At 41.5% G+C, this 144,179-nt stretch overlaps 1 long non-coding RNA gene across 5 annotated transcripts; it reads right to left on the bottom strand.

Moving 5' to 3' along the window:
• Window positions 1-83,436: 83,436 nt before the first annotated feature.
• On the bottom strand, window positions 83,437-128,895 carry LOC142851995 (uncharacterized). Of its 5 annotated transcripts, XR_012910897.1 has the most exons (6): window positions 128,787-128,895; window positions 115,414-115,557; window positions 109,881-109,939; window positions 107,429-107,887; window positions 102,198-102,407; window positions 87,778-89,183 (listed from the first exon to the last, which is right to left on the bottom strand). It is a non-coding gene; the product is annotated as an uncharacterized LOC142851995 (long non-coding RNA). The 5 variants fall into 5 exon arrangements; XR_012910896.1 differs by lacking the exons at window positions 87,778-89,183; window positions 109,881-109,939 and adding an exon at window positions 83,437-83,655 and having other exon boundaries at window positions 107,429-107,792; XR_012910895.1 differs by lacking the exon at window positions 109,881-109,939 and having other exon boundaries at window positions 107,429-107,792.
• Between the last annotated feature and the right edge of the window lie 15,284 nt (window positions 128,896-144,179).

Genomic DNA, 144,179 nt, shown 5'->3' with positions numbered 1-144,179 from the left:
GGACACTGTGAGGGGTTATTTAGATTAGGTTATCCTCTGGGCACACTTGAAGGGATTATCTTGGATTAAATGAAAAGGAAAGATAATATAAAGCAATATGGAAGCACAAGAAAATAAACCACTTTCTCCCAAACTTATCTTTGGCCATGGTGCTTCATTGCAGCAATAGAAACCTTAGCTAAGACACCATCAACTGCTGTTAAATTCATGGTTTTCTCTCTAATAAGATTGGGGTGAGCTATGCAGTGGAGAAGCAGCAAATATAACAGTCACAGATTTTCAAACTGGCCCACTCTCAGGGCCTGCATTCCTTCCTTACGATGTTTCCAGAGAGTTCATATGGCAAACAGCCTGAGTGACTGGAGAGTCTCATGTGTGTTTGTTTGGTTTGTTTTGTTTTGAACTGCTCATTGTACTCTGAGGTCCCATTTATGAAGCAGTAACTCAATAGGCTTTTCTTAGTATTTGAGGGAAGTTTAAAAAGTTCTTTACAGAATTAAAAGGCTACTATTAGAATGGAAACAAACATAAGGGGACTGGGGCTGGTTATAACTCTGTCATAGGGACTTCGCCTAGCATGCACGAGGAGGTCCTGGGTTCAGTTCCTGGTACCCAAAGGGAAGTCATGTGATTGACTGATACCCAGAAAATATTGCCTAGAGATCTCATATTTAAACATTGAACTACTTCATTCCAATTCAATCTTGTGCCCTGAATGCAGTAGGTCCATTTGGTTATGGAAAATCAAAATTGAAAAAAATGTAAAAAATAATCCATTATTATGAACTTATCCATCTCCCCATTTAGGGAGATGCATAGTTCTTGTAGGAGATGTGAGATCATCTCACCACCCCAATATGCACCACTGTTCCTATTCCTACAAACAAGATTGAAGGCCCCAAGAATGGAGAACTGCCTATGGACATGGTAGCCACTGCCCTTCATGGCCAATTGAGGGAGAAATGGAGAGTCTACTTACTAGCAACCCCAGCCGGCAGCTTTGAAGAAAAACAGCAGGTTGCTTGAGAGAATTCCACTCACTTCACTACTATTTCACTTAACTTTGGGAAAGTGTGTTCCTGCCTTCTGGAAGATTAACATTGTCATAATACTACTATTAAGCTCTTCATCTGTATCTTGGTTATGATTTCTAGTGCTATGATAAAACTTAGTGACCAGAAGCTTAGGGAGGAAAGGGCTTATTCATCGTACAGCTTGTGGTCCATCATCCAGGGAAGTCAGAACAGGATCCTGGGGGTAGGAGAAGGTCATGAGGCCATGGGGAAGTGCTGTTTACTGCCTTGTTCGTCATGGCTCACTCAGCTGCTTTCTTAAAGCACCCTGGACCACCAGCCCTGGAGTGGCACTGCCTACCGCGAGCTAAGCCTTCCCACATCTACCATCAATCAAGAAAATGCTGCACAGACTTGCCCACAGGTTCATCTGGTGAGGGCCTTTTCTCACTTGAGATTTCCTCTTCTAAAAGGATTCTAGTATACAGAAAACTAACTCGCACACTCTGAAAGCAAGTCATTTTGTTAAGTCAAATGCAAGAGTTCTGTTCCAAATTGAATAAATTAAATTGTTACCTGAACCTGGTGTTCTGCCAGGGGATTCAAGGGCATGAAAAATTTGAAGCTACATGAAGAAGTTGGAGACCCTCACATTAAATTATGGTTACTATTGTTTCAATGAAGGCAGAACTTCTTACTCTACTGGCTTTTGTCCATGATTTTCAGTCTTTTTAATAATAATACATTCTTTTTTCATAAAAAACTTTCTCTAAGAAAAACTAACACAAATGAAAAACAATAAATATGTCTAGAGATTAGGTTTATGAATGCTCGTTATTCCAGCTGATACCGTGTTGACTCACTCAAATGACTTAGTCTCTCCAGAAACACTTAATGAACACGGATGCAGAGCCTCCCCTCACAAATAGAGTGTGGGAATCTTCCTGCTTTGTGGTTCTCTTCCATACATGATCCTGACCTATAGATAAATGTCAGCCAAACCGAGAAAACAGCGTATCTATCATGGCCCTCAGCCAAAAATATCAGGCACACCCCAAATCCTCCTTTCCCCTTTTCCTCACTTTCTAGTGTGCCCCTTCTGGGAAAGATCGCTATTCTCCTCTTCAAAAGCCTCTCCAGGTAGCATGCATACACCATCCACACATGCCTCTAACCTATGTCTGTCTCTCTTGCTATCCTTATGGACTGTCTTAACTCAAGTAATTAGTGCTCTGTGGTGCAAAAGAACAGAAACAAAAGACAAGCAAACTACAATCTCAGTGACCAAACGCAGTTAACACCTTTTTCTGTCAGTGGTGAATTCTAGAATTGGTTCTTCTGCATCCTCTGGCTGTGACATCATCTAGGACATGTGGCCATCATTGGTGTCCTAGCAAGAGATGACACGGTACCAAGAAGACCTCCCACTCTTGCCTACTTAAGACTGGAAAGCATAGATCCTATAGTTTGCATTTCTTTGCAAAAATTCATGTCTCAATTTAATTACATGAAATCTTCCTATCTGTGGAGGAAAGGGAAAAGTGGGTAAGCATTGTCTCTTCCACAGATTCATTTACTCAAATGTGTGTTTCTGCTTAGAATACAGATTATTTTAGGATTGACACACCATCTTCTCGAACTTAGTAGTGGAATCCTCATTCATTCATACTATTGCCTTCTGACTGCTGCAAACCCTTCTAAGATGGAAATCAAAGGACCAGAGAGAGTGGGAAGGCAAATATGGACAAAGCACAATGACATACATACATGAAATGCCATGATAAAACCCATGATTGTGTACGCCAGTTAAATAAATCAAATCTGGAAAGACAGAGGCCACTGATGATTTTAGTGTGTGTCTCATTGGCTTCTCCCTGCTTCCAAATGGCATGTTCCCTATTCAAGCTCATGTTTGTCATAATTCAGTATGATTTCATACACAGGGGAGTTGTCTTTCACCACTTCTAAACAGTTCCTTAAACTTATTTCTTAACGTGTTAACTCATTATTTCAACTAATGCATACCAAGTCACCAAAAAAGAATGTTAGCACTCAAACCTGGTGATTTTCTAGGCAATAATAAAAACAGCATACTATATATAACATATACCATTGACTACAGTCTGATCAATCATATAAAAGAAGGTTTCAAAATTGCAAAATGTACTTAATGTCAATATTCTCATTATAAATGTTTTCTACACTAAAGTTTTTAAAATACATACATATGTGTATATAAAGTATGAGACATTGCTTGTTTGATTGTTTTGGTTGTTTGACTATTTGAGGCAATATCTTGCTATGTAGCTCAGGCTGACCTCAAACTCGTGTTATTCCTGCCGCTGCTTCTGCAGCGCTGAAACTACGGCCTGGCTTCCCTGTTTGCAGGTTCATCTTCACTGGCCATGCATGAACATCTCAGCTACACCCTCGGGGAGTGGGGAGGTGAAGGGCGCCAGGATGAGGCATGAGGGAACATCTCAGGAAACATTAATGGTGTTCACCCATTACTTCTCTTTCTCTTTGGGTCCTCACTGATGCCAAGGGCAGATGAAGCACTTTCCTTGCGGTGTGTGCTGGGGCAAGAAATCCAGCTCCTCTGGGGCTGTGCTACTCTGATGTACATGCTCCGCTAGCTGCTTCCAAGTGAATATATGCGAAGAGACAGCTTTCTTAGGACCTGTTCCATTGTAGGAAGCTTAGAAGACTTAAAACCAAAAAATTATTGCACCCTATGATTCGCTCATCCTGTATTCCCTATTGATCTCTACCCACCTATAATCCTTAACTGTGCCACTGGTAGGGTCATTTGTAACTTGTATATTAATTCATTTCAATATGGTTTTTATCAGTTTGTGAGGGGGCGTGATTAGAAGACCAGATCTGAAAACAGACAGACAGTCCATTGATTGTCTTTGTATTCCAATTCTGATCCTGATTAGCTGTGTGACCTATGGCAAGTTGCCTAACCACTCTGGGTCTCAGTATCTTCATCTTTAAAATCTTTGAAGTGGCAGGAGAGCACCACAGTTAACTTCCTTAGCTCTTTAATCAGCTTTCATCTCCATGGCTACCCAGCCCCCTGATTTATCCCTGTCTCCATAGACTTGGTTCTTGTCCCATTTCCTTTGGACATTGGAACATGTTGAGTGTTTTGCTAACTTTTGCTTATCTACTGTTGATCTCCCTCAATAGACTCCAGTCACAGGGCCATGGGTGGGGTTGTTATTGTGTATCTAGAACACCTAGAACAGATCCCAACCCACAGTCGATATTCTATCCATAATTGAGCCCAGAGACTTCTTATTAGTTATGAATTATTGGCCTTATGCTTATTTCTTGCTAGCTCTTATAACTCAACCTGTTTCTCTTCATCTATGTTTTGCCTCGGTGCTTTTTACCTTCCTTCCTTCCTTCCTTCTTTCTTCTTTCTTTCTTTCCTTCTCTTTCTTTCTTTCTTTCTTTCTTTCTTTCTTTCTTTCTTTCTTTCTTTCTTTCTTTCTTTCTTTCTTTCTTTCTGTCAGTTCTGCTCCATCTAGCTGGTAGGCAGCTGCCTGATTGGCTGGCCCTGGGGGACTCCCTTTCTTTCTCCCTCATGAGTTCTCTCTCCTACTATTTTTTTTCTCATTCCAACAGTCTCATCTACTTTTTTTCTGACTAGCTATTGGCTGGTTGGCTTTTTATTAGACCAATCAGGTACCATAGGCAGACAATATGAAACAAATGCAACACTTTTTTACATAATTAAACAAATACAGCGCAAACAAATGCAACACGTCTTTCCATTGTTAACAAAGATAGCATAAGCAAATGTAACACATCTTTGTCTAGTTAAAATAATATTCCACAACAATATATCAATATAACAATAAAGGGGAACTACAGCAGTTAGTCCAAACTGTAACAAGAGAGTCAAAGTCTTAAGAATAGTTACAGACACCAGCAACCAGAACTTCAGGTGAATCACCCACCCTTTGATCTCCCCAACTTTTCTTTATGTCCCCCCTCTATCCTCAACCCCTCCCCTCCTTATTGCTCTGTCCCAGCCCCCTACTCAAGTGGAGAACCTCTACTCAACCAGAGGCCACACCAGCAACCAGAACTTCAGGCAGGTCACTTGTCCAAAGACCTCCCCCACTCTCTTGGTGCCCCCCAAACTATCCTACATTCTCCCTCCCCTTCTCATCCCTGTGTTCCAGCCCCCTTATGGACAGAGACCCCTACTCAAGTCATAGGCCACAAAGACCAGAACACCAGAGAGGAAATAGAAACCAAGGACCAAAACACCTATCCAACAAAAACAAACTCAGAAATCAACACCGAGAGCTGTAATCACTCCAAACCCAAATGCCTAGATGTCAGCATTAAGACCATAATTGACAACAGACAAGGTAATATGTCACCACCAGAACTCAAATTTCCTACTCCAGCAAGCCCTGAATATTCCAACACAGCTGAAGCAAAGGAAAAAGACCTAAAAATGTCCTTAAAGAGGAAATTAATAAATCCCTTAAAGAAATCAGGGAAAAGACAAACAAAAATATTGGAGGAAATGAATAAATCCCTTAAAGAAAGACAAGAAAACACAAACAGTTGAACAAAACAAGTAAAACTGTTCAAGACCTAAAAATGGAAATAGAATCAATAAAGAAAATACAAATTGAGGGAATTCTGGAAATGAAAAATCTAGGTACTCAAACAGAAACTACAGAGGCAAGCTTCACCAACAGAATACAAGGGATGGAAGAGAGAATCTCAGTTGTTGAAGATACAATAAAAGAAATAGAAATGTCAATCAAAGAAAATGTTAAGTCTAAAAGAAGGCCTGACACAAAACCTCCAGGAAATCTGGAACAGTAGAATGAAAAGATCAAACTAGGGCTGGAGAAATAGCTCAACAATTAAGAGCACTGGCTACTCTTCCAGAGGTCCTGAGTTCAATTCCCAGCAACCACATGGCAGCTCACAGCTATCTCTAGTGAGATCTGATGCCTCTTCTGATATAAAGGCATATACACAGATAGAGCACTTGTATACATAAAATAAATCTTAAATTTTTCCCTTACATAGAGAAGGAGGTGCCTATCAAGGTACAAGAAGCATACAGAACACCAAACAGATTGGACCAGAAAAGAAAGTCACCTTCTCAAAACATTAAACATATGAGCACGGTGTGATTACTTCTTTTTGTTTTAGCACTTTCAGGTGTGCTATTGAGTTGCTAGTATGAGAGCTCCCCATTTTAAAATGCTCATTTAGTGCTATGAACTTGCCTTTCAGAATCACCTTCATTGTGTCTCATAAGTTTGGGTATGTTGTGTATTCATTTCCATAGAATTCTAGAAATTTGATTTTTCTTATTTTTATTTTTGCCCCAGTTTTGATTCAGTATAGAGTTATTTAGTTTCTTTGAGTAAGATTTCTGTTGTTGTTGCTATCTAGATTTAATCTGAAGTGGTCTGGTAAGATTCAGGAGTTATTTCAATTTTCTTGTATCTGTTAAGACTTGCTTTGTGAATTTATCATGGAATATCTTATTTTCTCCAACTACGATGATTGGAAGTTTTGCAGGATATACTAGTTTGGGCTGTGGTCTCTTATAATCTACAAGACATCTGTCCACGGATCTCCAGCTTTTAGAGTCTCTACCAAGAAGTCGGGTGTAATTCTAATAAATTTGTATTTGTATGTTACTTGGTATTTTTTCCTTGAAGCTTTTAATATTCTTTCTTTGTTCTGTATGTTTAGTGTTTTAATTATTATGTGGTGAGGAGATTTTATTTTCTGATATAATCTATTTGGTGTTCTATAAGCTTCTTGTACCTTTATAGGTATGTTATTCATTAGATTGGGAATTTCTTCTATGTTTTTTTTTAAATATATTCTTTGGAATTTTGAGTTGGGTTTCTTCTCCTTCTATTCTTATTACTCTTATGTTTGATCTTTTCATAGTGTCCCAGATTTCCTGGGTGTTTTATGGTAGGAATTGTTTTAGATTTAACATTTTCTTTGATTGATAAATCTATTTCCTCCATCATGTCTTCAATACCTGAGATCCTTTCTTCCATCTCTTGTATTGTTGGCGATGCTTGCATCTGTAGTTCCTGTTCACTGACCCATACCCAGATTTTCCATTTCCAGGATTCCTTCAGTTTGTATTTTCTTTATTACTTCTATTTCCATATTCAGGTGCTGAACATTTTCTTTCATCTGTTTGTTTTTTCTTGGCTTTCTTGGCATTCTTTTAGGAATTTATTAATTTCTTCCATTTTTTGTCTGTCTTTTCCTCAATTTTTAAGGCTTCTTAAATATCTTCTTAAGGACCAATATCATCTTCATAAAGTCACAGTAATGTCATTTTCTTGTGCTTCAGCTGGTTAGACTGTTCAGGTTTTGCTGTTGTAGGATAGTTAGGCTCTGGTGTTACAATGTTGTCCTTTCTGTTATTGATTGTGTTCTTACACTGGCATGAAACTCTGGATTTGGGATGGTTTAAGGTCTAGGTGATGATTCTGCATTTGTCTTTGTTAAATGGATGTTTTTTCCCTTAGTTTCTCTTTCCTCTCTACTCTTCTGGCCTAAATGGCAAGGGTTCTGGTGACTAGCATGTCTTCAGGTTCAGTACAGTGTTCCCTCTAGGGACTTTGGGGTCAGGGGTCCCTAGATCCAGCCTGACCTCTGGTAAAGGCAAAGTCTTCTTCTGAAGCTGTCGACCTGGGGTCCCTAGATCTGGCCTGGTCTCTGGTGAAGTGGAAGTCTTCTTCTAAAGTTGTAGACCAGGATATGGTGCAGGGTGTGTGTGGTGGGGGAGGTACAGTCAGGGGTTGTTGGGCAGGCTTAAAGGGGTTTTTGTGGGCAGTGGGTGGTATCTTACCTGAGGTTCTAGGACCAGCCTGCCCTCCTGTAAGGCTGCCAGGGTTATAGGTCCTCATATAGAACCCAGGGGAGAGAGTGCAGTCAGGGGTATGAGGTTGGCCACCTGCCCCCAACAAAATAATGTCTCCCCCCATTCCCTAGAGTCTTCAGCTGCCAAGAGCACTTCAGCTGGGGTGGGGCCTTGGGAATCCCTCCCCACTTCAAGTTGGAATATTTTTTTAACTGGCCTAATTTTGTACAGGTAACCACAATTGTTGTGAGATCATGTGTATGGTAGTCACGGCATGCTCAGAAGTCAGCATTTCACAGCACTCTTTTCCACCCTCTCGCACTTGTCTTCCACACGGCCCCTGCACTGTGGGGTGAGTGTTCCATGGATGATTGTCCTTAACAGTCCTTTATTGTCAACCTTCACCACTACCCACTACAATAAGAAGTGTTACTCACCAAGACTGAAGACATAATCTATGGACCAAAATCTACAGCCATAAACATAATTATTTAGAAGACAGTTTGATGACATGACCATTTAGCAAAGCAACATCAGTATCATAAAAGTTCTTTCTGTGTGTGCTCACTCCCAGCCCTCACATGCAGAGCGTGTTTCAATAGCCCATCTGTGTCCCTTGCCTTATTAATCTATATTGTGATTGCATTCCTCACACTTCTGATGTCTCTACCGTACTTGGGTTCTTTGTCCTGAAACTCAGGAACTTTTTCTTTCTTATGCTACCAAAGTGCCAGACAAGATGTCTACAACCAGTGATCACTGATAGTTTGAATACAGATGCCTTATCTTAAAAAAAAAATCCAGGGTAAATCTGAGGTCTAGATTTCTCAGATTCATTGTGCATATATATATATGAATTTTTCAAAGAATAACTTATTTAGTGATAATAAAAAGCAAGTTGTGATGCTAATATCTCTATTTTCACTGGGTGCTCTTAATGAACACTTTAAGTTACAATAAAAACTTCAAGTCCTTTGAGCTATGTAAGTATCATTCTTTATTACTTTTACTACAACTCATGATCACTTGAAAAGATTTGTTTGCTTAAGAAGGGAATAGGAAAAATGATAATTAGCCCTGTTATAGCTCCTTATTCACCTTGCTATTAAAATCAGTTCCTTCAAGGCTGGAGAGTGTAGTAAAGGGGGCGGCGGCAGGGTTGCGTCCCCAAACACCCCAGCCGCCTGCCCGGCTCGGCTAGCTTATGCCCCGAAATAATTACACAGACACTATATTCATTTAAACACTGCTTTGGCCCATTTCTATCTAGCCTCTTCTAGGCTAATTCTCACATATTAATTTAGCCCATTTCTAATCATCTGTGTAGCGCCCCTAGGTGCGCTTACCGGGAAGATTCTAGCCTAAGTCCATCCTGGGTAGGAGCTTCATAGTGTGCGTCTTCCCTGGAGCAGGTAGCATGGCGTCTCTCTTGCGTCTGCTCCGGAGAGGAGAGCTGTCGGGTCTGACCTCACTTCCTCTTCCTCCCGGCATTCTGTTCTGTTTACTCCACCCACAGGGCCAAACAGTTTCTTTATTGCTTAACCAATGAAATCAACAGATTGATATATGACACTCCCACATCAGGAGAGATGTCTCAGCAGTTAAGAGGGCATGTGACTCTCAGAGAGGACCTGGGTTCAATTCCCAACACCCACAAGTGATGGCTCACAACTACCTGTGTTATGGTTAGTTTTAATCAAGATCCAAGATAGAGTCATTTGAGAAGAGGGACTCTTCAGTTCATAAAGTGCCTCCAGAAGGTTGACCTATAAGCAAATTTGTGGGAGCATTTCCTTGATTAATGCCACACCCAGGAAGGTAGTCCTGGGTTGTAAAAAAATGTGATCCGAGCAAGCAATGAGGAACTGGCCAGTAAGCAGCACTCTTCCATGGCTTCTGCTTCAGTTCCTTCCTCCAGGTTCCTCCCTTGAGTTCCTGCCCCAATTTCCTTCAGGGAGGGAGTATAACCTGAGTGTCATGAGCTGAAATAAACTCTTCCCTCCCCAAGATGCATTTGGTGACGGTCTTTACCATAGCAATAGAAACCCTAATCCTGTAACTCTAGTTCCAAGGTATAGATGCCATCTTCTGGACTTGGGCACCCAGGCACAAACACATGAAATACAGTCTTTTTACATTTTTATTTTCTTGATGAGAAAACTATGGTTTCTCTGAGTCCTGAATAAAACACTGTTGGAATAAGCGTAGTGAGCAGACCAAGCAAATCCTTTCACTGAGACCGTCATGCTGCGTGGGAATCCTGTTTGTTTGTTACCTTCTCAGCTTGGCCACAGCAGTGCCACGAAGTGTGGGACAACTCAGAAACACTTTACCTCCTTGAAAACTTTGGAGACCTTCGAACTGAAAGAGCTTTTCCAAGCTGAGGAGGACACCCAGCTTGAGATGCCCTTCAAGTCCCCATCTCCCAGAAGGCGGCAACAGAGTGATCAGTTCTAATTAGACTCTCCACTGAGAGTATTTTAATCAACCATTGTGACTCAGAGCCCCTGGCTCCCCACCAAAAACTTACAGGAATGTTTGCATCCAATTAGAAAATAGTAAACAGCAGGCTTCAGGCCAGGCCCCTTTGCTACATCACCTCCTTGGTCTAAATAGAACTTAGATGCAAACTCATTGTTCTTACCCTTATGTTACCCAGGTATAATAAAGAGTATTTTAGCATTCTGGCATTTTGTTTCTTAACTTATAATATAGAGACCATGGTGGTGAAAGTGAGCACAAAGGAATCTAATTTCTCTTTCTTACCGTATTCTGGCATTTTAAAGATTGTCAGAGCCACTCACTTGACCTAAAGCATGCGACTACAACTTAAGAAATTTTCAACAGCAAAGCTTGAGTAATCGAATGAAGGGGGGCCCTGTGGGAGGAGCCACAGTCTACAGGTCTATTAGAGTACCATGTAAACATTTATTCTAAGCCTCTGAGTCATTAGGAAATTCAATCTTCTTGGACCTGGTTCACATTTAACAAAAGTATCTCACAGTTTATTCATCTACTTATGTCTAGATTGATCCCGAGTGTTTCATGGTAATTTTAGATATTGAAATACTCATCAGATTTTTTCCATGTGTAAGGCTACTCAAAGCAATATTGCCATAAAAGTTTATCCAAATGATGTCCATATATATTTATCAATTAATTATTATCTGAACAGATGTTTAACTCTCTAAAGAAACCAATTTCAAAGGACACACTATTATTTTGATATAGAAGGCTTTATGTTTGATAAATTAGTTATGCTCCTTTCTGATATTCACTATCTTCATCTTATAGTTCACCAAAATAAAACATAATTTTGTACCCTAGTAGCACAGACAATGAGAGAAACAAATAATAAATGGGACCTCCTAAAACTGAAAAGTTTCTGTAAAACAAAGGACATGGTAAACAAGACAAAACCTCATCCTATAGAATGTGAAAAGATCTTCACCAACCCCACATCCGACAGAGAACTGGTCTCCAAAATACACAAAGAACTCAAGAAGCTGGTCATCAAAAGAACAAATAATGCAATTTTAAAAAATGGAGTACAGACCTAAACAGAAAATTCTCTGTAGAGGAATCTAAAATGGTTGAAAGACACTTACAGAAATTCTCAACACCCTTATCCATCAAAGAAAAGGAAATCAAAACAATTCTGAGATTCCATCTTACACCTGTAAGAAGAGTCAAGATGACAACTTATGCTGGAGAGGATGTGGGGTAAAGGGAACACTCCTACAATGCTGGTGGGAGTGCAAATTGGTGCAACTGCTTTGGATTTCAGTATGGTGATTTCTCAGAAAATTAAAAAACCTACCTCAAGACCCATCAATACCACTTTTGGATACATACCCAAATGATGCTCAATCGTACAACAAGGACATGTGCTCAACTATGTTCATAGCAACATTGTTTGTCATAGCCAGAACTTAGAAACAACCTAAATGCCCCTCAACTGAAGAATGAATAAGAAAAATGTGGTACATCTACACAATGGAATACTACATAGCAGAAAAATAATGATATCTTGAAATTTGCAGGCAAATGTATGGATCTAGAAAACATCATATTGAGTGAGATAACTCAGATTGAGAAAGACTAATACCATATGTACTCACTCATAAATGGCTTTTAGACATAAAGAAAAGAAAAATCAGCCTACAATTCACAATTCAAGAGAACCTAGACAACAATGAGAACCCTAAGAGAGACATACATGGATCTAATCTACATGGGAAGTAGAAAAAGACAAGATCTCCTGAGTAAATTGGGAGTCTGGAGATCATGGAAGAGGGGAGAAGGGGAGGGGAGAGAAAGGGAGGGGAAGAGAGAAAAATGTATAGCTCAATAAAATCAATCAATACATTTTTAAAAAATGAAACATAATTTTGTAATTCATTCTTCCCATGTCACTTTGGAATAATGGGTTATAATGGAATATTTGGGTTTAGTAATTATTAAACTTCAGGGTACTATCCTATTTCTCAAATGTAATAAAAGATCGAGAAGAAATCAGTGTTTCTTAGCTCAGGTTTTCCTGGGATGATTTTTCTGTAAGGAGAAGTTGCAAGGAAATAAAGACAAATATCTTCTCATTTGACCTGTGATGTTTTCTCACTAGACCAAGATTACATTTGCTGTGGTGAGGACACGTTCCCCTCCAGTAACTGCGGAGCAAATGGACCGTGGCTGCCTCGGGTGAAACAAGGACATCTAGAACATTCAAGACCCAAAACAACCTTTTGGACTAAGACATCTCCTTACTGCTGAGGAAAAGAGATGGGGAAATATATAATGGAGGTAGGGCTCCTGAATGGATGCTACAGGGAAAGGGAGAAAAAATAAGATAAGGAGATTATTAATTATTTTTCTCATCACTGTGATCAATGCCAAAAGCGACTTAAGGAAGGAAAAGTTTGCTTGGACTCACTGTTAAGGAAGGGATGAAATTATGATGCTGACAAGGTGCGAGGCAGTTGATCACATTGTCCCTGTGGTCAGGAAGCAGAGATGATTTAACACAAGTGCTTGGCTGACTCCCATCCTCCCCACACAGGATGGTACTATTCACATGCAGTTAAACTTCCCTGGAAACATCCTCACCAACACACCCAGAGATGTTTATCCTAGGTAATTCCAAATCCAGTTGATAGTGAATATTAGCCATCTTGAGGGATGCAGAGGAAACAACTTCCAACTTCCAAGGATTCCAACCAGCTCTTGCAACTGTTAGATGAGAGCAAGAAATACAGAGAAAAGAACAGTAGGAAATGCTAATTTTTTTTACTGCACCTACAGAAAAAAACACATATTTTATCATGCATTTCCTTCAGGTCTTATAGATGAGTCATGTAACTGTGATAAGACAGATAAGACAGGACATTTCATCCAATTCCCAAACGCCTTCTGCTGGCCATGTGTAGTGAGACTCCTTCTCGGAAAACCACTGAGATGTCCTTTGTTCTTAGAGTCTTGCCTTTCCAAAATGTTACATAAATGGGGATGGATAATGAGTCTGTGCTTTTTGTCCTAGGATAATTCATTTCAGGATTTATCTATTTTGTTCAATATAACAGTAAGTTTCTTTTTATCATTTTGTGGTATTTTGTTATTATTCATGTGGCAATTTAAAGAACCCGTAAAATGTAAAACACCTGATTTTTTTTAAATAAGGAAGCCAGAAGTATAGACTGGCAAAAGATATAGCATCTTCAGAAGATGGTTGTAGTGATATGGAGCGGCGGCGGGGCTACGTCCCCAAACCCCCAGCCGCCTGCCCTGCCCGGCTAGCTTATGCCCCAAATAATTACACGGACACTATATTCTTTTAAACACTGCTCTGGCCCATTTCTAATCATCTGTGTAGCGCCCCTAGGTGCGCTTACCGGGAAGATTCTAGCCTAAGTCCATCCTGGGTTGGAGCTTCATAGCGTGCGTCTTCCCTGGAGCAGGTAGCATGGCATCTCTCTGAAGGCGTCTGCTCCGGAGAGGAGAGCTGTGGAGTCTGACCTCACTTCCTCTTCCTCCCAGTGTTCTGTTCTGTTTACTCCACCCACCTAAGGGTGGGCCTATCCAATGGGCCTAGCAGTTTCTTTATTGCTTAGCCAATGAAATCAACAGATTGATATATGACACTCCCACATCACTTCCCCTTTTTCTGTTTAAACAAAAAAAGGCTTTAACTTTAACATAGCAAAATTACATATAACAAAAGTTATCAAGTAAAAGTTACATCAGAAACATTTATACATATAACAAAATTGACCGTAAATCTCTATCAATAAAGCAAAATCTATACTAATGCAAATTATTCATATCTATATCATATACCCCTTTAAATGTAAAAGAACATTTATAAACCATATTTGGGAACATGGGCGCAGTTTTTTCTCTCCAAACTGCTTCCTGCTGAATGGGGGCGTCGTTAATCAGATTATTTAGGGTGTAACCTGTGTGCCAGGTTTATCTCAGTTGGCAGTTGAGCAGAGCAATTTTCTGAAGATATTCACAGCAACCCTTCAGGAGGACGTGGTCCATCATACCAAATCGGAATAGATGCAATCCACAGGGTCTGGTCCTCTGTGAAAACAAAAGAAGACTCTCTCCAAAGCATCATATCCTTAGACCCAAATTCTGAAATCGTAATACCCTTATATCCATTCTGGTTTAGCTTGGCAGCCCAGGTAATGAAATGTCTCTCTGTACTTAGCTCCTTCACAGTCAAAAATTTTAAAGAAAACACAATAATACAAAGAATCCAGACTCTCTGTGAATTTTTCATCTTTACGCGGCTTATTTTTACTCTATCACTTTACTTTATTCTGTCTCTTTAAAGAATTTACCTTTTTTTTTTTTTAACCATTAACTTTATTCTCTATATTCCTTTTCTTCTCTCTCTCAAGCCTACGTACATTCATCCAACAGTGTGACTCGTTTAGTGGTCTGAATCTGTCCTATTGTGAATCTGCAATTTTTTACTATCCAGCACTTTTGATTTACACCTTTAAATCACTAGGCGCTAAGCTGCGACATTTCTAGGTTAACTTTTTGCTTTTTGAGCGCATATCTTTGACCTGGAATAACCCTGTAGACCAGGCTGTCTTTGAACTCTCAGAGATTTGCCTGTCTCTGCCTTCCAGGCATTGGGATTAAAGGCGTACACTACTACACCTTGAACTCACAGAGATCTGTTTGTCTCTGCCTTCTAGGCACTGGGATTAAAGGCGTGTGCTACCACACCTTGAAGTCACAGAGGTTTACTTTAAGAATTTTAACTTTTAGTCTGCATATATTTTTAACACACAGTAAACCATTCAGAAATTTTCTCTGTCTTTGAATCTCTCTTTACTGTATATCTCTCTTTTTCTGACCACATGAGCCTTTAAATTACTGAGCAATATCAGTAGGACTAAAGGCGTGGCTTTGACGGCTGGATCCAGCCCATTCCTTAGCTTTTCAGCCTCATGGCTGAGGTACTGGCTGCAAGGTCCCTGCCAGCCAGCAAGCTACAACAGACAACACTCAAGTCCTCTCTCAGTAGCCGGCCCTCCTGCCTCAAACAGTCAGAGTTTGCCCTGGCAGGATGGCCCAGAAAGCTGGCATTTTTAAACGGCGCAGCTTTTTTCCTGCTACGGCTGAAAACTGAAAAGCATGCGTTCAGCTTTTCGTCAACACCGTTTAAGTGTTTGGTGGCAGGACCTCTTAATGAGCAGTAGGCTTTTGCAGCTAAAGCTGAGTCAGGAAGCCTCTCTTAGATGAGGCGCTTGCTTGCCTCTAGCAAGCAGAGTAGACCCGAGAAATTGCCACAAGAAACACGCTTTACTCTATTCTTTTCCAAGTTTTCTCAGGCTTTCTGTGGACTCAGTTAGCCACACGTCTGGGCGTCATTTGTAGTGATATGGAGCGGCGGCGGGGCTACGTCCCCAAACCCCCAGCCGCCTGCCCTGCCCGGCTAGCTTATGCCCCAAATAATTACACGGACACTATATTCTTTTAAACACTGCTCTGGCCCATTTCTAATCATCTGTGTAGCGCCCCTAGGTGCGCTTACCGGGAAGATTCTAGCCTAAGTCCATCCTGGGTTGGAGCTTCATAGCGTGCGTCTTCCCTGGAGCAGGTAGCATGGCATCTCTCTGAAGGCATCTGCTCCGGAGAGGAGAGCTGTGGAGTCTGACCTCACTTCCTCTTCCTCCCAGTGTTCTGTTCTGTTTACTCCACCCACCTAAGGGTGGGCCTATCCAATGGGCCTAGCAGTTTCTTTATTGCTTAGCCAATGAAATCAACAGATTGATATATGACACTCCCACATCAGATGGTGCTGGTCAAATTGAATGACTATGAATCCAAATAGATCCATACTTATCACCTTGCACAGAATTTAGTTACACTAAATTGAAAAAAACAAAAAATGGGAATAGACTTGAACTCATTGACCAAAAAAAAAAAAAGTTTCTGAACAGAACCCATTAACACAGACATTAAGATCAACAGTTAATAAATAAGACCTTATGAAACTGAAAAGCTTCTGCATGGCAAACAACACTGTAGTGGTTTGAAGGAAAATGGTCCTGAAAAGGAATGGCACTTTTAGGAGGTGTGGCCTTGTTAAAGGAAGTGTGTCACTGTGGGAGTGGGCTTTGAGGACTCTTTTGCTCAGACAGACATTTCATGACAGACAGTTCATTTGCCTTCTGATAAAAATGTAGTCAGTGCCATCTGTGCCTGCACACTGACATGCTCCCCCACCATGATAATAATGGACTGAACCTCTGAACTGTAAGTGAGCCACCCCAATAAATATTTCTTTTATAAGAGTTTCTGTGGTCATGGTGTCTCTTCACAGCAATAGAAACCTGAACTAAACAGACACCATCATTCAGACAAAGCAGCAGGCTACAGAATGGGAAAAGATTTCTACCAACTACATACCTTCAATAGAGGGCTAATATCCAAAATATATAAAGAAGTAAAAAACCAAAAAAGCCAGTAGAAACAACAACAACAAAACTAGATATTAAGAAACCAAATAAACCAATTAAGAAATGGGCTACAGAGCTAAAATGAGAATTCTCAAAAGAAGAAACTCAAATGGCTGAGAAACACTTAAAGAAATGGTCAATATTCTTAGTCACCAGGGAAAAGCAAATAAAAAACACTTTAAGATTTCATTTTACATCAGATAGAATGATGAAGATTAATAAAACAAATGACATCTAAGGCTGGCAAGAACATGGAGTAAGTGGGACTGTCATCCACTGCTGGTGGGACTGTGTCTTAGCGTCACTGTTGTTGCAATGGAACATGTTGATCAAAAGCTACTTAGGCGGGAAAGGGTTTATTTTACTCACAGTTTCATATAACTAACAGTTCATTATCAAAAGCAGTAAGGGCAGGAACTCAAGCAGGGATGAAACATGGAGGCAGGAGCTGATGGAGAAGTCTTGGAGGAGTGCCGCTTACTGGCTTGCTCCTCATGTTTTCTTCAGCCTGTTCTCTTGGAGAATCCAGGACCACACACCCAGGAGTGGCACCCCTCACTGTGGGCAGAGCCCTATCCCTTGAATCACTAATGAAGAAAATGCCTTAAAGACTTGCCTACAGTCTGATCTTAAAGAGACATTTTCTCAATTGAGTCTCCTACCTCTCTAATGAATCTAGCTTAACACAAAACCAGCCAGTCCAGACTGCAAACTTGTACAGCCTTTATGGAAATCAGTATGGCAGTTCCTTAGGAAGGTGTGGATTGCTCTACCTCAAGATCTGGTTATATCACTCTTGGGTATATACTAAAGGATGCTTTATCCTAACACAGAGAGGCTTGGCCCAACCATGTTCATTGCTGCTCTCTTCATAATAACCAGAAATTGGAAACAACCTGCTACAGATGAGTGGATAAAGAAAATGCGGCACATTTGCACAATGGAAGACTACTCAGCCTTTTAAAAATGAAATCATGAAATTCACAGGTAAGTGGATAGAATCATCCCGGTGAAGCACCTCAGATCCAGAAAGATAAACAATTATACATATTCACTTATACGTGGATGTTAGTTCTTAAATCAACAGTAAATTACAATACAAAGAACTACAGAGATTAGATATAGAGTGAAGGACTAGGGGGTGGGGGCAGACAGCTCTCCCTAGGAAAGTGAAATAGAATAGATAATTATGGATGGTTGTGGGAGTGGCTGGAACAGGAGGATGGAATATGGGGGAAGAGTTCAAATTAAGGGCCATTTGAGAGGTAGTATGAAAAACTTATATAGTCAAGGCCTCATATGTGTGTGTGTGCGTGCGCATTTGTGTGTGCATACACACACGTACATATATATGGGATGTGTGTATACATACATACATATATATGGGAAATATGAAATGAACTTTCCAAATAATGAAGAAAACAGAGTCACCTCTTATCACCAAATGAGGCTTCCAGTATTGGAATTGGGTTACATCTAATTGAGTTTTTGGTCAAAGGAGTCCCAATTCAATTCCCAAACAATTCAGGCTGTTGCCAAGACTATAGGTTGCTCTCCACATACTAACAACAAGACCTCATTGCCAAAGGCATTAGCTACACAACTCTTTAAATATGGAGAAGTTGATTTAGGGCCTAGGCCTATACACAGCCTTCACAGCTACATTCTAGTTTCTTTGCTACAGGAATGTAGGTTGAGTTTTCCTGTCACAGCTGCCACTTCCAAACAAACACACTGAGGCTTATAGTAATTCCCAATGGTCAGCCAATAGCTCAGGCTTATTACTAGATAGCCCTTACATTTTATTAAGTCAGCCCATATTCCTTATCTATGCTCTGCCATGTGGTAGTACCTTTACTAGCATGACATGTTCATCTTCTGCTCTCTCTGCATCTGGCTGGCAACTCCCAAGACTCTGCCCTTCTGCCTCCCAGAATTCTCCTGACCTGACTCTTCCACCTAATCTTATTCTGGTCAGCTATTGACCTGTCAGCTTGTTTATTAAATCAATCACAGTGACAAATCTTCACAGTGTGCAAAGTGATTATTCCTCAGGACAGGAAGGTATCTGTACACTGCCAGAAGAGAAAATGTAAACACCAACCTAGCCACAATCCCTTTGCTCTACAATGGTGTCCTGCCTACAAAATAAACTAGGGCAATAGTGGCACAAAGCTTATGGGAGTAACCAACCAATATCTTTTTTGACTTAAGGCCCATTCCACAAGATGGAACCCATCCCTGACACTGCTTGGGTGACCGAGAACCTGAGACTAGTTAGCCTAGGGTAAAACCTAGAGTAAAACTAAATACTACTGTTCTGAAAACAAAACTAAACGAAAAACAAAAATTTAGCAATAGAATGACTTCTAATGACATTCTGCTGTTTTTGTAGCTCAAAACTTGCTCAGCCATCACTAGAGAAACTTCCGCTTGCAGAAGATGGGAAACAATACAGCGACCCACGGCCAGACATTATGTACAAATGAGAGACTTTGGATCACTCAGCTCTAAATCTGATGTCTCCTTCAAATCTCTCCACTCTCAGAGCTCGGGGGCCCTGTGGAAGAGAAGATGGAAAGGGTGTAAGAGCCAGGGGGGATGGAGGACACCAAGAAAGCAAGGCCCTCTGAGCAACTCACATCTGAACTCGCAGAGGTCCAGGCAGCTTGCTCAGGGCCTGCCCAGATCTGCACCAGATGGGGTCCTAGAGTTGAAAGAAGTGTACATATGCCGCATCCCTAACCCAGAAGCTATCTTCAATTGATAACCAATCACTTGCAAATTAAAAGTTAGTTTCCTACAAGAGAGTCTCACTGGGAAAGCAAATTACTCTTAAGGGTAGGCTATAGGCCCAGCAGTAGAAAAGATCAACAGGAAAGTAACTCAGTGGCATACTGGAGGCTCTTTGTCTCAAAATGTCATGTCAGGGCTTTTGCTTTGTTTTGTTTTTAATTTTGTCTTACTTTGTGTTTTATTTCATTTACACATATTGTTTTTCTCCCCTTTTACCCTACAGGTCCTATCTGTATGTATCATGGCTTACAGTGTCAAACTTTTGTGGGATTCCTGAGTGTGAAAATGAATGATTCTCTGTGTCTTTATCTGTTTCTTGTGCCTTTTCTTTCTTTCTTCCTTTCTTTTTTCTTTTGTTTGTTCTAGTCCAATGTATTAGTTCTGTTTTGTTTTATTTTATTATTATCCCTTAGAAACCTGTTTGTTTTTTTGATGAGACACAGAGATGGGGTAGATCCAGGGGTGGGGGAGTGAGAAGGAACTGGGAGGTTTAGAGGAAGGGAACTGCAATCGGGATAAATTATGTGGGGGAATAGCTATTTTCATAAAATGTTGAAAGGCCTCAGGGAAATGAAAAGGTAGCAATGAAATTACATTTTCAGAAGGGTGTTCGTATGACCTCGGGGTTATCCAGTCACACATAAAGGGACCGAAGATTAAGACCCTCTTACACTTTAAATCCATTTAGCCGTGAACATTGCAGTCTCGTGTCCTCATCATGAAATAGCACTGTAACTATTATTGGAATCATTTGCCCTTTCCACTAATTCTCTCTCATTGATTTGGCATAAGGCAGCTCTAATGGTCAGAAAGGTGGTCAAACTTGAGAACAGAAACGTGTCTATTAATAAGTAAATCAAGTGTGGCGGAGATGCCTGTCTATAGGATATTGGAACCTGGGAACTGTGTGTGGTCAGCAAGTTTTATTATCGACCATAAATGCCATTTACCAGTAGGGAACAATTTTGGTCTCGCTGAAGCAAAGGTATCAGATATTAAGAAAGACAAACATTAATGCACTGGTGAGTGAGGTGGCAATTATCAATTCAATTTTTTAAAAATAAACGTTCATATATGTAGACAGAGAGGTGGGGGAGCAGAAGTGTGCCTAGATAGGAGGTGAAAGGGGACAAAATGGGGTAGCAGGAATAAATGTGATCAAAATAAATTACATACATGTATGAAAATGCTTTAATGAGATCCATTACCCTGTGTAATCAACATATGCTCACAAAAACATTAAAAATAAAATGTAAACATTTGTAGAGCACCCACTCACTGTAAGCTAAGCACGCTGCTGATGCTCAATTCCACACGGGTGGGGTGGGGAGGAGAGCAAGCTTGCTTTCTTCAAGGAATCAATCCATGGTCTCAACCTGGAGATGCTCCGGCACAAGTAACTTTCACATTTCCTGCTATTCCCCCTTCTCCCTCAACCTTTTACTGAAGCAGGGGCGTAGGGCAGAGGGAGAGGTCTAAAAGGTTTTATACAAAAAGCTACAAGAGAAATCTGCTGGAAGGAGGAGAACTGGCTCCCCAGCTTCCCCCTCCCTCCAGGACTGACAAGTAACAGCCTGTGAGAAAGCCCTCACTATGCAAATAACCTGTAAGAGCCCCAGTCCTTTATGGACCACCACTGAACTCCTAAGGCATCTCTGCTATAGCTCATTTCTCTGTCCTTACAAGCATACTGTTCCTTAAGGAAAATGTCTGGTTCTGCAGTATGTGTGCCTTCCTGCTCAATTCTTTGTTTCAAGACAAATGAACCTGAAAATCCTGGCAGTTGCCTCCGAACCCTGATGCCCACAGATAACATTGCCAGTGATCAATCTGGCTGGCACCTTGATCTAGACCTTCAAGTTCCCAGATTTGTGAGAAATAAAAACTGTCCCTAGAAGCATCCAATTTTCTGATGTTTCCTTACAGTAGTGACTGTGTTGCTATAGTACTTAAACTTCATTGTCGGCATGGCTAGATTTAGAATCAACTCTGTGTCTGTAGGGGTGTCTCCAGAAAGATGTAACTGAAGAGGAAGGACCCACCCCAAATGTGGGCAGTGCCATTGATTAGGTCTAGGGCTGGATTAAAAGACAAAGACAAGCAGAATTCATCTCTGTCTGCTGCTGTGGTACGTGTGTGACCTGCTGCCTCACGCTGCTGTCGTCATGCCTTCCCTCATGATAAGCTGTATCCACTCAGACTCTAAGCCAGAATAAACTATTCTTCTTTTAAATTGTTTTTGGGATAGCCAGCTGTTTTCTGCTTTGATTAAAGGCCAACTCCACAGGAGGAAGCACTTGTCTGGTGCTCTGAAGGCCCCAGGGAAACCTACTGCTATCATTCCGCTAAGCGGACACGCTGTCAAACTGTCTTCTATGTGTATCTTTATATCCATAGATTAATGCAGCTCTCGTGTCCTCATCAAGATGGTTTTCATTATTTCACCTGAATAGTCAGTTTTATATTCCACAAAGCAAGGACTGTGTAGATTAAGGAGTGTAGCTGTTAGGTTAGGTCAATAAACATTTGACACATCGCTCAGCCATCAATCAGTCATATGGGAAAGGCTCAAAGACTGTGCTCTAATGAGGATTCAGAGACCTGCCAGTCAGCTTTAGCTCTCACAAACCAGGAAAGGTCACACAACATGAAGAGGGAAGGAGCATTAGAGCCTGGCTGCGCCATATCTCAGTATCAGGAAAGCACTCTGAGTAAAGACTCTTTTCAGCCCCACCTTATGTATCACAGAGGATATACTACAGCCAAAAGAGGCCTTTCTGTATAAAACCTGGCTGTCCTCCAGACGTTGGGCCTGTACCCCAGACAGTGAATACTGGATGAACTTTTAAGTATCAAAGCCATAGGTTAACCCCAACCGAAAAATATCAGATGGTGTAAATTGATACAGTCAAAGTCTTCCTTAAAATCATTTCCAGAATTCCCTTGGCCTAAATGTTGGTGGGCCAGTAAGTCACAAAACAGAGACAACGAAAAGCATTCATAAAATACAGGAGGCCAGTCATGGAGCAGAACTGAGCAATTGGACAAAGACACACAACAGCAAAAGACCCTGGGCCCAGGAGACATGGAGACAGGACCCTCTGAGCTTCGCCATCTCAGGAGGCCAGAGTGCCTGAAATGCCTCTGTGACATTTCAATAAACTCTTTAATCTTATACATGTGTTTTTAGTGGATTTATGTTACTTGCATCAAAACATATGTTACGGATACATCCCAGCAATGTCTCCATATTGTAGAATAATGTTATGCACTATACACATTAAACTCCAAATCTAGCACTTCTGTCTAACTGAATATACAGAGGGGGAGAAAAAGAGAGCAATATGTAGTAACAATTTTTTATTTAAATTGACAAAGGTACTTAATGTATGGATTATCAGCATACAAAATCTGAATGATACAGAAATGTATTGATTTTGTTGTTATGACAAGAGAAAATCAAAGAAAACACTCTGGTTCCCAGTTTGGAGAACTATAGTCCATTATTGTGGGAGGTGCTGCCATAGGGGCCTGAGGGAGCCAGGTACATAGATTCCTCAGTCAAGAAGAGAGAGATGAAAGATGGTTGTTGACTCACTCTCTACTGTCTCTTTCTTAAAATCCAGCCTAGAACATCATCCTACAGGATGAATGTGCCAATCACATTCAAGGAGGGTCTTGCCTTCTCCTTCAAACCTCTCTGAAAACATGGTCAAAGACACACTCAGATATGTGTGTCCTGGAAACTCAAAAGCCAGTCGAGTTAACAGTGAAGGTGCACCAACACAATCAATGTAGAGAAAACTATGAATATGAGCATTTTTTTCATGTCCTCACTCAATGTGGCTTTTAGGCACAAACTGAAATGGAATGGATCATCATGAAAGCAAAGAGGTAAGTCAAGAGATATATGTCTGGAAGTGAAAAAATGAGGGGAAGAGAGAAGTGGAGATAGATGAGAGATCTGTGCCAAAGGAAAAGTAGGGAATCGACGATAAGTGAAGAACATGCAGTACCAAAGGCTACACAAAGGAATCCAACCAAGCTCTGGATTTCAGTTCCTCCCTTGATTCCATAGGGCACTGCAGGGAGGCTATCCATAGGATCTGTCTTTGACTGACGTTCATCCAGCAATCTAGGTTTAATATGGCCTCAGATTTCCATTTGACATTAACATTGCAGGTGGCCAGAGATTGGTCCTCAAACAAGTAATCAAATCAGTGTCTCCTATGGAATAAAACCGACAAAAAGTGCTCTGGATGTTACAGGTCACGAATGTGAGGGCAGTCACCTGCAGTTATGAAAGTGGTTTCCAGCAGTGTCCTACCAAAACACAGCATCATAGAGTAGGGAGGGGCCTTGGAGGACATACACCCCAACCAGCCCTTTGTTTAGATGGGAATACTGAGAGCAGTTGATTAGCTGCTGACCACATATGGCATCTGTAATACAGCATGAACTAGATAGCCCAGCTTTGTTACCTTTGCATCTGTTCTATGGCTTGCTGCCCTTCAAATGCTTAGAAATGGGGCAAAATGCTATTTAAGAATTGGGGCTTTATAGTCAGTTAGTCCTAAAAAAATATTTTCTCTTTTAGGATGTTGTAGTGAGAGAATAAACTGATTCTCAAAGATTTTCAATGTAAAACAAACATTTCACAGATTACGAATGTTATTCTCAGATGTATCTTATTATTTTCTACATGTAGACTCTATTCATGCTTCGAATCTTCTTGAATGCCCCCACAAGCTTTAAATATGCCGTTAGAGAAGCTCACCCATTCCTGTTTCCAGCTTTCATATCATCAAATTTCAGTGTTTTCTATAAAGGTCAGTGAACAAAATTTTCATTTTGAAATGCAATCCCCAGGGGTACAGACCTTCTAGCGAATTCTACCTAATGTTACGGTTGGTACACACACCACGGAAACAATTCCTGACCCATGAAGGGAACACTATGTCACGGAGACCTTTTGTACAATTCTTTAATTCTTTTTGTTAATGGAACCAGTGATCTTCAGCTGAATTCTATCTTCACTTTCCAGGGCACTGCTGCTGGATTGGTAGCTTTTAGCTTTTCCCAGAATAATATCAAGAATCACGAACCTCTCTGTTTACATTTAGAGTTGGCCCCCTTCCCACCAGGAACCTTAGACGGCGGGGCTGAAGTGTTTGGGAGAGAGAGCAGAGGGAAGGTCATCCATTGACACGTAAACTTTAGACGAGAGCTGAGCGGCACGGCGGATGGTTGGGACTCAGCTGGGCTAGGTCTGGACTGAAGCAGGCACCATCATGCACCTTTCCGGAGCATTGCCACTCTGGACCCAAGAACAGAATATTATCGGGCAACTGTGGACCTAGGGGACAGAGACACAGGGGAGCAGCAGGAAAATGGAAAAAAAGTAGGAAAGGGATCGGAAAGAGAGACTGGAACGGGAATGAAGGAGGGTCAAGGAGGGGTAAGAGTGAAGGGAAGGGAGAGGAGGGCACTCTAGTGCAGAAAGGAGGGGAGAAAGAGTTTCACGGAACACTCCCTCCTTGTTCTGCTCCTAAGTTAAGAATAATTTAAGGATAGTTTCATAAAATTCTGTTCCTGTCATCACCACGGATATAGTTCTGACAGCAAATATTCTAATAAATATCTAAACACACAACCTGTTTCTCTGTCGACAAGACTTTCCAAGCATTGAGATTCAGCTAACGTTTTATAGAAATTGTCTTCAAAATGAGATCATGCCCGTATTTCACTGGGAACAGACTTTGAGACTAAATTTTAAAATTTATAGAAAGTATTTAACATGGTCTCTGGCACTTAGCAGAAGTCCAGTAAATAATAATGTCTTATTGATTATATATTAGCACAATCCATTAATATAGCAAAACTGGTCAGGCATCAATTGCACACAAACGAAGCTGTTAGCACACCTCTGGTAGCTGTCTTAGTTAGGGTCACTGTTGCCATGATGAACACCGTGACCAAAGCAGCTTGGGGAGGAAAGATTCAATGGCTAATGCTTCTTCACCACTGGTCATCATCTCAGGGAGTCAGGATGAAAACCCAAACAGCGCAGGAACCTGGAGTCAGGAGCTGATGCAGAGGTCACGGAGGGGTGCTGCTTTTTGATATGCTCTCCATGGCTAGCTCAGCCTGCTTTCTTAAAAAACTCAGGACTATGAGCCCAGGAATGGTACCACTAATATTAGGCTGGGCCTTCCCTCCCCAGTCACTGATTAAGAAAATGCTCTACACAGTGGAGCTGATCTACTGGGAGCTCACCAAGGCCAGCTGGACTGTGACTGAAAAAGCATGGGTTAAAACTGGACTCTCTGAACATGGCGAACAATGAGGGCTGATGAGAAGCCAAGGACAATGGCACGGGGTTTTGATCCTACACAATGTGCTGGCTTTGTGGGAGCCTAGCCAGTTTGGATGTTCACCTTCCTAGATATGGACAGAGGGGGGAGGACCTAGGACTTACCACAGGGCAGGGAACCCTGACTGCTCTTTGGACTGGAGAGGGAGGGGGAGAGGAGTGGGAGGAGGGGGAGAAGGGTGGGAGGAGGGGGAGGGAAATGGGAGGCTGGGAGGAGGTGGAAACTTGTTTTTTTTTCTTCCTTTTCTCAATAAAAAAAAAGAAAAAAAGAAAATGCTCTACAGCTGAATCTTATAAAGGCATTTTTTTTCATCTGAGGTTTCCTCCTTTCAAGTCGACATAAAACCAAACAGCAGTCTAATGACATATCGTAATTTCTCAAGAAAACGTATGACCACGATTAGCTTTAGAACCTAAGAACTAGTTTCTCTGACTAGAGCTCTGCGGCTTCAGGCCATTGTTCTGATTTCCCTGGGTGTTATTTAATCCTCTTTCTGAATTGCTCAAAAATCACCTCCCTGGGAAGCAGAGAAACCAGCTAAGACTTCTCCAAACAAGTTCCTGACTACAGGCTTGCCTTGCCTGGGCGAACACACCTGGGAGTCTCCTGAGGATGGGCTGGCCTCGTCCCTGGGGTACACAAAGGATTGTGGCCAATGACTAGTATGGGCAGAGTAAGATGGGCAGCCTGCCCTGGAGGAAGGACAGGGAAGAGAGGACAGAATGCAGGCCAGGAATCTTAGAGGGGGCATTTGGAGTGTTTAGGAGCATGGGAAGAGTGCCATCCCCAGACTCTAACGATTTAGACAGGAGCTGAGAGGAACCGTGGGTAGGTGAGATCCAGTTGGCCAGATCCAGACTGGACTCAAGCAGGGCAGGAGACTACTGTGAACCTTTTAAAACACTGGAGAAAGTCCTTAATGAATGTATTTTGAAACCTGGCCCAAATGAAATAGAATTGGCAGAGGTTAGATCCAGAAAACAAAGAGATACCCCCCTTCTCCTTAAAGTGGAGAAAGGATGCAAATTGCGTTTTCTGCCCTTTTGGCCTGCTGCATCTGTTCTCTTATAAATATTCAGTACTGCTGCCCAAGCATCTCCCCGGTGCTCCCATTTATCTAAGGTTTGGGGTATGGGTATGTACAGGAACTGGAAATTTACCATAGGGGCCTGGGAGTGAGAAGGAGAAAAATAATATTAGTGACACATTTTCTATAAACTCAATAAGCAGAGATGGACCAAATAGAGAGAGGTGGGGAATAACTGAACTCTGGGGCTCCATCACCAATTTTGAGGAGTTCGTATCCTTTCCCCAGTTTTTGTCTTAAAATGGATGATTTAACCAATTAGGATTTTGTATTCCCCACTCGTCCTGTTGCAAAGAAGAGCATCTATATTCAAATTCTGAATGTAATTTGTAAGCATTATGTTTTCTATGGTGGCTTCCCCAGTCCCTTTAATGGTGTGTGAGGGCCCAACTTCTCCAAATCCTTGCTCGTGCCTGTCTTTTGTTTCACTTGAGGTGGTACCTTTTGTAGTTTTGAGCTGCACTTCCCTGGTGGTTACTGGTAAGGACCTTTTCACATATATGAATGCGTTGGTCATTTGAACGTCTCTTTTAGGTCGTATTTAATGGTTTGTTGTTGTTTTGGGCCCCCATCCTATTGTACTGTAACAGCTCTCATCCAGCATAATTGAGACTTTCAGCTTTGTGCTCAAGTAACCACAATATACTTCTTAACCAGCACTTGGCCTGTCCCTACCAATGGGGAGAAGGCCTGTACAGGACCCTAGAGAAGTTTGACAGTCTTCTCAAAAATGGAATGCTAATTTCTAATGCAAATTTGCCTGAATTATCCTAGACCTCCATGCTGGCCATCTGAGTGAACACAAAATCTCAGAACAAAAGTGAGATGTGTAGAAATTACAATTTGCTTCATTTATTTTGATAACCAGATCTGATTTTTAAATTAAAGCCTTCTATTTTATAAATAGAAAAATATTTCCTCAGTAAATTGGATGGGTAAAGAATTTTCTTATATAGTCTACATTTCTCTCTTTTCCATAAAGTTGTGTGTGAATTCTGCAGGAGAGCTGTACAAGAGGGAGACACTAAGGTGGGGATTGGGGCGAGATGGTGCAGAGATGGAGCCCACTATCAGGTCCGTGGTCATCATTCGCCATACTAGCCTCCTCTCACTTAACTTTTCTGTTTGGATCTAGTATTCTGGCTGGAATCTGGCCTACTTTGTCATTGCTGAACATCAAGCCTCTCTCCAGGTCCTCTGACTTTTGATGTCATGTCCACAGTAGAAACAATGTGCTGATACTCCACGAGTATTGCTGACAGTCTCAGAGGCTCTATGGGCACTCAGATCATCTGCCCCCAATACTTCACATATATTATTTATTCTATCACTTCCTGGACAAGTTGAGTGTCACTGTGTTTCCAGGTGTTTGACACCAGATCTGACTTCAGTCAGAAAGCAAAGAGCAGATCTTAGCTACTGTCCAAAACTTGAAAATACATACGGTATGAGGCGTGCACACATCTGATCTCTCATGTTGAACTTAGCTTCTCTAAGAGATGATTCACTAGTGCCTTTATTGCTTTCTTAATCTGCTTTGTGCCGCTATAGCAGGGGGACAGTTGGGCAATTGATAAAGAACAGAGATGAATTGGCTTACAGATTTGAAGGCTTAGAATCCAACACAAATGTGATGTGCCCAACACATTGCATTTGGGATTACACTCCCAACACATGGCCTTTGACAGAGACAGCAAAGCAAAGCATGGTGCCTTACAGCTCCTTGTGTTACCAAACCTCAGGACCCAGAGCTCTTCTCCAATAGGAAAGCATGTTCTCCTGATAACATGTGTTCTTCTACTCTACTGCGTTTTAATGTGAATGATTTCATGCACTCAGTCCTTAAAATATTTTAGTTTTTGAAACCCTAACTTTCTTTCAAACTATTTCTTTCCCACGAGACCATTTGAATTTCAACTTAGAATTGTTTCTTGTCCCACCCTCTCCCTCCTATCATACTCCTTCCTAGACAAAACTGGTACCTTTGGTCTAGTTAAAATTAGAAGGGAGTGCCTCATTCAATAATAGAGTATTTTTAAATAGTTAATGTATTATAACATTATAATTACTCAACTATGAGGTTAGTTTGCCCAAGGATCTTGACCTTGTTGCCTAAGCATCCCTTAGGTTTTGTGGCCATGGACGATTGTATGCACCACTCTGGTTCACATAAGTTCTCTTTCTTTTGAAAGTTCTATTATATCAGTGTGTATTCATCAGGAGCATAATGGCGCCATCATTACTCAAGTGACTTGGATTCAGAATCACTAGAACCATAGAATATGCGAATGGAAAGAAAAGTTAGGCTATTCAGCCTATTCCTCTACAAGCCAAGAAAACTCTGGCACCAACCAAGAAAAACAAAAATGGAAAAGAATATGTGCTTAATAATTGGGTATCATTCTTTGAAGTAAATAAAAGTGGTGAGATTAATGGCAAAGCTCATTGGCTCTTTTAATATAGACTGTAATGCCATGAATCCCTCCTGATTTCCAACAATGTTTTTCTTAACAATTGTTTCTTATTGAAATGAACTGAAATAACTTTGAATAGATGTTTTACAGCTGCAAGAATTGGAGCAGATATGTTTGAGCAAGCCTATGAGAGTAGCAGCCTCTGACTGGCCTGTTATTCTTTTCCTAAATTACACATAACATTGACAAAGTTAATATTTCTATATTCTACCAGCCCGCAGTTGAATGAGATCAACACAGGGGCCATTTCAACTTGAAATTCAAAGCAAACCAGAAGTTAGTTAGTTTCAGTGTTTGATGAGTATTCAGAACTCTTATTATCTACGACTTAGATGCATGTCAAGAAAGAAAAGAATAAAAACATATGCAATAATTCATAGAAACTAACAGTTCATCTGGTTCACTGACAAGGCCATGTCATGGGGAATGATAGATGCTGATAACCCAAAAATAGGTGGATTCAATTACTTTCTCACATAATCCATTCTGGTAGCCTATGTTCTCTTGAGCTTTGCTGTTTGAAAGGTTTGCTATTTATAAAACAAGTGAATGTTTGTTTCTAAATGAGCACAACACAAAAAATATTATTAAGAGCGAACTGCCCTAGCCCATCCCCACAAAATTATGATTAGCCTAGTATTCGTCCTTGAAATTCAAGCAGAGTTGAGCTCTTGGAGTCCCTGGATGACCAAGATGGATCTGAGCTGTGTCTGTTCAGTTTCAGAACTGCCCTTTCCACCTTACACTCATCTTACTCCATCGCAGCCACCCCAAATTACATTGCTTGTGAGTTCTGGAATGGGCAGAATGGGTAACACTAATCATCTTAGCATTTGGGAGGTGGAGGAAGGAGGGCAGTAAGTTCAAGGTTGTCCTTGAGAGTTCCAGACTAGAATAGACAAGGATCCTGATCCTACAGTGCTTTGGGCGATGAGTGATGCCACATGATAGGCAGATAGAAGCTTCTGACATACCCAAATGCAGAAGCCCTCTGGGTAGCAAGGCCACAAGGGTTGCCATGTGCTGAAATGTTTAGTGCTGAGCAAGTACTTCCTCTTACCCCTCACCTCTCCCCACCTCCCAGGGTCTACATTTTTCAGCAGGATGTAATATCTGCTTAGATTAAAAAGTCAAAGCAAAGTGTTAGACATTGAAACGACAATGTGTACGCCACTATTTTCTCTTCAGTTGCCTGCAAATTACATAATGTTTTGCAGGAAAAAACCAAAAAGCCTCAGCTTATATTTCTCCTAGGGATTTTAAGAAGAAATCTGTTGGGACTTGGTGTGTTTATCACAGTGTTGCTTTTGGGGGGAAATCAATAGAAAGAGGCTTTTCCTTGAGTAGCCAAGCCCAGCTATAAATGATTGACTCTATGACCTTGAACTAGCTATCTTAGGATGCCATTTGCTCCTTCATTATATATATATATATATATATATATATATATATATATATATATATATATATATATATATATATATATATTATATAAAGGTTTAACTATGCGACAAGATCTGCGCTAAAGTTGGTTATAATGGTAAATAAATAAAATCTCAACTATCTAGGGCTTAACGGTGAACTAATGGCATCCAATTGAAAAGATAAGGCAGTCACCCCAACTTCCTAAGGCTGAGATGATTATATGTGGAGCTTAAAAACTCAACATAATGGAACAAACTTGTAAGCTAAACACTGGGAGGTTAGAGACAGGCAGCTTGTTGGGGCTCACTGACCAGCTTGCCTAGAATAGTGCGCATACTCCAGCCCTATGAAAGACCCTGTCTTAAAACATCAGGGATGGTATTCTCTTGGAATGACACCTGAGGTGGTTGTCTGGCATCCACACACACACACATACACAAATGCATGCAATGTGCATGTGCACAAGCAAAAATTAGACAGACAGAACTACACACACACACACACACCAATCAACTATGGTTAATTTCTAGAGACTCTTTATTTATATTCTACTCCCTGTATGAAATCTTGGATATCTCAGCACTGGCCAAAATCACTGTCCCTTATGGGTCAGGACACTGTCATTTGGGTCACCCTACCAGACTACATCCCTAAGCTGCTCCAAGCCTCTTACTCCCTGTGTTCCAGGGAAAAACTCAAGGAAAACCTCAAGGAAAAACTAAGGTGACTGACCGTACTATAGACTGGGGCTACTTTGGGATTCTTGCTTTCATTAATTCCACGGAATCTGAATCCAATGTATTTTCCTACCATAAGGAAAAAAGAATTTGACTAATTTGGAGTGTTTTCCAACCAAACTGGCTTGATCTTTCTCTGGAGCAATGTAATCTTAGAATATAGAGAAAAATCTATGAGGCTAAAATATATTACTTTGCCCTTTGTTTTGAACTAATTATATAGAAATTCCCTGTGGAAAATCTTAATTGCCCATTTTTGTTTGTTTCCTTGCTTTTCCTTCATTGACTATTACCAAAGCTGCAATAATAACAATAATAATTATGATGATGATGACTTTTGAAAACCTTCTATGCTCTCCATCCCAATGAATAATATTTTTAAAAACTGTATCAAATGCCAGGCGGTGGTGGCACACATCTTTAATCCCAGCACTTGTGAGACAGAGGCAGGTGGATCTCTGTGAATTTGAGGCCAGCCTGGTCTACAGAATGAGTTTCAGGAAATCCAGGACTGTTTCACAGAGAAACTCTGTTTCAGCAATAAAAAGAAAAACACTGTGTCAAGGGGGTTTACTCTTTAGACACAATAGTGTAGAAAAGACCCATGAAGCAATTGGTCACCTGGGCTTTAAAACTAAAAACTTTCATCCACAATCATATTGTCAAGAGAATGAGAAAACAGGTCATGGACTTGGAATAACTATTTTCAAAAGACACAGCTAAAATGCTCTCTGGGGTCTCTTATAAAAGCGGTAGTGTCACTCACAAGGGTTTGCCCTCATGGCCCAACCATCTTCCAAAGGAGCCATCACCAAACACCATCACTTCAGGGACTGGACTTCAACAAAAACCTTTAAAGAATACAAACATTTAATCTATAATGGTAAGATATAATAATATGAAATTTAACCATCCGATTAAAAATTCACACCAGAACTAAAAAGATACCTCAGCAAGGAAGACACAGCAAGTATGTAAGCAATCAACATTATTTATCATTAGGGAAATGCAAATTAATACCATGAGATACCACCATGTATCTATGAACTATACTGAGGCAAATGCAGGAGAGGGTGTAGAGTAATAGAATCACATTGCTGTGGGAATTCAGGCTGAAAGGCAGTTTGGTAGCTTCTCACAAAACTTACCGTATCTTTACTATATAACCCAGCAACCATGCTTCTTGACTAAAGGGCCGCTGGGGGCCTCATCCCAAATAAACTGAAAATCTCCGTCTGTATGAAAGTGGTATATTGATGTAAGTTATACTTACTGTCACCAAAACTTGGAACAACCAGGATACCCTGTAGTGGGTCAATGGACAAATAAACTGAGGAATGTTCAAACAACAGATTGTTACTCAGCGACAAAAGAACCGAGACATCAAGTCATGACACAACACAGAGAAGACATAAATGCTTATTACTAAAGGAGCAAAACATGTCTGAATAGGATTCTAACTATATGACATTCTGATGAAGGAAAATTGGAGTCAGTCAAAAGTAACTCTGAGCCGGGCGATGGTGGCGCACGCCCTTAATCCCAGCACTCGGGAGGCAGAGGCAGGCGGATCTCTGTGAGTACGAGGCCAGCCTGGTCTACAAGAGCTAGTTCCAGGACAGGAACCAAAAGCTACAGAGAAACTCTGTCTCAAAAAATCCAAAAAAAAAAAAAAAAAGTAACTCTGATATCTCGATAGAAGGAGCCATTATGGGGCTAGGGCGAAACCTGGTGCTAGGGAAATTTCCAGGATTCCACAAGGATGACCTCAGCTAAGACCCCTAGTAATAGTGGAGAGGTACCTGAACTGGCCTTCCCCTGTGATCAAATTGGTGACTACCCTGTCATCATAGAACCTTCACCCAGTAACTGATGGGAGCCGATTCAGAGATCCACAGCCAAGCACCAGATGGAGCTACAGGAGTCCTGTCGACGAGAGGGAGGAGGAATTATATGAGGTGGAACGAGGGGGGAATAAGGTGGAAAGGGATGTCAGGATCATGATGGGGAAACCCACAGAGACAGTTGGCCCGAACTTGTGGGAGCTCATGGACACTGGACTGACAAATGGGGCGCCTGCATGAGCCAAACCAGGCCCTCTGCATGTGGGTGACAGTTTTGTAGCCTGGTCTGTTTGTGGGAGCCCTGGCAGTAGGAACAGGAGCTATAGTTCCGGGTTGTAGAAAAGAGTAAACTGAGCGCGTCATAGGAAGCAGCACTCCATGGCCTCTGCTTCAGCTTCTGCCTCTAGGTTTCTGGCCTGTTTGGGTTCCTGCCTTGGGCTTCTCTTAGTGATAGATTGTGATCAGAACATATAAGCCAAGTAAAACCCTTTCTTCCTTCTTGCCCAAGCTGCTTTTATTTGTAGTGTTTACCACAGCAATAGGAAGCAAACTAGGACTGTGTGTCTGTGTTGTGTGTGTGTGTTTGTGTGTTTTGTGTGTGTGTGTATGTGTGTGTGTGTGTTGGATGGAGAAAATAAATATAACGATCCTCTGTGGGTTGGTTTGAATGGCATGCTCCCATAGTCTCCATTATTTTAATATTTTGACCCCATTTTGGAGCCCTGTTTAGTGAAGGCTAAGCAGTATGGCCTTCCTGGAGGAAGTACATCACTGGGAGAGGCCTCGGAGGTTTCAAAAGACTTGCACCATTCCCCATGTGTTGTCTCTGCCTCCTGTTTGCAGTTCGAGACGTGAGTGCTCAGCTGCCGCTCCAGCCACCTGCTGCCCACTACCTCCTCTAGGCCACCATGGGCTATTATCCCTCTGGATTCATGAGCCAAATGCTTTCTTCTATAAGTTGCCTTCATCATCATGTTCTACCACAGCACTAAAAAAGCAACTAAAAAAATCTATTTTGGTAAGCTAAGAAAGATATAAAAATAGATTAATTACTTTGCGTATTTAATTGTAGCTCAGGATTGGAAGAAAATCAAGGTCAAAACCACAGGTCTGAAGTCAGGTTCTTCAGGGAAGGGAGGGAGGTAAATATAGAAGAAGGAGGGAAGTGGATAAAATAACAGTAAGGATTCTGAAAAGGTCATAAGAAATCATGCTATTAATGTTTTACCTTAAATATATAATATTCATAAATCATAAATATACATATGAAGTTTTCTCATCTGAGTTATCAGTGCTTCCTCTAAGAGGCAAAGATCCCAACAAAAACCCAAGTGTAGGCATGAGAAACAACTCTTCTCCGTTGTTGGTCAGTGTTGTCCAAGAGACCCCTAAAACATATAGCCTATTTCTATTGCCCTTGGTTGCCCCCAGAGGAGGAGGGGAGTTCCTATTGCTGAAGACACCATGTTTTTCAGACATGGGACCAGACACTGAGCAGGAACTGACCAGAAAGTATTCTCCCTGAGGGCAAGGTTTCGTGTACTAGAAGGCATCGCGCAAGCTTCCAAAGGAGGGAAGCCGCCAACAATCCCTCCCGGATGTGATGCATGTTAACCACAAGCACGACCAGTACTCTAGAGTGACATTAAGACAGTAAAACCACCACCAAGAACACGCCCTTTCCCTGGAACCAACCGGTTCTCTTGCTCTTACTGGTCTCTTTCTCCACTCGCACACATGCCATTTTCCAGGCCTCACGTTCCCACACAGCAGCAGTGGGCGCTTGTAGTCAGCGACTATGATTTGTCAAGTAACAATATCACTCTACTCATGGCACCAGAGGAAGAGAAAGCTGGCACAAAGATGCCACTCTGAAAGAGAAGGGCAATCCCTGGTGCCCTACCACGGTGGTAGGGGCTCTGAGGGATGCCAATCAAGCCCTAGTTCATTCTGCCCTAGATCAGTGGAACCTTAGATGGGAGAATGCTCCTCTAGGTTGCAAAGTGAAAGGCACAGCACAATGTGTTTCCAGAGTTTCCTTTTGTTACAATTTAATAAAAATGGATCATTCAGTCCATGAAGACGCTAGGGCACCTGAGCGTCTGCCTCTTCCTTTACTCCAGTCTGGAGCCTGCTGCTTCTATGAAAAATTTAAAGGTTAATATTTTATTTTAAAAGATTTTTGCTATTTGTAAAAGTTTTACACACATACACACACAGAGGGTGTAGTTTTTTTTAGGTGACAGAGATGTTTTGTGATGCATACGTGACAGGGGAGCCATGGTGCTCCATAGGATACTAGAGAATGCTAAAACCAACAAGGATAGGTACTGAATAGGCTTCTAGTATTTTTCTACCATACTTCTTTCTTCTTCTCAAAATTCTAAGGATGACGTGCCAGAAATGAGGGTATGGTGCTGGAGAACTGGCTCAGTCACTATGGACACCGACTGATCTTCCAGAGGACCTGGGTTTAAGTCTCAGAACCCACCTGGTGACTCTCAACCATGGATAACTCCAACCCCAGGGAATCTGAAGCCCTGTTCCGTCCTTTGTAGGCACCAAGCACGCATGCGCTGCACATTTACACATGCAGGCAAAAGATTCATACAATAAAATAATAAAACAAACAAACCTAAAATATTTTAAAACAAATGTACATTCTCGTTACTAAAAACCTCTGACTGAAGTTGGAGGAACATAAAGGACAGTGAGTGACAGGACCAACTCGTACTTCTAAGCCGGCAGTCATTCAGCTATGTCTTTCTTTGTTCTCAGTCTAAATGTCCAGGTAGAGGTAGGAACCTCTTATTTTGGTTTTATGCACATGGCACTCATAGGTATATTAGGTTTCTTATGCATATAAGCCATTGTTATCCTGAAGTCACAACAACTTGTGACTTGGCAAAGATGACTATCTGGATGTCAACAAGGACGCCACACCGGGTGGCTCATGTGGCGCCTATAACAAAAGCAATGGCTAGGCTCTAGCTGCTGCTGGATTGGTACTGATATCACCATTCTTCCATGCAATAAATCTTCCTGTTTTGTCACTATAAAAAGAGATATTTAAAAGAAAATGACCTTCCTTCCCAGTAACTAATACCACATGCAGATCTTGACAGAGAGGCAGAGCCTGACTCCAGTGTAATGCCTCCTGACCCCCCATCTTCTCCACAAGAGAATGCAGTGGGCCCAATTTTGTGACAATCTCAAGTTGTTGTGACTTCAGGATAACAATGGCTATGTTGTGACTGGAGGACAGCATTCAACAACCCTGAAAAGCCCCACCCCAACTTCCTGCTTCAGCTCACCTCAAATTATAATATTGCATGACCTTGCCTGGCATGTGTCCCTGTTTAGAAGTCTCACCTCCTAGGAATGATAGTCAGTGTGTAAGACTCACCTAACCCCAGTGTGAATTCTTTGTAACTCTATAGATAGTTAGATCTGCAGATGCTCTATTTACAAATAACGTGAAGTTCTAGATCCAGGTAAAATTTAAATGGGGGTGATGGCTAACTTAACTCCCTCAGAAGGTAAACAATACTCTATAGAAACCTTTACAATTTTTTTTATTTTCAAAAAAAACAAACAGACAACCACACTGCCTCCTTTTTCCAATGACAGCTTTGGAAAAAGGGGACACTAGATGCCATGGAGCGAGTTAGAAAACCACTTGACATGTCCAGATAGGAGACTAGAAGGAAGCAGGAATGCCTGGCTGTTCCCACCATCCTCCCTGTGGTGCTGTGCTCAGATTTTACCTGCAGTTGCAGCTCAAAGATCCAAATGTTTCTGTTGTGCCAAGACCCATTAGAATCTTCACTTGGAATTCTATCTGAAGCAACATGACACCAGACCAAGCAAAGGAGTTGCTATCTATTTCCCATTTTGCTTTGCATTGTGGGTATGTATTATTGATGCACATATGAGTCAAACTGCTGACTAATCAGGCTGCTTTCCCTCCAAGGATGAGAACAAGGACTCTAGCAGAGTACTGGCAGCCAAGAATTTGACATCAGAGAGCCATTATAGACCAAGAGAATTTGCTCTCATGTGATCGCTGATGACTCCCCCTGGATGGAAGCAAAGGAGAAAATAGAAAGAACCTTTGCTTTGTCTCATGGCCAAATCTCGAGACTGTCATTAAAGAACTCCAGAATATTCAGGAACCCTTTGAAATAAAGTAATATCTTCGGTCCTGGTTACACTCTCAGGGGAGAACCAACGGTTGCTTGGAGACACAAGCAGCATAGCCGTGACACACTTGGAGGCATGGTTGCTCTTGCATTCAGTTGTCAGTCAGAAATAGGGCTTGAGCTTCATTGGTAAAAGGCAGTTTTACACACTCTGTATTTCTTAGCAGGATCTGGCCACCTCAAGAATCTAACAGATTGGTAATTCTTGCCAAGACCTGCTGTCCCTGGGCAACAGCCATCTTCATAGAAAGACTCTAAATGACACTTCAAGTAAAGATTTATTAAAATGGCTCTTACATCTCAATGATTAGTTCTGTGCCTGTGTCTTATGCCTAAGGCTGGGTTAGTAGACATGAACCATGGCTTCCCAGGGACCTGTCCCTCAACCAATGGCTTAAACTTAGGAGAGTGACATGTAGTGATGCCATTAAGTTTTGCAGAGAGATGTGTCACATAGTGGGATCTAGAGCTCCCCTTACCACTCTCTCTGTAGACATCAACTCTGTCTTTGGCAGTCTGGGCAGATGGCCCATTCTCTTAGTTGTGACACATATGCACCAGTCTGAGAACTCATGGGATGCTTGCGTTGCTGGGCTGTGCCACCAGATCAGCCACCTTTGACCTTTCTTCTTCAACACCGTAGCCTTTTCAACCGTTATTCCTGGGGATTCAGATCATAAGTACATCAAAGTTCCCAGTCAGTGAACTGGGGATCCTCCTGGATTGCCAAAGACCTATTACTGGACAGCAAAATTCTCTAGCCAACAGAAATGATATTTTAATATGCAGAAAGTCAGTCCCCTGAAGGCTTGGGTGGGGACTTTATGAAATCATATCAATTACATCGGAACTATCACAAACCCACCCCTACGATATGAGTTGCTTGAGTTCTACTGTCAAACTCACAGTTTAAACATACGCATGTTTGAGCAAAGCTCTTTAATTCCTCCCCCCACGGTTTTGTGCAAAAACTATTCATAACACTGTACCAAGTCAGGACCAGGACCTTTAATACTTTTCATTTAAATGAAAGATAGATTTAAATAGCAAGTTGAATTGTAAGCAAAAACACATTTCAAAACATAATAACATAAAGCTAATGATTGCACCATTAGACTAATGCTTAATATTTGTGTGTGTATATGTAATATATATATATATATATATATATATATATATAATTTGAATGATGAGATATGTATACAATTACATGGAAGAGCTGATGTCAGTAATTTATGTGGAGTTCTGATGGAAAGGTAAAGTTGGTATTTTCAAATGATAAAAAACATGGAGGGTCACAGGAGCTCACTAACCATGTGCCACAAGAACGAGGGCCTCGAGCTCTGCATTATTGGTGGTTCCCAAATCCTTAGAGGCCATTTACTAAAATATACAAGCTGAAATGTTCAACTGAATTAATTAAGTTAAGGAGCAGATAAATACTCGGGTATTGAGGGGCTGCAGTGGAGTTAAAAGGGGGGTGCCTAGGAAGGAGTGTGTCTCTGCCTTGTTTTGAAGTTGACTGAAAAATGACCTTGCTACAAATAAACAAAACTTATGAGGAATAAATGTTAGGATCAATAAAATAGATATAGTTTCTCCTAAAACTAGTTTTTATGATGCTTTAGACTTCTACATATAACACTCAGGATCCTATTGCCAATATTTTGTGTAATTATTAATATTTGATCTAGGTAAATCTGCATGAATTGGATACATGTAAATGAAAGCTTAGATGGTGATCAAGTGCCTTTGAAATCCAGTATTCCATGTATTTAATCGTTTTTATTTAAAAATGTTTGAGAATTTTTACATTTACATCATTTCCACTTTCTCCATCTCCACCCTAAAATTTTCTCATGCCCCCTCATTTCCTCTGAAAGCCATAGCCCTATCTCCTTTTTTGTTCACACACACACACACACACACACACACACACACACACAATTGACTAGATTTAATGTTGCTTGTATGTACACATATATAGGGCTGACTACTTGAGACTGGATAATTTATCAGGGGACTCATCCCTGGAGAAAACTGATTTTCCTTCTCTCAGAATCCATTAATTTCCTTTAGTTCATCATATATGGTTGGCGCTTTGTGAAATTTCCCCATCTACTTTGGCCTGTTGACTTGTGTTTTCATTATTTTGGTCTTGTTTAGGTAGCTGTATTATTGAGATTTCATGGATGAGATTCCCAACCCCCACTGTCACTTCTAGAAGACAGGAGTCTCATCAGGAGTCGCAGCCCTTTGGCTCCTATAACGTTTCTACTCCATTGTCCACGGTATTTATTCTGTGAGTCTTAGGTGCAGGGTTGCATTGTAGATGTGCCAATTGCTGTTTGGCACCCCACTTCCAGTTGTTCTCTGCTTTATGACTGGGTGGAGATCTTAGTAATAGTTTCCTGTTCTCAACCTCCAGAGGCTTTCTCTCCACTCTGCCTTTCATGTACAGGTGTGAAGTAAGTTTGTTGTGTCAAACCTCAGATTTAGGTGTGAGTCGGATCCACAGAGGCAGAAAATGTTAGACCTTGTGGTAGCATGTTTGAATCTTAGCAGCAGATCACAGAATGTGTAGACCCCCAAACCTACAGCTTGAGAAACAAACTTAGACTTTTAAGCCCTGTTGTTTTTCCCGGCACTCTCCAAGATCCATCCTCACTGTGCCCGTCTACAGCAACAGCACATGCTCTGTAATGGCCAGGAAACACACCACCAGGAAAAATGAGAGCAGTAAACTCTGCTTTCCCCCTGTACAAAGAAGTGAGTCCACAGGGGCTTACCCAGAGGAAGTTGTGGGTGCCGAGTAACGAATATACCAAGCAGTGTGAGTAGAAAGTCTGTATAGATAACTGGTCCTGAGTTCCCAGTCAAACGATTCTCAAACTCGGGTCCTTTTGCCTGTTATTTGGGTTACAGGGAAATACAATCCAGACAGACCTCATTCTAGTCGTCCTGCCTGTGAATGCAGATATAAGCACCTCTTTGGCCTTTGAGATTTTTACTTATCAGAAGCATTGGGATCTGAGAATCCTTGGACTCATTTCTTTCCTCCCTCACCCGCCACCTGCCATCTCACCATTTTGAATCAATGTGGACACAAATGTTAGTGATTTCTCCTGTTTGCACACTCAGATTCTCACTCGAAAGATACCACACAAGGAGCACATAAGCTGTTTCAAGGGAAACACAGGTGTGAATCATCGACTAGAAATTGGCATTTTGAAGAGTAAGCAAACCATTTGGCAGTTACAAAGCAAGATGCAGCATGTCACATTTAAGATTTAAGATACCTACCCTCTGTAGAACTCCCCACTTGAAGATGCCAGCTCCCCACGGTAATTCAACCACAAGTCCCCTCTCTATCCTGTTTCCTAATTCTTTCCCCAAAGTGTGCCAATAGATAGAGTTGGGAAAAAACATAGCAAGACTCAAACAAGGACACATGAAAATATACACCAAAGAAGAAATTTGCTCCTTTAGCCCAGAAGCATAAGAGTTTTAGTATGATGCCAAAATCAAGTCCAAAGCTTGAGAATAGGAGAGGTTAAATGCCATGAAAAAAACAAGTGAGCAATTCTAACTCAGGGGGAAAGGTCAAAGCCTAAGAACCTGGGAAGCAGATGAAAAGCAATAGGAAGCAGGAGACCAGATTTTGTTATAAGGCTTTGGGTTATCCGGCCATTGGCTGGTTTTTAATGGACTAGATTTCTCAAGCTGGTTCAGTCTCATGGCTTACTGAAGGACCCTCCTGACATGAGACAGATGTATGCAGTACAAATTGGTAGTGCCTGCTCAGACGTACTCAGCCAAGATGAAATGGAAGAATGGAATTCTTCCTCACCACTCAATTAGATTAGAGTGGCCCACTTCTTTCCCAAGGCACAACCACATTTTTGATAGGCCGAGATTGCAAGATAGATATTTCAAAAATAAACTTTTGGAATGAAAGGAAGTGGGATTTAAATTGCAGAGGCAACATTTCCAGCTCATGCCATCTGCTACAACCCAAGTTTCTAGCAAATAGATTATTCACCGGAAATCATGCAAAACAAATGAGATCAAAAGTACGTTATAGGACACAAAAAAAAATCCTCAAAAACATTAAGACAGCTTAAAAATATTCACCGATTTTCTTTAGCAAAAAGAGAATTTGGCATCTGGGAACTTCCTTAGACAAATTACAGGGATGCAATCAAAACAAGCTCCATGCTGCCTAACTTGTATCCATTACTGCATCTCCTGAAGAGAAAGCGGCATCCCTTGCAATTGCCCTAGCCAAAAAAGGTCAGTTCAGTAAGGGTAACCCTTCCAAGGTCCAGTGTGGGTCTTGGAATTTGTCCATTTATCTCTAGGGATGATTCTGAAAAGCTATCATGGCTTCAAAGCTCCCTGTAACAGCGCTGAATAGAATATTAGACTATAGTCCCATCCCTCTTATTCCTGACTTCCTTCTTTTCTTCATCCTCACAGAAGTGTTGGTTCAAGAACAACTCCCATTGATGCTGGGCATGCTAATCTCAATCTGTTTATCTTGACTCTGGGAAGCTAGCAATTGTGTGTGTGTGTTTGTGTGTGTGTGTGCGCGAGTGCGCTCGTGCGTGCATGCGTGCATCCGTGTGTGTTTGCAAGCATGCAAATAGATCTATGCAGGTATACGTGTTCGTGAGTGTGCATATGCACATCGAGGCTAGTGATCAAAGTTGAATTTGTTCCTTATTCACTCTCCAACTTATTTTGGAGACAAGATCTCTTCAAGATCCCCGATCTCACTGTTTCAAATAGACTTACTGGCAGGGCAAGCGCTGGGATCCATCTGCTTCCTCCCCACGAACTCTGGGGTTGTCACACACGGTCATGCCTGGCTTTTTCTCTAGTGCTGGGGATCTGAACTTTAATGTTCACACTTGCTTAGCAAACATTTTCTCTACTGAGTTCTCTTCCCAGCCCCCTCCGTCCTTTCTGTTTGTCTCTCTTTGATAGGATCTATTGGGTTCCATTGAATTCAAAGATTTCACTCTTAGTAGCTGCCCCATATTTTCCCTACTCTATCTTTTCAGTTTGAATACATTAAGTCTCGTTGCTAGTTAAACTGATAGTCGGTTCTTCCACTTTATGATTAAGTGAATAAAGTTTACCAAAGAGTCAAGGAAAATAGTACTATCGTATTTCCTCTTTCTTCTCTGTTTTCTTGGAATTAATTACCTTTTATTTTTCCATTTGGTTTGGGTGTTTATGTTTCCATTACCTGTGAACAGCTTTGGAAAGTACTTTTCACTTCAATTTTCCACATGGTCAAAGCTATTGGATAACCTATCAGTCTAATTTCTCACAGGAGTCTTTCTGTAAAATCCTTCACCAGGTGAGCAGGAGGCTCAGCAAGCTGCCTATGTGGCTGGTATCCAGGGAACACCTCACTATGTTATCTAAGGGAATTTCCTCCAATTCTTATCTTCATCGGTGAGTAAAACAACCAGCGCCAATGTCATCTTTAGAAGGATGCTCAGACCAGAAGATCAATCCCTCCTCACACGTGGATGGAAAATTTTAAAGAATTTAGAACATCAATTTGTAACCTACAGAGTCTTTCAAGATATTGGAGTACTATATCACGGGGAAAAAAATGACATCTTGAAATTTGTCAAATTTCAAATGGATGGATATAGAAAACATCATATCGAGTGAGGTAACCCAGATCAAGAAAAACAAATATCATATGTACTCACTCATAAGTGGCTTTTAGACATAAAGAAAAGAAAACCAGCCTACATTTCACAATTCCAGAGAATCTAGACAACATAGAGGACCCTAAAAGAGACATACATGGATTTAATCTATATGAGAAGTAGAAAAAGACAAAATCTCCTGAATAAACTGGGATCATGAGGTCCATGGGAGAGGGTAGAAGAGAAGGGATGAGGAAGGGAGGGGAGGGGTAAATATATATATAGCTCAATTAAAAACAATTTAAAAAATAAATTTAAAAAAAATACAAATTATGGTACATTTTACCATAGTTGGTGTTGAAATTTCACACACACACACACACACACACACACACACACACACACAGACACACACACACTAAAATAAATGCCTTCCTTGATCTCCTGTGTTGGCTTCTCTTGATGATGGACTTTATCCTGCAATAAGAAACACACTCTTCCCTTCCTAGGTTGCAAAGTAGGTCAAAGAATCCTCACTGTGCGCAGAGGAAGTCAAAGGATGCTTACTACATGTTGGTACCCACATGGCACTGTGCTGAGGCATGTCCTGTGGCTGCAGGGTGAACAAAATCTGAAAGTCAGTCCTGCATGGTGTCTGGTAGACCCTTGCCTAAACTCTGATTTTACAATTTAGGCTCCTTCAGCGGAATTGAAAAGAAGATAAGCATTGAAGGTAGGAAGTGTAGTACCTGTCTCCTGGGACTGTTGTAAGGGTGAAGTGAAGTCCTATAATGAAAATACTTCACAGAAAGCTGGTAACTCTATCAGCAAAACCAAATACGGTCATCTCTAACAGAAGGAGCAATACTAACATTAGTAACAATAGCGTGTGTGTGAGTGTGTGTGTGTGTGAGTGAGTGGGGGGGGCATGGAGTGATGTAGCTGGAAAGGAAGGGATACTAATTCTGTAGTTCTTGAAGCTGCACAGGTGCCATAAGGGTCATGTGTGATTACACAGTAATTTGAAATGGTTTAGCAGGGAGAAAAAGGCTCTCTTAGCACTGCCACTTCCCATTGTTATTATGACTTTGTCCTTGTCATTGCTGTAAGAACACTTTTGAGGTAGCAGAATATGATATGGATATGATTGATTGCATTCAGCATGTATTTACTAAGTTTTCCTGAGATGACAGAAGGAAATGGCTGTTTACCCCAGATGGGATACCCAATCAAACTTGGTGAACCAAAATGGGTTTATTGGGCTTACTTCCAGGGGGCACAGGGAATGGATTACAGGACCTGGATGATTCCAAAAAAAGACCAGGCATGGGTGCTGACCTCTTGAAGACTGCATGCAAAGAGACCCCCTTCCTGTTAGCCTTCCGTCTCCTGTGTACTCTCACCTAGAACCTCCCGAAACAATGTGCAGGCATGTTACAGCTAGCTCAGGGGTGGAGCTCAGGAGAGAGGAACAGCGACAACATCAGGTAAGAGGCTAATGAGCCTCCCACATCTCTTTATTCCTTCTATGAGGGAATGCTAATGTACCAGACCGGAAAATGTGGGGAGATTCTCATGGGTGAAAATAGCTTCTCTAATAAAGATGGAAATGACTATGTTGTGCCCAGAGAAGAGCGTTCCACAACAGTGCATTTAGATGTGGGGTGTGTGTGTGTGTGTGTGTGTGTGTATATACATGTTTGTTTTCCCAAAAGAACCTCCCAGTTATCATAAATTCAAATATTGGATAAAGACTTTAAAATCGGTGGCTGGTTTCTTATGATATACTCCTTGACACAGTAGGGGAATGAGTCTGCCGATTGCAACTTCTCAAATGACTGTGATTCTTCCAAGCTGTTCTTTAAGCTTAAAGTCTCAAAAAAAGAATATGACAATACATTCCCCTCTCTGCTTACAGAATAAGGATATCTCATCTACAGTTCTTTCCTTAATATTTGTAATCAAGTAAAATAAAACATACTCCAATGATGAACTATGACGTGGATGTGTAAGCCAAATAAGCCTTCTCCTCACCAAGCAGCTGCTGGCCATGGTGTTTCCACAGCAACAGTAAACCTAACTAACACAGTCCATGAGGATGCTCTGAGAGACAGATTTCTTTTCAAAGGGAAACAGGGGAACGGTCAGTGAGGACCTCTCAGATTCACTGGATTATTCTATGCAGTGGACAAGCAGCTGTAGGCATTTAAGCACAGCATGCGTGGTGTGCATTTGGCCCACCTCACCCAGCTTGTATAGTTTTATTTTGTAAAAAGAGAGATAGCTAAACAAAGCATGGAAAATGTTAAAAAAAAATAAGTCAAATCTGGCTGATGATACCAAGGTATGTATTATTCTACACTTCTTATTTACATTTAAAGAGCTTTATTATGGAAAACATTTTAATTTAAACTCTAAAGTCTGACTCATGCACAGCATCTGGTACAAAAAAAAAGACTTCATGCTGCTATGTATAAAGAAATTCAATTTCAGGTTCAGATCATTATGAACAGATTGCTTTGTTTTCAAATAGCATATTTATTTTTAAGCAATACAAGTAAACATAAAAATTTTACATATTAATAGGATCCTGTTTGATATTTTGATGCAAGTGCATATTGCAAAATGATTAAATCAAATTAAACATATTTATCCCCTTAAATATTTATCATTTATCTGTGGTAAGATTTTCCAGCATCATTTCTCCTAGCTTCTTGAAATTTACAGCACATCATTGCTCCCCCCAGTCACCCTATTGAACAATAGCACCCCAGAATTTCTTGATTCTATCTGTGTATAAATAAGTTTATCACCTACATGAAAATCCAGCAAAATATTAAAGACATTTATATGTCACAAGATACAGATCAGTTTTGACCGTATGAGTTCCCTTCGTGTGTTAAGCATCTGCCATCTCTGACTTCTGCCTATTAAATTCAGTGGAGTGTCACGCAATCATTCTGCAACTCTTCTCCCAAGTGCCCTCAGATAGGGGAAGTTCTACTTCTATTGAGGATCACACCCTAAATATCCTCCCAACCTTGTCCAATGTATTCTTTGGAAAACCTTTACTACAGATAGATGGTTGGTGGGGACCTTTCTATTTGATGCCCAAGTCCCAGAGCTTTTGACCAAGTCTGCTCCTGCTCCTGTGCCCTGTGGCCTGAGGTATCTGCCCACCCTCTATGACTACACACCCCATCACTCAGTGCCCTTTTCCTCCTCAGCTGGTTAGAGACCACAGGAGAGCCTTGCCAGCTCCCCCTCCTCTTTCCTAAGACCTTGTACCCAAGCAATGTCATTTAGAGACAACTGATACAAACCTTGTAGTCTTCAGTCTCAAATCCCTACCAAAAAAGTGTTTGACACAGCAACATATGAAATAAAGAGAGATTTGATTCAGGGGTCTAGAGGTCTAAGCTGAGGAACTGGGAGCCCCACTGGTTTGGGCTTCTGGAAAGCTTGACAACAAGTAGAAATGATCCTGACAGCCACCTAATTAATTGATGGAGCATCAGAGCAAGTGCTGATGTCACGAGTCAGGAAGCAAAGGCAGAGGGGCGGGGTTAAGTTCCACAATGCCTTTGGAGGGCATATACCTATGATTTGGGAACTCATAAAGCTTCACCTGCAGACCTGCCAAAGGCTGAATCCTTGTCCTGATGTGGACAACCTCCCTCCCTAAATGGTGCTTCCTCACCCCACCAAGGTTCCTTTCCAGGAACTAAACAATGAGAGCCATAGCAGCTGATACAAATTCACTCTGGAAAGGGTACCAACAGTGTATGTTTATTTTCACTCGTCTTATTTCTGGAAGGATTTTTGAACTGACTTAAAAAGGGCAGTTGGAAAGCAGGACATTTATTGACAATCTAACAGGATGGGTGATGTTTGCTATCCAAAGAGACACCCAGGAGCGATGTGTGTAAAAGATGCCTCCTGGGTGTCTCTGCTTTATGTCAAAGGACCACAGCCAGAGATGTGAAACAGGCAAGGGAATAAACCGTGCCAGGGATCAGAAGGTGCTGTGTACACAGAGCAAAGAAAACTCACCAAGCAGAAATCTAGGCAGGATGTTTCTGTTAAGCCCAGTTGATAGGACTCCCTCTTGAGTCTAAGACCTTCTCACTGGGATCCTGTTTAACTCTCTCAACACCTCTTTGATAAACGCCCTCTTAATACCATTTTAGAAACCTAGATTTTGTGAGTCCACCCTGCTCTGTTACACATTACAGGTATGTGTATGTATGTGTGTGCACACATACACAAGTATGCACATGCGTGGAGACCAGTGGTTGACAGAAGATATCTTTCTCAAATACTGTTCTCCACCTTGTTTTTGTATATAGTCTCTCACTGAAATTAGAGCTCATCAATTTGGGTAGGTTGATTGGCCAAGAAGCTCTAGGATCCACCTTCTCCTCCCCAGCAGAAGGGTTACAACTGCATATCACCATGTCCTGCTTTGCACGGGTGTTAGGACCTCAAACTCAGATCTTAATGTTTGCACAAACACTTGACCAGCACACTCATTACAGATCGGATCTCAGCAAGTTATATACCCACTTTCAGACTCCAATTCTCATCTTCAATGAGAGCAATTTCCTGCCTGTTTATAGGGATTCACTAAGTGAATCAACAAACCTATAGTATGCAATTAGTGTCTGTCACATAGTGAACCCTATACACGCCAGAGTGACTGTCATTCTGTAGATGTGTAAGTTGTCACAGGGAGATTGAGAAAAATCTTAGCAGTGCAGAATCTTAGGCATGCCTGAGTTTTAATCGGGATTTAGGTGAAGACTGTGGAGGAAGTGTGTATTTGGGAAGCACTGGAATTCATTCTGTCATAGCCACACTTTGGAGCAATAAGTTCTTAATTCCCTATATCACCAATCTAGGGAGAACAGATATAAAATACCTCACATGTCCAATCATAAACACATTAAAGACACTTAAAATGTCCTTTATCCTATTGTAAACTTGATTTTGATGCCTTGTATTTCATGCATTATTTGGTCTTTTCTGGTTACAATGGTTTCTTTTAAAAAATTAGTTACACTGGGAATATTCCATATTGTCTGTGCCATAGGATAGAATAGACTTCACTGATATTTAGTTCTATACAATGTATTTTTAGCATTTTCATAGATATTTTATTTAATCCTACAACAATCATGTAGATTTAGCAGAAATATGTTATTTTTTCTATCAATAGTAATGCTTTTAAGTATTCTCACCACAAATAAATAAGGCATGAAGCAATGCAAATGTTAATTAGCTTGATTTTGCCATTCCATAAATATTCATATTTTAAAATATCATGATCTACACCATAATATATATGATGCTTTTCAGTATAAAAACAAATATCAATTTAATATAAAGAACATGAAAAAATGCCCTTAAATTCTATTTTTCTACTTCAAAAATAATAACTTCTAAATAAGTTTACCATCCTTATTTTCTCAAACATTTTACAAACAAAAAGTTTAAGTATTTGAGCACAGCTTTTATTTTTTTTAATTTATTTATTTATTAAAGATTTCTGTCTCTTCCCCACCACCGCCTCCCATATCCCTCCCCCTCCCCCAATCAACTCCCCCTCTCTCATCAGCCGAAGAGCAGACCGGGTTCCCTGCCCTGTCCCAAGGACCACCCACCTCCATCCAGGTCTAGTAAGGTGAGCATCCAAACAGCCTAGGCTCCCACAAAGCCAGTACGTGCAGTAGGATCAAAACGCAGTGCCAAGCTTCTTGACTTCTCAGCAGTTCTTATTGTCTGCTATGTTCAGTGAGTCCAGTTTTATCCCAGGCTTTTTCAGACCCAGGCCAGCTGGCCTTGGTGAGTTCCCGATAGAACATCCCCATTGTCTCAGTGTGTGGGTGCACCCCTCATGGCCCTGAGTTCCTTGCTCGTGCTCTCCTTCTGCTCCTGATTTGGACCTTGGGGTTGTAGTCTGGTGCTCCAATGTGGGACTCTGTCTCTGTCTCCTTTCATCGCCTGCTGGAGGTTAATATCCAGGAGGATGTCTATATGTTTTTCTTTGGGTTCACCTTCTTATTTAACTTCTCTAGGATCACGAATTATAGGCTCAGTGTCCTATATTTATGGCAAGAAACCAAATATGAGTGAGTACATCCCATGTTCCTCTTTTTGGGTCTGGCTTACCTCACTCAGGATAGTGTTTTCTATTTCCGTCCATTTGCATGCAAAATTCAAGAAGTCATTGTGAAAGTGGGAAGTACTCTACAACACATGGGCACAGGAGACCACTTCCTACATATAACCCCAGCAGCACAGACATTAAGGGCATCATTGAATAAATGGGACCTCCTGAGACTAAGAAGCTTCTGTAAAGCAAAGGACACTGTCACTAAGACAAAAAGGCAACCCACTGACTGGGAGAAGATCTTCACCAACCCCACAACTGACAAAGGTCTGATCTCCAAAATATATAAAGAACTCAAGAAACTAGACTGTAAAAGGCTAATCAACCCAATTATAAAATGGGGCACTGAGCTGAACAGAGAATTCTCAACAGAAGAAGTTCAAATGGCCAAAAGACACTTAAGGTCATACTCAACTTCCTTAGCCATCAGGGAAATGCAAATCAAGACAACTTTAAGATACCATCTTACACCTGTCAGAATAACTAAAAAAACACCAATGATAGCCTTTGCTGGAGAAGTTGTGGAGAAAGGGGTACACTCATCCATTGCTGGTGGGAATGCAAACTTGTGCAATCACTCTGGAAAGCAGTGTGGCGGTTTCTCAGGAAATTCGGGATCAACCTACCCCTGGACCCAGCAATACCACTCTTGGGAATATACCCAAGAGATGCCCTATCATACAACAAAAGTATATGCTCAACTATGTTCATAGCAGCATTCTTTGTAATAGCCAGAACCTGGAAACAACCTAGATGCCCCTCAATGGAAGAATGGATGAAGAAAGTATGGGATATATACATATTAGAGTACTACTCAGCAGTAAAAAACAATGACTTCTTGAATTGAGCACAGTTTTTAAAGGGCTTTTTAATTTGAAAAATATGTGCTTAGATTCCATGTGGTTTTCCTAAATCCTAGACACAACTTTGCAAATGATTCCTTTATTAAACTTTTTAAAGCTATCCTAATTTGACCAACTGCTGGAAGTTGACTGACGGATTTCCCCAGTTTATCCACCATAAGTTAGAACATTTCAAAACAGAGAGTATTAATTACCTAAGGAAGGTATGATGTTAATATGCTATGCACATTTGCTAATCTTTAATCTTCTGAATGATGTTGGCTTTGAGTAGTCACTGAATAGTTATATGAAATAAATTCACATGATTAATCAACTGCTTTGACAAAAACACACCTACAATGGATATATATATATATATATATATATATATATATATATATATATATATATATATATTCTCTCTTTCCCTTCCTTTTTTTTTTTGGTTTTTGGAGACATGGTTTCTCTGTGAAGCCCTGGCTTCCAGGAACTCACTCTGTAGACCAGGCTGGCCTCAAATTCAAGAGATCTGCCTGCCTCTGCCTCCTGAGTGCTGGGATTTGGGATTAAAGGCATGCACCACCACCACCCAGCTTCTGCAATATATTTCAAGTCTATCCTTTATGTCAGTTTGCAGTGCAGTCAACATGCATACGTCAAGCCAGTTTTGCATTGTGGAATAAACAAGCTCATCAACACTATCTACAGATCAGATGAGAAAGAACTGACATTCTTTTGATGGACAGGAGGAGCCCCTAGTCTTTGACACAAGGATGTTGCTTCTGTAGGATGTTATTCAACCATGTAAAAACAAAGCATGTTATTTGTTATGAGTTAGAATAGTCTCTAATTATGCTCAGTTTGATATCAATGGCATAAAAGCAATCATAGTGCAATCAAGCAAAACAACATTGCTTGCAGTTTCCACTTTTTCTTCCTAAATTACCACACTGGCAAAGGCTGAGAATTTCCTGGTACTACCAGAAGGCCGGTCAACACTCCATTTCTACGGTCCCCTTCTGCGTGTCTGAGAAGTTGCTGTTTGTTCCTGGGGAGCATGGCTAACTCAGAGTTGCTCTCAGTATCTCCTCTCCCAGACATCTTCCAAGGATTGACTTTTATCTTCCTCGCGAGAAATCTAGAGCCAATTCTGCACTGGGGAAGCCTGGCTCTTTAGAGATGTGTTTTCGGCACAGGACTGCCCACATGGAAAGTCCCTAGACTCCATTCAGGTTTTGCCATTTCTTTCATATCTCCATGTCCAGGCTGAATAGTAAATGATACCATTGTGAAAACTCATTTGAATAGAGGGCTCATTTTCTTGCTCTAGTCAAGTCTATGCAGTATAAATCTGCATGCACCTGGAAGAAATCAGTTCTCTGAAAAATCTTTCTAAAACAGATAAGGTCCTTTAAGGGTTTAACAAATATGCTAATAAAAATAATAGTTCAACCCTATACAAAGAACTGTAAGCCACTGAGGAAGACTAGGAGCAGGGGAGGTGGTCTTCTCTGGGGAAGAACATACCAACAGTTGGTTGACCGGTGCCAAATAATTAGCCCTGAAAAACATACATACAAATAACATTGCATAGACTGAACAGGTTGTATTTAGGAGAGAGAGTCAGCAATGCTGTTCAGCAAAAATGCAGCCACCACACACAGTTTATAAAGTCAAGCTGAAAGGAAATGTGAGGCAGATGTGGGCACTGGATTGTGGGAAAGGCACCCCTCCCTCTTTCTTGGATCAATGAGGATGATGCTCTATCATTTGTTCCTAGCACACTATTCCGACATTTTGCTTCTGAGTCCATTTATTTACCATTTCACTTGGATTTTTCAATCTCCATTTCTTTGAAGGTGCTCTATTATTTGTTTCATTGTTTCCACCAGATTTTAACGTTAGCTTTGTGCTAACCTTATTTGAATAAGGTTATTCAAATAGATTTCCATCTTTTCTTTCCTCAGTTCCAGGATAAATATCAAAACATTGCCTGTTCTCTAGATGTTTACAGAAGCAGCCAGCAACACATATGAACATTGCTCAATGTGTCTCAATCCACCCTCCTCAGATTAATGCTTACCCCTTTTTCCTGAGGAGTTTGGTGTTAGAGAAGACCTGCTGCTTTTCTTCACTTATCAGATATATGTTTTCTTTTAAAATAACTGAGTATAAAATAAATTAAAATTAAAATAAAAAACTGAATATATATGTGTCTAAACTGTTTGAAAATTGAAATATTTTCTAGTATACATAATTTCTGGTCTTGTTTACTTGATTTTGCCAGAACTTGTTGATCCATTTTAACATATTTTAATTCACATTTTTAAATTTTTTGAGGATTTCATATATGCACAGTATATTTTCATTGTTTACACCCCTTTAAACATGGATGAGCAGGTGTCTCTCTAGGACAATACGGAGCTTTTGGGGATATGCTCAAGAGTGGTATAGCAGGATCACGTTAGTAGGATATATGCCAGAGTGCTATAACTGGGTCATGGCAGAAAAGAGTGGATCTAGGAAGAATTGAAGGAGTGAACACGATTAAAACATATACTAAACTCTTAGAGAACTAATTATAATAGTTTTTAAAACCCATTATATGTATACATAAATATATACAACTATCTAAATATATAAATCTACATCAGATAAAGAAGAAAAATGCTTTATTATGAGCTGAGTCTCTCATGCCAGGAGACTGCTGGACAGAGGATGGGGTACTGAGGCTTGCTGAGAAGGAAGTGGTGGGCTGGGATCTGGAGCAGGCCAGTGACACCCAGGTAACTTCCCTCTGATCTGCCAGCACCGTTCCCAATGACTGTGCATTCTCACTTCAGGTCCCTTTTCTTGTGGCATCATCGTGGTCCTCAACCATCACATTATGACTTTCCAGCTTTGGATCAGTGGATGCAGTAAAGGAAAGCTGTTCATATGAATCCTAATAGAAAGCTCTTTAGTTATTTCAGTGTCTTCTCTTTCTGTACTTGCTACAGGAGCTTTTAGTCTGGTTCATTATTGTGACACAGAGGTCATGTACCTTCAATCCTATTTCCCTCTAACCTGTCTTCCACACAGCAGCTCAAGGCCTCATTTTAGATAATTAATCTGTTCTTGTTATTCTCTCTTGTGTTGTTGTTAAATGCCCTCCAAAGGGGGTGTAGGAATGCAGTCTCTTAGAGTCTTGTAGATAAATCTTCATGACTGCCTTAACCTTTTTCTCCTTCCTTGAGACTCTCCTGAGTCTTTTAGTCATTTTAAGGATTTCCAGGTACCCGTTTTTAGTAGAAGTAAGTGTTAGCTCTTTAGAGCCCTCCTTGCTGCCTGGCCCTTTGTGGATATCGCTCATGGCATTTTATCTTTGTACCCTCACTCTTATCCCTCTGCATTGCAATGATGTCTCCTTACATCCTCACTGTCTACCCCTTGAGAGCAGGGACTGTGGCGTTTCTTGCCATTGTCATCCCTTAGCGTAGTGCCCAGTGCATAGTGTACACTCCCCTAGAGTATTCAGAATAAACGAGTTTCTGTCCCCACTCTGAACATACAGCTGTTCCTAGGAGAGGAAATATGGGAGCTGGAGAGAGGGAATATTTCTCAAGATTAAATTTTTTTTGCAAGGGAGAAAACCAAGAAAGAACAAGATACCTTTGTCACAAACAGGAAGAGACTTTCCAAATATGTATGCTTCTCATATTTAAGAAACATGCAGAAGACAAGGAAATGGAGTAGATAGATAGATGATACATAGATAGATAGATAGATAGATAGATAGATAGATAGATAGATAGATAGATTTCATGATCCCAAAACTCAGAAACATGATTTTAACCATCCATTTTTCTAACGGCGTAAACGAATGCAGACAGATTGTAAAAATATATATACAGCTTTAATGGCGAAATAGACTTACAGAACTACCGTTCCAGCGGAGACCAGGAAAGCAGAAGGAACGGCTTGGGAGCATGCTCGCCAAATTTATAGGCAAACATTAGCCCGAGGCGAACACGCCCCCCAAGGGGCGGGACTTATCCCTACACATTTTTATTGCTAAACTAAGGTCAAATGATTGATTAGCAATTCTGTAGAATTTGTCTACCCAGACCAAGAATTTAAGATGTTTGTATGTTTATCCACCTTTTAGGTTCTCTCTCTCTCTCTCTCTCTCTCTCTCTCTCTCTCTCTCTCTCTCTCTCTCCTTCTGCCTAGAAACATTAGACTTAGCTCAAGAAAAGGATCTGTGGTCTCATGCCACGTGCCATCTCCAGCCTAGTGGCCTCTCCAGGGAGACTCAGCCCCCCTACACTATGTCAAATCTGTAGAAACTGTATCTCATTGCTTCTCTTCCTTCTGGATCTAGGTGCCTATACTTTCCATAAAATTATCAGTCTTTTGCCAACAGAAAGTAGCTCTGTATTCCAGTCAAGCATTAGCCTCCTCACATAGAAAGCATGGAAACAGGAGCCTTTCTCAATGCAGTCGTGAGTCCTCAGGAACCTTGGAGTGTGGAGGCCTTGACAGCTATTGCTATTGTATCCCCTTAGGTAGCTGCCTGGCATTGGCACAGAGCAGTCTACAAAACTTTCACCTTCTAGAATTCTATCCAGTAAGGAAGAAGGACATGCATCTGCTCAACTCAGGGGTCCTCAAATCTACCAGAGTCCCTGTTATTCCTTCTACTCCAATCTAAAATGCAATGTCTGGGAGGCCCCTTCTCAGCAAGCTTCCCTAATGGTCCTGTGTCTTAATTATCTGTCCAACCTTTCTGTAACTCTTCCCTCAATTCAAAAACTGTCTTAACTTTTCTCTCTCTCTTGGGAAGTCAAGAACTCTTCCCCTCTCCACTGTTCATATTAAAAATTCTTGGTGCTGAGTTTATTTCACATCGAATACCAGAAACCCTGTTCCCTCTCACAATCGCTTGCCTCCCATCAGGTTTTCTACATAAGCTGCTGCTTCCCGCTGGTTCTTTTATGTTTTCTCTTCCTTAGGCAAAAAACTTTAGCCTTGGCCATTAGTGACGCTGGGCAGTTGTCAGAGTAAGCATGAAATTCCATTTCTCTCACTTTCTAACCCCAAATTTGAAAATTCTTATAATTTCTTTTAAGCATCAATTTCCTCAGTAACAAAATAAAGGAATTTCACCTTGTTCATAGGTTTATTGTCAACATTTATGTAATTAATATATTGAAATCCCTTAAAGCTAATGCCCATATCAAGTTGTCCATTTGTTTACCCTTTTCTAAAACACTCCTCATGCCCTTTGTGAACGGTTTAGAAAAGCATAAACACTGCTAGAAACCCAAATTTTTGCATTATTTATAAATATGGTATAGAATGAAGATGGGAAGGTTTGAAAAAAATCACATGTCGTATAATAAATTCAACCAAACATTTCTTTATGTTGTTGTTTATGACTTTCATAAAACAAGGCATTGTAGGGGTTGAAAAGATGGCACCGCAGTTAAGAGCCCTGGCTGCTCTTGCCAAGTACCCCAGTTCCATCTCCTGTATTCATATGGTGGCTTACAACCAGCTCCAACTCCAGCTCCGGAGACTCCTATGCCCTCTTCTGGCCTCCTCGGGAACTGTGTGCACTTGATGCACAGATAGGGATGCAGGCAAAACATGCATACGCAGAAAATAAAATAAAATATTTTAAAAAACATTTTAAATGTGATATATAGAATATTGTACCAAAGTTCTTTTGCATAAAATGAGGAAATTTGAAGCTACATTGGTTAGGGCTAGTAATAAGCTGTTTCTTTATATAATGAGTAAAAAGACAGATATAGCTTAAATTTTTTATCATGTATTAGAAAATAAAACTTGGTGTATTTTAATGTTATCTTAGTAGAAAAACTGATTCAAAAAAATCAGTCCACAGAAAAATGTAGTTTAAGATTATGAAAAGAAATGGGACAGAGTGGCATTTAATCTGCTCAGAATGATGTTTGGAAACAAAAATCTTGTTTTGCAAATATTTCACTGTAAGAATAGGAGCCTTTAAAAATTACTCAGGCATTAATGTCAGAAATAAATATGTGTGAAAGCATAAAATTTGATGCCAAAGCTATTGCATAAAACCCTGCTGAACCAGACCAGCAGGCATGTAAAAATGAGAAGCAGACGAATCGATGCAAAACCAATTAAATATTCTACATGAATAATCAGTCTTTGCAAACAATAAGATCATTACCACTATATTTCCAATTTCTAAGAAGGTAATAAAGATGCAAAAACATCATTTTCTAATTTTATCTCAATTTGTTATTATCTCCATGCAGTGTTAGTTCTTTATGGTAAAAATGCTAGTTGATGCTAGTTACCCTGTGTGTCTTTCTAACCTTTCAGTGACCTCACATTAGTAGCTTAACATCATCTTTAATAAAAGTACCCTCACCACAGAAATTGCCAGCATTGTATATTCATCGGGGCTTTCTCTTTGTTTCGGGATCTGTGGTTAAACATTTACCAGCATAACTTGTCAAAACTCTTCCTGAAGTTAAAAATGTGAGAAGGGTCTCCATTCTCTCTGATAAAGAGCCAACACACTAATCTTTAGGAAGTCACTGACTGTGGCAGGTGAGGAGTGTGGTGGTTGGCTTTAATGATCAACTTCATACAACCTAGAATCACCTGGGGAAAGAATCTCAGTGAGGAACTGTCAGCATTCTGTTGACCTATGGGGGTGTTGTGATAATTGATGTCGGAAGACCAAGCCCTCTGTGGTGGCACTATTCCTCAGGTAGGATGCCCTGACCTGTGTAAGAGTGGAGAAACCAGCATAAACAAGCAAGTAAATGAGTAGCCACATGCATTGATTTCTTTCTGCTCTTGACTATGAGTGAGAGGCAACTAACTGAAATTCTGTTTGGCTTCTGCATAATGATGAGATGAACTGAAGTCTGGAACTGTGAGCTGAAATAAGCTCATTCTCCCCTATTTCATGATAGCCACAGGAATAAAGTTAGAACAATGGTCAAATCCACGGCAACAGTTTTTGTCTGTTTTTCCATGACTTCCTGAGGCAAACATTGTATTCTTACCTTTATGAAAAGTTTGTTCTGATTGACAAGAACCAGTTTGTTTTATATGCTTCCTGTGCTATTGTTTTCTCTTTGTATGGTTTTGCTCAGACACTGTGATATCATCACAACACAAGAATCACAGGGATATATAAAAATGCCTTTCATCTTAGGGCATCTCATCTTTTAAGAGAGGTCAGAGAGAGGATGGGCACTGGGTGCTTCTTCAGAAATTGTTGAGGAAAGAGTCTTCAATTAAGCTGGGCGGTGGTGGGGCATGCCTTTAATCCCAGCACTTGGGAGGCAGAGGCAGGCGGATCTCTGTGAGTTCGAGGCCAGCCTGGTCTACAAGAGCTAGTTCCAGGACAGGAACCAAAAAAAGCTACAGAGAAACCCTGTCTCGAAAATAAAAAAAAAAAGAGTCTTCAATTACTAATTTCTGAAGATGGATGCAAAAAAGAAATCTCACACTAGCTCAGAATTGAGAATAATAGATAGTTATTTATTAGATTAGGGGTAGATCCACAAACCAATATCCTCTGCTGGAACAAAAAAACAGCAAGCAAATCTTGCAGCCGGAAAAGAAGCCAGACACATGCTTTTCATTGGCATAAATAGTATAAAAGGCCACACTCCAGTGGACAATTAACTTAAAAGCTATTGGCTGTAGGATTTCTTACAGCAAATTTCTTGTTTATTCTAATTTTATATTTATTAATTAGGCTCTTCCAGGTAGCATAAACAGAGGAGTGATTGTATTGCTCCAATAGAAATTTGCTTATAATGAAATATGGACACAGTACACACGTGTTTTATTAGACACTCAGATGTATATAGTTGTTTCTGGAGAGTTGAGCTTCCTCCTGCAGACCTTAGACAAACTCCTTGAGTGTGAAGAGATAAGAAACACAGGGTGATAGATCGGGGTTCTAATTCTTTACTCTGGGTGTCACTCAAATGTTAAACAATTTTAGTGATGTATCAAAGGTGGATTTTATATCTTTAGTCATATGTATTTAACTGAGAAATCAGAATTTATTCTTTAATAAACATGTACAATTTCATACTAATGAAAATTCATCAGATATTAAACTTTTTTAAAGGTGAAAAGGCAGCACTATGCTCGATGTTTGAGCAAATAGTACAGATTACAGAGTGGAACCCAAGTGGATCTTGGAACTTACACAATTTGCTATTTTATGCTCATAAGTATCAAGATGTCTTTATTAGTAAAAACAAGCCTGTTATGTTAAGTATATGGATCCACTCACAGTAGTGATAAACAGTAAAAATGTTCATTTTAAAATTAAAAAGAAAAAAAGGGGCACCCTCCTTTAACTGCTCTGAGTCAGTACTGTACTAAATGTCTCAACCTGTATAAAAATTTCTCTAAATGGGGCTGGAGAGATGGCTCAGCGGTTAAGAGCATTGCCTGCTCTTCCAAAGGTCATGAGTTCAATTCCCGGCAACCACATGGTGGCTCACAACCATCTGTAATGAGGTCTGCTGCCCTCTTCTGGTCTGCAGACATACGTACAGACAGAATATTGTATACCGTATACATAATAAATAAATAAATAAATAAATAAGTATTTAAAAAAAATTTTCTCTAAATAGTTAAGTCATCAGTCAATCACTGTTTACATATTAGAACAGCAAGAACCAAACCACCTTTACTTACAGATGACTTGACCCCTGGGCATCTGCAAGAGTTAGTGGAACTGACTTCACAGGATCACTACCAATCAGTATCTATAAACAATTGTATTTCTGTCTCCCAGTAAATAAAACTTGGAAATTAAAAGTTTAAATCTTATGTCTCTTAAAACAGAAAACATCATTGGATATTTAGAACAGATACGATGAAATTTTACCTGTAGATGCAATATAAATTAAATTCAAAATTCAAAGAGGATTTCTTACACAGATTAACAGACTGACTCTATAATTATTTTAAAATGTAAAAATGTAAAAGTCATTGGGGGCTGGAGAAATGGCTCAGCAGTTAAGAGCATTGCCTGCTCTTCCAAAGGTCCTGAGTTCAATTCCCAGCAACCACATGGTGGCTCACAACCATCTGTAATGAGGTCTGGTGCCCTCTTCTGGCCTTCAGGCTTACACATAGAAAGAATATTGTATACATAATAAATAAATAAATAAATAAATAAATAAATAAACAAATAAATATTTAAAAAATAAAATGTGAAAGTCAGAAAATAGACAAAATAATTTTGAAAATTTAAGTTAGAGACTGAAGAGTACCTAACTTCAAACTTAATATAAATTTGTAGTAATAAAGACAGAGTAAAATTATTATAAGTACAAACATTTAGACCAGCACAACAACCTAGAGAACTCACAAAAAGACTCATGCATACACAGTCAACTGACTATTAAATGGAGGGAAGGATGGTCTTCTAATGCGTGGTGCAGGAACAGCAGGCTAGAGCATGGTGTAAGAACAGCTGGCTAGTGCATGATGCAGTAACAGCTGGCTAGTGCATGATGCAGGAACAGCTGGCTAGTGCATGATGCAGGAACAGCTGGCTAGTGCACGGTGCAGTAACAGCTGACTAGTGTATGGTGCAGGAACAGCTGGCTAGAGCATGGTGTAAGAACAGCTGCCTAATGTACGGTGCAGGAACAGCTGGCTAGTGCATGGTGCAGGAACAGCTGGCTATTGAATGGTGCAGGAACAGCTGACCAGTGCACGGTGCAGGAACCGCTGACTAGTGTGTGGTGCAGAAACAGCTGGCTAGTGCACGGTGCAGGAACAGCTGGCTAGTACACGGTGCAGGAACAGCTGACTAGTGTATGGTGCAGGAACAGCTGGCTAGAACATGGTGTAAGAACAGCTGCCTAGTGCACGGTGCAGGAACGGCTGACCAGTGCACGGTGCAGGAACAGCTGACTTGTGTGTGGTGCAGAAACAGCTGGCTAGTGCACGGTGAAGGAACAGCTCGCTAGTGCACGGTGCAGGAACAGCTGGCTAGTACACGGTGCAGGAACAGCTGACCAGTGCATGGTGCAGGAACAGCTGACTAGTGTGATTCAGAAACAGCTGGCTATTGAATGGTGCAGGAACGGCTAACTAGTGCTCAGTGTAGGAACATCTGGCTAGTGCAGGAACAGCTGACTAAAGCATGGTGCAGGACTAGTTGGATATCAGAAGGACTAGAATCTCAATCTTTACCTTACATCTTATTCAAAAATACCTGTCAAAGAAATACGGAAAATTTTGATTTGTGTTTATTTATCACCCAATGACTGTCCGTGCCCCTGTGTCCAGTCTGAGGCCCAGGTTCCCACTGGACCATCCCTTAGCCCCATGTGCATTTCTCTTTCTTTATTTCTTTTTGGTTTTGGTTTTGTTTGGTTTGGTTTTTTTGAGACAGAGTTTCTCTTTATAGCCTTGACTGTTCTGGAACTCACTCAGTGGACCAGGCTGAACTCAAACTCAGAGATCCACCTGCCTCTGCCTTCCAAGTGCTGGGACTAAAGGCGTGCGCCACCACCTGGCCACATGCATTTTTTCAACTAAACAGCCTCCATGTGCTGCATGTCTTAACTAAATAGCCTGTGTGTGTATGTATTGTAGCACAGCTCTATAAGTGACAAATCTGTTCACATTTAATATATCTGAAAATCTCTTTATTATCTGAAGGGATCTTTTAGCCCTTTGTATGTGTTGGTCTCTTATCTTTTATCTTACATAGTTCCTATAAGATAAATCATAATCTTGTAAGTGTATCTTTCTTCCCCCTCCTCGTTGCCTCCATCTTATTGCGGCTTTTTTCCGTTTTCAATCTGATATTCTGAGGCTGTGTTTTCCACTCAGGGTTAGCATGGCCTTCCCTTTCTGACCTCCTCACCAATGCTTCTCCGAGAATGAGTCAAAGCCTTTCACTTATCTTTCTCTTCCTACTACCTATATCCAACAATTAAATTCTGACCAGTGTTAGGTCGTCATAGCAACAAATTGGTCATGTTGTTCTCAGAAATGAATAGTGATAGCCCACTCAAAGAGCTAATTTCATATTCCTGCTTAGAAGAAAAAATATAAAGAAGAAACTGCAGTTTCTTAGCTTATCTTTAAAACCTAATTAAAATATAAGTATTTCATGATTATTGAAATGAGAGCTCTTTAGTGTCAGAATTTTTTTTTCAATTTTACAACATGAGAAAGGCAACTTGCCCCAGCAGTGAGAAGCTCAGCCCCCAGTCATCGGATTGACGTCTGAGGGTGTATGTGTCAGATGTATATTTTAAGTCAGAAACGATGCTGCACAGAAACAAGTATTGATAATCATCTGTGGTTTGCATTCTAACATCCAATTTTATCGCCTAAATCTGCTTCATAAAATCTACAGTAAGGAAACACTAAACATTAGACTGAGAAGAATAATCTCTGGGCCTCTAATTCCACCTTATTTAGGGTGGGATTGACGTCCCATTAAGTTATGTTTATTGAGTACCTACTGCGTGTCAGGCTCCACTAGGAACTGGGGATGTACTGGTTAAGACTTTTATAGCTTCTGTCTTAAATAATCTGCAATGTCTCAAGGCAGACACTGAAACAAATCTTTACGGAAGAAATGAACACTGCAAAGAAGTGACAGGAGGCAGTACGGTGTGTTGGCTGCCCTAATCTAGAGGATCCTCTCCAGGAAAGGGAATTTAATCTGAGGCTGGAGGATAACTGGAAGTCAACAAACAGGGCTACCCTCTTGCCACAGAAAACATAAGAAGGATAGAGCTGACCTCTTGGTTCTTGTCATGGTCACTGTTGTGACCAAGGCAACTTATTGGAGAAGCATTTAATTGGGAGTTTGTCTACAGACTTAGAGGGTTAGCCTGTGAACATCATAACAGAAAGCAGACAGGCATGGCATACAATAGTAGCTGAGAGTTCTACAACCTGATCCACAGGCAGTAGGCAGAGGGAGAGACTCAGACTGGAGTGGGCTTTTGAAAGCTCAAAGTCCACTCCCCATGACGCATCTCCTCCAGCAAAGCCACACCTATTCCTTCCTAAACACGTCCCAGTGCTCAATAACTCCCTGGTGAGTCAGTATCCAAACATGAGTCTATGGAAGCCATTCTTATTCAAACTATCACAATTCTATCCTTTCTTATCTTCAGAAATTAAAGAATTCTTTGGTTTATTCTTCTCACATATATGACATTCTGACCACAGTTTCCCCTCCCTCCCCTCCCCTTGCCTCTTCCCACTACCTCTTCTTTCTCCTAAATATTCACCCTCCCTCAGTCTCCCCGCAGAAAAGAGCAGGCTTCCCAGGGACATTAATTAAACATGGCATAATATGCTACAATAATACCAGGCATATGCCATCATATCAAGACTGGGAAAGGCAACCCAGCAGGAGAGAAAGAGTTCCATAAGTGGACAAGAGAGTCAGAGATAGCCCCCACCCCCACTGTTAGGAGTCCAAAAGAAAACCAAGATACTCAGTCATATGTGTAGAGGTTCTAGGTTAGACTCCTACAAGTTCCCTGATCTCTGTAAGCCCCCAGGACTCCTGGTAAGTTGATCCTGCAGATCATGTTCTTGTGATGTCCCTGTCCCCCTGCCCCTTCCTCTTCAGGGCCTTTTGAGCTTCACCTAATGTTTGCTGTGGAACTTTGCATCAGCTCCTGTGCGATGCTGGATGAAGTCTCTCTGATGTCTTTGATGATGATTCTGCTAGGCTCTGGTCCCAGAACACTCTGCAGGCAGGACACTGTAGGTCAAAGGTTGTTGTGGCTCAGCTGGTGTCCCAGTCCCTCCACTTGAAGCCTTGCCTGGTTACAGAAAATGGCCAGTTCATGCTCCGTGTTCCCCATTACTAGGAGTCTCTCTAGGGTTACTCTTGTAGATTCCATGAAGTTCCCATTGCACTAGGTTTCTGCATCACCCCAAATGCACCCCAGTTCCAGTTGTATCTCCAAGTATTTCCCACCTCCATGTGATCTCACCTGTTCCCAACCTCACTGCCCCCAGATCACCCTCAAAATCTATTTTATTAGCCTGGCGGTGGTGATGCATGCCTTTAATCCCAGCACTCGGGAGGCAGAGGCAGGTGGATCTCTGTGAGTTTGAGGCCTGTCTGGTCTACAAGAGCTACTTCTAGGACAGGCCCCAAAGCTACAGAGAAAGTCTCTCTCAAAAAACCAAAAAAAAAATCTATTTTATTACCCCTTCCCAGAGAGATCTTTGCATCCCCCTCAAAATCTCTCCTTGTTACTTAGCCCCTCTGGGTCTAGGTATGGTAGTATTATTATCCTTTACTTTTTAGCTAATATTCACTTATAAGTGAATACATGGCATGTTTGTCTTTCTGGGTCTGGGTTACCTCACTCAGGGTGATTTTTTTTTTAAGTTCCATCCATTTGCCTGCAAATTTCATGGTGTCATTGTTTTCAACAGCTGACTAATACTCCATTGGGTAAATGTAGCACATATTTTTTTTTTAATCCATTCTTTGGTTGAGGAACATCTGGCTTGTTTTCAGTTTCTGATCATTATGAGTAAAGCTGCTATGAACATAGTTGAGGAAGTGTTCATGTAGCGTGGTGGAACATCCTTTGGGTATATGCCCAGAAGTGAGATTGCTGGGTCTTGAGGTAGATCTATTCCCAATTTTCTGAGAAACCACCATATTGATATTCATAGTGGTTGTACAAGTTTTCACTCCCACCAGCAAGGGAGGAGTGTTCCCCTTACTCCACATTCTCTCCAACATAAAATGTCATCAGTGTTCTTGATCTCAGCCATTCTGACAGATGTAAGATGGAATCTCAGAGCTATTTTGATTTGCAATTCCCTGATGACTAAGGATATTGAACATTTCTGTAAGTATATATCAGCCATTTAAGATTCCTCTGTTGAGAGGTCTCTGTTTAGATCTGTTCCCACTTTTAAATAGGATTATTTGATATTTTAATGTCTAGTTTCTTGAGTTCTTTATATATTTTGGACATAAGCCCTCTGTCAGCTGTGGGGTTGATGAAGATCTTTTCTCATTCCATAGGCTGCCATTTTGTCCTATTGGCAGTGTCCTATGTCTTACAGAAGCTTTTCAGTTTCATAAGGTCCCATTTATTAAGTGTTGATCTTAGTGCCTGAGCTATTAATGTTCCATTCAGAAAGTTGTCTCCTGTGCCAGTGTATTCAAGGCTATTCCCCACTTTCTCTTCTATCAGGTTCAATGCATCTGGATTTATGTTGGGCTATTTGTTCCACTTGAACTTGAGTTTTATGAAAGATATGGACTTATTTGCATTCTTCTACATGCCAACATCCAGTTATTCCAGCACCATTTGTAGAAAATACTTTCTTTTATCTATTGTTTAATTTTTGGCTTCTTTATCAAAGAACAGGTGTCCATATGTGTGTTAATTTAAGTCTTGCTCTTTAGTTCAATTCCATTGATCCACCTGTCTATTTTTATAACAATACCATACGATTTTTATTACTATACCTCTGTAATACAGCTTGAAATCAGAGACGGTGATACTTCTAGACGTTCTTTTGCTATACAGGATTGTTTTAGCTATCCTGGGTGTTTTGTTTTTCCACATGAAGTTGAATATTGTTCTTTCAAGGTCTGTGAAGGATTGTGTTGGTTTTTGATGGGGACAGTGTTGACTTCACAGATTGGTTTTGGCAGGATAGCCATGTTTACTCTTACTCCTACCTATCCACAAGGGTGGGGGATCTTTCTATCTTCTGACATCTTCTTCAATTTCCTTTCCACAGACTTGAAGTTTTTATCATAAAGGTCTTTCACTCGCTTGGCTAGAGTTACCCCAGGATATTTTATATTATTTGTGACTATTATGAAGGGTGTCATTTCCCTGATTTCTTTCTCAATCCATTTTTCATTTGTATATAGGAGGGCTACTGATATTTTAGTTAATCTTGTATCCAGCCACTTAAATTTTTAATAATCTAAAATTATTGAACTCAACATCTCATTACCCACCCCGTGTCTCATTTCTTTCCCATCTAAACCTATAGCACCTGAACGACAAGTGCCACTCAAAGCACCATCCACATACCAAAGCACTGTTCAGAGAAATGCAAAACATTCCGTCCCAATCTGTATTGGTTTTCTGGAGCTAAACTGAGTAGTTTATAGCAAAATAAATTCATTCTCTTACAATTCTGGAGGCCTGAAGTCCTAAACTAGAGTGTTGAATGCTGTGGGTAGACTCTTTCATTGTTTCTTTCAGCTATCATGACTCCAACCATTTCTGCGCTTGTGGCTGTGAAACAGTTTCCATGCACAGAAGTTCTTCCTGTGTGTCTGTATCTTCGGAGTCCTATGTAATTCACAATTGTTTGATCTTGACATCCCTCAATTTTATCTGCAAAGACTCAATTTTTCCAAATAAGGTCACATCCATAGGTTCCATGGATATGTGAACACATCTTTTTGGGACTCACCATTTGAGACACCATACTGTGTCTACTAAATCAAAATCTTTGAGTCTAGGACCCAGAGATCTGTGACTGATCGAATCATCTGATGATTTCTATGGTTTTAGAGTTTAAAGCTATCTAGCCTAACCCTTTGCTGTTCAGTTGATTTTTCTGTTGGCCTTCCTGCTCAACCCTTTCATGCTGCCTGTCTTAGGGAGAGATCTTCACAGGAAGCATGAAACACTTCGTTTTTCCAGAAATAACTAATGATAGCATTTATATGGTCTTGAAATGAGCATAATATTTATTTTTATAATTATCTATATACTATTTAATTCATCGTTTTGGATTTTGTACAAATGCATTGTGTGTGTGTGTGTGCATGTGTGTTCACAGAGGCCAGAGAAAGACATCAGATCCCATGCTGCCAGAGTTATACACAGCTGTGAGGTGTCCTAAATGTGTGCTGGGAGTCAGATTTGGATCCTCTGAAAGTAGTATGTGCTCTTAGCTGCTGAGCCAACTTCTTAGCTCCCTATTATTAGGGTTTTGAGGCATCTCTCACTATATAGTCTGGCACACCCCTCTCCTGTCTCTTCCTTCCCTTACAAACTTGTGCTACCATGCCTGACTATGTAACAGTTATTTTCAGAAGAACTTAAGAACTAACCTTTTCCTTGTATTATTAATACACACATATTTTTATACTTTATGAATAATGTCAAAGTATTAGAGTACATAGAACATTTTTTGATATGCCAAAAACTGTGAAGATTGAAAATGAGAGTTTTAAAGAAAACCAGAACTGAACAGCGCCATTAACCATGTCAAGGGTGCTGAATCTTATAAAAACTTAGGGTTAGCTTTCTTTTCAAAGAACAATTAGCCATCACTCCCAGCATTTGTGATTTAAAACAATGAAAACTTAAACATTCAAGGTTGGTGTTTCGGGGTCTTTTTGATTTTTTGTTTGTTTGCTTGTTTTTGTTTTTTGTTTGTTTTTGCTTTGAAAATACAGGAGAAAAGAAAAAGCGTAGGCTGGTTATGTTTCCTCTTCCTGTGACCTGATAAGAAGTGACCTGGAGGAGACAGGTTTTGATTTCCATAAGGAGGATGCAGTCTATCACGGTAGACACAGCCTGACAGTGGGGGAGCTTAGGGAACCCAGTCACATTGTGTCTACAGTCAGGAGGTAGAGCTATTAGGAATGGGGCCCATCTCTAGAACTTCAAGCCCACTCCAAGTTGTCTACTTTCTCTAGTGAAGCTTCACCTGCCCAAGGTTTCACTTTGAAAATAAGTTCATTAGATGATGACCAAGTGTCCAAACAGACGAGACCAGGGGAAACATTTTACACTCAAACCATGACAGCAAGTGATATCCTAGTCACATTAGCCTTTAAGGATTCTTATTCCAAAATCAAGCCTTTCATCCATCTTATATATGAGCCAATCAATGGTGGATTGTGTTTCTAATTGATCTTATTAATAAAATCTTGGAGTTATCTATTGAGGTGAAAGCTGAAGACTCAGAGAAGCAGAGCGGCCAGCCACAAGAGTTCTTACCTCTACCAATGCTTGGTCCAAAGGGGCGATCCTGTCCCTAAGAATGGATTGCATCCTAAAGACCAACCAACTGTGGTCTTGAAATGTCAAATGGGAATCTTTTTAACTTTTATTCATTCTGATAAGCTCTTAAAGCTTAATTCATCGCCAATACTAACCTTGCTATGTAGTTAAGTACTATTTACATTTTTCATAGAGAAAGTCAGTTTGCACACGGTGAGTGAGTGACACATGGCGGCAAAGAAAGAGAAGGGGAATCTGCTCACGTTTTACAATGCAAACCAAGCACATGATACATGTCCAGAACTGCACACTAGAAGTGCACATTATCTGTGTGATTGTGTTGTTTCCTTCACTCAGACCAAAACTGCCCACTGACACCTTTGTCCACAGATGCCTTCCCATTTCCCCCCAAGAAGGCCTCATCTTCACCTTCTGTTTGAGATTTACTCTGAGTGGAAACTGTGCTAATGGCCTCAAGTGGTCAGCTACCCATAGCAAACTTGAAAATGTGAAGCAATTAATAATGTGTGATATACATTAAGTTCTGGTGTTTAACAGTTTCCTTTTTCAAGCGAATGCCTAAACAGATAGCAACCAAAAGCCGTGATGTATTTGCTGTATGTCAGCATAGATTCCATGTTTTCTTAAATAGCAATAGAGGTAGAATCAGGAACAGTAACCGTGAGTAACATTTGTGTGGTGCTGATGTTGACACATCAGCTTCCTTATGTCTGTACTGGTGGTACGGAAAGCATTTAGAACCATGTGAACCTGAGAGCTTTTGTGACCCTTCACAAGTTTCTAGCCTCAACTTCAAATGGGTATGAGGACAGCATAAATAGAGACAGAGAAAGACAGTAAAGAATGGAAAAGTGTAGGTAGTCATTTGGAAGTCCCACTGTGTTCAAAGACAACAACCATGGCCTTGATAGTTCACCTCAACAGAATTTAAAAGGCAAATAATTTTGAATAAAAAGCACAGAGAGATTTGCTGGGCTGCTTAGTGATCAGTCCAATGCAAATTTGTGGGATCAATGTTTCCCTGGCAGAGAAGCAATTACATTTAAGAAACTTTTAAAAGGTGGTTGCCAAGCAACCGCTCCCGGCCTACGCACATTGTTCGTACTCTCTGGTAAATTATAGAAAATGACAGCCTGTCATTAGGGAACAGAAATGTACAAAATTAGGGCATTGTTATTCTACGTTCCTCCCACAGGAGAAAGATCAATTATATCTATGGTACAGTGATTAGGTTAAATAACTGCAATAGGTACTAAATGTGACCATGTCATGGTATCAATGAGTAAAGAGCGCAGGAGTTCTCAAAGAATGACCTTTGTAAGCAGGTACAGCCCTCCCCTGGCTTGACTTCACAGCAAGAGCAAATCAAAACACCCTACTGGAAACACTTTATCTGAGTGTTTGGTAGAAATCCCCTATAAGAAAAACACACATAAAAGTATATTTCACAACCTATAATTCTTTATTCTCTCTAATAAAATTATGATATTCTTGGAATCAACCTGTGGTTGATAGTGGTGTTTTAATGTCTGCTTACTACTCCTTTGAGTGAGATTAGCATGTAGCAGTAGATAGGATCAAAATGCCTTTAAAAATGTTCAGAAATCACCTAGTTTACAGGGCAACGAGAGACTTCTTTGAAAGAGGTAAGAGTTAATGTTTCTAAGTTTCAGGGGAAACATTCTGACCAAATGTTGTTGGCACTTCATTCCCCCGTTTATGAAGATAATTCCTAGATCTTTATGAATCTGTTTCCATTACTTTGCACAATATAAAACAAGCGTATTATTAGAAATAATGGGGTTGTTTTTTTCATTTTCATTTTTGTGCTTGTCTTCCCACCCCACACATTTTCCCAGCCTAGAATGACCAAGCTCAGGAACTCAGACAGAAGGCATGAACACTGATGACTGTTTCTCCATACACAGCCATAGCCGCTTCACAGTTCTCTCTCTCAATACAGCTTTCACCACAATTCAAAGTTGTCAGGAAAGCCCTGGGGACATAGATCAGTTGTTAAAGTACCAATCAAGCCAGATCAAGGACTGGAGTTCAGCCCTCCCCACCCATGTAAAAGCCAGTTGCGATGGCATGTCTTTGGTCCTACCAATGAGGGAGATATATATCTCTAGAGCTCACTAGCCAGCTAATGTAGTCCAATTGATGAGCTCTGAGTTCACTGAGAGACCCTCTCCCAAAAGATAGGATAGAGGGGCTAGAGCGATGGCTCAACAGTTAAGAGCACTTAACTGCTCTTGTAGAGGATCCCAGGTCAGTTCCTAGAAGCCACAAAGAGACTCACAAACATCTACAACGCCAGTTCCAGGGGATCCAATGCTTCTCCTGACCCCTAAGAGCTTCTACATGCACACAAGTGTGCACATACAAAACAACCCAATGGAAGAAGAAGTCTGTTGACTGGTTCTATTTTATTTTGGCTGTTGTTAGCAGGTTAGCATTGTTGTTGATCAGGACCTAGGAGACTGGGAACCAGTGATGAAACTAACGCTACAGCAGCAATCTGAAGTGAACAGGAGCTGGAAGAAGGGAGGGGCATGCGAGAGACCTTCTGCCTTTGAGCCCCTTTCCCGGGCTGTATGAACTTTCTTTGATCACCTTCTCTTTTCCTTTACTAAATCTCGACTCAAGAGACATGCTGTTTTCCCACGGCTTCTGACTCTTCATAGCTTTGGCTTACCTTGGCCCTGCATATAATTCCTAGGTTGTTTTTTTTTCACTTCTATCTCCCACTTCTAACTAAGCCATGCCTTCATATTCCTCAGTTCAAAATTCTTAGAAAAAGGAAAAACAACCTAGTTTGTCTTTTTGAGTTACACCCAGCATTACCTGAGTGGTTAGGGTCAGGGCCAGAGTCGAGGCAGCCCTGACAAGCAAGGTTCAGTCACCCATCCTCAAGAGATCAGTTAAATAAGTAATAGTGAAAAGCAGAAAAAGGAGACTAAGTCATTGTGGTTATGCTGGAAGCAGAACAAAGAGATCCAGTGACACCCCCAGGTCCATCTTTGTGGTCCTAACCTGCTGTTTAGTTTTAAATAGAAGGCAAGAAATGTTCAAAGCAAAACAGTCCATGTCGGAATGGGGAAACTGCATAGGACTGAACTAGGACCCCTGAACTCAGGCGACAATGGTGTGGCTTGGGCCGTATTTGGAGCCACTGGCAGTGGAACCAGAATCTAACTCTGATGCATGAACTAACTTTGTGGAGCCCATTCTCTATGGAGAGATCCTTGCTCAGCCTAGGTACCTGGTGGGGGGAGGGTCTTGGTTCTGCCTCAAGGAGGTGGTGGGACAGACTTAGTTGACTTCCCAAGGGAGGCCTTAGCCTCTCTGAGGAGTGGATGGGGGTGGGGTGGAGTAGAATGGGGGGAGGGTAGAGGGAGGAGAGGGAAGATATCATGAAGTGGAAACTGAGGTTGGTATGTAAAATTAATTAATTTTTAAAACCCAGTCCATGTCAGAGTGTGATCCTTCTACAGACGGACTCATCATTCTTTTAGCTCTGGTCCCTTCTACAAGGTGGTCTGTAGATGGAAGTTTCTGTCCCGCCTGGTCCTGTGGTCATTTGGTCCCAAATAAGCAGACAAAGACCTATATTAATTATAAACTGTTTGGCCTATTGCTCAGGCTTATTATTAACTAGCTCTTACAACTTAAATTAACTTATAATTCTTATCTACGTTTAGCCATGTCATTTGGTACCTTTTCTCAGTAAGGTATTCTCATCTTGCTTCCTCTGCACTGGGCTTATGACTGCATCTCTGCCTTTCTTCCCTGAATTCTCCTAATCTGGTCACCCCACCTATACTCTTGCCTGGCTACTAGCCTATCAGCATTTTATTGAATTAGTATGGGTGACAAATCTTTACAGTGCATTAACCCACAGCAGTGGTCTGAAAATTTGTCAAACCTGTAAAATCTCTTTCCAGGAGACAAATCCCTCCTCTGTCTGGAACCATGCTTTTGCTTCTTTCAGCATGAGAGTCCTGTGGGAAATCCAACTTATTGCGGATAAGACTATTTCACCAATATAATAGCCAAAAGCATGGGCACAAGTATCTCTCTTAGAATAGCTTCCCTTTCAGCAGACTAGTCACACTGTCACAAATGCAGTGCCTGGCCTCTGAATTATGCGGCAGCCTTCTAAGTGATTTGAAATTTTTTGAATCAGATTTATATTTCCTCCTCTCGAATCTAGACTTCAGGAACACAGTAGAAATGACTCTACAGGATTCTGAGATCAGATTTGAAGACACTGGTGTTAATCCACCAACACTGGTATGAGAACCACACAGAGAAGCAAGGTAGACATGACAAAAGTTCCAAATGATCACCAGCATCAATTTCCTGAGCTGTGTGAGGAAAAACTACCTCCAAATGACACCAGTCCCTTGCCAGTTAACCATTTCCAACCTTTAGGTGTTTGTAGCTCACATATTAGCTGTTATGAAACAGAATCAAGCCATCACTGTGCTCTTTGAATTCTTGACACACAGCATCTATGAGCATTCAAATGTGCACTTGATACCATGAGTTCTGGAACCATTTGGCATCTTATCTTATTACATTATTATTCTTTAAATACCTGTTTATTTTCTAACAAGAGAAAGGGTCGGGATTTATATAGGAAGTCAGATGGAGAGGATATCAGAGATGTTGGGAGAAGGCAAACCATATTTGGAATATATTTTATTTTAAAAAAGTCTATTTTCAAAAAAAAATAAAATAGTGTATATATTTTTACTCTAACAATTTTAAACCATAAAAGTTGCATTGAAAGCAGAAACACTGTGTCATGTGCAACACATGTATATATGTCATGCTGTTTAAATAAGGCTAAGCACCTTTATCTCCTCAAACATTCATAATTTCTCTATGGTAAAGACCTTCTAACCTTTTCTCCTAGTTTTTTTGAGATGTGCACCAATTGCTGTTATCTATAGTTACCCTACTGTATAATATTTTGAACATCTTATTCCTACAATTTAGCATCCACTGATCAACATCTTCCCATCACCCCTCCCCCACTCTCCCTACTTCTGGTCACCAGCATTCTACTCTTGACCATGTTCCATTTCCACGTGGATGACGTGACACGGTCTTTGTCCCTCCGTACCTGACCCATTTCACTTTACAAAATCATCTCCACTTTCACCCAAATCATTTTATCTTTTACAGCTGAAGTAAGCAACAAGTAAATATGCTTAATGTTACTGTGCTTTTCATGAAACAACAAGTAAATTTGCTTAATGTAACTGCACTTCTCATGTCCTTGCATTTCAAGGGATATTTTGTTTTTGAAATGAAGTGTCACTGTGTCGCCGAGGCTAGCCTCAAAATACCAGGTTTGAGCAATCCTTTCGCCTCAGCCTCTCGGGCAGCTAAAATTTGTACACATGAACTATTACCCTCTGAATGGTTTTTTTTCCCTTAATTTAAAATGGAGAGTGTAAATCTGTGGGTAAAATCAGTGGGTTGAACATAATTGTTTCTCCTTGACCTCCTGAAATCCCACTAAAATAAGAGGAAAGAATTTAAAACTATAAATCTACAAAAGTAGAGAAATGATTACAGCATATGGGAGATATCAACAAAATCTAGAAGCTGACAAGCAATAAATGAGGAATCGCATAATAAAGCAGAGAAAAAATGAGGCTTGAATCCTTAATGGGAAATCCAATAAGAAGTAAGCTAATTATATGTCAAAAATTTGATAAGTTACAGAACCTTGGAAATTCTTAAGAGTTGAATAAACCAGACATCACTGAATCCATTTGACTTGAGCTGAAAGCAAGAACCTTGGGTCAAAGTCCTTATAACCCTGATGAATTTCACCCATCTATTCAGACAGAACATGAAGCACGGAAGACCAAAGTCAGCACAATAAACACAGAGCTAAGCTGGTGTCAAAAGGTCAGTATACAACTAGAAAATTAGGCCCAGCTAGGCTTCCTGGACAGTGATCTCAGTCCCATCATCCCGGCAAGAGAGTCAAGAATTACCCTTTGAAGAATGAGCCTGACAGGAAAGGCTAAAAATATTGACATTTAAAGATTCCCTTAGAGGAAGACACAGACTATTTATCAAAGCACACAACTTGGGCATTCAATACAATAAGCACTTAGAATTTCCACTCACAGGGTTCTATTCAATATTTGAAGACCTTATTCATAAAACTGAACAGTGCCACTGATTCGAACTCATGTGGGAAGCCACCCCCCAACACACAAACACACCACAAACAACAAGACCCGGGAAAAAACTCACGAAGAAAAAGAACTTGGAGGAAAGAAATGAAGTGAAAAGGAAAAATAAAGAAGGCCTCCATGTTTGCTGTGGCCCTGTTCACAACAGCCCAACCCTGGAGTCAGTCTCAGCATCTGCCAGTGTGGGAAACTGAAACCAAGGCAGGAACACACATTGAGGAATTATTAAACCACTAGGGACAAATCACAACATTTGTAGGAAATGGATGAAAAGAGAGATGAAGCTGTTCTGTGAACTAAACCAGAGCCAGAGAGATGGATATGGCGTTTTCTGTAGGTGCCAACAGAGAGCTGGGGAGAAAGAGTATCATTCACGCACTCAGAGAGAAAATCCTGGGATTTGCAAAAACAGAGATAAACTTAACGTGATATTATTCTAAGTGAAATAACCAAGACACAGGACAAAAGCCATAGTATGTCTTGCATATTTATATTAAATTAAGGAACAAATATATGGAAATTATTAAATATGTCAAAATTAAGCAGACATGGTTCTCTTTAAACTGTTAGTATACACAATAATTGGTTTTATTATAACATTTTCATTCATGGTTATCATTGTATTTCACTTATATCCACATTTCCATTAAGTTCTTGTTCTCGTTCTGATCCACTTCCTTTCCTTGGGTAGTCCACTTCTGCTTTCATTTTATCTGTCTGTCTGTCTGTCTGTCTGTCCACCCTCCCAACTACCATCTACCTATAAATCTAGATTCTGCAACAAGAAGAAATATGGTATTTTTCTTTCTAACTCCCCCATTGTTTTCTCTTGATCCTTTGCCCCTCTACCCCACTGAACTCATTTTCTCCTCATAGACCTCCTGTTTTGGGGGCATTTATACATATTCTAGTTTCTGCATATGAGTGAAAACATACAAAATTTGTATTTCAGAATCTGGTTCATTTTGTTTAACATGATGCTCTCCTATTCTATCCCTTTTACTGCAAATCACAGTTTCATTTTTCTTTATGGAAGAATAAATTTCCTCTGGGTACATATACCACATCTTCTTTGTCTAGTCACCTGCAGGTGGACATGTAGGTCAGTTACCTTTCCTTGCTATTGATATGCTTGCTTGGAATATTTCAGGAATCTACCCAAGAGTAAAGTAGCTGGGTAAAGTTGTAGGCTTATTTTTATTTGTTTTTAAGTTACTGCCATACTAAATTTTATACTGGCCTCATCAGCTTACATCCCCACTAGCAGAGTATAAGGGTTCATTTTCTCTCCTTCCTTCCCCACATGATGGAGGAAGGTCATTGGCTAATAAAGAAACTGTCTTAGCTTATTTTATAGGCCAGCCTTTAGGTGGATGGAGTAAACAGAAAAGAATGCTGGGAGGAAGAGGAAGTGAGCTCAGATGCCATGCTCCCCTCTCCCGAGCAGACATGATGAAGCTTCCACCCAGGATGGACATAGGCTAGAATCTTCCCGGTAAGCGCACCTTGGGGTGCTACACACATTAATAGAAATGGGCCAGGCAGTGTTTAAATGAATACAGTTTGTGTGTTGTTATTTTGGGGTATAAGCTAGCCAGGCAGCCAGGAGCCGGGCTCTGGGAAGAGGCCCGTAGCTCCCTACTATACCCACATTTCCTGTCATCACTTTCTTGAGGGTAGCCAGTCTGGCTGGAGTAGGATAGAATCTCAATGTAGTTTTGATTTGTATTTTCATAGTGCCAGGCATGTTGGACTTGTCTTCATATATTTACTAGGCACTTGTGTTTGTCCTTTTGAGAACAGTCTTTGCTTTTTTACGGATAGGATGTGTGGCCTTGTAGATTCTATTTATTAATCCCCTGTCAGATACACAATAGGCTGTCTCTCACTCTACTAGACATTGCCTTTGCTGGGAAGAAATTTTTTAATTGCATGCAATCCATTTTTGTCAATTCTTAGGGCTATTTCCAAAGCTACTGCAGTACAATCCAGAAAGTCTCTGCCTGTGTTTTCCAGATTTTTTAAAGTAAAACAATTTAATATAAAATACACTATTTTCTTTTTTGTTTTTATTATTTATATATTTTTCTATTTTGAGAGCAATAAGAATTTTTATATCTTTTTTTATTAATTTTTGTTGAGCTCTATATTTCTCTCTGTTTCCCTCCTTGCCTCTCTCCTGCCCTTCAACCCTCTCCCAAGTTCCCCACGCTCCCAATTTACTCAGAAGATCTTGTCTTTTTCTACTTCCCTACAATACACTATTTTCTAATGTATTACAGAAAAAAACAATGATTAATTGATTTTGTAGGATCTATGAAAGAAACATGGTTAAGAACTACAACTGTTGAGGTTTTTTGTTTTGTTTTTTGCTTTTTGCTCTTTTTTATAGTTAGAATCATTATAAAAAAAACTTTTCCTATACAATATATTTTTATCAAGCTTTCCTCTCATTCAACTCCACCCCCATCCTCCTCACCTCCCCACCCACCCAAATGCATACCTTTTCTCTCCTCTCTTTCATTACAAAACAAAGAATAAAATAAGATAAAAAAAATAAAAACAATGTCATCATAGAACCTTCATCCAGCAACAGATGGAATTAGATGCAGAGACCCACAACAGACACCAGGCTGAGCTCCCACAGTCCAGTTGAAGAGAAGGAGGAGCGATAATGTGAGTAAAGGGGTCAAGACCATGATGGGGACACCCACTGAAACAGCTTACCTGAGTTAATGGGAGCTCACCAACTCCAGCCTGACATCAGAGAAACCAGCATAGGACCAAATGAAGCCCTCTAAATGTGGGTGACAGTTGTATGGCTGGGGCAGACTGTGGGGCAGTGAAACCAGGATTTATCCTTATTGCTTGTATTGGCTTTTTGGAATCCATTCTCTTTGGAGGGATACCTTGCTCAGCCTAGATATAGTGGATAGCCTTGGTCCTGCTTCAAAGCAAGGTGCTAGACTTTGTTGACTCCCCATGGGAAGTCTTACCCTCTCTGAGGAGTAGAAAAGGGGTGGGGTGGGAGAAGGTAGAGGGAGCAGAAGGAGGGAATGGAGTGGGAACTGGGATTGGCATATAAAGTGATAAAAGATGGGTTTTTAAGAAAAATTTAAAAAGTTAATTAAAATTGAAAACAAATAAACCAGAATAGGACAAGGCAAACACACAAATGGAAAAAGGGGGCAAAGAAAAAGCAGAAGAAACACATATAGTCACAGAGACATACAGTCACATACAGAGGAATCCCATAAAAAATAAAAGTCAGAAGCCATAATAGTTAAGCAAAAGACCTGAAAGGTAAGTGTTATGAGATAAAAGACCTCCTAAAATACCATGCATTTGTCTTGTGTTGGTCATCTACTGCCGGGCATGGGCGCACCCTCCTAAGTGTAACTTGCATACTCAGTGAGACTCCGTTGAACTAATTTTTCCTTAGCAAGCATTTGTTAGATACAAAATAGGATAGATTCTGGGTTACAAATGGGGACTTGTGTTCATGTCCCCTCTTAGGGCTGGGAAACCATTTGGCTTGGATCTGTGCAGGCCCTGTGAGTTAATGTGTGTATAAGTCATAATGTATAGAAGGCCTTGTTTCTGTAGTCTTACCCCCTGTGACTCTTATAGTACCCACACCACCTCTTCTCTGAGTCCCGGGGGAAAGGATTTGACAGAGACATCCCATTTAGGACTGAGTGTTCTAAGGTCTCTTATTCTCTGCGCATTTTCCAGTTGTGGGTCTCTGTATTTGTTCCCATCTACTGAAGGAGGAAGTTTCTGATGATGGCTAAGCAAGATACTGATCTATGAGTATAGCAGAATGCTGTTAGGAGTCATTTTATTGCTATGATTTAGTTTTCACCTAGGTCCCTATTATAACTAGGAATAAGATTCCTTGGGAGCTGGGTGGAGGGTCCCCCAAAAGAGTCCAAAGAGCTCAACATTGTACTACTACTACAAGGGTGAGCAAGTGTCTCTGTGGTAGGATGTAGAGTCCTTTGGGGATATACCCAAAAGCAGTACAGCTAGATCTTGAGGTAGATGCATTCCCATCCTCCTGAGGAACTGCCACACTGATTTCCATAGTAGATGTACAAATTTGCACTCCCACCAGCGATGGATGAGTGTTCCCCTTACTCCACATCCTTGCCAGCATGAGCTGTCATTTGTTTTATTGATTTTGGCTGTCCTGGCTGGTGTAAGATAAAATCTCGAAGTAGGTTTGATTTGCATTTCCCTGATGACTAAGGATATTGAGCATTTCTTTAAGTGCATCTCAGCCATTTGTAGTTTCTCGTTTGAGAAGTCTTTGCTTAGATCTGTAGCCTATTTATAAATTGAATTATTTGTTTTCTTGATGTCCAGTTTTTAGAGATCATTGTATATTTTTAGCCCTCTATCAGATATGTAATTAGTTTTTTTTTTTAAAAAAAAAGTCTTTTCTTATTCTGTAAGCTACTGCTTTGCCTGAATGATGGTGTTCTTTGCTGTGCAAAAGCTTTTCCATTTCATGAGGCCGCATGCTTTTAATTGTTGATATCAGTGCCTATGCCATTGGTATTCTATTCAAAAGTTTTTTCCCGTGTCAGTGAGTTCAAGACTATTCCCCAGTTTCTCCTCTATTAGTGTATCTGGCCTTATTTTAAAGTCTTTGATCCAGTCTGAGTAGAGGTTTGTGCAGAGTGGTTAGTATGGGTCTATTTGGAGGTAGAGGGTGTCTCCAGGTATTGGCAGGGGACACAACGGGACAGGTTGGAGAAGAAGGCTGGGTCTTTGTGAGGATCTGCAGTCCCCAGGGAAGTTGTTTTATTTTCCTCCAGCAGTTTCAGAATTTCAGGCCTTACACTAAGGTCTTTCATATATTTTATATTGAATTCTGTGCAGGTTAAGTGATAGGAATATAGTTCATTCATCTATGTCTTCTCCAGTATATGTTTTTGGCATCCTTGTCAGAAATTAAGTGACTATAATTTCTTAAGTTTCTTTCTGGGTGCTTTATGCAACGCCATTGGTCAATGTGTTTGTTTTTGTGCCAGTATTATGCTGATTTTGTTCCTGTGGCTCTACAGTATAATTTGAAATAAAGTACTGTGATACCTCCAGCATTGCCTCATGATCATAATTACTTTGGTTGTTCAGGGGCACTCCTGTTCCCATATAAATTTTAAGATAATTTCTCCTAATTATGTAAAAAAAAGTCCATGGAATTTTTATGGGGATTGCATTGATTGCTCTTTTCATACCATACTCATTTCCACAATATTGATTCTTTACTATGTGAACATGAGAGGTCTATCCATCTTCCAGCGTCCAATTCGATTTTACTCCTAACTATTTAAAAGTTCTCTTTGTCAAATTCTTTCACTGCTTTAGGTAGGTCTGTTTTTAGGAATTTTTAAGTTATCATGAGTGAGATCATTTCCCTGCTTCCTTTCTCAGCAAGTTATTGGTGTATAGAAAAGCTGGTGGCTTTTTTTTTTGCTTTAGTTATTTTTTTCTTTTTCCATAATATTTTATTGTTTGGGAATTTCACATCATCGCCCCCAGCACTCTCACGTGCCAGTCCTTCCATACCCAACCCAACCCTTGGGACCCCCCTGTCCCCCCTCCAAAAAAGAAGAAAAAGAAAAAAAAACAAAAAAATAATTTGTGTTGCCCATATACTCACTGAAGTATGGTCAAACTCCCTGTGGCCAGCCGCTTAAAGAAAAGTGAGTCCTTCCCCATTCCCACCCCCATCTCCCCACTCCCCTTCCCATCCCACCCCAACCAGAAGCTATCAGTTGTGGAGAGCTACACTTCAGTATTCTTACCACAATTTTAAGAGTTCTCTCTAGGTTGTTACTTTTGGGGGGTGGGATTGTCACAGAAGCCTTGTATGTCCATCTTTCTCAACTGTGAGTCTACAGTCATCAGTAACATGGCAAAGGTAGCTTTCTTGCCCTTTACAACCAGTGGGGATCTTGTTCTTTTTCATAGTTTCTTGCAACAACACAGACCACGGACATCCACATGGTCTTGGGAGTCAGAACGTGCTGAGGACCTCATCATGGTCTCCAGGCCACAGACATCATCACAGCCCTAAGCAGCAGCACAGGCCCCAGACATCACCATGGCCTAAAGTGGTCACTCAGATGTTATGGCTCCCAGAGGTAGCATGGCCCACAGTCATCAATATGGCTTTAGGAGGCATCCCAGACTTTGGGCATCCACACGGTCTTCAGGTGGTAACACGGGCCAGAGACATCAACACAGTCCCTGGCTGCAGTAGGACCACCATGGACCTAGACATCACTCTCAGTGGGAGTGGTCCTGACATGCTGGGATTTGGAGTCCAGACCAGTACTACTCTCAGGCCTGGGGACTGGGGGCTACGCTCCCAACTTAACAACAAGAACTGGTAGTATTTAAAAATATTGAATATACCAAATATTGGAGATAAAGTGGATCAAATAAAATTATACTCACTGTTGGTGCAAATTTCCCTGTAGTTGCTTTAACAAACACTGAGAGTTCACGTACCTAGTTCCAGTTGCTCTTACTGTCAGACTCGGCAAAAATCCCATTCCCAGGTATTTGCTCTGTTCTGTCCACAGAAAGAATTGTATAATAATGATCATATGGCAGGAATGATGGCTCACGTCTGAAATCCCAACATTCAGGAAGCTGTGGCAGAAGGATTACGTATGAAGCCAGGCTGGACTATATAGTGAGGTCTAGTCCATGTCGGGACATAAAGACTTTCTCTTGAAAAAATGTTTAAGTATTCATAGAATCCCCATTCATAATAGATCCAACCTGGAAACAATTCAGTGTCCGCCAGTGTGCAACGGATCCTCAAGTGTTTCTGCTCTTCCTCTAGTGCTGCCAGGATTGAAAAACTAAACTATACGTGTTCTAATGTCGTGTCTGACATGTTTGCATGACTTATAACTTTTTCAAAAGTATTCTGGTAAATCCAGGCATAATTTTATTCAAAATAAACTTGGGGACTTTCTTTCAAGCCCTTCCACCCTCTATAAACTCTTATGCAATTTTTGAAAAGTAAATTTCGTACAAAATCGAACCGTTCTCTCCAAAGATCATGTCCTTTCCCCGGGTGTGTTCCAGGACATGGAGCTGCCTCCATTGGTGATCTGTTTTTACCCTAACCTCACTCTCCACATCCCACCTCAGAAACTTAAATTTTCTGCTTGAAGAATTGAAGGTTAAGGGGTTTTCTGTAAGCATGCAGGCATCCTGTGCCGTCAGAAGCCAACCTTCCTGCGGTCACTTCTGCCACAATCCAAGCCGCGGCAGGTTCACAGGTGCCAGGAAAGGGGCATGAGGCTTAGAAATGTGAAATGGGAGGAACAGAGGTGAGAAAGAATCACAGAGACACAGGACAGCATTGGGAGGGCAACTCAGCAGATCCTGAATTCTTCTTCTGAGTTCTGAGCTCATCCATGTTTAATTTTCCATATACTTTTATACCCCAATACAAGGGGGGAAGAAGGCAAAAGACCATTTTAACATGACCCAAAGGACAACCAGAACAATTACTTGTCCCAATACTTGAGACATCAAGTCATTATTTCTTGAGAAAAGTATTCTGTTTTTTAGGCAGTGAACCCACCCTAGACCAAGTATCCTGAAGGCAGCCACTCCCTAGGTGAAACCTCCTATTTCAAAAGAAGGAGCAGAAGTATGCTTGAATTCTCTGACCTTTGGTCAGGAAGGAGTGGATTTACCTGTACGAACCATCTTAATGTCCAAAACACCAAATAACCACACCCTAGGTCAGGGTGCACAGACACAGTTGTTCTCAACAACTCTGGATAAGCTCAAGCTCTCTGACCTTCAGACAAGGTGGAATAGGCTCACATTTTTGGGCCTCCACAGTGTGCACAGTAGTAGCTCCAGGGCACCGTTACGATTAGAAGGTGGGATGTTTGCTGTCCTAATGAATTCTATTTGACTCAATTCTACAGTCACAAGTTGTACATCTACAGTGTACCACCCAAGACAAACTCTCTGTGATGCATCAAAGGTGGAGTCAGATGCCTCAGTGCCAAGGATATCTTGATTTACGGTGGTGAAGACAACATAAACCCAATGCTAATGGAGATCAAAAAGTCCTAGGGACATCAAGAGGCTGCCTATCTTCTAGGTCACTTCTTGTCTTCTACCTAACAAACCCCTAGTGTCTGAGGATTTGCAAAGCTTCGTGGTGAGTGACTAGGTCTCCATAACCCCAGTACTGTCCTTCCACTGTAAGCTCCATGTGGAGCAATCCCAAGCTTGTGGTTTGTTTTCCAAACATGTTTCTCAAGTTATCTGTTTAGGTGGTAATTCTCTTTTAGGTATGAATAAAACTTGTCAGAAAAATTGAATGAAAAATTCATGCAGGAATGAGTGAAGCAATTCTCAACTCAACATTTTATTGTTAATTATAAATTTGCTGCATAATTTCAGTTCCCAAGAAAGCTTAAATTTTATTCTAATTAAAAGAGACAAGTGGTGTGTATCAGAAGCAGCTGCTCTGGAGAGAATTTTTGCTCACAGTCATTTCCAAGCTACCTAGTAATTTCATCTTCTTAATCCATGCAGGGCGACTGAGCTAGAAATCATTTACTTAAAAATATATAAAGATGGAAGGTATATACTATATATGGATGGAAGAAAGGAAAGAGAGAAGACAGAAAAACAGAAAGGGGAAACAGAAAATAAAAAAAGATGAATAGAATGTTTAGATGGTACTTACAGAGGGAAGATTTCTGGAATACAGAGTGAGAGGGAAAGTCAGCTCCCTGCTTGCTTCTGCATCTTAATAAAACATCTGGACTCTCAGTGAAGCCTAAGTTAGCATGTTGGAGTAAGATAATAAATGGCCTGTGCTCTTATTCTAGTTTGCCAGTCTGTTACAAACTATAAAGCCTTGAACATCTCATCTCCTAAGCTGCAGATTCCCCATCTCTAAAACTGGGTTAATAATGATACTGCCACACAATTTTCACATATGAGCTATAATGTGGCACCATACACCCATTAGATAAGCATAAATATTAGAACTTAATAGTAAAGTATTCCTGAGAAAAATCAAATTTTTCTCAAACTGAATTCTCAAACTCAGTTAATGGAACTAGAAGGTCATAAAGAATACAACAATAGAGAAAATTAGACATGTTCACACCTCACTCACCTATACTTCTACTAGTGATAGGCCCAAGCAAACTTAGCCTGTGTAGGGGCTAGGGAAATGGTTCTGCTGGGAGGATCTTCTACAGCAACATGAGGACCTGAGTTCAGATCTTCAACACCCATAAAAAAAGACTGAATGCAACAATGATCCTCTGGAAGCCCAATGCTGGGGTCAGGGAGAGACAGATGGATCCCCAGAGCTCACTAGCCAGATAAACCAGCCAATCAGTAAGCTCCAAGTTCAGTGGTAGACGTTGTTTCTAAAGATAAAGTGGGGACCACTGAAAAAGATACTCAACATTGACATCTGACCTCCACACACACATACATATATGCAGATCCACACACATGTGCATTACACATACAAACATATACACATTTAAAAGTAAAAAAGTCTCACACGTGTGAATAGAAACACACATAAATGTCTTTATTACTGGGTTCTTTAGTAGCCGCAGATCAAAAAAATAAAATGTGGATGTCAAAAAATGGAAGGACAAATAATATTCATCAAAGCATATTTATATCACAGTGAAAATGATTGATTTGAGTGATGTGTATTAATAGCAATGACTCTCCTACACATAGGAGAATTTTGAATTTTGAAAAGAAGATCAAGTTTCAGGCGTCAAGGTTAATAGGGCAGAAACACAGTAAAACTGGATGAAGACTTCGCCCAGAGAAAGTGAAACCTGAAGCTGGAAAGGAACACAAAAAGTCAGCAGGTGATGCTCGTGTCTCCCAAGAGCCCACAGGGAGAAGTCAGCAGGTGATGCCCGTGTCTCCAAAGAGCCTGCAGGGAGAAGGCTCTTACAGACGGGTCTGTGATGGCGGACTGATCACATTGGGTCTCCTTCCTGAGAGAGGCAGACATTTAAAATCGCTGCCATCCCTAGCTGCTCTGGTGTCACCCAACAAAGCCACTGTGGGCCCAGGGAACATCTTTCCCACCACAGTGCTCCACAGCATATGGCTTCTGGGAAATAAGACCCACATACGAGGAGGAGAAAACAGACCTCAGTCCTTTTATATAGCATCATTTGTGTAACATGTATGGTGTAGGTAACGTCATACCCCGGAGAGTGAATTGCAGAGCACTGGTGTGAATTGTACCACCTGGCTGGAGGCGGATTTGGAAATGAAAATGAACGTGCTGGGACCTAACCCATCTACAACTGGGAAAGGACAAGAAACAGATTTGTCTTTTCTCTCTTTATTCAGAAGTCAGTGAGGTAAGGTGAGCTTTGTAGTTGGGCAGCCAGTGGACTAGAGTGTGATGTGTCAGTATTTTGGTGCCCTACTGTTCCATGTCCCCTTTCCTAATGTGTGGGTGCTACATCCCCTAGACCAGTGGTTCTCAATAGTGTTGTGACCCTTTAATACAACTCTTTATGTTGTAGTGACTCCCCCATAACCAAAAATTATGTTCATTGTTACTTTATAACTCTAATTTTGCTACTGTTGCAAGTTGTAAGGGAAATATCTGTGTTTTCTGATGGCCTTAGGCAACCCTGGTGAAAGGTTCATTCAACCTACAAAGGGACCAATCCACAGATTGAGAACTGACGAACGGACGCTTAAAAGAAATCCCACACTAGCTCAGAACTGAGAAATAGATAGTTATTTAGGGGTAAACTCACAAACTCACAAATTAGAATTCTCTGCTTGAATTGTGGACAGAGATAGAATCCAGCAATCCAACAATCCAAAGCAGCCGGGGCAGAGGAAGAAGGGGCGGATGCAGGCTCTGCATCCGTGCATAGATAGTAGAAGAGGCCCAGTATATAGTATAAGGTTACCCAGTAGATAGTATAAGAGGTTACCCATAGATAGTATGAGAGGCCCAGTATATAGTATAAGGTTACCCAGTAGGCAGGTAACCACAAGCTGCAAGCCTTCCTACAACAGAGAACCAATGTCCCTGAACATTTAACACACGGGAGAGTGATCAGATATAGAAAGTGAACTCTTAGCTGTGTGGCTCGGGTGGGAAGAAATGGAGCAGTGGAAATGCTTTTCTAGGGTCACACAATACATGTTCTGCCCTCCAGGACCAGGGAAAGTTGGAAACTCCACTTATCCTTACTTTGATGTGAAAGATCGCCAGCTGAGTTCTATCTACAAATGATACAGCCCCAAACCAGCCAGTACTGCATGTCGAAGAGATGGCTCAGTGGTCAAGTGCCTGGGGCCCAAGCACAGGCCTGGGTTGGACTCCCAACACCCACGTAAACACTAGTGTGGCAGCTCCCTCCTGTAAGCCCAGCACTGAGAGGCTGAAGGGAGAGTGAATTCTGAAGTTCGCTGACAGCCAGCCTCATGGAAGTGATGAGCTCAGAGTCAATGACTCTATCTCAAAAGAAGAGGTGTGGCCAGTGACAGAGGAAAACACCCACTGTGTACTTCTGGCTTCCACACAGGAACACATAGGGGACCACGCCCACACATATGCATAAATTAATAAGTAAATAAATAAAGCATGAAACAGCAATAAAGCTTAGTTAAAGAATAAAAGTTAAGCAACTTAAGACTGTTCTCCACTTAGGTCAAATTCCGTGCTGACTACACATTCAGATGCTGGGCCCAGGATTTAAGCCTCAGAAGCCTGGGCAGTCTTCCAGTCATGAGTGCTGCCTGCAGCTCAGCGCCTGTGAAGCCCACTCCCTCAGTGCTTCACTCACACAGAAAGTTCTCAAGCCTTCATTAGCTCAGTGTTAATGGACAGTCTGATCCTTGGAACAACATATAGAAGCTGTTCAGAGACAGGCTCTGTGGCTTCCTTAGCCCGTGGTTCTCTGGAGGAGTCGGTGAAGAAACTGTAATAGCACTGGGATGGGACCAAAGGCTCATTATGTCGTAGGAAAAGCAGAGGTTTCTCCCCCCCCCAAGTCAATCCCATGTTAGATCGGCTGTGCCACGGGCAAGGGGTGAGACATCCACTGTGCATGCTATTGCATAATGGAGGGCTTTAGTGTTTCACTCAGCCATTCGGATTCTGTGTTTCTAAGCAATGATATCATAAGAGCTTCATCAAATACCCTCTCTCCCAAAGGACAGAAGTGGGCATAGCTGCTTCTCTTCCATGTTTTTAATGTGACAACAGTTGCAGGAACCTGTGGGTAACTTCTCAGAGAGAGGCGCTCCCTACTAAGGCGGGTCCCTCATTAGGAATTCCCCAAAACGTCCTTCAGGGACAACAGCATCAGAAGAATGGCCCTCTTTTCCCTCCTGGGTTGTTACCTGCAGTTTTCTGGTGGCCCTTGCTGTCCAGTGCCCCATGGCAGGCATGTGACTGCAGACACTTGCTGACCAGTCGGATAAGTGCCTAATCTCTGCTAGCTCCCTTAGGGAGAAGGCCCTTGCAGATAGGTCTGAAGACGAGGCGGGGTGGAGGTACTAGGAAAATGTTGCCCCCATCCCGCTTCCTTCCACAGGCTTTTCTTTTAGCCTAGTCCTCTCCTGAGATCCTAGCATACACAGTTCAGTTGCCGTCTTAGTTGGCTGTATACCACAGCTTCCCAGAGAAAGAGACAGGTCTCAACAACCACCATTTCCCTCTTAGAGTCACAGACTCCACCAGCCCAGGAGTCTCACACCAGAAGGTTCCTAGTGCTTTTGTTTATTTCCTTTTGCTTGGGCCTAGGATGGGTCTGTCGATTCTCTCCTGGGTGGGGTACGCTGAGAAACAGAAAGTAGCTCCAATGCTGGGCTCTAGCTTACTCTATGAAAATAACTAAATTATCAAACATATTCTGTAACTATAAGTATTAATCCTCAGCTTTGTACCGTGTGGTAATTCACAGGATCCAGGGCTCTGGCTTTATTTTACACAAATGAACACTGTGGCCTTATTAAGCTGAGATCACTAGATCTGTCCTGTCATAAGTTTCAAGGGCAAAACCATCATACATGAAGGGACCATAAAATTTGCAATACCCAAATTCCCTCCGCTGAATGTTTTCAGCCTTAACTATGGTGGGTGAGTTGAATTTGCTCCACTGCCCCTGTCAGAGCAGTCTGACTGAGCCCAGCTCTGTTTGTTTTGAGCCATTATAAATATCAATTTCGTAAAATAACAAAATATGCTAGTTAAAACATCCAAGTGACTCGAAGATCCACAGTTATCATTTAAGAAGTAGTCTGAATGGCTTGCTAGCTCTTCTCTAGTATTTTCACATTTTCTGGTAGAAATTTGGTGTTCTTTGCCATTTAAAATGACATCCTGAGAGTCCTATTTTCTTCAATCCCAAAGAAGTCCATGTATGTTGGATCTGACAATTTGGGCATTATAATCTTTTTCTTCACCAAATGATAGTCAGGTCCGAATGAAGAGTAAGCTATGGCTGGCTCTGCTGACGATGCCATCATCACGCTGTTCACAAAGAACCATTGCGAACAATAGCACAATCTCACTTGAGAGATGCTGAAGCCAAGGCATGGAGAAGAATGGACAGGCTGGCGTGTTCGGGATCGATTCAGTGTGTCACCTTGGTGACAGTGACTGCAAATGTTCTGCCCGGTATTTACAAAGTTTCCCTGTGCACTGGCTATATTGTGTGTTTTGTCTGTAAGAAATACCAGTCTGTATTCTTTCAGCACAAAATAAAGACCCCGTTCTTTCAACACAAAATAAAGACCCTATAACGGAACTTTTTTGTCAGTTACTAAGTCCTTGCCACTTTTGATTCTAGCTGTGAAACGGAAATGGGATAAAGTGAAGTCGCACTGCAAAGAAAACCACCTTCCTAAGGTCTATGCTTTGATTTCACAGAATAGCAGGAGCAGGCATCTTCCTAAGGTCTACACTTTGATTTCACAAAATAGCAGGAGCAGGCATCTGTTGTGATTGCTTCAAAACAAACTAACCGTATAAACCTTACAGAAAGGCAGGCGCCAGCCACTTTAACTTGCTGCCTAGAATACCATCTGACGTCAAGCGGTATTATTTGCAGGCAGGGTGCTATTCAGTTACTTATTGAGATGGTTAATCCTCATTGTCACCTGGATAGAGTCACCTAGGAGACAGGTTCTGTCTATTCAGGCAGGGATGGAGTGATGGGGGAATCGCACTCTGAACGCAAGCAACGCTGTCTCCTTGGCTAGGGCTCCAGATAGAACAAAAGAAGGAAATGGAAAAAGCCACTTGGTTCTGCTCTCCTGCTTTCTCTGTTTCTTGGCCCTCAGTAACGTGAACTCAGCCACGTTATTACGCCCTCCCACCAAGACAGACAGAATCCTCTGAGAGTGAGAGACAACATAAACCTTTGGTCCTTCAGCTGTTCTGTACTTTGCACAGTGGCAATAGCAGTGACTAAAATACCCACTGTGCTTGGCCACACAGCACACGCCTATATTCTCTGCATTCAGGAGGCCGAAGCAGGGGACCATGAGTTCAAGCCCAGCTTTGACTTCCTAATGAGTGCTTGTCTCAAAATACAAAAAACCTAAATTATTAATATTCACAAGAATAGATTAGCCCTGCTGGTTCTTTCTAAATGCTCCAAATTTAATTAAACTAAACATATATTTTGTTGGTTAACAAATATTTTTTTTTCAAAAAGCAAACCACCGCTTAGAACTGTTTTAAATTCCCAGGAAAATTGAGAAGGCAGTGTCCCCATACACTTGGCCTTGTTTCTCTATTATTAACATTATTAGTGCATGCTTATCAAGATTATGGAACAAATACTGATACATTGTTTTTTTTATTTTTAGAACAATCTTACTTTACATACCAATCCCAGTTTCCTCTCACTCCCTTCACCTTATCCCTACCCCACCCTGCATCCACTCCTCAGAGAGGGTGGGGCCTCCCATAGGGAATCAACAAAGTCTGCCACATCACTTGAATCAGGACCAAGGCTCTCCCCACTGTATCTATGCTGAGCTATATCCCTCCATAGGGAATGGGCTTCAAAGAGCCAGTTCACGCACTAGGGATAAATACTTGTTCCACTGATAGTGGCCCCACGATCTTCCCAAGCCACACACTGTCACCCTCATTCAGAGGACCTAGTTCTGCCTTGTGCTGGTTCCCCAGCTGTCAGTCTGGAGTCAGTAAGATCCTCCTAGCTTGAGTCAGCTGTTTCTGTGGTCACCACCATGGTCTTGGCTGCTTTGTTCATATCGCTCCTCCCTCTCTATGACTGAACTCCAGGAGTTTGACCCAGTGCTTAGCTGTGGATCTCTGCATCTGCTTCCATCCATCCATGACTGAATGAAGGTTCTAGAATGACAATTCAGGTAGTTATCAATCTGATTACAGGGAAAGGACAGTTCAGATGCCCGCTCCACTATTGCTTAGATTCTTAGCTGGGGTCATCCTGTGGTTTCCTGGGAATTTCCTTAGTGCCTGGTTTCTAGCTGACCCCACAATCTTTCTTTTTTATTGATTTTTATTGAGCTCTACATTTCTCTCTGCTCCCCTCCATGCCTCTCCCCTCCCCCTTCAGCCCTCCCCCAACATCCCCATGCTCCCAATTTACTCAGGAGAGCTTGTCTTTTTCTACTTCCCATGTACATTAGATCCATGTATGTCCCTCTTAGGGTCCTCCTTGCTTTCTACTTTCTCCGCGATTGTGATTTGTGGGCTGGTTTTCTTTGATTTATGTTTTAAAGCCACTTATGAGTGAGAACATGTGATAATTGTCTTTCTGGGTCTGGGATACCTTACTCAAAATAATGTTTTCTAGCTCCATTCATTTGCCTACAAAATTCAAGATGTTGTTTTTCTTCTGCTGTGTAGTACTCCATTGTGTAAATGTACCACATTTTTCTTATCCATTCTTCAGTCGAGGGGCATTTAGGTTGTTTCAAGGTTCTGGTTATGACAAACAATGCTGCTATGAACATAGGTGAGCACACGTCCTTGTGGCACAATTGAGCATCCTGTGGATATATACCCAAAAGTGGTATTACTGGGTCTTGAAGAAGGTTGTTTCCTAATTTTCTGAGAAATCACCACACTGACATCCAAAGGGGCTGTACCAGCTTGCATTCCCACCAGCAATGTAGAAGTGTTCCCTTTTACCCACAACCAACATAAGTTGTTATTAGTGTTTTTGATCTTGGTCATTCTTATAGGTGTAAGATGGAATCTCAAAGTTGTTTTGATCTGCATTTCTCTGATGACTAAGGATGTTGAGCATTTCCTTAAGTGTCTTTCAGCCATTTTAGATTCCTCTGTTGAGAGTTCTCTGTTTAAGTCTTAACTCCATTTTTTTTATTGGATTGTGTGTTCTTTTGATGACCAATTTCTTGAGTTCTTTGTATATTTTGGAGATCAGACCTCTGTCTGATGTGGGGTTAGTGAAGATCTTTTCCCATTCTGTAGGCTGTCGTTTTGTCTTGTTGCCCATATCCTTTGCTTTACAGAAGCTTTTCAGTTTCAAGAGGTCCCATTTATTAATTGTTTCTCTCAGTGTCTGTGCTGCTTGGGTTTTATTTAGGAAGTGTTCTCCTGTGCCAATGCATTCAAGTGTACTTCCCACTTTCTTTTCTATAAGGTTCGGTGTAGCTGGCTTTATGTTGAGGTCTTTGATTCATTTGGACTTGAGTTTTGTGCATGGTGATAGATATGGGTCTATTTTCATTCATCTGCATGGTGATATCCAGTTATGCCAGCACCATTTGTTAAATATGCTTTCTTTTTTCATTTAATATTTTTTGCTTCTTTGTCAAAAATTGGGTGTTCAAAGGTGTGTAGATTATATCTGGGTCTTCTATTTGGTTCCATTGGTCCTCCTGTCTGTTCTTATGCCAATACCAGGCTGTTTTCAGTACTGTAGCTCTGTAGTAGAGTTTGAAGTCAGGGATTGTGATGCCTTTAGAACTTCTTTTATTGTACAGGATTGTTTTGGCTATCCTGGGTTTTTTGCTTTTCCATATGAAGTTGAGTACCATTCTTTCGAGGTCTGTGAAGAATTTTGCTGGGATTTTGATGGGCATTGCATTGGATCTGTATATTGCTCAAGTAATCTCTTTCCTTACTCTCCCTCTCTGTCCTTTACCCAACATGATCTTCCCAACCCCTCATGTTCTCCTCTGTTGGGTACTGCAGACCCGCAGACCCTGAATTTTCTGTGACTCCTTGCCTGCTGGAGTAAACAACTTGTTTTCCTATGCTTGCAGTTGCTCTGAGCATGAGACTCTCATAAGTTCCTGAAAGCAGAGGAGTGGTTTCTGGTGAGCTTGCAGCTGAAAAGTCCCAAGAACTAGGGCATGGCCATTAGTCAAATAAGCTGCCCTGGGATACAATAAAGGGGCCATTCATTCTTGTTTCAAGGATGATTCGTGTCTGAGTGTGTGTGTGCGTGCGTGTGTGTGCGTGTGCGTGTGTGTGTGTGTGTGTGTGTGTGTGAGAGAGAGAGAGAGAGAGAGAGAGAGAGAGAGAGAGAGAGAGAGAGAGAGAGAGTGTTTCAATCTCCAACCCCTTGCCCTACTTGCAAACCATGGCGTGGTAGACAGGTGGGATAGGTGGGATGGCACACTCCTCCTTTCCCCCCTTCCTCCCTCCCCACTCTCTTCTCACCTTCCCACCTTTCTTCCCCTCATGCTGCCAATTCCCTAAAGATATCTTATCTACTTCCCAGTCCCAGGGAGGGGGGATCCACGAATATTCCTCTTAGTTCTCCTTGTTTCCAGGTGAAAGAAATGGTTCAAAACTTGAAAACTGAAATAAAGACAATAAAACACAAAGGGAATTCTGTTACACTGTTTTTAACTGAAGTCCACCATTCATTCAGTCTGTTTCCTTGAATTTTTCTCTCGGTGTCCTTTCTCTGTCCTTGGATCCCATTCAGGGATTCTAGCATTGACCAGACATATCACAGGCTTCTGTCTTATTTATCTGATGTTTTCCTCACGGCTATGCTCTGGGGGAGAAATATTGCAGAGGTGAGGTCTGCATCTTCTCACATCCCATCAAGGATGCTTGCCACCAACATGATTTATAACTATCGATGCTGGCCTTAATCCCTAGACAAAGCAGCATTTATCTGGGATCTCACCTCAGCTGCTCCTTCTCCCACCCCTCCTTCTCCTGCCCCTTTCTATACTGTACACTTTGGAAGGGCACTACCAGACACAGACAACACTGAGTTGTGTGTTGGAGGGCTCCCTCTTTTAGGGCATAGTAGCTACATAAAACAGTATTTTGAATTACTTTTTGCAGGATACTCTTAATAGTTAAAATCCAAAGTAAGTGTGCAACAACCTCTGGATAGCTAATCTCCACACCAATGAAACAGCTGTTCCCTAACTGCAGTGTCTACAGCTTCTCGTGCTTTTAATCTTACAGGAGCCTCTCATTACAAAGAGAGCTGGTCTGCACTCTCTCCTGTCCCCAGAGTAAACTCATCTCCAATGTTTGCATCCATTTAGGCTCTCTTGTCACATCTCTTGCTCCCATTCTATACTGGTCCTCTGACGTCTGAGCCTCTGTGAAATCCTATACTGGTCCTCTGACGTCTGAGCCTTTGTGAAGTTCTGTGGTTTCAATAAATGCATGAGAGCCACTATTAGAGTATTGTATAGATACATTATCACATCCTGAAATCCCTTCCCCTGCCCTCTCCAATCCCTGGAAAGCACTGATATTTTACTATTTGTATAATTTTGACTTTCCAGATTGTCAAAGAGTTGGAATCATGAAGAATGCATCCTTTGAAGTTGACTTCTTCCATTTGAATATGCTTTAAGCTTCTTTCATGTCTTTTTATGGCTTGAAAGATCATTTCATAACAGAACAATATTCCACTGTATAAATATGCTATTTTATTTGTCTATACTGTTGAAATGTCTCTTAGTTGCACCCAGTTCTTTGGATAGTAGAAACCTATCATGAATAGTCAGGTAGGTTCTAGTGTTTTCATTTTATTTAATAAGTACCTATGAATCTTATTGCTGAATTTCCTGGTAAAACTATGGTCAGCTTTGCAAAAACTGCCTGAACACCTTCCAAAGTGGCCATTTTGTCCCCCCCACAAGCAATGATTAGGAGGCCCAGTAACATTTTCTTAAACTAGAGCAGCAAGCCTTCAGGCACATAGAATCTCATTGCCACACAGCAGCTCTGCTGTGGGGATTAGGGCAACATTCAGTTTCCATGAGTTATGTCTCCTTGAGAAGCAACAATGAACTTCTGTCCCTCTCTGGAAATGGCATTTATGTTTAAAAGATCATAACAGTGTCACCCTTGTCTTGTTCTTGCTGCAGTCACACTATGGCCATGTAGCATGTCCGCCAGCTCCTATCTATAAAAGGCTACTGGTGACATTAGGCAAATAAATCTATAAGTAATCTCAGACATACCCAAAAAGAGAGAAAATTACCTAGTGGTACCAGGCTTGAGCAGACAATACAGAAAGGAACCTGTACTTTTAAGTTTGTGTTGTTGAGTTCACTGACCTCCTTTGTGGTGTGTGGGGGGAGGGGACTGGATGCTTCCATCCAGTTATTTACAAAATAAATAGAAATTCTATGTGTACAATATAGATAATTGCCCATGTTTCCTTTAAAAAAACACTGATGGGCTGGAGAGATAGCTCAGTGGTTAAGAGCACTGACTCTTCTTCCAGAGGTCCTGAGTTCAATTCCAGCAACCACATGGTGGCTCACAACCATCTATAATGAGTTCGGGTGCTCTCTTCTGGGGTACACATGCAGGCAGAATACTGTATACATAATAAATAAATAAATAAATCTTTAAAAAAAACACTCATGGTTAATGTTATTGTCTAAATCTAGAACCACCTGGGAAATGGTCCCCTGGGTAGGCCTCTGAAGAGTTAGAGGCCTCAACACTGACAGTCAACCGGTCAAGAATGCCTTTGTTTTAAACAGTGAATGCCATCGTCTCTTTTCTCCAGACAGCAGCTACAACAATCTACCTCTATCCTAAGACTGCAGTTTCCGTGATTGCTCCATTTTTCTGCAAAGGTGGCTTCGAGAGTACAAATAGCAAGGACTAAGAAAACTGAACTGACAGGGGAAAATTTTCCCAACTTGCAGAACATCCTCTCATTGAAAACTTCCATCTCACAGCTCATAATATAACACACTTAAGCCTCTTCCAAACAAAATTCATGTGTGGAAGTACAAAGCAGATGAAAGGTTCATGCGAGCCAGCTCTGCTACCCTCGAATGCTCAGAGTCAGAAAAATATCCCCTCTCAGCTAACCCACACACTAAAACCCTAGCTCCTAAAGTGTGCTTTCCCTTCAAATGATCCCAACCTATTTCTGCCAAGTTCAAGTTTTCTCTGTAAAGACAAAGAGAGAGCAGAGCCAAAGAGAATCCAGAGTTCATTTGCTGAGCTTCTAGGCATCAAAAATATGCATTGATATCCTGCTACCTTGAATGTCATTTGGGCGGATGGATGAGGAGATAACAGCTTTGAGATTGAGACGACGCAGGGCACAAGAAGGACCGTGGGTACTTTAAGTGGAAACCAACTCTGATTTGACTTGATGTTAACCAAATTCAGAGGGAAGATGATAAAGACAGATTGACAACTTTATATTTTATCCTGAACATATAAAAGCCAACCAACAGAGATAATAAATATTAAAGTACTTGTTTTCAGCTTTAAAAGAAAAACAGCTTAAAGCCTTTATTTCTATAACACCTCTTTCTCTGATGAGTTCAGAACAATTAACGCCCACACCTAATTAGTCTTCACAGTTTGAAGTTTCTTATAATGGAGAAGACTTTCCAGGGATGCTACTCGTGATTCATTCTAGAGACTCTAGGGGATAATATTAAAGGACAGAAAACTTTCTGAATCTATTCAGGTCACTTCAGTCCATAATTTAGAGTGGAAATATTGTCCACCTGGAGCTTTCAGGAGTGCCCTAAGAACCAGAAAATTTTTCAGACTGGGAAAGAAAAAATCATGAGCCAAATCCCTCACTTGGTAATAGCCTTTGGAGTTCTGAATTAGCGGCATTCAGGGACTGAGTTCCACCTTATCGGGGAAGAATACTGATGACTAGAGTATCACCAGCCTTACTCATCCATGACCTCTGAGAGCTGCAGTGACAACCAATATGGCGAGGTGTGCCCATCTGTGCAGTAAGACATGGATGGCATGTAATCAAATGCTTTCTGATTGGATTTAAGGTCTACTGCACAAGATGAAACCCATCCATGGCACCATGACTGGGATGAGAACCTGCAGCTACACAGGTGATAAGCCCTGCTGCTGTTTTTCTTCCAAATGACCGCAGAGTTACACTGATCGCTAATGACTCATCATTATGCTCATACACTAATGCATCTCTCCCTCATCCCGCATCAGAGATGCTTCTATTTGCAGCAGACGGCAATGATATAAGGACCCACAGCTGATCAAGACGTAGAGAAGAAAAGACTGTGGAATGTTCGGCTCTATCACTGTTTAGAGACGACTGCAGAAGAAGGAGTAGAAAGATTTTAGAGCCAAGATGATAGACAACTACAAGGAAACTGTTTTTCAGACACAGAAAGGCGGTTGCACAAATAAACTCACAGCAGCTGTGAAAGCATCACAAGACCTGTGCAAGCTCAATCCAGAAAACAACATGGAGAGAGAGAAGGCACTAGGTCATAGCCTAACTGAGGGGCTATTGGCAATTGATAGCGGATGGGAAGGAGAGAGTCGGGTTTCTTTAGTGGTATAGCCCTGGTGAGTTGCCCATGCTCCTGCGAAGGCCATTATTTCCAAGTTGGACTCAATGGTAAGTCCTAGGGGAGCTTGGGGGTGTGCTGAATATGATCAATAGGTTCTCAAAAATCAAATTTTAAAGTTTCAAAATAATAATTAATTAATTAATAATTTTCTCAAATATAGACTCTGAGAGTACAAATAGCAGGTCCTGGGGAAAGCAGTCTTCAAATTTACATCTCACATAGAGAAGTAAACAAGTTTGAGGAGTTCTAGAGAAGGTTGCCCGGGAGCCACTCTATGATGCAAACAGCCTTCTTAACAGAGTGGGCTGTCACATAGTCCCTAAACCTTGCAGGAAAACACTTCAGCAAGACGACATCAACACACAGAGAAGAGGCATGAGATGCTAGGGACCCAGCCTAGGGGCAAGGTGAAGTTCTCAGTGTCTTCCAGATCTCGTATTCCTTCCCAAGCAGTTAGAAGTGTTAATGGTTATATGAAATTTGATCCTTGCTGGCAAAGGAATGCCTTGCTTGTGTTACAGCTGCTCCTACTGCTCTGGAGAGGAGGTTGGCTCCAGGAGCCTGCCACTGGGCTGGGCATGGAACTCAGTGGCACAGCACTTGCCTGGAATTTGTAAAGCCCAGGATGCTATCACCTGCATTACAACAGAAAAAATAATTCCCAGTGATGTGTATTCAAGATATGACCAGTGTAGAGTTGTCTCTTGGTATCCTTGGAGTATTGATTCCAGCTCCTCTTCCAGACACCAAAACTCATAAGTGTTCTTATCTAAAATGGTTTGGCACTTATGTCTGACCTACACATGTTCTCCTGTATATTTCAAGAAGCTCTAGATTGTTGGTAGCACATAATGTAGTGTAAAAGTTGTTAAAACACTGCTTATAGGACAGTGACAAGAAAAACGTCTGGACACACCCTACACAGTTTTCCTTAACGACTATTAGCAGGGATGTGGGACTGTGGGACTTATGGGTTGACAGCACTAGTTCTGAACATCTGCTGTGGCACTTCATGCCTTAAAGCAACATGCATTTATTTTCCTATAGTTTACAGTACTGTTGGTGAGAAAATCAAAACCAATTCCAATGAACAGAGATCAGGACATTGGGAGAGCTGTCATCCCTTCAGAGGCTCTAGAATAAATGGATTTCCTTGCCTTTTCCAGTCTCTGGAGCTGTGGTTCCTTGGTGTGTGGCTTCTTGGGTCTATCAAGCATGGTATTCTGTCTTCATGATGTGTTCTTCCATGGTTAAATCTCTCTCTCTCTCTCTCTCTCTCTCTCTCTCTCTCTCTCTCTCTCTCATTCCCTTTCATTCATTCGTTTTGTGGCAATGGGGACGAAAATTAAGCATCTATGCCTGTTAACTGGGTGCTCTACCACAAGCGCTACCCTCACCATCTGCCATCTTCTCAGGATAGTGCTTGGGACTATGTTTAGGCCTGACCATGAAAATCAAAGATTATCATCCCCATTTCAGGATCTTAACCACACGTGCCTGTATAGTCCCATATACAGGCTTCAGGAGTTGGGACTGGGACATCTTTAGAGGTTATTACTCAACCTACCTCAGTCATAAGCCATGTATTCCCATACCAGCAAAGCACTGGGCATGTGGGAAAGAGGAGACTATGGGGAGAAAATAGGGAAGGGCATCAAGCCAGTGTAAAACTGAGCCTGTAGAGCTAGGAAAGCAAATACTTGTGGACTCTGTGCTTCTGATTATCCCCTGAAGTGCAGAGCGCACCCATGTTCAGTGTTCACTGATAAGGCTTGGATCCATTTTCCTTCCTAAATGACATTTATTATATTCACTAATTATAATATCAAACCTACTCACAGAAGAAATTTTGGAAACTTTAGAAAATAAGAATTTTTTATGTTATTTGATGAATAATAATTTGATGCATACTCAACCTTTCTGAGCCTGAATTTCTTTATTTCCATATGGGTTCTTGCTGTGTCTAGGCTGGCCTTGAATATGCAGTCCTCCTGCATCAGTCTCTGAATCCTGAAACTGAAGACCTATATCCTTACTTTAGGTCATTTTTCTTTAACTACATCCTTGAAACATTTCAAGTCTGCTCTGCCATGAAATACCTGCTCAGAGTGTCAGCTTCTGCAATTCTATTGTCTTGACTAAAAGATGTTGTATCCATTAGAGTCAAGAGTAAACTGAGGCACCAGCCTCCTCCCTCTTTTGTTGTCTATTAGTTACCATTAATTTCTAGATAGCCAGCATCTAATTAAACACATTTGAATTCCTGGTCCAGCTCACAATGATTCATTTGCTATAACTGTTGATGGCATATCAAAGTTTTGACCATTTTTATTCAGGTCATAAATCAGTATCTGCCTTTCCCAGATCAGAAGCTATGCTGCTACTATAAATCACAATGGAATGCAGACGTGAGCTATTAGTTTGCCTGTCAAACACCCAAAGAAGGGTGTGGGGTGGAAAGATAAACCCAACGTTATTATTTTATGGTTTTGGTTGTTGTCGTTGAGCATACTCTTAATGGTTAAAGAAAAATATATATATAGCAGATAGAAAAGGTGACCCGCTAGTTCACCTGAATCTCACCCACAAATAAAACCTAGTTACAAGTCAACCAATCAGTAATGAGATGCTATTGCCCTTCAGGGTGGGTTAAAGAAGAGTGGAGAGGGGTTACTGAGCTTGACAATGAAGGCTTTGGTGTAATCTAGAGGGCACCATGCTCTTCCTCACCCTTCATTCACTCCTTGTTTGTGTTGTGAGAAAATGCAGAGAGCCCAGGCACACACACCCAGTGCAGGGTAAGATTTCAGTGCAGAAACCCTCTGATTTACCATCCCATTTCATTCTGATTTTCTGAATGCAAGTCTGCTCACATTTTTAGGACTTGGCTATCCAAAAACTGGATTAAGGTGTAGGCTACTAAGCAACAGCCAGCCATAATGGTCATTTAAAACATCCTGGAATCAATCAGAAATATAACGTTGTTATCCCAGACTTCCAGAATCAATCCCCTATGTAATTGGCAAAATGTAATTAGATCCCATGGCCTCCAAAGTAGAGCGTAGTCTTGTGTGAAGTACAAAAATACCTACTGCTAGTAGCACACCATAGCTCCCTAGAGTATTTTAGTGACACCAAATTTATGCCCAAGAATATGGCACCAAAGACATTGAAACCAGCCAGTCTAACAGAAGTCTAGAAGCTGATAACATTCCAGAGCCCACGCATAGTGAGTACACCTCCTTCACTGGAAAGAGCAAAGGACTCTTGAAGGTGAGCCTGACTACCCTCAGAAGGCTGAGATAGGAGAAAAACAAGTGCAAGGCCACCTGGACTACTGTTGAGTTCAAGTTCAATCTATGCAAATTAGTTAGACCTTGTCTCAAAATTAAAAATCAAACCAAAAGAAGGAGAGGGATATAGCTCACTAACAGAACACTGGCCTAGTATGTATGAGCCCCTAGGTTCTATCTCCAGGACCACAAAATCCAAATAACAAAAACATTGGACATATTTAAAGTGCACAGTTTGAGAATTTTTAAAACAAGTATCACACCCTAAACCTATGAGCACAATTAGGATAGTGAACATGGTCAACATCACCAAATATTCCATGTGTCCCCTATTCAAATGGTCCGGATATACTCCCTTCCTCCACTAGTACTGACAGCAACTATTCTGTTTTCTATCATTTGAATTCGTTTTTATTTCTATGGGAGTATTGGACAAAAGCAATGATACAATGTATACTCATTTTTGTCTGGTTGGATCCATTATTGTCACACACAAACACACACACACTTCCTTTTTTAATTACTGAATTCATCACATGGGTCCATCACAATTGTTGATAGCAATTTAGGTTGTTTCTAGGTTTCAGACATTACACTCATAATCGCTACGAACATTAGTCTTCCTGTCAAACAGAGACACTCTGATTCCACCTGAGTAAATACCCGAATGGGAATGACTAGATTGCGTGGTGCACACTCATTTACCATTTTAAGAGCCTTCTAAACTGTTCTCTGATGCATCTTTTCCACTTTCCACTTCCTCAGTGGTGCATGAGCATGCCAGCCTCTCCATCCTTCAGCAGCGTCTGGTGCGGTTATTCTGTGTAACCCTGGCTGCTCTGCAAGGTGTGCCTCTGTCTCTTACTGTGGCTAGGTGGACAGGGAGGGGCACCATGTGGACTTCCATTTGTCATCACAGGATGGTCTAATATCCCAATTGCGATCATGATTAATCCAATCTAAACATGCGCTAAAATATCATATGTCAAAAAAAAGAAAGGAGTCACACAAAAAGTAGTGAAATGTAAATACAGTCCGTATCTGATTGGTGGTAGTGTAAATTAGCATCAATTTCTATGTTGGCACAATTTGCAGCGCACTTGTAAGGTATTTTCATCTGAGGACGCTGAGTATAGGCTACAAAGAAAATCTCTTCCATTTTTACAAGTTCTTTCCCATAAAACTATTAAAAAATAAAGAATGACAAGCTTACTGGACCTTGAGGAGCTTAGGACAAAATGAAATAGAAAAGAAGCTAAGCATTTAGTACAGTTGGCTAATATAACTGCCATTTCATAGAGACTATTAAATATCTACACATTTCTCAGATTTCACAGCAACCCAAAATGCAGCTACTTGACAGGAGTCTGGCTAGGAAATATATAATAATAAGACTACCCGTTTGGTAATTGGCTTTTATCACATGGTCTGTTTACAGGCACTTTTTATTTTGTCAGGAGAAATCCTCCTGTATTATTTATATAAATGCATTATCACCACTCTTGCTGGATCAGTGAACTAAATGACAGCCTAATTTGAAGCATGTAAAAAAAAAAGTCCTCTAGGGAAATCTGTGGTTTGGGGAAAGAATATCATATAGCCTTTCAGAAGAGAAATTCGTGTGATATGAACAAGAAAAACGTAGGAAAGCAAGCAATGCCATGAGAACTGAGTGCATGCTCCTGAGATGAGATTGTGCAAAAGCAAAATCCAAAGGGAAATAAAAGCAATTGCATTGTTGTCTTATTTTAAGAAATTTCCCCAGATGCCCCAGTCTTCAACAACCACCTCATTAGTCAGCAGCCATGAACAATCAAGGCAGTACCCCCACTAGCTAAAAAGAAAAAAAAATGTAGGACTTGCTAAAGGCTCATGTATTTGTCAGAATATTTAGTAATTAACTTCTTTTAAGTTATGTGCATTTTAGACAGTGCTATTGCATACTAATAACACAGTGTAGCTGTACGCACTGAGAAGCCAAAACCTTTGTATGATCTCACAGTATTTCTGAGGAATCCTTGGGATTGTGCTGAGGCAACACAGTAGATGTGTTGTCATGGTTACCGTGTAAGTGGAGTGTGGTACTGGATGGCATCACTACCGTATCACCAGGCCGTGAAGATCTTTCTGCTCCATCGGAATCTCGTAGAACCACCATCGTACACACACTTAGTCATGGGCTGAAGCATGATGTAGTACACGGCCATAGTCAGATATGTTCCACAGAGCACTGCAAAGTTGCTGCTTATTTAACTAGGGCCTCAGAAACATTTTCCACAGTAATTTGCCACCAAGAGCTGCTTTATGCAACTACTAAAACCGAGAAGAAAATGTCTTTTGGGGATGTTAACACATTCGTTTGTTCCACTTTTAACAGTCTGGACAGAATGGAAATGTGGACATCTTTTCCAGGAAGCCTTGTTTAATGGCGTCTTCACTTTCTGCAGGCCCTGCTCCTTTCATCTGGTGATGATAGGTTCAGTTAGTTCATCTGTTGTTTACCTATTATAATTTGTAAGATTCCAGCAGAAGGGGAAAAAGAAAAAAAATATACCACAAGTCTCCTTACTATTTTTGTAACTCTCATTTCTATAATGTAAAATTAGCTTTAAAAAGATTTTTAAAAAGGCAAGATTTTGACCTTGTGCACAGTATACCACAGTTTGTATAAAATGGAAGAAGCAATATAATAGGATTTTATGTCTACACTTCTCTCTAGAAGTATGAACAAGGCACAGCTAACTCAGGAGCAGGGGCATCAAGGTGGGAGTTCAGGATGAAAAAGTAAACTTTTCTCAGAATATTAATGAAATTTTGGATGTTCTATCATATTTATGCTTTACCTATTCGAAAGATTAATACCATGAAGCGGTGGACAGCATGGAAGAGCCTTTCCCACTCCAGAGTTCTCCCATGAGGCCAGGAAAGGATATTCAAGCTCTTTGTACCCCGTGTTGTTTACCTGTAAGGTCAGCCACAGGAACTGACCGAGGGTGCTTCCTAATGAACATTCCCCATGCTGCCCTCTCTCTAGGGATTGCTTCCCAGGAGCACAGCCTGACACACTAACCTACTCTTGCAGTGAATTTGTGGAATCTGCACAATAAGCTACTTCTCTGAAATAGTCTGAGAATGCTGTCTCTTTTGCTCTCAGCATCTGTCCCTCCATGCTTCTCAGCACAATACATGGTATCATAGCGATGACTGACACCGAGGGATACAGTTAAGCTTATGGTGAGTTGGGAATATGCTCATCTGGATTGGAAGGCTACACTTACCTGAATTCTGTCACTTGCTGTGTAGACGAGGTATGGACTGTTATCTCATTGTGGAGATTGTTTCCTGGAGTGCTCCTGACACCCATGTGGCAATCTAGTGCTCTGACAAGATTGTCACATTCAGAAGTGAATGTCACTATGGTGCTCAGCCAGGCATTGGGTGGGTAGTGACTGAAAGCTGGTCTGGAGGAGACTGCCTCAACCTCGGACCTGTAGAGGAGCAAGGGAAAGACTTGCTTGTCATCATGCAGTCTCAAAATGGAATCTCCATTGTCAGATAACACAGAACTCGGAGATTGCCAGGATGGTGTGGACACTTGACAAGGAACTGGCCAGCTCAGGACATTTACAATTAGTCTCTGCCCGAGAACACTTAGAGTACCCTGAAATCGTATTGTTCAGATATGCATAAATCTGATGAAGCTTTTTCAAATCTTAACAGCAGTCTTAAATACTACATGATTTTACTGACTGGCAACACTATAGAGAAACTTTTTTCTAAGTCACAATAATTCTAATGAATAGGTAAGTTATAGAGGAAAGATTAAATTATCTTTCTGTTCTCTCTATAGAGTACCCATATTACAAAACCATTTGCAACCTGAAGAATGTGGTTAGAGAGTACGCAGGCAATCCCATGACTTGGGAAGTAGCAACAAGAGGAACAGATGTTCAAGGTCATCCTCGGCTACACTGTGAGTTCAAGACCAGCCTGGGCTTTGTGAGACCTTGTCTCAAACAGCTGTAGTAGCAACAGCAAAATAGAGCATATTTGTAATCTTAGACTAGGACACGGCAGAACAAGACCCTCATGCCTTCCTGGGGTCACCTGCCTGGGCAAGAAGAAGAGAACACAGGTCTGCCCTGAACAAAAAAGTAGGAAAGAAAAATAGAATGCCAGTCGATAAATTAAAACATTGTGCTGTACCTACTGGAGGTCCTGATGCCTACTTTGAGTGGGTATAGATCAAGTGGGCCACCTTCAGGGCACACTCTTCAACCCAGTGAGCAGCTTGACGTCTGAAGAATATGCATCATGCTCTAAGTTTGCAGGTTTGGTGGATTATCACTCATGTGGATTGCTGCTCCTCTAAGTAACCTCTCACTCATACTCTTATATGTATCGGAATAAAATACCTTAGTACACCAAAAAAAGAAAGCTTAAAACAAAAAACAACCCCTGCTCTCACAGCTACACAATGTCACACATGCAGAGGAACTAAGACAGTCCCATGCAGGCTCCCTAGTTGTCATTGTCAGTTCAGACTCTGTGAGCTCCCATAAGCCAAGATTAATTGAGTCTGTGAGTTTTCTTGTGAAGTCTTTGATTCCTCTGATCCTACAGCCCTAACCATAAGACTGAAACTGACCATAATGAGACCCTGACACTGACCCTGACCCTGACCCTGACCCTACCCCTAACTGACTTCAGGAATACTGCACCTTACGAGCACAGTGCCAAGGCACAATGTGGGTTTCTTGCCCTCTAGAAGTCATGTGACTATTTAGACATCAATTAGTTTCCTAGGTGGGTACACTGAAAAGTGCAACACTCCCCTTACATCTCTGTCTGAAATTCCGGAAGACTAAGAAGGAGCCAACTTCCAGGGGATTAGTACACTCCTGTGAGTGCAGCACTCAGGATGCTGCAGATGCACTGTAATTAGAGAGTATGGGTTCCATGAAGCCTGTCTCAAAGAAAACCATCAACAAAAGATACGGTTAGTAATGACGCTTTGGAGGTAGGGTTTATTCCCATTTTACTTGTTGAGACAGACTCATCTCCCAAGCTGTCCTCACACTGGCTTTGCAGGTTCACCTTGAGCCTAGATCAACGTGCTGTCATTGCACAAGAACTGAGACTTCACATAGAGCCCACAAGGACAATGAGGACAGCACCAGCCATTGACCCCAGGCCTTGCTACATGCTAGGCACTCAGTCTGCCAATGCAAGTGTGTCTACAGCAGTTGTCTTTCCTTTCCCACTATGCATTTTTTTTTTCTCAAAGGGGAAGAATCTCACTGTAACTCAGAGAGGCCCATAACTAAGTATGCACTGTGTCTCTGGTGCAGAGTGGAGAGTCTGGGGGCTCTTTTTCTGGGAGGACCCACTATTTCAGGTTCCTCTGCCTAGGAGTCACCATACACTTGTCAGCAAAGGGATGGGTGCGTTCTCTATGTGCTTAGGGATCCTGGGAAAATATACTAAAATTGAGCACATGGCTTCCATGTCTGTACCCTTAACCCAAATTCAACACTGTAATCAAGCCACAGATTCTTCCCGAAGGTGTTTTCAAACACCTGTACTTAAGGAAGGAGAAGGTTCCTCATTTACATGCAACTTAACGTGGTTTTGCAGTAATATTCATTTGTTCATATTGATGAACAGAGGGATTCTGAGGAAGGAATGAGACATGCCTGTGCAATCTTGGGAAAGAAAAGATCAGTTCTCAACACGGGAAGTACTAGGGGCCTTCCAGTGATGCTAACCGGAACTCTGGTTGTGGTAGGAAGAGGCATTGAAAGGCTTCCTCTGTGTTCCCAGGGAGACTCCTAGAAAGGGAACCTGGACTTGTGGTCAGTTCAGGAAAGCTAATTAGCAGGGTGGCAAAAGCAGTCAGCCATGACACCAGCAGTCCCTTCCTGGACATTCTACTGTATCCTGGAGACCTCTTGGAATCCCGATGATGTCGCCAGTGTTGTAGCAACACCAACTGCCCTTAGGGCATTCCTTCAGTGCCTATCAGGGCCACCATTAGCCATGTTGTCAAGACTGAGGAGTCTGTTTGGGAGAGAGAGTGGAAGATGTCCAGAGAAGAGAGAGAGGCAGAAGGAAGCTGTCGTTCATTGTCAGAGAAAAACACGAACGAGTAAATGGCTCTGGCGAAGGCAGCGTGAGTCCTGGCTAGGGGATATGGAGCTTGTGGTGGAGGTGGGCTTGAACTGGGCCTTTCAGTAATGGGGCACCCGGGAGGGTGCCTCTGAGAAACAAATGGACTTCCCTACTGATCATAACTCGTGAAAGCCAAGGATTTCAAGAACATTAGTTTGTTCATCTCTTAACACAGAGGCTGATCAGGACAGGACAAGGCTGTTGTTTTAGGAACACCACTTGGCTTTGACATTTACTGTAGATTGAAGCTGTAAGGAGATGGCAGAAGGAGACCATCAGGACGAAGGGAGGGATTAATGTGTCCATCTTAGGGCACACATCCCTGCACCTCACCCTCAGTAGATTACTTTAAGTTCGCTTTATGACACTAGCCACACGGAGAGGAAAATGCTTCTGGCCAAGAACTTGTGTCCACAGACTGTACAGCAGAACACCTCTGACCGCCTCTCCCTGACCATGGCCACATTAGGGTTCTGAATCAGCAGTTGAAGGTGGCAGGCAGTTCTCTAGTGTAGCCCAACAAACGTCCGAGGCATAAGATCAGGGCAGAGATTGCCTGCTTCCTGTCAGCTTCAGTGTTCTGGGCTGTCAGTGGGGTGACTTGATGAGTCTGCTGGCCATGTTGTGCCCCTGTGTGACTCTTCAATCCACAGCCATGGGCCTGGAGCAGCCAGGAAGGACATCTGGGCTCCTCACAACAGGCAGGCTTCAGGACTCTGGACCATGCTGCATCCTGTGCTGCTGTGAAGAAGCCTGAGAGGTGATTGGTGTCTCCTCCTGCAGCCTGTGCAGGGAGGCAAAGGAAACTCCAGGCTACTTATGTAGCCACATGCCTAGAGTGATGGGTGAGCTGAGATCCAGAGAGGAGAAATCTCTCAACTAGGCCCAAAATATTATTGTTGGCAATGGCTTCCCAATGTCATCTTTCTGTTTGGGCCTCAGGGTGGTCTGTCCATCCTCTATGCCTTGTCGCTATGCAATTTCACTTGTGTTCTATTGTCCCACAGATACTGCTACGGAGCCATCGGTCCACCCAGTGCTCCCCACAAAGACACCAGTGGAGGAGAAAATGGAGAGGCTGACCACGGAGCTGCAGCTGATGACCAACCAAAGAAATGAGCTGCGAGAACGCATCATCTTCATCACAGAAGGCTCCGTGGACAATAGGTATCCATCGGGTCAGACTTCATGGGAGGGAAGGCCATGTCACCCTTGCCTGCTTTCTTTAGGGTCGTGGGTTCCACAGTGACCTCTGACCTGAGAGCATGGGAGTTCATGGGCTCTGAACCAACAGTTAGGGAGCCTCCATGGGACTGGCCTAGGCCCTCTGATTGTGTGTGACAGGTGTGTAATTGGTCACTTTATAAAGCTCCTACAGTGAGATCAGGACCCGTACCTGGAAATCTGGGAGCCTCACTTTATGGTGCACAGTTCTTGACCCATGTTCTCACCTAGGTGGCACCTAGGAATCCCTTGGAGGAGTTTGATCACTGTCCTGATCTTGGGTCTAAAACCCAGAATTACGTGCTCTAAGTGCTCAACAGTTTTCACCCAGGAAAAAACACTATTTTATGGGAGAAAGGTCACTACACTATGTGGTGTGCCGAGACCTGTGTCATAGACTCCTGGTAACAGAGAGAGGAACACTGAACTTCTAGGCCTACAGAGTGAGCACATGCAGCCAGGGACCCCTCCATCTGAACCTGAGTCTCAGCTGTTCTAGGGCAAGGATACCAACTGAAAAGCAATGGGTGGTCCCAGGCCACAGGAAGCCACCTCTGACATCCACATGGCTATGGAGAACCAGGGAACAACTAGCATTCCCGTCAATCTTGAGGCCTGTGTTCATGGGGGAGTTTTCCCTGTTTTTAGGCCCTACCACAAGCCAAACCCATTCTATAAGAAGCTGAAGTCAGAACATGAGGAGGTCATGTTGCAACTGAAGAGATTGGAGGAGGAGAACACCATGGCCTCACAGAAGTTCAGTGAGCTGACCAAGAAGACGGTCTTCTACCGGTAAGTGCCCATGCTGTCATGGACACAAAAGTTGTGTAATGGACATCTCTGCCTTTCTTTTTCTCAGATGGAGAGTCCCCAACTGTGGTTCTAGCCTTTCTGCTTCTCAGTTAGCAGCTTCTAGACTTGTGTCTCTTAGACTCAGTTTTTCTAAGTGTAAAAGAGACAGTTACCTCTGCACCTTGTCCTAGACCTTGTGAGGCTCTACGGAGAAAAGGGATTTGCAGTGTGAGAGGAACGTCAGGCAGCATTGGGCATCTGGAAGTCAGGACCAGGTTTTACAGATACGGTTGCTGTGGAAATATAGACAGAACACACTCACCTCGGTTGCCAGTCTTCCCTCGGAGGGTGTTTGCCCACCACTTGTTGGTGTTTCTTAATTACCACAGACAGTGAAGGACAGCTGCTGGACTCCTCTTCCTATTGAAACGACATGGATCCTTTTTAGTGTTGTGGCTTTCCATAGTAGTTTGTTATTTCCAGTATCAACTGCTCTGTCATTTTGGCTTTCTGAGTTCAGCAGTCACAGCTGTATCACATTCCAGGCTTAGTCTTCTAGGAAGCATAAAGCCTTTGGGGTGCTTGTTCCTGGTGTCAGGGGTGGCAGGAGGAGGTTGGCAGGGCCTGAGTATGCAGAGTGTGTCTCCAGTGGTCTGCAGAGCCAGCTCCTGATGCAAAAGACTCAGCTGGAAAAGAAGGTGCACATGCTGAGGCAGGAGAAAAAGAAGCTGTTGGAGGATTGGGACCTGCTGAGGACCCAATTGGAGGACTGGAAAGTGATCTGTAACGACAAAGAAGAAGACACCAGTGACCACAAATCCCAGCAACAGCAGGTAGGGACAGGCAAGGCAGTCAAGATGAGGTCTACCACCATTTGCCCATTTGACTGCCTCTCTGCCCATCCCCCCACGAGTGCTCTCACCCCCATCAACATTTCTTCCGTGCTCCCATCCAGCCACCAAACTCAGGCTCTCTGGGTGCTCATTTCACTGTCCATGTACAAATATTCCTGCTTTTCTGGTCAGTCTCTAGCTAGAATCATGATTTCTTTATTTCCCAGATGTTTTTGTTTTCCTGACTGGCTGACCAGCAAGCTATTTGGATCCTTTATGTGCACTTAGATTAGTATGACAGTCTGTAGCCCTCCACTAAGAACACAATCTTCTAACAAACAGGATCTCAAAAGATTGGAGGAAAGACTTCAGTCCCTGCTGAGGCAGAAGGAGGTGTTCACCCCAGAAAAGTACGTGGCGGCAGAACATCTGCAGCATCACTTTGAGGACTCCAATATGAGGTAGGAGAAGAGGGTGGGAGGAGGAGGTGGAGCCAAGTGGGCCCCTGTGTCTGGAGGCTCTGTCATTTGTGGGCCCCTGCTCACCTCTATGTCTCCCAGCAAGAAACAAAAAACAAAGACCTCAGAGAATTCTGCTGGTACCTTCAACAAGATCTTTCTAGTAAATAATATATTTGAGAATCAGTGAGTCTGTAGAATTGAGTCTTCCTTCCTTTCTCTAGAACTCTGAAGCTTTGTTCTCAGTAGGCTTTCCTAAAATTCACAGAGAGCTTCCTGCTTCAGCTTCAGAGATAGGGGATTTAAAGGTTTGCACCATGGGGCCTGGTTAAAATTGCAATTTTATTTAGGAAAATATCAGGTAGAGAAGAGATTCCCACCGCTGGACAATGCTTTCTGCAACATTTGCCCACTTCCTATGTGAAGTGTTCTATGCAGAGAAAAGGTTAAGGACTTTCCAGAATGAACACTGGCAGATGTCACAGCTGCAGGGAAGATCAGAACCTCCTATGAGGTGTGCTGTAACAGACTCCCAAAGAGAGCCAGAATGCAGATACCCAGCTCAGGTCCGAATCACAAATTTCGAGTGGCCCTGGAGGCTGGATGAACCAGTGTTCTCGGGCACACATCTCAGGAAACGCTCCTCTAGCATGACAGGCTCTATGTTGTTCATGTTCAAGGTGCCTCCTGGGCATGAGGACTGAGCTAGGCTCATGACTTTGTTCAGGTACCCAGGCTACAAATCTCTTTTATGTATATCTATAAAATGATGCAATCAGTCCATAACTCACCATGCATACCATGTGTATTGCTCATATGGTGTTGACTATGCTATTAACATGATGTAGATATTTATAACTATATATAGGAGAAGGCCCTAATCTTTGTCGTAGAATGGACAACATACAGTGCTTATTTTAAATTATGTCTTGTGTATAGGACTTAGGAAATTTCTAGTCCCACCTACTCTGGGAAACTAATTACTTGCAGCTAGCAACACTGACATCAGTCAACAGATGAACACTGACTGTCAGGCACGGCTGAGGTGGGGTGAGGAATGGAACTCCTTGACATCAACATAGAAGCTCCCCACATGGCCTGGGTCTTAACTGCTTTCCTCTCCCAGGTCCAAAAGTCTTCAAACTGATCTGGACCCGGCCCCCGCCCAGGATGAGAGCCACCTGCAGAAGGAGCTGCTAGAGCAAGAGCCACCTGCTGAGCCCCATCCCCAGCAACTACTGCACTCTGGGAATGCATCTTCTTCCTCAAGTTTGGTGTCCCATTTGGAATAGGCCCTGAAGACAACTAGCCAGTGGCCCAGCATGGCTACTTCTGATTCTTGATTCACTTTCATCCTTGATAACACTCCTTTAGAGAACTGAAGAGGCCAAAGGAAGCCACATAGTCCTTGTACCCATGACATTCTTCACATCAGGATCAACGCCTCCAGACAAAAAGACACCCCTTGCAGTTATGAACTCACCAGTGAGGGAAACACCAGCTGACCTCCAGGTGACCATACCCAACGTGATCCATGTGTCTCTGGACTCAGTTTTAGTGAAGAAAAGAAAGCATCAAAATAGGTTAAGGAGCAGAAAACCTTAGTGAAAAAATTTCAGACTTGGAGAGAACATGGCATGTAAAGTCCCTAAGAAGAATGGCTACAGGTGTCTTGAAATTGCTGTTCCAATAGGTGATTGCCTTGCTACCATATCTCCCAGGCAACCACGGCCTATAGCAGGTCTGTGCTACTCAGTCTGCCGTGATGAATGTTAATTAGCTTAAACATAATTTGCTGTTTGTTTCAAGATTTTGGTTTTGATAGCTTTTTTTTGTTTTGATAGTTTTTGTTTTAGCTTTGTTATTTTGATGTTATTTGTTCTTGTTACTGATTTTTGTAGTTTGTTAAGGCTATTCAGTGTTTATATTGACAACCCTTTTAAAGTGCCCCATGAAAAAAAAATGTATTTCTTTGTGAATAAAAGAGCAATTTCCAATTCTTCACACTTAAGCCCAACTTATTTGGTCACGGGTTCTGTCATCCTTCTATAACCCCAGAAATCACAGACACAGATGGATCTCTGCTAGTTCCAGGCAGCATGGGCTACACAGTGAGTTCCCTGCCTGCCAGGGCGACAAAGCAGATTGGCATCTTGTAAATGGATAGCAAGGCTTACTCCATGTATACATATTTCATGAAGAAATCGGTATCCCACACTGTACCTATGCTGTACCCCTAAAATGAAATACCCTATAGATACACTTTCATAAATTAGTAATAAGAACTAACATATTAAGAAATACACTCTTTTGCTGTATAGACTCCCAGGAAACAAACACATTGAATATGGGAGCATGAAAGCAATCAGGAAACCCACAGCTATCTATCTCTGTTTTTCTTGCAATACAATATCAGTCAAAACCACACCACACAGATAATTTCCTTCCAAGTCACGATGGAACATAGCATTTTAAAGAGGCTGTTGACCTTGATCTTGCATTTGCCCACATGTATACGCTAGCCCTAGATTCAGAAGATGAACACTGGTTAGCTGGTCATAGATGGTCTGGGACCTCTGAAGGAGTAAACTGGAACCAAACACCTCTGCAGGCCTGGCCATGATTCTAGGATCACTGAGGGAGTAAGCCTGAGCCAGAATCTCTATCAAAGCAGGCCCAAGGCAGTAACCTCAGCAGAAAGAGCTCCAAGAAAGTAATCTCCCTGAGAGCAGGCCCGAGTGACCCCTGGCATTGCAGAGTGAACACTGAAAGTGCTGAATGACCTCTAGAAATATGGTATGACCTACGGGGTGACTAGAACTGTGGCGCTGAGTCACAAGGAGCAATTATCTGAGCCTTGGGTGTACTGGCACCTGGAAGATTAGTGACCAAACTCACAGACAGCCCCAACTACACCAATCAGAGGAAAAGATAAGAACACACCAACACCACAAAGAGCAACACAACACCAGTAACATCAACAAATCCCTTAAAGAAAACCAGAAGCAATCAAACATATAAAAGAAACTATTGAAGACTTGAAAACTAAAATAGAGACAATAAAGAAAATACAAGCTGAATGAATTATAGAAGCAGAACTCATGAGAAAATGATCAGGAACCACAAATGCAAACATAAACAGCAGAATACAAGAGATGGAAGAGATAATGTCAAGCACTGAAGATTCAATAGCGGAAATAAACTCATCAGCTAAAGCAAACATTAAATATAACAAAAGATTAACACAATTATCCAGGAAATATGGGAAACCACGAAAAGAACAAACCTAAGAATAGGTTTAGAAGAAGGAGAAGTCCAACTCAAAGGCACAGAAAATGTATTCAATAAAATGATAGAAGAAAACTTTCCTAACCGAAAGATATGCCTATGAAGATACAAAAAGCTTGCAGCACACCAAACAGACTGGATAAAAAAAAGAAATTAGGACCATGGGAGAGAGATGAAGGGGGGGATAGAAGAGGCAGGGAGGAGAGCAGAGACATATACCTCAATAAAATCAATAAAAAACAAGGCAAAAAATCCTTCAAAAATGAAAATTAATGACCACAAATCAGTAATGTCAGAACAGACTTCAGTAATCCTGACATGAACCTTGAGAGACAGACTAGAAAGAGCTGTGGTATTTGAGGAGCTTATAGATGCTGTAGGGATCAGTGACACATCAGCTTTGAATTGATAAACAGGGTTAAGAAAACATTCAGCTTACAAGGAACTTTAAATGAACTTATAACAGATTTTGAATGGGCTGACAATGTGTCCCTGATAATCCGCATTTCTCAGCCTTTCTTCATGAGTGACAGTTGCTGGACAGACCTCTCCAGAATACACTGTCAAGTGGAAAGTCTTGGTGACCATCATTGCCTTTTCCCTTAACCAGATAGCCACTCTTGAACTAGAAGGTAATAGAAAATAAATCCAGAATATTGCTTGGCTGGCAGCCATGGTGGTCTACTCTCTTCTCTGGGCTTCTTCTTGTGTTTAAATGAAAATCTTTCTTTGAGAGAGCCAACTGTAGAACTGTGAAGCTTGCTCATTTGAAACTGTCTTCAAATTCCCATCCAATACACCATACTGAATTTCTTTATTAAACAAGTCTAATTACCCTTTAAAACAGGGACAATTAGAATAAAGAAGGGGGAATGCAGAGACAGTGATGCTGGTGATAAAGAACAGAACACCTGGCTGGGGACAGGTAGCTGGATCAGCACCCAGGCTAGCTACCCTGATCAGCTCACTTATTCATTCAGCAAATATTGAGTGCATACTATGTGACAGACACTCAAGGGCTTAGAAACAAAGTTACTCAGCCTGATAGCACCTCAGCAGCCTCATCCACTAAGTAGAAAGACTGATAGCATCTACCTAATAAGGCTATTGCTATGATTAAATATGATCTACTATTGTAAATAAGTGGATCAGTATATGGCACTAGGCAATAATTCAACCCACAATGACGTTATTAATAATAGTTTTGTGAAAGTATCTGCACATGAAAAATTCCTTATATTGCCTGGTAAAAAAAAAATGCCAGGCCGTGAAATGGCATCATCTCCCTTCTATCTTTGCAGTGGGGAGCTATGATGACTTTAGTGACTTTCTTCTTGTCTTTTTATATTATATAAATTTCAACAAATAGAAAATGTTCCTAATACAATGAGCATGTTTTCCTCCTTTAAAAAGATCAGTAAGGGCATGCCTAAATAGTAAGTATTCCCTCATAACCTAGTTAGGTTACGGTTGCTGTAGCGAAACACCATGACCAAGAGAACTTGGAGGGAAAAGGGTTCATTTCAGTTTACACTTCCGGGGAACAGTGCATCACTGAGGGAAGTCAGAACAGGAACCTGGAAGCAGGCAGAAACTGAATCAGAGGTCATGGAGGACTGCTGCTTATTGACTTGCTCCCCATGGCTTGATCAGCCTGCTTTTTATGGAACCTAAGATATCAGCCCAGATGCTGTCCCACCCACAATGAGCTGGGCCCTCCAAGATAAATCAAAATTTAAGAAAATGCTCTACAGATTTGTCTACAGTCCACTCTTATGAAGGCATTTACTCAATCAATGTTCCCTTCTCTCACATAACTCCAGCCTGTGTCAAAATGACATAAAGTTAAACAGCATACATCATAAACAATATTACTTACAGGGTCATGATCAGCTAAGTGCATTTGTGCAGTTTGGACTTCCTGCTAAAGGAAGGGAATTAACCATTCACCCTCCTTAAATTCAGAGAATTTGTTATTGAAGAAGGGAAAAAATGAAAATTGAAAAAATACTACATTCTCTAATGTAAGTGGAAAATAGTTCAAAAGAAATTCACTGAGGTTCCTAAGTTTTATATAGATACATAAAATCATGCATGTATATATGACAAGAAAGTAAAAGTGAGACTGTAGGGAAGAAAGGGACTCTGGGAGGGGAGGAGCACGAGAAAGGAGGGGATGAAGGGAAGAGGTGTATGCTCAGTGTACAGTATGTCTGCTGTGTTCCTAAAACAGAGCACCAAATACAAGGACTTTGTTCTACATAGGGATAACCATACAATAGCTGCAACTTAAAAACCTAACTCTCAAAAGACTGAAAAGGATCCAATAGGAACATTAACAATGAATCAATTCGTAAATCAATAAATTAACAGGGGCAGAGAACAAAAAAGAAGGAACTGAACAAAGTGTGAAAAAAAAAGTAGATACACAATAAAGTCCAGGAGGAAGATGCCAAAAGGGGGACAGATTTCCCGACTAATTGTCCCTGACTTTGAATTCTCAACAGGTGGAAATTGAAGAAAAACTTTGAAAGCTGATAAACAGCAATAAGATTACATTTTTGATGACTTTGCAAAACTAAAGAAAAAAGTCAGGAGTGGAAACAACAGCATTAAGAAGCCAGCTATGGGCTAAAGAGAGAGGCACATGAGCAACTTGGCAGAAGCCCACGTCAGAGATCTGTGTGCAGCCTGGGGAAAACTCAGACTCGAAAAGATGAAAGACAAGGAGACAAGTGTGAATCAGAGGACCAAATGAAGGAAACTGCACTCTCTCCCAAATACCAATTAATAAATCCTGAAGGTCTGAACAGAATCATAGTCCTGAAAATATAGAAGAAAAGAGGTATTTGTTAAAACTGAAATCATCATTCTTAATTAAAGACAAGGAGTGAAAAGTGGGGTGTTGCAACAAACCCTCAGTGAAGCACATATTACTATAATCGCTAAGATCCAGCTTCATAGTGCAACAAACCCTTAGTGGAGCACATATTACTATAATCACCAAGACCTAGCTTCATAGTCCATGGTAAAAAGTGAGAAATCTCCCCAAAGAGTCAAGAAAAATAAAGATGGCCAGTGAAGATATTAATACTGTTACTTAAAGATTTGCTATTATATATTTTGAAAACCTGAAAATATCATCTGGAAAAAGTGCATATTAATAACAGTTACAGAGTTGGTATGTGGATAGACAAAATTACCATACTTATTTTTAACAATTACAAATACTTTACAAATAAATAGAATTTCAATAATAAAACAAGCAAAATGCTTGAAGTAAATTTCACAAAACCTATTCAGGTCATGAAAGAATGCAACTTAAAATTTATGTGTGAGGTAACAGAAGATTATTTTATTTGTAAAACATATTTGGTATTAGGTAGGAAACTACATTTAAAAAGAGGTATATTTTCTCTATTGAATTTACCAATTCAGTGCAATATAAAATGTTTGAAAACTTTTATTTTGTGAGGAATAGGAAAACTTAACTACATGACCTAAAATAGATATAAGTTGTATTAATAAAGTATTTCTTTCTAGTTAAGATTAAATGTCTGGCAGAAATAGCTAAGGGGAGAAGGTCTTATTTTGGATTGTGTGGCTCTGTGGCGAAGTAGAGTATCATGGGTGCAAGAGCTTATGTAGAAGGATTCCACATCAAGACAGACAGGAGGCAAAGAGAAAGCAAGAATCTGAGGACCAAGGATAATATCCAGAGGACCTACCTCTTCCAGTTATGTCCCAATGTCTAAGGTTTCCAGAATCTTCCAAGATGGCATCACTAGCTGAGGGCCGATAACTCAACAGATGAACCTCTTGGGTAGGAGAAATTTTATATTCACAGCACAGCACAAGTTATCTGAAGAAACCTGAAAAGCGAGGGGGCATAATAACCAAAGGTTAGCATCGCTGGGATTGGATCATCAAAATGGTTTGGTGATCATAAAATTATTATTATCACACATGAATGGAAATCAGTCAACAGAACAAAATAGAATACAGAATAGAGAACAGAATATTCTACCTTGAATATTGTCACCAAAACTTGACTGTCCACTGGTTATAATTACAGGGATTTTGCTTATGGTAAGAATTGGAAGTATCAAGGCACTGGAAAAGCATATGTGGAAAAAAAAACAGATTCCTAATTTAACATATTTATTTTTTACTCTATTTTCTATATTTTATCCAATTCTTCTAATTGAATTTTGTATAGATCAAAAGTCATAATAATATAATAACTGTAAATGACACAAAATGTCTGAGAGGTGATGGAAATGCTCTCAGACAAGGCTGAGCTGGTGCCTACACAGCTCTGCATCTGCTAACAGCTGTTGAGTACTACATTTTAAAACAGGTTAACTGGCTGGTTATACAGCCTGCAATTTCATAATTTAATAGCAAGTATAAATAAAAGGTTACTATTAAGAATTAGATTGAATAGTTTTATACATAGATTTTAAAATGCCTTTCCCAGCATGACACAGAACCCAGAAGCAAGTACAAAATAAGAGATACATTTGGATAACAACATAAACAAAATTAAAGAAAAGGTCAAAGTAGAAAAATCTATCATGAGTAAGAAATAGAACTGACACACTTCCTGGTCAACCTACGGGGCTATACTGCCCGGTACCTCCTCTCTCTTCCTATCCCATCCAGCTTACATCCAGATCCCCCCACCCCCTGTCTCTCCCCCCCCCTCCCTTCCTTGGTGGCAGAGCGCCTCCCTGCTCTGCCTGCTTGGGCGCTGGGTCCTAACCCAAAGTGGAGGGTAAAGGGGAGCTCGGTAGCTCCTTTGTCCCCATAGCCTGCCTGCAGCAAGCAGGGTGGGCCCTTTGTTTGCGAGCAAACCAAACAGCACGAAGTTTCAATCCGGGCACCTAGTGAAACATCATAGTGGTGAGTGAGTGCTGCAGCACCCGGGAACAGCCCGCCTACACTTCCTGGTCATCCTACAGGGGCTATACTGCCCGGTACCTTCTCTCTCTTCCTATCCCATCCATCCTACATACAGGTCCCTCCACCCACTGTCTCCCTCCCCCCTTCCCTTTGTTGGTGGCAGAGCGCCTCCCTGCTCTGCCTGCTTGGGCGCTGGGTCCTAACCCAAAGTGGAGGGTAAAGGGGAGCTCGGTAGCTCCTTTGTCCCCATAGCCTGCCTGCAGCAAGCAGTGTAGGCCCTTTGTTTGCTAGCCAACCAAGCAGCACGAAGTTTCGATCCGGGCACCTAGTGAAACATCATTGTGGTGAGTGAGTGCTGCGGCACCGGGGAACAGCCCGCCTACACTTCCTGGTCATCCTACAGGGGCTATACTGCCCGGTACCTTCTCTCTCTTCCTATCCCATCCATCCTACATCCAGATCACCCCACTCCCTGTCTCCCTCCATCCCTCCCTTCTTGGGTGGCAGAGCGCCTCCCTGCTCAGCCTGCTTGGGCGCTGGGACTGAACCCGAAGGTGAGTGTAATGGGGAAGGCGGTAGCTCGTTTGTCTCCATAGCCTGCCTACAGCAAGCAGGGTGGGCCCTTTGTTTGCGAGCTAACCAAGCAGCAAGGAGATCCGAACTGGTCTCCAGGAGAAACATCACTGGGGAGTGACATCACTGGGAAGGTACATCAGTCGGCAAGAAGACCTGATCCTGTAAAAGAAGATCCATAGGAGAATATTGGGAGGAAGAGATGGGGAGACGCCAATGCAAGAATTCACCCAACAATCTGAAAAACAACACGAAACCACCAGAAGCCAGCGACCTCACAACAGGAGGACATGAACACCTTAATCAAGAAGAAGTAGAAAAAACTGACTTCATGACAGTGATTGACACCCTTAAACAGCATGTAAAAAACGCCCTTATAGAAATGGATGAGAAGTATAACAGAAAGTTTGAAGAATTGAATAAATCAGTGAATGATACCCTAGGAAAGCAAGGAAAAACAATCAAGCAGATAATGGAAACAGTTCAAGACTTGAAAACTGAAGTGGAGGCAAAGAAGAAAACACAAACAGAGGGCCGGCTGGACATGGAAAATCTAGGTAAATGAATAGAGACTACAGAAACAAGCATAACCAGCAGAATACAAGAGGTAGAAGAAGGAATCTCAGATGCTAAAGATAACAGAGAAAATAAACGCACTGATCAAAGAAAACAGCAAGTCCAACAAACTCTCATCACAAAACATTCAGGAAATATGGGACACAATAAAAAGACCAAAGCTAAGAATAATTGGAGTAGAAGAAGAGGAAGAAGTGCAGCTCAACGGTCCAGAAAATATATTTAATAAAATTATAGAAGAAAACTTTCCCAACCTAAAGAAAGATATACCTATGAAGGTTCAAGAAGCATACAGAACACCAAATAGGCTGGATCAAAAAAAAAAAAACATCCCCTCGCCATATAATAATCAAAACACAAAGCATACAGAATAAAGAAAGAATATTGAGAGCCACAAAAGAAAAAGGCCAAGTTACTTATAAAGGTAAACCTATCAGACTTAAACCTGACTTCTCTATGGAAACCATGAAAGCCAGAAGGTCCTGGATAGATGTACTACAAAAACTAAGAGACCATGGATGCAAGCCCAGACTACTATATCCAGCCAAGCTTTCGTTCACTATCAATGGAGAAAACAAAATTTTCCAGGAAAAAAACAAATTTAAACAATACCTAGCCACAAATCCAGCCTTACAGAAAGTAATAGAAGGAAAATCACTAACCAAGGAGTCCAACAATGACCACAATAACTCAGACATCTAGAGACCCTGCACCAGCGCAACTCAAAGAAGGGAAACACACAAACTCTACTACTAAAAAAGTGACCGGAGTTAACAACCACTGGTCATTAATATCACTTAATGTCAATGGGCTCAACTCACCTATAAAAAGGCACCGGCTAAGAGATTGTTTACGAAAACAGGATCCAACATTCTGCTGTTTACAAGAAACACACCTCAACCACAAAGACAGGCACCTACTCAGAGTAAAGGGCTGGGAAACGGCTTATCAAGCAAATGGACCTAAGAAACAAGCAGGTGTGGCCATACTAATTTCTAACAAAGTTGACTTCAAACTTGGAAATCAATCAGAAGAGATGGAGAGGGACATTTTATACTCATAACAGGAACAATTCATCAGGATGAAGTCTCAATCCTGAATATCTATGCCCCTAATATAAAAGCACCCACGTACGTAAAAGAAACATTACTAAAACTCAAGGCAGCCATCAAACCGCACACACTAATAGTAGGAGACTTCAACACTCCTCTCTCACCAATGGATAGGTCAATCAGACAGAAACCTAAGAGAGAAATTAGAGAAATAATGGAGGTAATGAATCAATTGGACTTAACAGACACCTATAGAATATTCCACCCAAATAGTAAGGAATATACCTTCTTTTCTGCAGCTCATGGAACCTTCTCGAAAAATTGACCACATACTCAGTAACAAAGCAAACTTACACAGTTACAAAAAAATATTCGTAACCACCTGTGTCTTATCAGATCACCATGGATTAAAGTTAGAATTCAACAACAAGGCTACCCCCAGAAAGCCTACAAACTCATGGAAACTGAACAGTCAACTACTGAACCATACCTGGACTAAGGAAGAAATAAAGAAAGAAATTAAAGTCTTCCTTGAATTCAATGAAAATAAAGAAACAACATACTCAAACTTATGGGACACTATGAAACCAGTGCTAAGAGGAAAGTTCATAGCACTAAGTGCCCACTTAAAGAAAACAGAGAAAGCACATATTGGAGACTTAACAGCCCACCTGAAAGCTCTAGAAAAAAAAAGAAGCAGACTCACCAAGGAGGAGTAGAAGACTGGAAATAATCAAACTGAGAGCTGAAATCAACAAAATAGAAACACAGAAAACAATCCAAAGAATCAATGAAACAAAAAGCTGGTTCCTGGAGAAAATCAACAAGATTGATAAACCCCTATCCAAACTAATCAAACGGCAGAGAGAATATGCAAATTAATAAGATAAGAAATGAAAAGGGGGACATAACCACAGACACAGAGGAAATTCAGAGAATCATTAGATCTTACTACAAAAGCTTATATGCCACAAAACTGGAAAATGTAAAAGAAATGGATATTTTTTAGATAAATACCATATACCAAAGTTAAACCAGGACCAGGTGAACAATCTAAATAGACCTGTTAGTCGCGAAGAATTAGAAGCTGTTATCAAAAACCGCCCTACCAAAAAAATCCCAGGACCAGATGGCTTCCATGCGGAATTCTACCAGGACTTCCAAGAAGACCTAATACCTGTACTCCTTAATGTATTTCACAATATAGAAACAGAAGAGTCATTACCAAATTCCTTTTAAGGAGCTACAGTTACTCTGATACCAAAACCACACAAAGACTCAACCAGGAAAGAGAATTACAGGCCAATCTCACTCATGAACATCGACGCAAAAATCCTCAACAAAATACTGGCAAACCGAATCCAAGAACATATTAGAAAAATTATCCATTATGATCAAGTAGGCTTCATCCCTGAGATGCAGGGCTGGTTCAACATACGAAAATCTATCAATGTAATCCACCATATAAATAAACTGAAAGAAAAAAACCATATGATCATTTCATTAGATGCTGAAAAAGCATTTGACAAAATTCAACATCCCTTTATGATAAAAGTATTGGAGAGATTAGGGATACAAGGGTCATACCTAAATATAATAAAAGCTATATACAGCAAGCCGACAGCTAACATCAAATTAAATGGAGAGAAACTCAAAGCCATCCCACTAAACTCAGGAACACGACAAGGCTGTCCACTCTCACCATACCTCTTCAATATAGTGCTTGAAGTAAAATATATCTTAAAGTTCCCATCCCATTAAGTCTTCTGCAACCATCAGTGCTCAGGTGTAGTAGACACTGTTGGTTTTGACCATACACCCATCATTCCTTAGCTGAGCTTAGGGAGTCTGTGGGTCATAACCTACTGTCTTAGTTAGGGTTTACTATTGCTGTTAAAAGACACCGTGACCACAGCAACTCTTAGAAAGAACACATTTATTTGAGGGTGGCTCGCATACAGGTTCAGAGGTTCAGTCCATCATGGTCATGAAGGCGAGCATGGCAGCATGCACACAGACATAGTGCTGGAGCTGAGAGTGGTGCATTTGGACTCAGAGGCAACAGCAAGTCCATTGACTGTCACACCAAGTGAAGCTTGAGAAAAAGACTTCAAAGCCCACACCCACAGAGACACACTTCCAATGGAAAGTGTAGCCAGATTAAAGGTGTGCCCTCCAGCCTCAAGGTCTGAATTACAGGCACATGTCATCCAACCTCTTCCTCCAACAAGGCCACGCCTTCTAATAGTGCCACACCTATGAGTTTATGGGGACCAATTGCATTCAAATGACCACACCTCCTTAGAACCTTCCCTACTGAGCTTCCTCACTTTTGGGAAATTTACGAAAACAGGCAATAAAAATCGTGCCTCCTCCAAGGAAGATGTGGAGAGGCACACTGTAGAGTGGATTCCCCTACGGAGTTACCCCTTTCTTTCAATGTTCAACAGTAAGAATGATCTTTACCAAACACTAAAGGGACACCTTAGTCTGTGCCTCCCTAGAAAAAGCCCTCCATCTGAATTGAGGGTTTATGAGACTATTCTATATGCTGTCCAGTCTGCACCAGTTACTTTCAGGTGCTGAGACCACAATGTCTGGAGGTGATCGCCTTCTTCTCTAGCCTCTTATGACTGTCACAAGTAGAGATCAGTCTTGGTCATGTATTTTCTGGAGTACAGTCAATAACACCCAAGTCATCGCCTTTGATCATCATGAACAGCTCCAATTGGCAGTGCTCCCATGTAGCTATAGTATACAGCTCTGCCCCCAGAGCATATGCTCTTTGTACAGGGATCATGTCCTCTGTGCTGACAAGTGACCCTCCGCTGGGTCAGCTTCTCCATTGTTCTTCCTGTCTGTCACAATAAACATCCTTTGGCAATCTTAGTATGATAGAACCTCTCTCCAATGCAAATGAGACTAGGTAGTGTAATGACAGAAACTACAGTATGGTACAGGAGCAAGAGTGCCTTCTCCATCAACTGTATTCTCCGAAGCTGCAGGGAAATCTGAAGGAATGTGGAAAGTTAAGCTTACTATTTATTTGCTTGAAAGAAGGCTATAAGACATTTAGACAGAGTACGCTTGCCACTGATGGAGATAAAATAGCTCATTTAGAAATAACTGGATGTCTTTCATAAGCCTCACATGTAAAAAATTCTAGTTCTCTGATTATTTGGGGTGTGCGGCTATAGCAGACAAGGTCTCATGTAACACAGATTGTCTTCAAATGTGCTCTGTAGTAAAAGAATGGCCTTGAACTACTGATGCTTTTTCCTCATCTTCCAAGGCCAAAGTCAGCATATTCTGCCACACAAGACTCATCCCCCCCCCCCCCCATCACCATGGTTTTCGCTAAGACCAAAAAAAAAAAGTCAGGAGGAAATTCTGACCCTGTCTTATTAGAAGCCCCTTTATTCCTTTGACAGTGACACTCAGCGGTACTCAAACTATGCTCTACTTCAGGAACAAATGGTCTAAGGTGAAGAGTCAAAAGAGGGTGAGAAAAAAAGCACACAGCAAAGTTACCATGGAATTATTCAACCCCTCAAAATCTGGCTACCCTGGAGAATAAACATGGTATATTGAAGGAGGGAGCACATCAGAAAGGTTTTTCCCCTGGAGTTTATTGTAATATTAGACTTCCATATGATTAGTTAGTATTCTCTGCGATTGGTTCATAATTTCATATCCCCAAAGGAGACTACAGAGCGGGCCATCAAATCAAACCACGTGAAGGCTGATTCTCTGATAAAAAAGAACAAATTGACCCATCTGCCATCAACACAGTGACTGTACTTTACCTGTTCCTCCAAAGATGACTTGACAACAGATAGTAGCAGAAGCATTAACAAAACTCCTCTAGAGTAAATGGAGCTGAATACTCAAGACAGATGGAGCTCCAAAGGAGAAGACAGCGCTCGTGGGCCGGCCCCTCTGAGTACTAATGTATCCCCTGGTATTCACAGCTCCCCGTTTTGAAAGAACAGCTGCGGGCTGCTGCGTACCGCCACCTGGCTAGCTTTACTCCAGAAATAATTACATGGAAACTATTCATTTAAACACTGCCTGGCCCATTAGTTCCAGCTTCTTATTGGCTAGCTCTTATGTATTGATCTAACCCATTTCTAATAATCTGTGTAGCCCACAAGGTGGCTTACCAGGGAAGATCTTAACCTGCATCTGTCTGGAGTGGGAGAATCATGGCGAGTCCCTGACTCAGCTTCTTTCTCCCAGCATTCTGTTCTGTTTACTCCACCCACCTAAAGGTTGGTCTATCAAATGGGCCTAGGCAGTTTCTTTATTAATTAAACAATAAAAGCAACAGATTAAAAAGAAATCATTCCCACATCATCCCTGACAGGCAGTTTACTGCCATCTTAGAAGCTAATGGAATTGGAGAGAGAAGAACAGTGAACTGAGTGTGTGACTCACTTCCTTTGAACTGTTACTTTTTACAGTATTCTGAATTTGGCCCTCTCAGACAACTGGGACACTGGTGAACTGTTTAATTTGATAAAGCCTTATTTCAAGGCCTTGTTTGATTTTGCTATTCTCTAAGCCGATACTGGAATAATCAAGGATTAACTTGTCAGTTCCATAGTAAAAGTTTTAGGAGCCACAGATCCATGTTTAATGAGTATGCACTTAGTTAATGGCACAGAAGAGTTAAGGAGGGAAGCTGAAGACACTGGTTGTTCAAATAAGCAGACCCTGTGTTGTGGGAAATTACGGCCCACACATCATGAGCTGGAAACTGGAGCATGCAGACCCCATCCCTGGCCTTCTGTAGCATGTCCTGATACATGCAATACACTGGTGACAATGATGCGTCTCTAAATTTCCGGGTGTCCCATCAGGAAACTACACTGGATTCCCAGTTATACGGAGGAGAAGGAACCGACAGCCCCTCTGCACCCATCTGAATCCACACATTACCAATTCCATGCTTATCCCAGAAGTTCATAGCTATGGCCTCTTCTTATAGGATAAAAACTCCTCAGGACTCTGTTGATCATTTGTCCAATTGCACTGTCACCTGGACCCTTTCTGGCAGCCCCTCCTTCCTCTCCCAGTTCACATGTGTCAGACCTGTAACATGGTCTCAGACACCTCACACACCCACTCCCACTCTCTCCCTCTCTTCTCTAACTTTTGCAGACATTTGCTCCAGTAAATCTCCAAATGTAACACAATATTGAAAACTGCTCTCAAAGAACTTTAGTTGACACACTGTTTACATAAACAGTCAATATCTGAGTACAAATTTTTTCTATCTCCATTTTTTCCATATATAGTCTTATTGGATCTACACAATCATTTATAAGGCTTTCTTATTTATCTTTCCAGAATATGCATGTTTCTTTTTCCTTAGATGAATAAGCAGGAATTTCAAGGAGCTGCAGCCACATGCTGTTAAATAAAAATAAGCTCTAGGGGATCGCTAGGTGTCTCAGCATGCAAGTACACTCGCTGCCAAGCCTGACAATGTGAGTTCGGTCCCCAGACCCACATGGTAGAAGCAGAGAACTGACTCTCAAAAGCTAGCCTCTAACCACACACACTCTTGGCATATCCTCCCACACACTAAGGGAATAAATCTTAAGAATTGTAATAGAAAAAAAGAATCATCTATATTTACTTTTCATCCCTTCAACAAATGCTAAGCTGCTTTTATGCATATATATATCTGTGCTTGGCTCCCTTGAAGACACAGGAATGAAGACGATAGAGTCAACCTTTACCCTGATGCAATTCACAGCAGAAATAATTTTCTAAATCATAATTATGACGAGAAACAAGAAAAACATGTTGTTTTCTATTTCCATCCATTTGCATGTAAAATTCAAAATGTCATTATTTTTTACCACTGCCTAGTACTCTAATGTGTATATATCCCACATGTTCTTTATCCATTCTTCCATTGAGGGGCATCTAGGTTGTTTCCAGGATCTGGCAATTACAAATAATGCTGCTATGAACGTAGTTGAACAAATGTTTTTGTAGTATGATTGGGCATGACTTGGGTCTATTCCCAAGAGTGGTATTGCTGGATCCTGAGGTAGATTGATTCCTATTTTCCTGAGAAACCGCCAGCCACACTGATTTCCAAAGTGGTTGCACAAGTTTGCATTCCCACCAGCAATGGATGAGTGTTCTTGTTGCTCCACATCCTCTCCAGCATAGGCTATCATTGGTGTTTTTGATTTTAGCCATTCTGACAGGTGTAAGATGGTATCTCAAAATTGTTTTGATTTGCATTTCCTGATCACTAAGGAGGTTGAACGTGACCTTAAGTGTCTTTTGGCCATTCGAACTTCGTCTGCTGAGAATTCTCCATCTCCATTTTTTAATTGGGTTAATTAGAATTTTCATGTCAAGTTTCTTGAGTTCTTTATATATTTATATCAGACAAAAGTCTGATGTGGGGTTGGTGAAGATCTTCTCCCATTCAGAAGGATGCCTTTTTGCCTTAGTGACAGTGTCCTTTGCTTTACAGAAGCTTCTTAGTTTCAGGAGGTCCCATTTATTCACTGTTGCTCTTGATGTCTGTGCTGCTGGGGTTATACGTAGTTGGTGGTCTCCTGTGCTCATATGTTGCAGTCTACTTCCCACTTTCTCTTCTATCAGGTTCAGTGTGGTCAGATTTATATTGAGGTCTTTAATCCATATGGACTTGAGTTTTGTGCATGGTAATAGATATGGATCTATTTGCATTCTTCTACAGGTTGACATCCAGGTCTGCCAGCACCATTTGTTGAAGATGCTTTCTTTCTTCCATTGTATACTTTTAGCTCCATTGTCAAAAATCAGGTGTTCATAAGTTTGTGGGTTAATATCCGCGTCTTCCATTCGATTCCTTTGGTCAACGTCTCTGTTTTTATGCCAATACTAAGCTGTTTTCATTACTGTAGCTCTGTAATAGAGTTTGAAATCAGGGATGGTAATGCTTCCAGAAGTTCCTTTATTGTATAGGATTGTTTTCGCTATCCTGGTATATTCTTTGTCCATATAAAGTTCATTATTGTTCCCTCAAGGTCTGTGAAGAATTTTGATGGGAGTTTGATAGGGATTACACTGAATTTATAGAATGCCTTTGATAGAACTAAATAGAAAACACTATTCTGAGTGAGATAACCCAGACCCTTAAAGATGAATATGGAATGTACTCACTCATTAGTGGACTCTGCCATAAACAAAGGACATTAAGCCTATATTTGACAAGCCTAGAAAAAATAAATAACAAGGTCAACCCAAGGAAAAAAGAAAAACCCAAAGATCCTCCTGGAAATTGGAAGGAAACAAGATTGCCAGGCAAAACTTGAGAGCATGGGGTGGGGGTGGGGTCGAGGGAGGGGAGACTGGGAGAGAGAAGGGAAAAGGGAAAGACTGGAAAATCCTTGGGGGAATGGGAGGGTGGAAATGGAGGAAGGACAGATATAGGAGCAGGAAAGAAAATATCTACATTACAGAAGCCATTTTAGGGTTGGCAAAGAGACTTGGCTCTAGAGGGCATCCCAGGTGTCCAAGGGGATGTCCCCAGCTAGGTCTTGGGCAGCAGAGTAGAGGGTGCCAGAACTGGCCTTGCCCCACTATCACACCGATGGTTACCTCAAATATCACCATAGAGTCTTCGTCTGGTGACGAATGGAGAAAGAGACAAAGTCCCTCATCAGAGCAAGGGACTGAGCCCCCAAGGTCCAGTTGAAGAGCAGAAGGAGGGAGAAGATGAGCAAGGAAGTCTGGACTGCAAAATGTTGGTCCACCCACTGAGACGCTGTGCCTGTTCTAATGGGAGCTCACCAAATCCAGCTGGACCCGGACTGAATGAGCATACGATCAAACCAGACTCTCGGAATGTGGCTGACAATGGGGCCTGACTAAGAAACCATTGATAAAGGCACTGGGACTTATTTCTACTGCATGGAATGGCTTTTTGGTACCCTAGTCTATTTGTCTCTTTAGATACAAAGCTTCCAAGGACTGGACAGGGAAGGGGGGCTTGGACTTCCCACAGGGCAGGGTTCCCTACCCTCTCTTAAGGAGAAGGGGAAGAGAGGAGGCTAAGTGGAGGAGCGGGAGGAGAATGGGAGGAGGGGAGTAGGTGAAAATTTTTGGAATCGAAAAATAAAAAATAAAATAAAAATATTTTTAAAAAAGAATTTCACCAGGAAAAAAAAAAACATGTTGTTTGTCTCTCTTCATTTCAGATTGCTTTGATAAAACACCTGACTGAAGCAACTTGGGGAGAAATGATTTATTTTAACTTACAATTCAAGGTTTCAATCCACCGCTGCAGGGAAGTTAAAGCAACAAGAAGTTGAAGCCTCGAGACACAGTGAAGGTAGAGAGAAATGAGCGCACACATGCTTCCTAGTGCTGGCACTCCCTCTTCCTTTATGTAAACAGGACCAACATCCAGGAATGGCCCTGCACACCTTTAAACTGAGTCTTCCCACAGTGCTTAACAGCGTCAAAATAATCCCCTCCAGACACACCCACAAGCCAACACAATCCAAAGGACTCTTCACTAAGGCTCTCTTCCCAGTTATATGAGATTGTTCGGGTTGGTGATTAAAAGCAACCGTCATAATCTTGTCAATCTTTTCAAAGTAGCGACTCTTTGTTTCACTGACTTTTTAAAAATTTTTATTTTTGTTGTTTTTTGTTTTTTATTTATTTATTTTACATCATAACTGCAGTTTCCTCTCCCTCCTCTTGTCCCATTCCCTTTCCCCACCTCCACTCTACACCCCCCTCAGTTCACTACTCCTCTGTTTCTGTTCAGAAAAGGGTAGGCCTTCAGTGGATATCAAAAAAAATCATGGCAAAGAATTGCAGTAAGAGTAAGCATCTCTTCTTTTACTAAGGCTGAGGAAAACAACCCAGAATGAGGAATAGGGTCTCAAAAGTCAGCTAAAGAGCTAAAAACAGCCCCTGCTCTCACTGTAAAGAGTCCCACAAGAAGAAGCTACACAATGTCACAGATATGCAGAGGAACTAAGACAGTCCCATGCAGGCTTCATGGTTGTCTTTGTCAGTGCAGACCCTATGAGCTCCCAAAAGCCAAGGTTAATTGAGTCTGTGGGATTTCTATGAAGTCTTTGATCCCTCTGATCCTACAACCTTAACCCTTGTAGTAATAGAAGCGTGAGGCTGCGTCCCCAGCACCCTGGCTCCCTGGGTAGCTTATGCCCCGAAATAACAACACAGAAATTGTATTCATTTAAACACTGCTTGGCCCTTTAGCGCTAGCGCTTACTGGCTAATTCTGATATCCTGATCAACCCATCTCTAATAATCTGTAAGCACTGGTCCTACCGGGAAGATTCTAGCCTACGTCCATCCTGGGTTGGAGCTTCATCATGTGTGTCTCAGAGAGCAGAGCTATCACATGTCCGGGAGCGGGGAGCATGATGTCTCTGCTCCAGAGAGCAGCTGTCAAGTCTGAGCTCACTTCTTCTTCCTCCCAGCATTCTGTTCTGTTTACTCCACCCACCTATGTTTTAACCTATGAGGGCCAGCCAAGCAATTTCTTTATTTTTTTAAACAATGACCTCTATCATTTCCCCTTTTTCTGTTTAAACAAAAAAAGGAAAGCTTTAACTTTAACATAGCAAAATTACATATAAGAAAACAGTTATCAAGTAAAAATTACAATAATCTTTATCATAACTAAGGAAAACTATAACTATAACTAACTATTCTTAACTCCATCAAAGACTCCAGAAAGATACAATATTACCTAAGCAAACAAGAAAAAAGCAATTTTCAAACTCTAGAAATGACAGAGACATCTCGCTGCCTGGACAGTCACCCAAAGTTTCTCTGTACCTTTGGGGCATTCATCTTCAGCCTTCACGCCCATAGTATCCAGCAGACATTTCCATGAAGCAGGACATTTCAAAGTCAGTTCAGTCACTATCTGTTGTGTCCTGCAGAATGTCTCACAGACTCTTTCACGAATCAGGAACCCTGAAAGATCATCTCACCTTTAGGCAAGTTCAGTAGTCCTCTCTCTGCGGGTTCTCTGTTTCCAGTTTATGCAATAGTCCAGGCAAGAGCAGTTTCTTGCTCAAATGGCTATCAAACTCCATAAGGATCCTCTTAGATGCCCATCTTCCTCTTGAAGTAGATTGATGCTGCCAGGAGCAGAGTGTCTCGAGGTCATAAAAAACCCTACATTATTAAAACATTAAATGCCATATTCTGCAGTCTTTGAAAGATATGAAGAATGTCTATCTAACTGAAATGTATCTCTATATATCTAGAAAATCTAACTAACATGACTACAAGCTTGACTATTACTGATGATTATCCATTAACCTATATTTCTTAATTATACATTACATTTTTTAATGAACTACACAATCACAATATCTTAATCAATAGCAGAAATATGCATATACATATAACAAAATTGACCTTAAATCTCTATCAATAAAGCAAAATCTATACTAATACTAATTATTCATATCTATATCATATCCCCTTTAAATGTTAAAGAACGTTTATAAACCATATTTGGGAACATGGGCACAGTTTTTTTCTCTACAAACTGCTTCCTGCTGAATGGGGGCGTCGTTAATTAGGTCTTTCATGGTATAACCTGTGTGCTAGTTTCATCTCTGTTGGCAGTTGAGCAAAGCAATTTCCTGAAGATATTCGCAGCAACCCTTTAGGAGGGCGTGGTCCATCATACCATATCGGAATAGATGAACAGGGTCTCATCCTCTGTGAAAACAAAATAAGAAACTCCTTTCCAAAGCATCATGTCCTTAGATCCAAATTTCAAATTCAAGGCATTTTCAAAATATCTATGTTGGATTAGTTCAGCAGCATTTATAAACAAATATCTTTTGGCATCTGTTGCTCCTTCCTCAGCATTCAAACAATTCAAAGAGAGCATAATAGCATACAGTATCAAAATTCTCTGTCTATTTTCCATCTTTGTACAGCTTTGTTTTAACCTCTATTTCGTTTATTTTTACTTTTAACTTTTTGCTTTTTGAGACAGGTTCTCTGTATCTTTGACCTGGAATAACTCTGTATACCAGGCTGTCCTTGAACTCTCAGAGATCTGCCTGTCTCTGCCTCCCAGGCATTTGGGATTAAACGTGTAGGCTACTACACCTTGAACTCACAGAGATCTGTTTGTCTCTGCCTTCTAGGCACTGGGATTAAAGGCGTGTGCTACCACACCTTGAAGTCACAGAGGTCAGTCTCCATCTGCCTTCCAAGTGTTTGGATTAAAGGTGTGTAATACCACACACAACAACTCTCTTCCATTTTTTTTTGTTTTTTACTTTAAGAATTTTAACTTTTTGTCTGCATATATTTTTAACACTGTAAATCATTTAAAATTTTTCTTTGTCTTTGACACTCTCTTTACTGTATCTCTCTCTGTTTTTCTGACCACATGAGTCTTTAATTTACCAAGCAATCTCAGTAGGACTAAAGCCGTGGCTTTGCCAGCTAAATGTAGCCCATTCCTTAGCTTTCTGCCATTCCAACCTTGTGGCTAAGGTACCAGACAGAGCCGCGTTCAGTGCCACAAGTCTACAGTGTTTCAATGTCCCTGCCAGCAAGTGAGCTTCAGCAGCCTGTGCTTGCAAACCACACGAACTGCCTGCGTAAAAGAGTCAGAGTTTGCCCTGGCAGGACAGCCTAGAAAGCCGGCATTTTTAAATGGCGCAGCTTTTATCCTGCTATGGCTGAAATCCGAAAAGCATACAGTCAGCTTTTTGTCAACACTGTTTAAGTGTTTTGTGGCAGGACCTCTTAAGAGCTGCAGGGTTTTGCAGCTGAAGCTGAGTCAGGGAGCCTCTCTTAGATGAGAGCACTTGCTTGCCTCTAGCAAACAGAGCAGACCCAAGAAATTGCCACAAGAAATATGCTTTACTCTATTCTTTTCCAAGCTTTCTCAGGCTTTCTGAGAACTCAGTTACGCACACGTCTGGGCGCCATTTGTAGTAATAGGAGCATGGGGCTGCGTCCCCAGCACCCCGGCTGCCTGGCTAGCTTATGCCCAGAAATAACAACACACAAATTGTATTCATTTAAACACTGGTTGGCCCTTTAGCTCTAGCCCTTACTGGCTAATTCTTATATCCCGAACAATCCATCTCTAATAATCTGTAAACACCCGTCTTACCAGGAAGATTCTAGCCTAAGTCCATCCTGGGTCGGAGCTGGGGCATGGCGTCTCTCTGAGGTGTCTGCTCCGGAGACGAGAGCTGTGGAGTCTGAGCTCACTTCCTCTTCCTCCCAGCACTCCATTCTGTTTACTCCACCCACCTATGTTTTAACCTATGAGGGCCAGTCAAGAAATTTCTTTATTTTTTTAACCAATGACCTTCCTCCATCAAACCCTAAGACTGACACTAACTAAAAAAGTGACCCTGACCCTGACCCAAACCTTAACCCTAACTGACTTCAGGAATACTGCACCTTATGAGCAGAGTGTCAGGGCACAATGTGGGTTTCTTGCCCTCTAGAAGTCATGTGACTATTTAGACATCAATTAGTTTCCTAGGTGGGTACACTGAAAAGTGCAACACTCCCCTTACATTTCTGTCTGAAATTCCGGAAGACTAAGAAGGAGCCAACTTCCAGGGGATTAGTACACTCCTGTGAGTGCAGCACTCAGGATGCTGCAGATGCACTGTAATTAGAGAGTATGGGTTTCATGAAGCCTGTCTCAAAGAAAACCCTCAGCAGAAGATACGGTTAGTAATGACACCTTGGAGGTAGGGTTTATTCCCATTTTACTTGTTGAGACAGACTCATCTCCCAAGCTGTCCTCACAATGGATTTGCAGGTTCATCTTGAGCTTAGATCAACGTGCTTCCATTGCAAAAGAACTGAGACTTCACATAGAGCCCACAAGGACAATGAGGACAGCACCAGCCATTGACCCCAGGCCTTGCTACATGCTAGGCACTCAGTCTGCCAATGGAAGTGTGTCTACAGCAGTTCTCTTTCTTTTCCCACTAATGCATTTCTTTCTCCAAGAGGAAGAATCTCACTATAACTCAGAGAGGCCCATAACTAAGCCTGCACTGTGTCTCTGGAGTGCAGAGTGGAGAGGCTGGGGGCGTTTTCTCTGGGTGGAACCACTATTTCAGGTTCCTCTGCTTAGGAGTCACCATACATTTGTCAGCACCAGCATGAGCACATTCTCTATGTGCTTAGGAAGCCTGGGACAATATACTGAAATTGAGCACATGGCTTCCATGTCTGTACCCTTAACCCAAATTCAACACTGTAATCAGGCCACAGATTCTTCCCGAAGGTGTTTTCAAACACCTGTATTAAGGAAGGAGAAGGTTCCTCATTTACATGCAACTTAACGTGGTTTTGCAGTAATATTCATTTGTTCTTATTGATGAACAGAGGGATTCTGAGGAAGGAATAAGACATGCCTGTGCAATCTTGGGAAAGAAAAGATCAGTTCTCAACACGGGAAGTACTAGGGGCCTTCCAGTGATGCTAACCGGAACTCTGGTTGTGTTAGGAAGAGTCATTGAAAGGCTTCCTCTGTGTTCCCAGGGAGACTCCTAGAAAGGGAACCTGGACTTGTGGTCAGTTCAGGAAAGCTAATTAGCAGGGTGGCAAAAGCAGTCAGCCATGACACCAGCAGTCCCTTCCTGGACATTCTACTGTATCCTGGAGACCTCTTGGAATCCCGATGATGTCGCCAGTGTTGTAGCAACACCAACTGCCCTTAGGGCATTCCTTCAGTGCCTATCAGGGCCACCATTAGCCATGTTGTCAAGACTGAGGAGTCTGTTTGGGAGAGAGAGTGGAAGATGTCCAGAGAAGAGAGAGAGGCAGAAGGAAGCTGTCGTTCATTGTCAGAGAAAAACACGAACGAGTAAATGGCTCTGGCGAAGGCAGCGTGAGTCCTGGCTAGGGGATATGGAGCTTGTGGTGGAGGTGGGCTTGAACTGGGCCTTTCAGTAATGGGGCACCCGGGAGGGTGCCTCTGAGAAACAAATGGACTTCCCTAATGATCATAACTCGTGAAAGCCAAGGATTTCAAGAACATTAGTTTGTTCATCTCTTAACACAGAGGCTGATCAGGACAGGACAAGGCTGTTGTTTTAGAAACACCACTTGGCTTTGACATTTACTGTAGATTGAAGCTGTAAGGAGATGGCAGAAGGAGACCATCAGGACGAAGGGAGGGATTAATGTGTACATCTTAGGGCACACATCCCTGCACCTCACCCTCAGTAGATTCCTTTAAGTTCGCTTTATGACACTAGCCACACGGAGAGGAAAATGCTTCTGGCCAAGAACTTGTGTCCACAGACTGTACAGCAGAACACCTCTGAGCGCCTCTCCCTGACCACAGCCACATTAGGGCTCTGAATCAGCAGTTGAAGGTGGCAGGCAGTTCTCTAGTGTAGCCCAACAAACGTCCGAGGCATAAGATCAGGGCACAGATTGCCTGCTTCCTGTAAGCTTCAGTGTTCTGGGCTGTCAGTGGGGTGACTTGATGAGTCTGTTGGCCATGTTGTGCCCCTGTGTGACTCTTCAATACACAGTCATGACCCTGAGCAGCCAGGCAGGACATCTGGGCTCCTCACAACAGGCAGGCTTCAGGACTCTGGAACATGCTGCATCCTGTGCTGCTGTGAAGAAGCCTGAGAGGTGATTGGTGTCTCCTCCTGCAGCCTGTGCAGGGAGGCAAAGGAAAGTCCAGGCTGCTTCTGTAGCCACATGCCTAGAGTGATGGGTGAGCTGAGATCCAGAGAGGAGAAATCTCTCAACTAGGCCCAAAATATTATTGTTGGCAATGGCTTCCCAATGTCATCTTTCTGTTTGGGCCTCAGGGTGGTCTGTCCATCCTCTATGCCTTGTCGCTACGCAATTTCACTTGTGTTCTATTGTCCCACAGATACTGCTACGGAGCCATCGGCCAACCCAGTGCTCCCCACAAAGACACCAGTGGAGGGGAAAATAGAGAGGCTGACCACGGAGCTGCAGCTGATGACCAACCAAAGAAATGAGCTGCGAGAACGCATCATCTTCATCACAGAAGGCTCCGTGGACAATAGGTATCCATCGGGTCAGACTTCATGGGAGGGAAGGCCATGTCACCCTTGCCTGCTTTCTTTAGGGTCGTGGGTTCCACAGTGACCTCTGACCTGAGCGCATGGGAGTTCATGGGCTCTGAACCAACAGTTAGGGAGCCTCCATGGGACTGGCCTAGGCCCTCTGATTTTGTGTGACAGGTGTGTAATTGGTCACTTTGTAAAGCTCCTACAGTGAGATCAGGACACGTACCTGGAAATCTGGGAGCCTCACTTTATGCCACACAGTGCTTGACCTATGTTCTCACCTAGGTGGCACCTAGGAATCCCTTGGAAGAGTTTGATCACTGTCCTGCTCCTGGGTCTAACACCCAGAGTTACGTGCTCTAAGTGCTCAACAGTTTTCACCCAGGAAAAAACACTATTTTATGGGAGAAAGGTCACTACACTATTGGGTGTGCCAAGACCTGTGTCATAGACTCCTGGTAACAGAGAGAGCAACACTGAACTTCTAGGCCTACAGAGTGAGCACATGCAGCCAGGGACCACTCCATCTGAACCTGAGTCTCAGCTGTTCTGGGGCAAGGATACCAACTGAAAAGCAATGGGTGGTCCCAGGCCACAGGAAGACAACTGTGACATCCACATGGCTATGGAGAACCAGGGAACAACTACCATTCCCGTCAATCTTGGGGCCTGTGTTCATGGGGGTCTTTTCCCTGTTTTTAGGCCCTACCACAAGCCAAACCCATTCTATGAGAAGCTGAAGTCAGAACATGAGGAGGTCATGCTGCAACTGAAGAGATTGGAGGAGGAGAACACCATGGCCTCACAGAAGTTCAGTGAGCTGACCAAGGAGACGGTCTTCTACCGGTAAGTGCCCATGCTGTCATGGACACAAAAGTTATGTAATGGACATCTCTGCCTTTCTTTTTCTCAGACGGAGAGTCCCCAACTGTGGTTCTAGCCTTTCTGCTTCTCAGTTAGCAGCTTCTAGACTTGTGTCTCTTAGACTCAGTTTTTCCAAGTGTAAAAGAGGCAGTTACCTCTGCACCTTGTCCTAGACCTTGTGAGGCTCTACGGAGAAAAGGGATTTGCAGTGTGAGAGGAACGTCAGGCAGCATTGGGCATCTGGAAGTCAGGACCAGGTTTTACAGATACGGTTGCTGTGGAAATATAGACAGAACACACTCACCTCGGTTGCCAGTCTTCCCTCGGAGGGTGTTTGCCCACCACTTGTTGGTGTTTCTTAATTACCACAGACAGTGAAGGACACATGCTGGCCTCCTCTTCCTATTGAAACGACATGGATCCTTTTTAGTGTTGTGGCTTTCCATAGTAGTTTGTTATTTCCAGTATCAACTGCTCTGTCATTTTGGCTTTCTGAGTTCAGCAGTCACAGTTGTATCACGTTCCAGGCTTAGTCTTCTAGGAAGCATAAAGCCTTTGGGGTGCTTGTTCCTGGAGTCAGGGGTGGCAGGAGGAGGCTGGCAGGTCCTGAGTATGCAGAGTATGTCTCCAGTGGTCTGCAGAGCCAGCTCCTGATGCAAAAGAAGCAGCTGGAGGAGAAGGTGCACATGCTGAGGCAGGAGAAAAAGAAGCTGTTGGAGGATTGGGACCTGCTGAGGACCCACTTGGAGGACTGGAAAGTGATCTGTAAGGACAAAGAAGAAGACCCCAGTGACCACAAATCTCAGCAACAGCAGGTAGGTACAGGCAAGGCAGTAAGGATGAGGTCTACCACCATTTACCCATTGACAGTACTCTGCCCATCCTCCCATAGTGCTCTCACCCCATCAACATTTCTTCCGTGCTCCCATCCAGCCACCAAACTTAGGCTATCTGGGTGCTCATTTCAGTGTCCATGTACAAATATTCCTGTTTTTCTGGTCAGTCTCTTGCTTGAATCATGGTTTCTTTATTTCCCAGATGTTTTTGTTTTCCTGACTGGCTGACCAGCAAGCTATTTGGATCCTTTATGTGCACTTAGATTAGTATGACAGTCTGTAGCCCTCCACTAAGAACACAATCTTCTAACAAACAGGATCTCAAAAGATTGGAGGAAAGACTTCAGTTCCTGCTGAGGCAGAAGGAGGTGTTCACCCCAGAAAAGTACGTGGCAGCAGAAAATCTACAGCATCACTTTGAGGACTCCAATATGAGGTAGGAGAAGAGGGTGGAAGGAGGAGGTGGAGCCAAGTGGGCCCCCTGTGTCTGGAAGCTCTGTCATTTGTGGGCCCCTGCTCACCTCTATGTCTCCCAGCAAGAAACAAAAAACAAAGACCTCAGAGAATTCTGCTGGTACCGTCAACAAGATCTTTCTACTAAATAATATATTTGACACTCAGTGAGTCTGTAGAATTGAGTCTTCCTTCCTTTCTCTAGAACTCTGAAGCTTTGTTCTCAGTAGGCTTTCCTAAAATTCACAGAGAGCTTCCTGCTTCAGCTTCAGAGATAGGGGATTTAAAGGTTTGCACCATGGGGCCTGGTTAAAATTGCAATTTTATTTAGGAAAATATCAGGTAGAGAAGAGATTCCCACTGCTGGACAATGCTTTCTGCAACATTTGCCCACTTCCTGTGTGAAGTGTTCTATGCAGAGAAAAGGTTAAGGACTTTCCAGAATGAACACTGGCAGATGTCACAGCTGCAGGGAAGATCAGAACCTCCTATGAGGTGTGCTGTAACAGACTCCCAAAGAGAGCCAGGATGCAGATACCCAGCTCAGGTCCGAATCACAAATTCTGAGTGGCCCTGGAGGCTGGTGAACCAGTGTTCACGGGCACACATCTCAGGAAATGCTCCTCCAGCATGACAGGCTCTATGTTGGTCATGTTCAAGGTGCCTCCTGGGCATGAGGACTGAGCTAGGCTCATGACTTTGTTCAGGTACCCAGGCTACAAATCTCTTTTATGTATATCTATAAAATGATGCAATCAGTCCATAACTCATCATGCATACCATGTGTATTGCTCATATGGTGTTGACTATGCTATTAACATGCTGTAGATATTTATAACTATATATACGAGAAGGCCCTAATCTTTCTAGTAGAATGGACAACATACACTGCTTATTTTAAATTATGTCTTGTGTTTAAGACTAAGGAAAGTTCTAGTACCAGCTACTCTGGGAAAGTAATTACTTGCAGCTAGCAACACTGACATCAGTCTACAGATGAATACCGACTATAAGGCACGGCTGAGGTGGGGTGTGGGATGGAGCTCCTTGACATCAATATAGAAGCTCCCCACATGGCCTGGGTCTTAACTGCTTTCCTCTCCCAGGTCCAAAAGTCTTCAAACTGATCTGGACCCGGCCCCAGCCCAGGATGAGAGCCACCTGCAGAAGGAGCTGCTAGAGCAAGAGCCACCTGCTGAGCCCCATCCCCAGCAACTACTGCACTCTGGGAATGCATCTTCTTCCTCAAGTTTGGTGTCCCATTTGGAATAGGCCCTGATGACAACTAGCCAGTGGCCCAGCATGGCTACTTCTGGGTCTTGATTCACTTTCATCCTTGATAACACTCCTTTAGAGAACTGAAGAGGCCAAAGGAAGCCACATAGACCTTGTACCATGACATTCTTCACATCAGGATCAACGCCTCCAGACAAAAAGACACCCCTTGCAGTTATGAACTCACCAGTGAGGGAAACACCAGCTGACCTCCAGGTGACCTTACCCAACGTGATCCATGTGTCTCTGGACTCAGTTTTAGTGAAGAAAAGAAAGCATCAAAATAGGTTAAGGAGCAGAAAACCTTAGTGAAAAAATTTCAGACTTGGAGAGAACATGGCATGTAAAGTCCCTAAGAAGAATGGCTACAGGTGTCTTGAAATTGCTGTTCCAATAGGTGATTGCCTTGCTACCATGTCTCCCAGACAACCACGGCATATAGCAGGTCTGTGCTACTCAGTCTGCCGTGATGAATGCTAATTAGCTTAAACATAATTTGCTGTTTGTTTCAAGATTTTGGTTTTTATACCTTTTTTTATTTTGATAGTTTTTGTTTTAGCTTTGTTATTTTGATGTTATTTGTTCTTGTTACTGATTTTTGTAGTTTGTTAAGGCTATTCAGTGTTTATATTGACAACCCTTTTAAAGTGTCCCATGCAAAAAAAATGTATTTCTTTGTGAATAAAAGAGCAATTTCCAATTCTTCACACTTAAGCCCAACTTATTTGGTCACGGGTTCTGTCATCCTTCTATAACCCCAGAAATCACAGACACAGATGGATCTCTGCTAGTTCCAGGCAGCATGGGCTACACAGTGAGTTCCCAGCCTGCCAGGGCGACAAAGCAGATTGGCATCTTGTAAATGGATAGCAAGGCTTACTCCATGTATACATATTTCATGAAGAAACCGGTATGCCACACTGTACCTATGCTGTCATGTATTTAACGACCCCTAAAATGAAATACCCTATAGATACACTTTCATAAATTAGTAATAAGAACTAACATATTAAGAAATACACCCTTTTGCTGTATAGACTCTCAGGCAAAAAACACATTTATTATGGGAGCATGAAAGCAATCAGGAAACCCATAGCTATCTATGTCAGTTTTTCTTGCAAGACAATATCAGTCAAAACCACACCACACAGATAATTTCCTTCCAAGTCATGTTGGGACAAAGCATTTTTTTTTTGGTTTTTTGAGACAGGGTTTCTCTGTAGCTTTGGTGCCTGTCCTGGAACTAGCTCTTGTAGACCAGGCTGGCCTCGAACTCACAAAGATCCGCCTGCCTCCTCCTCCCGAGTGCTGGGATTAAAGGCGTGCACAACCACTGCCCGGCTCGGACAGAGCATTTTAAAGAGGCTGTTGGCCTTGATCTTGCATTTGCCCACATGTGTACATTTCCCCTAGATTCAGAAGATGAACACTGGTTCCTGGTCATAGATGGTCTGGGACCTCTGAAGGAGTAAACTGGAACCAAACACCTCTGCAGGCCTGGGCGTGATTCTGGGATCACTGAGGGAGTAGGCCTGAGCCAGAATCTCTATCAAAGCAGGCCCAAGGCAGTAACCTCAGCAGAAAGAACTCCAAGCAAGTAATCTCCCTGAGAGCAGGCCCGAATGACCCCTGGCATTGCAGAGTGAACACTGAAAGTGCTGAATGACCTCTAGAAATATGGCATGACGTACGGGGTGACTAGAACTGTGGCGCTGAGTCACAAGGAGCAATTATCTGAGCCTTGGGTGTACTGGCACCTGGAAGATAAGTGACCAAACTCACAGACAGCCCCAACTACACCAATCAGAGGAAAAGATGGGTAGACAAGATAAGAACACACCAACACCACAAAGAGCAACACAACACCAGTAACATCAACAAATCCCTTAAAGAAAACCAGAAGCAATCAAACATATAAAAGAAACTATTGAAGACTTGAAAACTAAAATAGAGACAATAAAGAAAATACAAGCTAATGAATTATAGAAGCAGAACTCATGAAAAAATGATCAGGAACCACAAATGCAAACATAAACAGCAGAATACAAGAGATGGAAGAGATAATGTCAAGCACTGAAGATACAATAGCGGAAATAAACTCATCAGCTAAAGCAAACATTAAATATAACAAAAGCTTAACACAATTATCTAGGAAATATGGGAAACCACGAAAAGAACAAACCTAAGAATAATAGGTTTAGAAGAAGGAGAAGTCCAACTCAAAGGCACAGAAAATGTATTCAATAAAATGATAGAAGAAAACATTCCTAACCGAAAGATATGCCTATGAAGATACAAAAAGCTTACAGCACACCAAATAGACTAGATAAAAAAAAGAAATTAGGACCATGGGAGAGAGATGAAGGGGGGGATAGAAGAGGCAGGGAGGAGAGCAGAGACATATACCTCAATAAAATCAATAAAAAACAAGGCAAAAAATCCTTCAAAAATGAAAATTAATGACCACAAATCAGTAATGTCAGAACAGACTTCAGTAATCCTGACATGAACCTTGAGAGACAGACTAGAAAGAGCTGTGGTATTTGAGGAGCTTATAGATGCTGTAGGGATCAGTGACACATCAGCTTTGAATTGATAAACAGGGTTAAGAAAACATTCAGCTTACAAGGAACTTTAAATGAACCTATAACAGATTTTGAATGGGCTGACAATGTGTCCCTGATAATCCGCATTTCTCAGCCTTTCTTCATGAGTGACAGTTGCTGGACAGACCTCTCCAGAATACACTGTCAAGTGGAAAGTCTTGGTGACCATCGTTGCCTTTTCCCTTAACCAGATAGCCACTCTTGAACTAGAAGGTAATAGAAAATAAATCCAGAATATTGCTTGGCTGGCAGCCGTGGTGGTCTACTCTCTTCTCTGGGCTTCTTCTTGTGTTTAAATGAAAATCTTTCTTTGAGAGAGCCAACTGTAGAACTGTGAGGTTTGCTCATTTGAAACTGTCTTCAAATTCCCATTCAATACACTATACTGAATTTCTTTATTAAACAAGTCTAATTACCCTTTAAAACAGGGACAATTAGAATAAAGAAGGGGGAATGCAGAGACAGTGAAGCTGGTGATAAAGAACAGAACACCTGGCTGGGGACAGGTAGCTGGATCAGCACCCAGGCTAGCTACCCTGATCAGCTCACTTATTCATTCAGCAAATATTGAGTGCATACTATGTGACAGACACTCAAGGGCTTAGAAACAAAGTTACTCAGCCTGATAGCACCTCAGCAGCCTCATCAACTAAGTAGAAAGACTGATAGCATCTACTTAATAAGGCTATTGCTATGATTAAATATGATCTACTATTGTAAATAAGTGGATCAGTATATGGCACTAGGCAATAATTCAACCCACAATGACGTTATTAATAATAGTTTTGTGAAAGTATCTGCACATGAAAAATTCCTTATATTGCCTGGTAAAAAAAAAAAAAGCCAGGCCGTGAAATGGCATCATCTCCCTTCTATCTTTGCAGTGGGGAGCTATGATGACTTTAGTGACTTTCTTCTTGTCTTTTTATATTATATAAATTTCAACAAATAGAAAATGTTCCTAATACAATGAGCATGTTTTCCTCCTTTAAAAAGATCAGTAAGGGCGTGCCTAAATAGTAAGTATTCCCTCATAACCTAGTTAGGTTACGGTTGCTGTAGCGAAACACCATGACCAAGAGAACTTGGAGGGAAAAGGGTTCATTTCAGTTTACACTTCAGGGGAACAGTGCATCACTGAGGGAAGTCAGAACAGGAACCTGGAAGCAGGCAGAAACTGAATCAGAGGTCATGGAGGACTGCTGCTTATTGACTTGCTCCCCATGGCTTGATCAGCCTGCTTTATGGAACCTAAGATATCAGCCCAGATGCTGACCCACCCACAATGAGCTGGGCCCTCCAAGATAAATTAAAATTTAAGAAAATGCTCTACATATTTGCCTACAGTCCACTCTTATGAAGGCATTTACTCAATCAATGTTCCCTTCTCTCACATAACTCCAGCCTGTGTCAAAATGACATAAAGTTAAACAGCATACATCATAAACAATATTACTTACAGGGTCATGATCAGCTAAGTGCATTTGTGCAGTTTGGACTTCCTGCTAAAGGAAGGGAATTAACCATTCACCCTCCTTAAATTCAGAGAATTTGTTATTGAAGAAGGGAAAAAATGAAAATTGAAAAAATACTACATTCTCTAATGTAAGTGGAAAATAATTCAAAAGAAATTCACTGAGGTTCCTAATTTTTATATAGATACATAAAATCATGCATGTATATATGACAAGAAAGTAAAAGTGAGACTATAGGGAAGAAGAGTCTCTGGGAGGGGAGGAGCCTGAGAAAGGAGGGGATGAAGGGAAGAGGCGTATGCTCAGTGTACAGTATGTCTGCTGTGTTCCTAAAACAGAGCACCAAATACAAGGACTTTCTTCTACATAGGGATAACCATACAATAGCTGCAACTTAAAAACCTAACTCTCAAAAGACTGAAAAGGATCCAATAGGAACATTAACAATGAATCAATTTGTAAATCAATAAATTAACAGGTGTAGAGAACAAAAAAGAAGGAAATGAACAAAGTGTGAAAAAAAAATAGATACACAATAAAGTCCAGGAGGAAGATGCCAAAAGGGGGACAGATTTCCCGACTAATTGTCCCTGACTTTGAATTCTCAACAGGTGGAAATTGAAGAAAAACTTTGAAAGCTGATAAACAGCAATAAGATTACATTTTTGATGACTTTGCAAAACTAAAGAAAAAAGTCAGGAGTGGAAACAACAGCATTAAGAAGCCAGCTATGGGCTAAAGAGAGAGGGACATGAGCAACTTGGCAGAAGCCCACGTCAGAGATCTGTGTGCAGCCTGGGGAAAACTCAGACACGAAAAGATGAAAGACAAGGAGACAAGCGTGAATCAGAGGACCAAATGAAGGAAAGTGCACTCTCTCCCAAATACCAATTAATAAATCCTGAAGGTCTGAACAGAATCATAGTCCTGAAAATATAGAAGAAAAGAGGTATTTGTTAAAACTGAAATCATCATTCTTAAGTAAAGGCAGGGAGTAGAAGGTGGGGTGCTGCAACAAATCCTCAGTGAAGCACATATTACTATAATCGCTAAGATCCAGCTTCATAGTGCAACAAACCCTTAGTGGAGCACATATTACTATAATCACCAAGACCTAGCTTCATAGTCCATGGTAAAAAGTGAGAAATCTCCCCAAAGAGTCAAGAAAAATAAAGATGGCCAGTGAAGATATTAATACTGTTAAAGATTTGCTAATATATATTTTGAAAACCTGAAAATATCATCTGGAAAAAGTGCATATTAATAACAGTTACAGAGTTGGTATGTGGATAGACAAAATTACCATACTTATTTTTAACAATTACAAATACTTTACAAATAAATAGAATTTCAATAAAAAACAAGCAAAAGGCTTGAAGTAAATTTCACAAAACCTATTCAGGTCATGAAAGAAAACAACTTTAAATTTATGTGTGAGGTAACAGAAGATTATTTTATTAGAAAAACATATTTGGTATTAGGTAGGAAACTACATTTATAAAGAGGTAAATTTTCTCTATTGAATTTACCAATTCAGTGCAATATAAAATGCTTGAAAACTTTTATTTTGTGAGGAATAGGAAAACTTAACTAAATGGCCTAAAATAGATATAAGTTGTATTAATAAAGTATTTCTTTCTAGTTAAGATTAAATGTCTAGCAGAAATAGCTAAGGGGAGAAGGTCTTATTTTGGATTGTGTGGCTCTGTGGCGAAGTAGAGTATCATGGGTGCAAGAGCTTATGTAGAAGGATTCCACATCAAGACAGACAGGAGGCAAAGAGGAAAGCAAGAATCTGAGGACCAAGGATAATATCCAGAGGCACACCCCCAAAGACCTACCTCTTCCAGTTATGTCCCAATGTCTAAGGTTTCCAGAATCTTCCAAGATGGCATCACTAGCTGAGAGATGAACCTCTTGGGTAGGAGAAATTTTATATTCACAGCACAGCACAAGTTATCTGAAGAAACCTGAAAAGCGAGGTGTAGTAATATGGGCGGCGGCAGGGTTGCGTCCCCAAATCCCCAGCCGCCTGGCTCGGCTCGGCTAGCTTATGCCCGAAATAATTACACAGACACTGTATTCTTTTAAACACTGCTTGGCCCTTAGCTCTAGCCCTTACTGGCTAATTGTCACATATTAATTTAGCCCATTTCTAATCATCTGTGTAGCGCCCCTAGGTGCGCTTACCGGGAAGATTCTAGCCTAAGTCCATTCTGGGTCGGAGCTTCATAGCGTGCGTCTTCCCTGGAGCAGGTAGCATGGCGTCTCTCCTGCGTCTGCTCCGGAGAGCGGAGCTGTGTAGTCTGACCTCACTTCCTCTTCCTCCCGGCATTCTGTTCTGTTTACTCCACCCACCTAAGTGTGGGCCTATCCAATGGGCCTAGCAGTTTCTTTATTGCTTAACCAAGGAAATCAACAGATTGATATATGACACTCCCCCATCACTTCCCCTTTTTCTGTTTAAACAAAAAAGAAAGGCTTTAACTTCAACCTAGCAAAATTACATATAACAAAACAGTTATCAAGTAAAAGTTACATCAGAAACATTTATACATATAACAAAATTGACCGTAAATCTCTATCAATAAAGCAAAATCTATACTAATGCAAATTATTCATGTCTATATCATATCCCCCTTTAAATGTAAAAGAACATTTATAAACTATATTTGGGAACATGGGCGCAGTTTTTTCTCTCCAAACTGCTTCCTGCTGAATGGGGGCGTCGTTAATCAGATTATTTAGGGTGTAACCTGTGTGCCAGGTTTATCTCAGTTGGCAGTTGAGCAAGGCAATTTTCTGAAG

This window comes from Microtus pennsylvanicus, chromosome 6 (assembly GCF_037038515.1).
Source record: "Microtus pennsylvanicus isolate mMicPen1 chromosome 6, mMicPen1.hap1, whole genome shotgun sequence".
NCBI lineage: Eukaryota > Metazoa > Chordata > Mammalia > Rodentia > Cricetidae > Microtus > Microtus pennsylvanicus.
Note: the sequence above shows the minus strand (reverse complement) of the source record. Positions and strands in the feature narration are given on the sequence as shown.